Genomic DNA, 144,179 nt, shown 5'->3' on the forward strand with positions numbered 1-144,179 from the left:
AGCGGCTGTGCCTATCGCTCCACATCCTCACCAGCATTCAGAGTTGTCAGTGCTTTTGATTTGGGACACTCTAATAGGTACGCAGTGGTATCTCATTGTTGCTAATTTACAATTCCCTAATGACATATGATGTTAAATATCTTTTCATATGCTTACTTTTCATCTGTATATCTTCTTTAGTAAGGTGTCTCCTGAGGACTTCGGCCCATTTTTCAAAGGGCCATTGTTCATTTTCCTGTCGTTGAGTTTTAAAAGTTCCTTGTATATTTTGGATAACCATCCTTTATCAGATGTGTTTTACAAATATCTTCTCCCAGTCTGTGGCTTATCTTCTCATTCTCTTGACATTGTTCTTTCGCAGAATGGAAGTTTCTAATTTTAATGAAATCTAGCTTATCAATTATTTCTTTCGTGGATGTGCCTTTGATGTCGTATCTAAAAAGTCGTTGCCACACCCAAGGTCATCTAGGTTTCCTCTTGCATCACCTTCTAGGAATTCTATTGTTTTGTGTTTTACGTTCAGGTCTACATTTAGATACCTTCTGAGTTAATTTTTGTGAAGGGTGTAAGGTCTGTGTCCAAATTCATTTTCTTGCATGTGGAAGTTCAGTTTTGTCAGCACCGTTTGTTGAGCAGACTGTCTCTTCTCCATTCTCTTGCCTCTGCTCCTGTGTCAAAGACTAGTTGACTATAGCTATGTGGGTCTAGCTCTGGCCTCTCCATTCTCTTCCACTGATCTATTTGTCTATTCCTTCAGCAATATCACACTGTCTTCATTATGATAGCTTTATAGTAATTCTTGAAATTGAGGAATGTCTGTCCTCCAACTTTGTCTTTTTCCTTTGATACTGAGTTGGCCATTCTGGGTTTTTTGCCTCTCCATATAAAATTTAGAATCAGTTTGTCAGTATCCATATTTTTAACCAAATAACTTGCTTGGATTTTGATTGGAATTGTGTTGAATCTATAGGTCAAGTTGGGAAGAACTGACATCTTGACAATATTGAGTCTTTCTATCCATGAATATGCAATATGCCTCCATTTATTTAGTTCTTTGATTTCTTTCATCAGAGTTTTGTAGTTTTCCTCATATAGATCTTGTACATATTTTGATAGAATTTATACCTATTTCATTTATTTTGCATGCTAATGTAATTGGTAATGTGTTTTTAATTTCAAATTCCACTTGTTCATTGCTGATATGTAGGAAAGCAATTGACTTTTGCATATTAACCTTGTATCTTGCCACCTTGCTATAATTGCTTATTAGTTCCAGGAGTTATACCTAAGTATTTCATTTATTTTGCATGCTAATATAATTGGTAATGTGTTTTTAATTTCAAATTCCACTTGTTCATTGCTGATATGTAGGAAAGCAATTGACCTTTGCATATTGACCTTATATCTTGCCACCTTGCTATAATTGCTTATTAGTTCCAGGAGTTTTTTTGTTGATTCTTTTGTATTTTCTACATAAATGATCACGTCAAATGTGGATAAAGACAGTTTTATTTCTTCCTTGTCAATCTGTATACCTTTTCTTTTCTTTTCTTGTTTTATTGCATTAGCTTAAGACTTCCGGTATGATGCTGAAAAGCAGTGGTGAGAGGAGACATCCTTGCCTTGTTCCTGACCTTAGTGAGAAAGCTTCAAGTTTCTCACCTTCAAGTATGTTAGTTGTAGGTTTTCTGTAGATGTTCCTTATCAAGTTGAGGAAGTTCCCCTCATTCCTAGTTTGCTGAGAGTTTTTATCATAAATGGCACTTGGATTTTGTCAAATGTGTTTCTGCATCTATTGATGTGATCATATGATTTTTCTTCTTTAGCTTGTTAATGTAATGGACTACATTAATTGATTTTCAAATGTTGAATCAGCCTTCCATACCCAGGATAAATCCCGCTTGGTCATGGGGTATAATTCTTTTTATACACTATTGAATTTGATTTGCTAATATTTTGTTGATCATTTTTCATCTATGTTCAAGAGAGATATTGGTCTGTAGTTTTCTTTTCTTGTAATGTCTTTGTCTGGTTTTGGTATCAGGTTAATGCTGGCCTCAAAGAATGAGTTAGAACATATTCCCTGTGGTTCTATCCTCTGAAAGAGATTGTAGAGAATTGGTATAATTTCTTTTTAAATATTTGGTAGAATTCACCTGTTAACTTATCTAGGCCTAGTGCTTTCTGTTTTGGAAGGTTATTAATTATTGATTCAATTTCTTTAATACAGGCGTATTCATATTGTCTGTTTTGTGAGTTTTGGCAGATTGTGTCTTTAAAGGAATTGGTCCATTTCATCTAGGTTATCAGGTTTGTGGGCACAGAGTTGTTCATAGTATTCCTTTATTACACTCTTAATGTCCATGGAATCTGTAGTGATGGCCTTTTTTCATTTCTGATATTAGTAATTTGGGTCAGCTCTCTTTTTTTCTTAGTTAGCCTGGATAGAGGTTTATTGATTTATTGACCTTTTAAAAGAAGCAGCTTTTGGTTTTATTGATTTTCTCTATTGATTTCCCATTTTCACTGTCACTGATTCCTGTTCTAATTTTTATTTCTTTTCTTCTGCATACTTTAGATGTCATTTGCTCTTCTTTTTCCAGTTTCCCAAGATGGAAGCTTAGATGGTTGATTTCAGATCTTTCTTCTTTTCTAATATATGCATCCAATGCTATAAATTTCCCTCTAAGTACAGCTTTTGCTGCATGCCACATATTTTTGATAACATGTATTTTCATTTTCAGCTAGTTCAAAATATTTTGCAATTTCCTTGAGATTTCCTCTTTGACCTGTATGTTTAGAAATATGTTGTTTAGGGGCCAGCCCTGTGGCTGAGTGGTTAAGTTCACGCTCTCCGCTTCAGCAGCCCAGGGTTTCACCAGTTTGGATCCTGGGGGCAGACATGGCACCGCTCATCAGGCCAAGCTGAGGAGGCATCCCATTTGCCACAACTAGAAGGACCCACAACTAGAATATACAACTATGCACTGGGGGGATTTGGGGAGAAAAAGCAGAAAGAAAAAAAACGAAATATATTTTTAAATCTCCAAGTATTTGGGGATTTTCCAGCTATCTTTTATGGGTTTCTAGTTTAATTCCCTTGTGGTCTAAAAGCAGACATTGTATGATTTTCTATTCTTTTTAACCTGATAAGGTATCGATTATGGCCCAGAATGTGGTCTATCTTGGTGAATGTTCCATGTGATCTTGAGAAGAATGCGTAATTTGCTGCTGTTGGATGAAGTAGTCTATAGATGTTAATTATATCCATCCAGTTAAGTTATGGCGCTGTTGAGTTCAACTATGTCCTTGTTGATTTTCTGCCTGCTGGATCTGTCCATTTCTCATTTGTAGCTTTTTGATCCCCTCTGATAATGTCTTTTAATTGGCCTATTTAGATCATTGATGTCTAAAGTGACTATTGATATAGTTGGATTAATGTTTACCATATTTGTTACTGTTTTCTATTTTTTGCCCATGTTCTTTGTTTCTATTTCTGTCTTCCACACTTTTTCAGCCTTTTGTGGTTTTAATTGAGCATTTTATATGATTCTATTTTCTCTGTTTCTTAGCATATCAATTATACTTCTTTTTAAATTTCTTTTATGATTGCCTTAGAGTTTGCGATACACATTTACAACTAATCCAAATCTACTTTCAAGTTACACTATACCACCTCACAGGGAGGACAGCATCTATTAAGAGCGAAGCATTCCTTATTCTTCCCTCCCATCCCTCATATTATTGCTGCAATTCACTTCACTTACACACAAGCATAATAAGTATATATATATATACGTGTGTGTGTGTGTGTATATATATTTGAATACATTGCTGCTTTTATTATTTTGAACATTTAACTGTTAGATCGATTAAGGATAAGAAAAGTGTTTTTATTTTACCTTCATTTAGTCATTCACCAATGTTTCTTTCTTTATGTAGATCTAAGATTCTAACCTATATCATTTTACTTCTCTCTGAAGAACATCTTTTCTTTTAAAGATTGGCACCTCAGCTAACATCTCTTGCCAATCTTCTTTTTTTTCTTCTTCTTCTTCTCCCCCAAAGCCGCCTGGTATATGGTCACATATTCAAGTTGTATTGCAGGTCCTTCTGGTTTGTGCTATGTGGGATGCCGCCTCAGCATGGCCTGATGAATGGTGCCATGTCTGCACCCAGGATCTGAACCAGCAAAACCCTGGATGCCAAATAGGAGTGCATGAACTTAACCACTCGGCCACGGGCCAGCCCTGAAGACCTTCTTTTAACATTGCTTGCAAGCAGATCTACTGGCAACAAATTCCTTCAGTTTTTGCCTGTCTGAGAAAGTCTTTATTTCTCCTTCACTTTTGAAAGATAATTTCACAGAATTCACAAGAATGCTTGGTTGGTAGGTTTTTTTCCTCTCAACACTTTAAATATTTCACTCCACTCTCTTATTGCTTACATAGTTTCTGAGAAGTCAGATATAATTCTTATGTTTGCTCCTTTTTAAGTAAGGTGTATTTTTCTTCTGACTTTTTTCAAGATTTTTCCTTTATCTTTGATTTTCTGTACTTTGAATGTGATATGCCTAGGTTTTTTGTAACTTATCTTGCTTGGTGTTCACAGAGCTTCCTGGATTTGTGGTTTGGTGTCTGACATTAATTTGGGGGAAATTCTAGTCATTATTGTTTCTGTTTCTTTCTCTCTCTCCTGCTGATATTTCCATTATGGGTATGTTATGCCTTTTGTAATTGTCCCACAGTTCTTGTATATTGTGCTCTATTTTTTCAGTCTTTTTTCTCTTTGCTTTTCAGGTTGGGGAATTTCTATTGCCGTATCTTCATGATCAGAGAGTCTTTCCTCAGCTGTGTGAAGTCTACTAAAGAGCCCATCAAGGGCATTACTTCTGTTCCAGTATTTTTCATCTCTAGCATTTCTTTTTGTTTCTTTCTCAAAATTACTCCCTCTACATTATCCATCTGTTCTTTTTTTTTTTTAAAGATTGGCACCTGAGCTAACAACTGTTGCCAATCTTCCTCTTTTTTTTTTTTTTTTTTGCTTTTTTCTCCCCCAATCTCCCCAGTACATAGTTGTATATTTTAGTTGTGGGTCCTTCTAGTTGTGACATGTGGGACGCCACCTCAGCATGGCTTGATGAGCGGTGCCATGTCTGCACCCAGGATCCAAACCAGCGAAACCCTGGGCCACCAAAGTGGAGCACACAAACTTAACCACTCGGCCGTGGGGCCGGCCCCCATCCATCTGTTCTTGCATGTTGTCTACCCTTGACGTTAAATTCCTTAGCATATCGATCATAGTTTTAAAACCTCTTGGTCTGATACTTCCAATATTTCTGCCACATCTGACTTTGGACATGATTCTTGTTTGGTTTCTTCACAATGTGTTTTTTGCCATTAATATTTCTCTCTGGATGTTCAAATAAAGAGTTCAGCCCCACCTTACGTGCTTCCAGACTTGCCTGCCTCAAATGTGATGAGTAGCCTGTGTTGGACTATGGGCCTGACCTCATAGAAACCTGGCTTATAGCGTACCAAATATTGAGACTCACTTAAATTCTCAGGTTCTCTCACTTTTTCAGCTATGCATTAACCCATCACATTCTTCAATCTCGTAAATCAAATACTTTATTCTGCCACCCAGCTATTTAGCTGACTTGCTCAGCTCAATTAGGAACTTACAAGGTACCCAAAAGGCCCTACTCATGCCTAAACTGGAATTTTTTCATTAGTTTCTTTGGGAGTCAATACTTGGCATCGTCTTCTGTCACAAGTGGGAGCAGCAGGAGCCCCTCCCCCTCCCTTCCACACCTGCATCTTCAAAGGGACCCTCCCATGGCATCCTGCTGAACTCAGACCAAGTCCACTCCCATCCTCCACCGCCTGGAGATGCTGGATGTAGGCTGTTTATGCCAGCAGAACTGAGTATTCTTTGCTACCCACAGGACGACAGCTGCCTCCCTCGATGGGCTGTTCAGCCCGTTCCTCATTTGGCAGCTGTAGAATAGCCAACCCAAGAGTCTTTGAATATGTAAGCCGAACCCACAGGAAGGGCTTTCCAACTGCTGACACAAAAGTCCTAGGGTGAGGCTGGAACGACCCTCTTCTGGAAAGGGCTGTTCTCTATGCTGTTGTTAACACACAATATGTCATCTTACAATGAAAGCCTTAGAAAGTGGAATGAATTCCAGTCCAATCAAATCAACAAATACTTGCCAATGCTCGAGTAGAAAACAATAATCCTAAATAAGACTTTTCCTGATGCCAGTGACTCTCCACCCACCGCCTGCTGGAGGGACTGTCTCTGCGGCTGAGCCTCCACTAGGGCTCTTGTTACATCCTGTTCTGTTCCTTTTCTGTCAGTGAGAAATATTGTTAGTTCCGCACAAGAGGATCCTCTATATGGGTTAGCAATAGAATAAGGAATCTGTGTGCTTGTGTCCGTGCATGAGAAAGAGTTTCAAATCAACCTAGTACATAGAATCCTTCCACAGAGTAATCAAGAGAAGCAGGCTAAATTTCTCATCAAGAAATTACCTGGAGACAGTGTAAAGCCTCTTCTGTCATCTTTTCTTCTCCACAACCACCCAAAGATGGCTTACGTCATTTCGATTTAAAAAAATAATTATCCTTGTAGCATGTGAAGAGTAGGGGTGTCATCAGCAGTGTGGGTCACAACCTTTCCAGCAGGTGGACCCTTGACAGTGTGGGGATAAAGTGAGCATGCCAATGACATGCTGCTGAGCGTCCACCTCAACCTTAACCAACTCACCTGACCTATTCTGTGCTCCTGAGTCTTAGACACTATAGGCTTTGGAGAACCATCCCTGAAAAGCCCCACTTTTTCCTGGACCACTAAGAAAAATTAGCTAACTGAAGGCACCCATGTGTCCCACTTTAGTGACGTGATGCCTTTGTCCATCCTCACATCCTCACTTAAAGCCAAGTCTAGGAGCAGTATCTTGAGTTCTTTGCCATTGTTCTCTCATGCTCTATTCCAGTGTTTCTCAACTCTGGCTGCACAAGGTGAGGATCCAGTTCTCATGGGGGTCACTATAGGCAGAATGCCTCCAAGAAGATAGATTATTTCGGAACAAAAATTGCAAACCTAAATTTAATATGTAACAATAGATATGACCCAGAGATCTGCAACCAAAACTATTGTAGAAACTCTAAAGCTCCAACCTTCTTCTCCATTTATCTAACTTTTTCTCTGTTGTCGAAAAAATAAACAGGTTAGTACACAATATTCCCCAAATTATTTCTTCACATTATTATCTTCACTGCCATGTATCTCCAGTCTCCTAATACTCTCAATGCATTCCTAGTCCTTCAATTGTTAAGACTTTCATTGTGGACAGTTCCCAAGCATATCTTCAACATTCTTAAAAACAGAGACACAAAGCTCCTCTCGCCATCCACTTTAAGAATAGAAAAATGTGCTTTTAGGGGCTGGCCCAGTGGCTCAGTGGTTAAGCTCGCACATACCGCTTCAGCGGCCTGGGGTTCATCAGTTAGGATCCCAGGTGCGGACATGGCACTGCTTGGCAAGCCATGCTGTGGTAGGCGTCCCACATATAACGTAGAGGAAGTTTGGCACGGATGTAAGCTTAGGGCCAGTCCTCCTCAGCAAAAAGAGGAGGATTGGCAGCAGTTAGCTCAGGGCTAATCTTCCTCAAAAAAAAGAGAAAAACTGTGTTTTTAATGATGCGTCTTGCCTCTTGCCTTCCCTTTCTGTCTCCCTACCCTCCCCACTCCTCCCTTCCCCCCACTCCCCTCTCCTCCTTTTCCTCCTCCTCTTCCCTCTTCACACTGTTCTAACCCTTTACAATGCTAGTAATATGTTCTTATGTTCTATTTCTACATATTTTCTCAAGTCATGCTTGGGTCCAGGTGCTTGAGAACTCTTCCCAGGAAAGACTGGTTCAGAGAAGCCCGAGGACAGTACAGTGTTTCCTCAGTAGGCTCTGTGGAGAGTCTAAAGGAAAGGGAATGCCAGGATAATCCAGACTGTTCGACTCCTCAGTCCCAATATGAAGCCATGACATCCACAGCTTGTGATGGACTGGTCTGGACCTTCTGTGACAGTTCAGGTGTGACGCTCGTGCTATTGGGTTCTTGCACACCAAGCCCCGCAGGGGTCCCATGAGTTTCAAAGGTAACTATCAGGTTCTAAGGTAATTCAGGGATCCCCAAAGTCCCTTCAGTGAGGCCTTAGTCAAGATTTGGGTATATTGAAGGGAATTATGCCCTGGTGACAGGTCGTGCCCACTGATGAAAACTGAGCAGTGATTCTAAACTCTGGAAAACCATCTGATTGCGCTTCAGGTGGGACTCAGGCACTTACATTTTCTAAAACTTCCTAGGAGATCCTCATGCACATCTAGCGTTTGGAACCCTTATCTTAGGGTAAAACCTACATCTTAGGATTTGTCAACTGGATGCTTTCTCCACCTACTCCCTGATCTGGGTCCTAGACTGGACACACGACTCCAGTTCCAACTCCAACTCCAAGAGGGGAGGGGCGCTGTGGGAGTACTGGGACTCAGGTCTCAGTCCGCTCTGGAGCAGGGCTCGGGGACGGGACCACGGCCAGCATTGCAGGAGGGAGGGTCTCACACGTAGGCTCTGCTCTATGCCTTGACCTAAAGGGAAACCCGTAAGTCCAGACTCTCTTCTCTCTGAAGTCCTGTCTTAAACAGACTTGGAGAGGAGTCAGCAGGAATTGGTTTCTCAGATGCTTGGTCATGCGAGGAGCCATCAGGTGGCATGATACCACAGTGGGTGAGGAGGCTCAGAAAAGAACAGGAAAAAGCAGTGGAAGGATTCGGATCTCGTCAAGATGGCAGCGTGAGAAGACTCTGAACTCGTCTCCTCCCACGAACACAACCAGGTTACAACTATTTTTGGAAAAATTACCCCTGATTGAAAACTGAAAACTGGATAAAAAGAACCCCCACAACAAGGGACAGTCCTGACGAAGGCAGAAGAGGCAGAAATTCCTGCTGGAGAGGGGAAAAAACCACTTTTGGGAGCAGCGGAGCTTCTCAGCTGGCCAGGCAGGAGCCACCCTAAGATACGAGCCCTCCCTGGAGGAGTGAGGGCCGGAGCTGGGGCAATACGGCTATAACCATGCTTCGGACTCAGCCCAACCGAGAGGGTCTTACTGTCTGGCTTCCCTGGCTATTAACTGCAGCGAGGACACCCCAGAAAAGCTATCCGCCGAAAGCCGGAAAGATCCGGGTCTTAAAGGGCCCACGCACAAACTCACTCATTGCAGCAACCTAAAATCACCAGAGAGAAGGCTGACAGTCCTCTGGTGAAACGAGACTCACCTGGTGGGCTCTGGGGGCATCTTGGTGAGAGGAGGGACCTCTCTGGAGATTGAGACATTGGTGGGGGGCATTGTTCTGAGCTGGTCCAGGCATGCTGACACAGACCCTGGTGGGTGCCATTGAGGTTCATCCCTTGGCCTGTTGGCCCGGGGGTCTGCCACGCCCACTAGAGCACAGATTTAATCCAGTTCAGCCAGGGCAGGCAACCCGCCCTAGGGACTGGCCCCACCTAACAGCAAGCCCTCAGGCTACTTTTCAGCCTGCATTGACTGGGTGCCTTGATCTTCTACTGGCAGGCGAGGGTGTCTGCCTCTGTGGGGCAGGGCCTGTGTGAGGACCAGGTGAACTGTGGGGGCATTGGGGCAGAGGTGGGGGCCTCTGCAGTGCGGCATCAGAGTACGCTCCAGGGGGTTGAGAAGTGTGCACGGACCAGGACTGTGTTAACGGTGTGTGTGGTCCTGTGGGGGGTGAGGCTTAGCAGCAGCAGAAGACCTGTGCTTCACAAATAGCCATAAAAAGGATCAGCCCCACCTTCCAAAGCCTGAAACAATTGAGTGCTCCCATGCCTAGGGCCAACCCCACTCAGTACACTCCTAAGAGAACTGACAACAGCCTTGTAGGCCTGAGGCCTATAGCAACTGTAAGCCCCTGAGCCTAGCAACCAGCTACACTGGGAACCAACCCAATTAAGAGGAAAACTGCAGTAGGAGTGTGCTGATAGACTTTGTAGCCAATGGTGCTGAGGCTCCCCAAACCAGATCTACAAACAGCTAGCCAGGGAAGGAAAGACCAGACTCCCTGGGTACCTGCAGTGGGAGCAACCCTGCCACAGCAGAAAGACACAAGTAGCCCACAAAGGGGTCACTCCTGGATCTTATGGTCTGGTGACGAGAGGGAAGCATACTGCTTGGCCTCATAAGGCATCTCATACGTAAAGCCACTTCTCCAAGATGAGGAGACATAGCTGACTCACCTAATACATAGAAATAAGCACAGAGAAAGAGGCATAATGAGGAGACAAAGGAATGCTTTCTGAGCAAGGGAACAGGACAAAACCCCAGAAAAAGGACTAAATGAAACAGAAACAAGCAACCTACTCAACAAAGAGTTCCAACAAAATCTCACGAGGATGCTCACAGATATGGGGAGAAAACTGGATGAACACAGTGAGCACATCAGCAAAGAGCTGGAAAATATAAAAAAAATCAATCAGAAATGAAGAATACAATACTGGAAATGAAAAATTCATTACAGGGACTCAATAGCAGAGTCAGAAGGCAGAAGAACAGATCAGCAAACTAGACGAAAGACTAGAGGAAATCACCCAAGCAGAACAGAAAAAAGAATTAGAACAAGAACAGTCTAAGGGAACTCTAGGACAATATCAAGTGTGCTAACATTCAGATTATAGGTGTCCCAGAAGGAGAATAGAGAGACAAAGGGGCAGAAAATTTATTTGAAGAAATAATAGATGAAAATTTTTCTAACCTGAGGAAGGAAACAGACATCCAAGTTCAGGAAACACAGAGAGCTCCAAATAAGATAAGCCCAAAGAGGCCCACACAAGACATATTATAATCAAAATGTCCAAAATTAAAGACAAAGAGAGAATCCTAAAAGCAGGAAGAGAAAGGCCACAAGTGACATATAAAGGAAAGCCCATCAGGCTATCAGTGGACTTCTCAGCCGAGACCCTACTAGGTGAGAAGAGAATGGCATGACATATTTAAAGTGCTAAAAGGAAAAAACCTACAGCCAAGAATACTCTGTCCATCAAGGCTGTCATTCAGAATGGAAGGAGAGATAAAGAGCTTCCCAGACAAGAAAAATTAAAGGAGTTTGTCACCAAGGAACCAGTTCTGCAAGAAATGCTGAAGGGACTTATTTAAGTGGGAAAGCAATGACCACAAATAGAGATTAAAAAAAAAATTATAACAACAACAACAACAAAAAACAGGGCAATTAGATCACTCGTAAGGTAAAAATATAGTAAAGGTAGCAAATCAACTACCTGTGAAGATAATATGAAGGTTAAAAGACAAATATACTAAAATCACCTATTTCAATGACAAGAGGGTAATGGATAGACACACACTAAACAAGAGACTATAAATGATTTGAAAAACATAAATATGGGAGGAGGGGAGTGAAAAAGTAGAGCTTTTAGAAAGAGGTCAAGCTAAAGAGTCTATCAACTCAATATAGACTGTTATATGCATAGTATATTAAAGAGGATCCTCATGGTAATCACAAATCAGAAACCTATAACAAGCAGGAAAAACAGTAAGACAAAAGAAATCAAACATATTACTAAAGATAGCCATCAAACCACAAGGGAAGAGAGCAAGAGAAAAAGACAGGAACAGAGAAGAACTACTAAAACACCCAGGAAAAAAAAGTGACAAAATGGTAATAAATACATACTTATCAATAGCCACTTTAAATGTCAATGGACTAAACGCTCCAATCAAATGCTGTAGGGTGGCCAACTGGATAAAAAACAAGACCCATGTATATGCTGCATACAAAAGACACACTTCAGACCTACAGACACTCACAAACTGAAAGTGAAAGGATGGAAAAAATATTCCATGAAATGGCAAAGAAAAGAAAGCAGGGATAGCAATACTTATGTCAGACAAAATAGACTTTAAAATGAAAACTGTAACAAGAAACAAAGACAGGCACTATGTAATGATAAAGGGAACAATCCAACAAGAAAATATAACACTTGTAAATATCTATGCACCCAACATAGGAGCACTTAAATATATAAAGCAACTATTAGACATAAAAGGAGAAATAGACAGTAACACAATAATAGTAGGGGACTTTAACACTCCACTTACACCAGTGGATAGACCATCCAAGCAGAAGATCAATAAGGAAATACTCACCTTAAAGGACACATTAGACCAGATGGACTTAGGAGATATATACAGAACATTTCATCGATAAACCACAGAATACACATTCTTTTCAAATGCACATGGCACATTCTCCAGGATTGATCACATATTAGGCCACAAAACAAGTCTCAATAATTTAAGAAGATCGAAATAATACTATGCATCTTTTCTGACCACAAAGGTATGAAACTAGAAATCAGCTACAGGAAGAAAACCGGAAAAGCCACAAAAATGTGGAGATTAAACAAAATGCTACTGAACAACGATTGGGTCAATGAAGAAATCAAAGGAGAAATCAAAAAATTCCTGGAGACAAATGAAAATGAAAACACGACATGCCAAAATCTGTGGGATACAGCAAAAGCAGTTCTAAGAGGGAAGTTTATAGCAATTCAGGCCTACCTCAACAGAGAGGAAAAATCCCAAATAGACAATCTAAAATTCCATCTAAAGCTACTGGAAAAAGAACAACAAACAAAGCCCAAAATCAGCAGAAGGAAGGAAATAATAAAAATCAGAGCAGAAATAAATGAAATAGAGACTAGAAAAACAATAGAAAAAATTAATGAAACCAAGAGCTGGTTCTTTGGAAAGATAAACAAAATTGACAAACCCGTAGCTAGACTCACCAAGAAAAAAAGAGAGAAGGCTCAAATAAATAAAATCAGAAATGAAAGAGGAGAGATTACAACAGACACCTCAGAAATACAAAAGGTAACAAGAGAACACTATGAAAAGCTATATGCCAACGAATTGGATAATCTAGAAGAAATGGATAAATTCTTAGAAAATACAACCTTCCAAAACTGGACCAAGAAGAAGTAGAGAATTTGAATAGACCAATCACCAGTATGGAGATTGAAACAGCAATCAAAAACCTCCCAAAAAATAAAAGTCCAGGACCAGATGGCTCCCCTGGTGAATTCTACCAAACGTTCAAAGAAGACTTAACACCTATCCTTGTCAAACTGTTCCAAAAAATTGAAGAGGAGGGGAGGCTTCCTAACTCATTCTACAAAGCCAACATTATCCTGGTATCAAAACCAGACAAGGACAACACAAAAAAAGAAAATTACAGGCCAATATCACTGATGAACATCGATGCAAAAATCCTCAACAAAATACTAGCAAATCAAATACAACAATACATTAAAAAGATCATACATCATGATCAAGTGGATTTCATTCCAGGGATGCAGGAATGGTTCAACATCTGCAAATCTATCAACGTGATACACTACATTAACAAAATGAAGAATAAAAATCACATAATCATCTCAATAGATGCAGAGAAAGCATTTGACAAGATACAGCATCCATTTACGATAAAAACTCTAAATAAAATGGGTATAGAAGGAAAATACCTCAACACAATAAAGGCCATACATGACAAACCCACAGCAAATATCATTCTCACTGGAGAAAAACTGAAAGCTATCCATCTAAGAACAGGAACCAGATAAGGATGCCCACTGTCACCAATATTATTTAACATAGTATTGGAAGTCCTAGCCAGAGCAATCAGGCAAGAAAAAGAAATAAAAGGGATCCACATTGGAAAAGAAGAAGTGAAACTGTCACTCTTTGCAGACGACATGATTTTATATCCGGAAACCCCTAAAGAATCCACTAAATCCACTAAAAAACTTTTAGAACAATAAAGGAATACAGTCAAGTCGCAGGATACAAAATCAACGTACAAAGATTGGTTGTGTTTCTATACACTAACAACGAAGTAGCAGAAAGAGAAATTAAGAATACAATCCCATTTACAATTGCAACAAAAGGAATAAAATACCTAGGAATAAACTTAATGCAAGAGGCGAAAGATCTGTACACTGAAAACTATAAAACACTGTTGAAAGAAATCGAAGAAGACACAAAGAAATGGAAAGATATTCCATGCTCTTGGATTGGAAGAATTAACATCGTTAAAATGTCCATACTTCCTGAAGCAATCTATAGATTCAACGCAATCCCTATCAAAGTTCCAACAATAATTTTCACAGAAATAGAACCAAGAATCCTGAAATTTATAGGGAACTACAAAAGACCCCGAATAGCCAAAGGATTCCTGAGAAAAAAGAACAAAGCTGGAAGTATCACACTCTCTGACTTCAAAATATACTACAAAGCCATAGTAACCAAAACAACATAGTACTGGCACAAAAACAGACACACAGATCAATGGAACAGAATCGAGAGCTGAGAAGTAAACCCACACATTTATGGAGAGCTAATATTCAACAAGGGAGCCAAGAGCATATGATGGAGAAAGGAGAGTCTCTTCAATAAATGGTGTTGGGAAAACTGGACAGACACATGCAAAAGAATGAAAGTAGACCATTCCCTTACACCATGCACAAAAATCAACTCAAAATGGATTAGAGACTTGAATGTTAAGACCCGAAACCATGAAACTTCTAGAAGAAAACATAGGCAGTATGCTCTTTGACATCAGTCTTAGCAGCATATTTTCAAGTACCATGTCTGACCAGGCAAGGGAAACAAAAGAAAAAATGAACAAATGGGGCTACATCAAACTAAAAAGTTTCTGCACAGCAAAGGAAACCATCAACAAAACGAAAAGACAACCTAACAATTGGGAGAAGATATTTGCAAACCATATATCAGATAAGGGGTTAATATCCAAAATACACAAAGAACTCATACAGCTCAACAACAAAAAAACCAACAATCCAATTAAAAAAGGGGCAAAAGATCTGAACAGAGATTTCTCCAAAGAAGATATACAGATGGCCAACAGGCATATGAAAAGATGCTCAACATCATTAGCTATCAGGGAAATGCAAATCAAAACTACAATGAGGTATCACCTCACTCCGGTCAGAATGGGTATAATCAACAAGACAGGAAACAACAAATGTTGGAGAGGGTGTGGAGAGAAGGGAACCCGTGTTCACTGCTGGTGGGAGTGCAAACTGGTGCAGCAACTATGGAAAACAGTATGGAATATCCTCAGAAAATTAAGGATAGATCTACCACATGATCCAGCTATCCCACTGCTGGGTATTTATCCAAAGAACTTGAAAACACAAAGGCATAAAGATACTTGCACCCCTATGTTCATTGCAGCATTATACACAATAGCCAAGACATGGAAGCAACCTAGGTGCCCATCAAGGGACGAATGGATAAAGAAGATGTGGTATTTATACATGATGAAATACCACTCAGCCATAAGAAATGATGAAATCCAGCCATTTGTGACAACATGGATGGACCTTGAGGGTATTATGCTGAGTGAAATAAGTCAGAGGGAGAAAGTCAAATACCGTATGATCTCACTCATAAGTGGAAGATAAAAACAACGACAAACAAACACACAGCAATGGAGATTGGATTGGTGGTTACCATAGGGGGAGAGGGGAGGGCAAAAGGGGTGATTAGGCTCACATGTGAGGGGATGGACTATAAGTAGTTTTTGGGTGGTGAACATGATGTAATCTACACAGAATTCGAAATATATTATGATGTACATCCGGAAAAAACAAATGAATAAATAAATTTTTTTTAAAAAGGCAGTGGAAGTGGAAGTAGAGAGACAAAGGGCAAACTCGTCAAATGCTCACTTCTGACATGGAGACTGTGCTTTCTCTGACCCTGGGAGTCTGGGTTTCTGTCTGGGACATTAGTAGAAGATGGTCTTAGGAGTGCAAAGAGCAAGTGATTGCCTACATCAATGCGATGTCTCACGGTCCCTTTAAAAAAATCTTTGCTGGTTGATTATGCTTGAAATTTCTTTAAGAGGAGCCCACGTTTCTTCTTCTACTTTGAGGAGTTAGGCTGACAATACAACAGCACCCTGGGAGGGTAACAGAAGTTCAAGTCATAATTTTGTTAAAAGCCTGAGCTTAGATCTAGGCAGTGGCTGGCAAGCTGCAGTCTGTGAGCCAGATACCACCCACTGCCTGCCTTCCTGTGGCCCTCAGGCTAAGAATGGTTTTCACATTTCCAAATGGGTGGAAAAGAAACCAAAAGAATAATATTTTGTGATGTGAAAATGATGAAATCCTTTTCAGTGTCCAGAAACAAAGCTTTCTTGAAACACAGCCAAGCCCGCTTGCCTCCGCACCGTACACTGCGTGACGGCCGAGTGCTGGGGCGAGGACTGGCATGCTGCCCCACTGCCTCACGCAGCTGCTCAGCCCACTGCAAACCACAGCGGCCCCGTTTTAATTCAGCAGCATTTTGAGTGCTATGCATATTGCCATAACATGACATCTTATAAATTTTTTATTACCAGTGCATGCCCATCATGTCAAGGCAAAAATGGAGAGAAAAGTAAACTTCAAATATTACGCTTTCAAGACGTAAAGGACTATGGATTATTTTGTCATTGAATTAGGTGACAAGGAATTGTTTGTTATGAAATGGCATTATAGCTGTCAAGATTACTGGACTAAGCACTCATAACAATATTCCCAACTCACAGGAAAGCAGTTGTCAGAAAAATTAGAAAGTTTAAGAAGGAATACTTCATCAGAGCTGAATTTTTTTCAGAAAAAATTTTCAAAAGTGAAGCTGCAACCAAAGTAAGTGTCCAAATGGCTTATTTGTTAGATAAAGAAAGTCATTTACCAATGATGAGTTAATTAAATCAAATTTAATTCCAGAAGCCAAAGAAATATATCCAGAGAAAATAAACTGGTTTAAGACTATTAACTTCTGGGCAAAAAGCTACTCAAACTTTTGAAGACTTAGGAAGAAACATCAAGAGTCAATTTCAAAACAAGCCAAGTGATTTTGAGTGGTTTTCCTTGGCTTTCGATAAGTCCACAGGTATTTCTGATACCGTTCAGTTGTTGTTTACTCAAAGAGTCAACGCCAGACTTCGTGACCTTAGGGTCACTGAGATTTACCTCTCTGCGGTCCATGTGGAACAATTATGATGGAAAACATTTTCAAAGACGTTGAGAAAACATTAATTCAGTACAGCCTGAAGTGGAATCTGCTAAGATGAGCTACAACTGATGGTGATAAAAATGTATGTGGGAAAGAAAAAAGACTTAGTTGGATAAATTTACCAAGTTTTTAAAAATGTAAAGTGTTTAAAGACTTCATTGTGTTCATTGTATTATTCATCAGCAGGTACTTCTGAGGAAATGGTTTGACTACTGTGTGTTTTTGAACTATTAGCTGCTTTCATGCACTTAATAATCTTCACTCTCATGAGTTTTTGTCATAAATAGAAGCAAATCCTTGCTTGCTCTCCCACACAGGAGTTAAACGGTTTAGCAGTGGTAAAATTTTATTGAGATTTTTTTCAGCTCGGGGTAAAGGTTGAAATTTTTCTTAATGAGGACTCTCGTCAACCACTATTATTGAACTCTGATGGCTTTGGAAATAAGCTTGTGCTGCAGACTTGATAATGTTTCTTGATGAATGGAGCCTAAAACTCTAAGGCAAAATTGAGCTTATACACACAACTTATACTGCAAGAAAGTCATTTTGATGACAACTAATGTTGTTTGAATCACAACTAATATCCAATTTCTTTATTCACTTCCTATGCTGCCAAAAATTTAAATGAGAAATGAGATCTCTGTCCCACACAGATTTGCAGAGAGTGTATTTTCTGGGCTCAACCTACAGTTCCAGTAGGATTTTTTGGACCTCAATGCACATGCAAAGGAAGTCCCATATTTCAAAATCCATCTAATTGTAAAGCTGAGGAGCCGCCACCTAACCTTCAATTGAAGTGAATAATCTACAACGTAGTAACATGCTAAAAGGCAAATATCAAGGCAAGAATATAATAGAAGTCTGTAAATGCCTCAGGAAATTAATATTCTCAATTAAAATCATACGCTCATGATTGATAACAGTATTCGGCAGTCCCTATTTGAGTGACAAGATATTTTCTTGTTATATAAGTACCTATATAATATCCTCAATTTTGCCTCTTAGCCTAAAAAGCCTAAAAGATTTAATATCTGGCCCTTTACAGAAAAACAGAAAAGCTGATCTAGAGGACTGCGGCGTCTGAAAGTTACGGGCAAGCCGCGCTGAGGGATTGTTTGCTACAGAGAGTTTGGTTAAGTATGAAGTCTAATTATTCTGATTTAGCAAACAAAGCCTCATCTGCAGTCACATTACTCTAATGAAAAGTGGAATTGGACCTGAGGCTACATTTTTCTGCTGTAAACCTAATACATACAATTTAGTTTCAGCAAACACCACCATCTATCTCACATCAGTGTTGTTCATTTGAGTTTTTATTAGTTTTGTGGTTTGGTTTGTATTTCATTTGTACATCTTGCTTTGTCTTCAGACATCAATAAGATTTATCCTCATAAGTAGTTTGTATCTAATGTGATATCTGCTCATATTTATAGCATTATAAAGAATAACCTTGTCGTAGGTCCAAGATCAACCTGTTTTTCTTTAAAAGGGTCCAGTTAACTATTTGAGTTTGAGGAAACACTGCCTTAAGTCGAACTTCCCCAACATCAGAGCAACTGTCTCTCAGTTGTTCACTGAGCACATAGGTAAGAACCCCTTAGTCGTCCCAGATATATTTTTATTTATTGAAAAGGAATGCTGTGAATAAACATAAATCTGTCTCTTTGGGACGTGGGAAATATTCCTCCCCAAGTGGTCATGGAGAGGGTGGAGTGTCCACAAGAGGCCGTGTGAGGCGGAACGGACCCCAGCAAGTCTGGTCTGGCCTCTCCCGCTGCAGCGGCTCTCACACTGAGCGCTCAGAGTCACCTGGAGAGCTCGACTGACATACAAAGTCCCAGATTTTTCTCCCAAAGGTTTTCACTCATTGTTCAAGAATGAGGCCCAGGAATATTCACTTCTAACAAACATCTCAGAATATTCTGATCTGATGACACATCAACGAGCAAATTTTGAGAAACGAGCCTTAATGTTTCCTGACCTTTATGGCTTCATTCTGCTCTTTTCTTTAGAACCCAGAGGACATTTCTTAGAGCTCCCAGGTTCTTTTTTCTACAAGAACTCCCACTGTAAGAGTTGAGAGATGCAGAAGGGCCAGCCCATTCCACGTTGGTACTTTATTAATTGTTGTTATAAATCCTAAACTACACTTGTTTGCTGAACATTCTAGAATATAGCAGTGCCTTGAGCTATTTTGTTTGTAACTAACTAGAAACTACCAAAGAAGAGAACTTTCACTTGAAAAATACAATGTGACCAAGACTCATTCTCTGTCAATCTAGTCATTTTTTTTAAAGCTTTAAACAACATAAACAATCTCAATAGGTTTACATTTCAGTGATTTTCTGAAATCTCCACCGAAGGTTCAAATATACATGAAAAAACCCTTGCTCCATTGCTGACAAAACAGATGAATGCCTTCATTTTAGATAAAAATCATTGTCCGGCACATGCTGAAATTCAGGGTGATGTACAATCTGTCCCCTGGCGCAGAAGGCTCCAGGCACAGGATCCGACACCCGCTGCCTCTGAATAATGCTCCAAAGGACCGAGGCCCCTACAGCTCAGGCCTCACCCCTAACCCCAACCTAAAATGCTGAAGCTCACGCGGCCGAGGAAACCAGAGAGTAACCAGTGATTTCTGCTGTGTGTGTTGGTACAAGTTACCCTCCAGTCCCCACAGCCCACTGCCCGTTAAAACATATACATTTACTAGAAACAAAACCTTCTTCTAGGAAGAAAGACTCGTAGCACTGGCAAATTACAGGACCAAGGCTCACCTGGTGGCCACAAGCTCCAGGGCTGTGAAGGCCAGTGCCGGCTCAGCTCCTGATGTTGGGGTGGCCGAGGGGCCTGGGATCCCGCCCAGTGTCCTCACCCGTGAACCTGGAGGAACAACACACCCACTTTCAAAGGAACCACGAGGCACAGCCCGCAGTGACGGCAGCATTTTCCCATTTCAAAGTGCAGAATGATAACCTCACAGCTGGTGGCCTGCCCCACAGGCCCTTCAACGAGCCGCGTTGTAACTGTGAATGACCTGTTCAGTCTTAGTTTCCGTACCTTCTGTTCACATCACTGTGGATTCCCTGAGCATGCTTGTCTCGCCGGCCTCAGTCTCTGTTGGGGAACCCTGCCTGACCAACTTTTCTGACCCGACTCCTGACTCACACATTGCCCTCCCCTCCGTGCGACCTCTGTCCTGGCCCCTCTCACACTCGTCCACAGCGCTCACTCACCGCCGTGCCTCTGCCGGTGTGGCCTCTGGACAAGCCCGCCCTCGGCAGCCAGCTCTTGGTGGGCGGCTGCAAGGCTCCCTGACTCCCAGCCATTCCCCCCGTGTGCAGCCCAGCACACACTGTAACAATGCCTCTTATGTGTCATAACTATGTCATGACCCTCCTCAGGACGTATGTCACCTCCCAACTTCCTTCAGGTGCCTAGCGCTCTGTACACAAACGAGTTCAATATATGCCCCCAAATGGTAATTCATTGTTAGATTGGTCATTCTTCACTGGTTTGGCTTGTAATTTGGGTTGGAAAAAGATGAGATGAGAGGAGAAAGGATGCAACTTCAGGAATCCTGCGGCATCCTGGAAACTCTGATTTTATCTCCACCCTCAAGAATCCTATTTCACAGATGTCTTAATATTCAACTCCACAAGATTCTTCCTAGCTAGATGGATTCCCTCTTTCCTTAATCAATAAACGTTTCACAGCCATACAAACGCTATTAACTGAAAGTATAGTTTTAGCTTAGTACTTTCCCTTATTACATCATGATTTATATTTGGAAAGGCATCTGTATGATTCATTATTTTATTTTATTTTACTTTTTTTAAAGATTAGAACCTGAGCTAAGATCTGTTGCCAATCTTCTTTTTTTTCCCCCTTCCTCTTCTCCCCAAAGCTCCCCACTACATAGTTGTACTTTCTAGTTGTAGGTCCTTCTGGTTGTGCGATGTGGGACGCCACCTCAGCATGGCCTGATGAGCGGTGCCATGTCTGCTCCCAGGATCCGAACCAGTGAAACCCTGGGCTGCCAAAGCGGAGCATGCAAGCTTAACCACTTGGCCATGGGGCTGGCCCCTGATTCATTATTATATACAGAAACAGTAATGTCCCACTAATGTGGCATCACAGGGAATGGCTCCATTCCATAGAAATGCAATTTCTGGATAAATGAAAATTACTTCCTTAAAGACCAGTCCTTTGAAAAATTTCACCATTCTTGATGGAACTCTTAATTTTTGAAATAATAATTAAATTAAACACTTCAATTCTTACATAATTGACTATCACTGGATAGCTTTCTAAAACATATGTAGATGCCTGCCTCCTTATACAATGGAAATCAAACATAACCTTTTCATTACATCTCTAGAGCAGCATGAAGAGTATTCATTATTGAATATTATAATAATCTAGTAATATTTTGCTTCTTAGAATCTTGTCACTCAACATTAGATTACCAGATGATACTTCACCGAGTATTTCACCTGCTGATCCCTTCTGATTTCCTGCATCTAATCAACTCCACACCAGCAAACCAAGCGATCAGACTGCAGGGTGAGAAACATGCTTGTGCGCTGTTGGTGGGAACGTAAAATGGTGCAGCTGCTATGGAAAACAGTATGGTGATTCGCCAAAAGATTAAAAATAGAATTAGCATATGATTCAGTAATTCCAGTGCCCAATATATACCCAAAAGAACTGAGAGAAGGTTCTCAAAGAGATATTTGTACATTCATGTTCATAGCAGCATTATTCACCATTGCAAAAAGGTGGAGCAACCTAAGGGGCCATCAACAAATGAATGGATAAACAAAATGTGGTCTGTACATATGATGGAATATTAGTCTGCCTTACAAAGGAAGGATTTTTCCCCAAGTCCCTACATTGTCCTGAATGGAGTGAGTTTTCTCCCATCCTGGTCATTCCCACCTAGATCACGACCTGTGCATGTCAACACCCACCCCATCCCGCCTCCTGCCCACAGTGAAGTCCTTTAAGATCCCATGCAGTGGCTCCTTCTGGCCCCTCTCTCAGCTCCCAGGAGGGTCAAAAGAGGAGAGAAGGGAATTGAGTAGGCCAAGATGGCGTGAGGGGAAAACCAGCTCAGGAGGACGACCAGGGGAGGGGACTAACAGCCCCTCAGCCCCTACTTCATGCTGGGCATGCCGACTCGATCAGCACACGTGCACAAGTGTATATATTACTACTCCACTGGTGAGTGTCTGTTGCCAAATGCTGAAAATGAGTGAAATGAGAGAAACGCTGTTGTGAGTTCATTGTTCTCACATTGTATCCTTCCTTCTTTGTTGGGGATGGGGAGGTTAAAAAAAGGAAGGAAATTCTGACATATGCTACCACATAGAGGAAACTTGAGGACAGTATGTTAAGTGAAATAAGCCAGTCAGAAAAGACAAATACTGAACAGTTCCACTTATATGGAGTACCTGGAATAGTCAAACTCAAAGAGATGGGCAGAGGGGTTGGTTGCTAGGGGTTGGGAGAGGGGAAAATGAGAGTTGTTGTCTAATGGGTACAGAGTTTCAAGTTTGTAAAATGAAAAAAGTCCTGGAGATTGGTTACACAACAATGCAAATGTACTTAACATTACTCAACTGAACACTGAAAAATGGGTAAAATGAGGGGCTGGCCTGCTGGCGTAGCAGTTAAGTTCACCAGCTCTGCTTTGGTGGCCCAGTGTGTATGGGTTCAGATCCTGGGCACAGACCTACATACTGCTCATCAAGCCATGCTGTGGCAGCATCCCACATACAAAAGAGAGGAAGACTGGCACAGATCTTCCTCACACACACAAAAAAGGTTAAAATGGTAAATTTTATGTTATGGGTACTTTACCACAATTAAAAATAAATTTTAAGAATGAGTTAGGAACATGCATTAATTCATTCAGTAGATATTTCTTCTGTGCCTACTATGTGTCAGACCCTGTTCTTGGAGCCAGGGCCAAAGTGCTGAACAAAGCAGCCGTGCCCTTGCTGGCCGTGTGGGTGCAGAGTCCATGAGGGTGCACAGCTCTGCCATCTGCCTGATACAGGGCAGCATTTTAGGATACTGGTTTTCACAAAATAAATGATTTACTCATATATGTGCAACCCGGTCTACTTAGATGAAGAATATATCTGAAGTTTAAATATCTTAATTCTAAAAGAGCATAATGATTAAAGTTTAAAAACTGACCTATTGCCAACATCCTCTGAGTGTGTTCGCTTAGTTTTTCTTTCCGTTCTGTAGATTAAGGAGTGGGACGTGAGAGACTAAATACACAGACAGACAGTGGCCAGACTGCATACGAAATAAGACATCACTGCACCCTACCACAACTGCCAGGACAGCAGCCTCTCCTCAAAGCCAGGCCCAGGAGGCCAGCCTGCTGGCAGACAGACTTACAGGACGCCGGACTGCTATCACCAGTGACAATGCAGGCAGCTAAACAAAAACTTCTGTAACAGTCAACCTGAAATGGCCAGGACTTGATCAATAACTGACGGCTTCCCTAATGTTTGGCCCTGCTTCCAATTTAGGAACAACCAGAGAAAGCCAAATATACACTCCTAACCAATCCCACAGGACGCCCTGCCTCAGCCTGCCTACAGCTTCCCCAGGCCAACAGCCTCCCACCCAGCACACCCAAGGCCTCTCCTCACACAATATAAAGCTTTCCCATCCTCTGTCTGCCTTCGAGTCTCTCCAAAATGTGAGAACATGGTTGGCTGCCTTCTGCAGCAAACTCAGGAAAAACAGCTTTTGCTTTGCTCATTTCCTCTGTCTTTGTTTACTTCCACAGATGTTTACTATATAATTACAAACTGCTATTCAACCTTTTAAAACAGCTAATAACTACCGAAGATAACTGTTGCAGCTACTGGGTTACTATCAAGATCACTGTCCTGTCCCGTTACTGTCTCCACCTAGCTGCCACGACATTGACCAGTCATCCAGCAGCTGGCACAATCACTATGGGCCTGCCCTGGATCCAATAGTTCTTTCATTATTACAGTGGTATAATTTTTAACAACAGATGATCATTTGAAAAATTCTTTTAGAACAATTCCTTTGCCATTTAGACTCCTGGTCAAATGATCTTTTTCTTTTCTTTCTTTTTTGTTTTGGTGAGGAAGATTGGCCCTGAGCTAACATCTGTGCCAATCTTCCTCTATTTTGTATGCGGGATGCCACCACAGCATGGCTTGACAAGCCATGTATAGGTCCATACCTGGGATCCAAACCCACCAACCCCGGGCTGCTGAAGCGGTGTGTGCAAACTTAACCACTACACCACCTGGTTACATGATCTTTGACTGTACTTACCTCAGACATTGAGTAATGTCTTCCATTTGTTTGTTCTAATGTCTAATGGGGGTGGAGTGGCCCCAGAAGATGACCTCCAAATAATAGGACATTTGTACACCCTCGAGAAGGCACATGCAGGAGATCAGGGACAACATCTGTTTGCTTGGACCTGAATAACTACTGGCTAACATCAGGCATAAGAAAATACCTGATAAGCTGGGTTGACTATGATGCTGAATAATCAGTGAAATGGATATTATTTTTAAGATACATCATGTGCCTTTCTCCCTGTCCTCCATGTATATGACCACCCCCCCACCCCCATTCTGTTGGCAGCGTCCATTTTCCTCAGGCTGGATTAGGATTCCTACGGCAGGAAGGCAAAGAGAAAAATCTACACTTTTACAGTCTAATCTTTGCTTTTGAGAATTTTTAAGATCACAGGGTTGTAAAACAGGCTTTCAAAGAGGAAGGACTTTCTAAATTCCAAATACTCCCTCTTTATATTTCAAGAGGCAAATCTGGCTGGCTCACAGGTTATTACAAGGGCGTAATTTTTAACAATGATTGATTATTTGAAAAATTTAAAAGTAAAACAGAATTTTACGTGAAACTGGATTGTAAGGGAATCCCATGAAATGGGAAGGGAAAATAGAAAAATCCCTTCTCTTCTCAGGTCTGGGAAGAGGAAACCACAGCAAGACAAGTGGGACCAGACTTCCCCTCTTGTCAGAGAACTACTTGGGGAGTGGCCTCTCATGGGCTGAGAGGAGAGATTTCCTACACTATTTTTCTGGTCCTTTTCTCGAAGGCTCACTAAATCATCTGTCACATTACATTCTTCCTGATAATTCTAAGTTTGATGTATTACATACTCAGTCTTAGAACTCGGTGTCTGAGTATTTCCCATGAATCTGCGTCTGCTCCCTGCTCCATCCTCATCTCTGTCCAAGGGCAAAGGGAAAAGATTTCATGCAAAGGATCCTTTTGTTGAAAAACATATATTGCTTATGACCTTTTTTAGACATCGAATGTGTTAATTATGTTTTTTCAAGAAAATGTTTTTAAAAATCTATCTTTCAGAAAAGTGATTAATTCTCACCTGGGGCTTGTTTTCAATTTGTGCTTTAAGACTAATCAGCCCAGGAACTGGGGAGTGACATCAACATCATGGTGGAGTGAACCTGCCCAGGATTCTCTCCTCTCTAACATACAACAAAAAGGGGCATCTACAGTACAGAATTCATTGTAACAACACAAAATCCTCAGAGAGACACACAAGCACATGACGGAGGGTGGAGAGGTTGAAGCCCGCCTCGGAGGAGCTGGAATGGGGTAAGAGAGAACTTTGCTCCCTCCCGTAGAGACTGTGGTCGCTGCTGCCAGAGGCTCGGTGAGGGAAGGAGTGGGGAGGGGTTGTGTGTCTGCAGGATCACCCAGGACGCCCTAGCGCCCTTGCAGCCTACAGGGAAGCCCTCTAATGGGGTGAAAGCTTTCCTGCTGGGTGACCTCATCAAGCCAAGACCCCAGGAGACCAGATGGTGAGAGCTGATCAGGAAACCCCCAGACTGCACACAGGAGGAAGCACCCCTCCCTCACCCCACATGGTACCATCTCACCAGAAGGCAGAGAGCTCAGAATATGGGCTCTTGACCCCCACCCAGTGCCGATAGGTGGCAACTGCAACTGAATAATATCAGAATGAGAAAGACCTGACCTTCCAGCATCAGATACTTCATCAAATCACCAGACCAGAGAGAAAATGACAACCACCCAGAACTCAGCCCCGAGGACACAGAAATAAGTAAACAAAATGACAATGAATTCAAAACAGCTATCATCAAAAAACTCAATGAGGTAAAAGAGAATGTAGAGAAACAACTCAACAAGTTCAGGAGCTTCTTCACAAAAGAGATTGAAACTATAACGAAGAATCAATCAGAAATATTAGAGATGAAAGACAGAGTGGAAGAGATAAAACATTCCATGAATGCTTGAGTGGACATGATAGAGGAGCAAATCAGCATAATCGAAGATAGACATGTTGAAATGCTCCAGACAGAGGAGGAGAGAGAACTGAGACTAAAAAGAAATGAAGAAAGTCTCCGAGAAATATCCAATTCAATGAGGAAATGCAACACAAGAATTATAGGTATTCAAGGAGAAGAGAAGGAGAAGGGAGAAAAAAGTTTGTTCACAAAATAATAGCATAGAACTTCCCAAACCTAGGGAAAGAGAGGGAAATCTGTGTGGAGGAAGCCTTCAGATCTCCTACATTTGTCAATGTAAAAAGACCTACTGCAAGGCATATAGTAGTAAAACGGGCAAAACTGAATGACAAAGAAAGAATACTCAGGGCAGCAAGGCAGGAGAAAATAATCTACGAAGGAACCCCTATCAGACTTTCAGCAGATTTCTCTGCAGAAACATTACAAGCTAGGAGAGAATGGGATGAGATATTCAAAATTTTAAAAGACAAAAATCTTCAGCCAAGAATACTCTATGCAGCAAAAATATCCTTCAGATATGAGGGAGAAATTAAAACTTTCCCAGACAAACAAAACCTAAGGGACTTTGTAGCCACGAGATGCTCCCTACAAGAAACCTTCAAGAAGGCTCTCATACCTGAAAAAAAAAAGAGGGGGAGACAGGGGTCACAAAACACAGAGTAAGGAGATAAATAGGTAGATAGAACCAGAATAAGATAGCAGATATTCAACTATTGCATTAAACTAGAGGAAAGGAAAACACCAAAAACAAAAATAATCCTGTCATTTTAACCATAAACTCACAACACAAGTTGGAATAAGATATGAGAAAAACAACTTAGGAGGGGAGGAGGAAAGGGACTGAATCGGTTTAGCCTAAGGAAATAAGAGGCCATCAGAAAATGGACTATCTTATACACAAGATTCTGAATACAAACCTCAGGGTAACCACTAAACAAAAAAGCAGAACAGAGACACAAAGAATAAATAAGGAGAACACTAAGAAACACATCATAAAAAAAACTACATAATTCAGTAGGTGGACCAAAACACACAGGATGAGAAACAAAGGAAATGCAGGAAAACCAGAAAATGAGTGATGGAATGACAGCCTTAAGCCCTCATACATCAATAATCACCCTAAACATAAATGGATTGAATTCTCCAATAAAAAGACACAGAGTGGCAAGATGGATTAAGGAACAAGACCCAACAATATACTGCTTCCAGGAAACACATCTCAGCTCCAATGACAAACACAGACTCAGAGTGAAGGGGTGGAAGACGATACTCCAAGCTAATGGCAAACAAAAGAAAGCAGGTGTTGCAGTACTTATATTAGACAAAATAAACTTCAAGATAAGACAGGCAAAGAGAGACAAAGAGGGGCAGTATATAATGATCAAAGGGACACTCCATCAAGAAGAAATAACACGTATAAATATCTATGCACCCAACAGAGGAGCACCACAGTTCATAAAGCAACTACTAATAAACCTAAAATAAGATATTAATATTAACACAATAACAGCAGGGGACCTCAACACTCCAGTCACATCTACGGATAGATCATCCAGACAGAAAATCAACAAGGAAACAGTGGAATTAAATGAAAAGCTAGACCAGTTGGACTTAATAGACACATAGAACACTCCATCCCAAACAGCAGAACACACACTCTTCTCAAGTCCGCATGGAGCATTCTCAACAATGTTGGGAAACAAGGCAAACCTCAGTAAACTTAAGAAAATGGAAATAATAACAAGCATCTTTGCTGATCATAATACTATAAAGCTAGAAATTAATTACAAGAAAAAAGCTGAGAAAGGGACAAAGATATGGAGACTAAACAACATGCTACTGAACAAGCAATGGATCATTGATGAAATTAAAGGAGAAATCAAAAAATATCTGGAGACAAGTGAAAATGAAAACATACCATAACAACTCATATGGGATGCAGCAAAAGCCATATAAAGAGGGAAATTCATCACAATACAGGCACACCGTAACAAACAAGAAATATCCCAAATAAGCAACCTCAAATTACACCTAAGTGAATTAGAAAAGAAGAAAAAACAAAGCCTGAAGTCAGCAGAAGGAGAGAAATAATAAAACTAGGAGCAGAAATAAATGTTATTGAAACAAAAAAGGCAGTAGAAAGGATCAATGAAACAAAGAGCTGGTTCTTTGAGAAGATAAATAAAATTGACAAGCCCCTAGCCAGACTTACAAAGAAAAAAAGAGAGAAAGCTCAGGTAAACAAAATCAGAAATGAAAGAGGAGAAATAACAATGGACACCACAGAAGTACAACAGATTATAAGAGAATACTATGAAAAACTATGCCAACAAAATGGATAATCTAGAGGACATGGATAAATTCTTAAACTCTTACAACCTCCCAAAGCTGAATCAAGAAGAAACAGATAATCTGAATAGACCAATCTGAAGGAAAAAGATTGAAAGAGTAATCAAAAGCATCCCAAAGAATAAAAGCCCAGGACCAGACGGCTTCCCTGGGGAATTCTACCAGACTTTCAGAGAGGATTCAGTACCTATCCTTCTCAAGCTATTCCAAAAGATTAGGGAAGATGTGACACTTCCTAACACATTTGACGAGGCCAACATCACACTGATACCAAAACCTGACAAGGCCAACACAATAAAGGAAAACTACAGGCCAATATTATTGATGAACATTGATGCAAAAATACTCAACAAAATTTTGGCAACCCAAATACAGCAATACATTAAAGGATCATACATCATGATCAGGTGGGATACATACCAGGGACACAGGGATGGTTCAACATCCACAAATCAATCAACATGATCCACCACATCAACAAACTGAGGAATAAAAACCGCATGATCATCTCAATAGATGCAGAGAAAGCATTTAACAAGATCCAACAGCCATTTATGATAAAAACTCTTAACAAAATGGGTATAGAAGGAAGTACCTCAATATAAAAAGGCCATATATGACAAACCCACAGCCAACATCATACTCAACAGGCAAAAACTGAGCACCATCCCTCTCAGAACAGGAACAAGACAAGGGTGTGCCTACTGTCACCACTCTTATTCAGCATAGTACTGGAGGTTTTGGCCAGAGCAATTAGGCAAGAGAAAGGAATAAAAGGAATCCAAATAGGGAGTGAAGAAGTGAAACTCTCACTGTTTGCTGACGTCATTATCTTATATATAGGAAAGTCCCAAAGAATCCATCAGAAAACTATTAGAAATAATTAACAACTACAGTAAAGTTGCAGGGTACAAAATCAACTTACAAAAATCAGTTGCATTTCTGTACTCCAATAACGAACTTACAGAAAGAGAACTCAAGAATACAATCCCATTTGCAATTGCAACTAAAAGAATAAAGTACCTAGGAATAAATTTAACCAAGGAGTTGAAGGACTTATACAATGAAAACTATAAGACATTACTGAAAGAAATTGATAATGACATAAACAGATGGAAAGAGATTCCATGCACATGGATTGGAAGAATAAACATAGTTAAAATATCCATACTACCCAAAGCAATCTACAGATTCAATGCAATCTCAATCAGAATCCCAATGACATTCTTCATGGAAATAGAAGAAAGAATCCTAAAATTCCTATGGGGCAACAAAAGACCCTGAATTGCTAAAGCAATCCTGAGAAAAAAGAACAAAGCTGGAGGCATCACAATCCCTGACTTCAAAATGTACTGCAAAGCCATAGTGATCAAAACAGCATGGTACTGGTACAAAGATAGACACACAGATCAATGGAACAGAACTGAAAGCCCAAAAATAAAACCGCACATCTACAGACAGCTAATCTTCCACAAAGGTGCCAAGAACCTATGATGGAGGAAAGATAGTCTCTTCAATAAATGGTGTTGGGAAAACTGGACAGCCACATGCAAAAGAATGAAGGTAGACCATTATCTCATGCCATACACAAAAATAAACTCAAAATGAACCAAAGACTTGAAGATAAGTCCTGAAACTATAAAACTCCTGGAAGATAATATAGTTAGTACACTCTTTGACATTGAACTGAAAAGGATCTTTTCGAATACCATGTCTTCTCAGACAAGGGAAACAAAAGAAAAAATAAACAAGTGGGACTTCATCAAACTAAAGGGCTTCTGCAAGGCAAAAGAAACTAGGATCAAAACAAAGAGACAACCCACCATTTGGGAGAAAAATATTTGCAAATCATATATCTGACAAGGGGTTAATCTCCATAATATATAAGGAACTCACACAACTCAACAATAAAAAAAACAAACAACCCAATCAAAAAATGGGCAGAGGATACGAATAGATATTTTTCCAAAGAAGATATACAGATGGCCGATAGGCACATGAAAAAGATGCTCAACATCACTATTCGTCAGGGAAATGCAAATCAAAACTACACTAAGATACCACCTTACGCCTGTTAAATTGGCTATAATCACTAAGACTAAAAATAACAAAGGTTGGAGAGGGTGTGAAGAAAAGGGAACCCTCATTACACTGCAGGTGGGAATGCAAACTGGTGCAGCCACTATGGAAAACAGTATGGAGATTCCTCAAAAAACTGAAAATAGAACTACCATATGACCCAGCTATCCCGCTACTGGATGTCTACCCAAACAACTTGAAATCAACAATCCAAAGTAACATATGTACCCTATGTTCACAGCAGCACTATTCACAATAGCCAATCATGGAAACAATCCAAGTGCCCACTGACTGATGATTGGATAAAGAAGATGTGGTGTATGTACATACAATGGAATACTACTCAGCCATAAAAAAGACAGATTCATCCCATTTGCAATAACATGGAAGAATCTGGAGGGTATTATGCTAAGCGAAATAAGCCAGACTGAGAAAGACAAACACCAGATGGTTTCACTCATATGTGGAATAGAAACAAGCACATGGACAAAGGAAACAGCTCAGTGGTTACCAAGGGGAGGGAGGTGGGGGGTCAGCACAGGGGGTGAAGGGGAGCACTTATGTGGTGACAGACAAGAAATAATGTACAACCGAAATCTCACATTGGTGTAAACTATTATGAACTCAATAAAAAAAAAAGCTAGACAATTGGTGAACTCAATGCAGTCCATACAGAAACTGATATATAATAATGTACATCTGAAATTACACAGTGTTATAGGCCAATGTGACCTCGATAAAATAATTAAATTTAAACATTTAAAAAAAACAATGAAGACTAACCAGCCCAGGATATAGGATGTCATTTCAGTTTCTTTATCAATTTGGCTCCCTCTAGCTGTCAGTTTGCAAATTTTAGTAGGTTCTAATTATACATTCTTGGCCCCTTTTAAAACACAGAGCAGAGTAATTTTTCATAGGAAGGTTTTGGGGAAAGTGATTGACTGAAATTGATTAATAAATATATTTTTTAGCAAAGATTATATTTAGTCATTTTTTGAAAAATTACTAAGGTTTATATACATGGTTGGCAAATTTAGCAAATAAAAATACAGGGTATCCAATAAAATTTAAATTTCAGATAAAAAACAAATAATTTTTTAGTGTAAGTATGTTCCAAATACGTTAATCCAGCAACTCAATGTATTTGTGTAGTGTTTTACATCTCTTTTAACAAATGAAGATTCTGAGGGTCAGCATTTCCAACTCCAAAATCTTTATTTTTCCCATTTTCCCATGGCTTGTCCATGTTTTTTCTTTCAAAGTTTTCCTCTAAATTCCAAAAGAAATCAGACCAGAGGTCTGATCAGATAGCACCTGATCTTAAGCCCCAGGATGCTGAGCTGTCTTCACTGTCGCACGACCAGGTGGCATGGCCCAGCACGCACTGACCACTGTGCCAGGCCCCAGGCCGCTGCACACCCCAGGCCGCTGCACACCCCCACATCCTTTGCACTGGAACCCTCTAGTTGACCTGTGTGTTTACAGCTGAGGAACTGAGGCTCAGAGTCAAGGTCCCACTGCTACTAAGTGGGGAGCTGAGATTTAAGCCACATAGCCGGCCCCCAGATTCTCGGCCCTGCTGTGGATAAGAAGCACCCAAGTGCTTGCAAAAACCACCGATGCTCACCCCTCAGCCCCTCGCTACACCCTCATTCTGATTCAACTGGACGGAGGTGGAGCCCAGACTTCATATTTTTCCAGAAGTTCTCCAGGGATAGACAGACATGAGAACCACAGTTTTCAATGCCTCTTAGTCTGAGGGTTGGTTTCAGAGCTGAACTTCTCAGCTCTGAACTTGGCTGCATCTTAGGGCCACCGAGATGGGGCGGGGAGGACTCTTGCAACTTCAACACCCAGGCTCACCCCAGACCAATTAAATCAACATCGTTATAGCTTTCCGGATGGCTCCAGAATTGAAAACCACTGTTCTAGAGCAGGGAATGGTTTTCTGTAAAGAAGCACAGAGTGAATATTTCAGCTCTGCAGGCCATGTAGTATCTGTCGCAAAGACTCGACTCTGCCGTAGGGCGAAAGTAGCCACGGCCAACCCCAGACGGGCATGGCCGGGTTCCCACAAACTATCTATGACAGTGAAGTCTGAATTTCATATAGTTTCCACGCATCATGACAGATTATTCCTTTGACTTTCCTCAGTCAGGGCAACTCCATTCTTGGCTCTAGGGATGGGCAAACTGGGGCCTGTGGGTCAAACCCTCCCACTGCCTGTTTTGTAAATCGAGCGATTCCTCTCCTCTCTCCTTGCGTTCCTCTTGTAGCGCATTTCCATTAGTTCTTCAAGGTAGATGAACTCTTATGACAGATGTTGAGATTAATCAAATCCAATGTTCTGTCTTTCCAGGCACAATATAGGGCTTTTGCTTAAGCAATTGTCTTATAGTAATCAGGAGCTCTTTTAAAAGACGAATTGTATCATTACATTATATCTATGAATTAGCACAAGACTAGTGTATTGCTTTAATAACATTGTTGTTTAACCAGATAGTCCATTAAGCATCTTCCTCTTAACCGGGCATTAATCTAGGCAGAATCACTATAAAAAGAAATGCACTTCCCTATTGTGATAATGCATCGGGAACATATGCTCAAAGTTTTTTTTGGAATTACACCTTGCTCATCCCTTCTGAAGGGACAGATCACCGTGATAAGCATTTAGATCCTGGTGACACCTCACCGAGTGTGCTCCCCTGTGCCCAGAGGAAGGTGAGTGAAGGAAAATGGAGCCATCTGCCTGGGATTGTTGCTAATATCTCTTACAGTGACATGTTATATGTTTTCCTTTCAAGCAGTAATACTTTTTCTACTAAAAGTGGATTAAATCTTAAGCCCTAAACAAAATTCATAGCATCTGAGACAAAAGGTGAATTTGAAATTGCTAAAAATTAATTTTTTAATTATTTGTATCCCGTCTTAGTTTTCAAAAGATATGAATGAATCACTCTGGCTTATGGGAAATGGTTAAGGTATTAGGTATTGTAGGGTGTCAGAATATGCCACCCCAAAATATGCCACTTTGGCATAAGGATCATTGTGAGCTGAAGGCAACCGAGAAGAAGCAGATACATGAAAACTCTCTGCCCTCCCCCTATTTGTGTAAAAGCAAGACGTACATTCCCCTTTCTCCTCTCTACTAGGAAGGACAAAAGTTAATCACTGGGGACAACCCGAGACCCTTATCAGCCTGGAGGCAGGACCAGAGGAATCTACCAACAACGTTTACCACCCAGCTTTCATCTACCAGTGGTTTCCCATCTATCTCCCTTCCCACAGTTTGCCACCCCTAGAGACTCGAGGTTCTTTTCCTTTGTTTTGTCGCTTCTCTAAAAATTTAGTGTTCCTTTGCTAAGATTCCGTATTAGCCCAAGTTCTAAGCACTCCTTGGTTTACCCATCTCTGAACTCCATTTGTAAGGCAATTCACATGCTGACGAACTTCTGCTTGCTTTTCTCTTGTTTATCTCTTGTCAGTTCAGTTTACAGGGCCCCAGCCAGACAACCTAGGAAAGTAGTGGGAAAAAGAATTTTTTCTCCCCTATAGTATCTTGAAATATGTTCTTTGCTTCACAAGGAGGATGGTGTTCTGGATCAGCATAAACCCATGCCCACGCACATGTCCCCTGAGGCCCGAGTCCCCAGTCACGGCAAGCGAGGAGGAGATGAGCGTCTGTGGAAGCACTGGTCGACTCTGACTGGATGTCAGCATTGTTGGTGGAGCCATTTAAAACTGCAATTTCCCTAGAGTTTGGGATTCAGTGGGCCTGGGCTGAGGCTCCGGTTAAGAAGACTTCTTCTTACGGGACTGAGGAGGAGCCTGTGTGAGTTTCCTGTGGCCACTGGAACCAGTTACCACAAACTTAGCAGCTGGAAACAACACTGATTGATTGTCTTCGCTGGTGGAGGTCAGAAGTCTGAAATGAGTCAGCAGGCCTGCATTCCTTCCGGGGGCCCGGGGCCCTATGGGAGATCTGGTTCCCTGCTTTCTCCAGCTTCTAGAGCTCCCTGCATTCCTTGGTTAGTGGTCCTTTCTTCCATCTTCAAAGCCAGGGCTGTAGCATCTCCCAGACTCTCTTTCTCTCTGAGTCCGGCCCCCACGCCTCCCTCCTATAGGGACCCTTGTGATTACTTTGGGCCCACCTAGGTAATCCAGGATAATCTCCCCACCTCAAGATCCTTAGTCACAGCTGCAAAGTCCCTTTTGCCGTGTAAGGTGACATATGCACAGGCTGCAGGGATTGGGGCGTGGACATCTTTGGGGGCCTTTATTCTGACTACCCGAGAGCATAACATAAGTTAATTGTACAGCTCCACCCTCTATGCCCTGCCAGCTGCAGACATCACTAACGGCTCCACCGTACCACAGCCTTGGCCAAGGTTTCTGCTTTTGCGAGTGAGGAGGGCAAAATATAAGAGACAGAGAGGACTAGGGTGCCACAAAGGACCTTTTTGCTCAACCACCTTTGCCCTCCTTGATATCCGGATAACTAAATAGGGACTTTACCACAAGAACAGTATCCTGTAAAAAGCCCATTCTCTTTCCGGCCAAATGAGGGGATGTGCATTCAAACTCAGTGATTCCCCCAAAGCTATGAACTTTAATCTTTTCCTAACAACTGTGACCTACCAATGCCCGTTGGTCATCACAACCCTAACTGTGACCTCAGGCCCCACACTGGAGGGAAAGCGGGGCATAGCTTGACCGCGGCCTCGGGCTTGCTCCAACGGCTCTTCTGCTCACGGTGGGGACAAGCACACCCCACTGTCTAGAACACTGTAGTCAATATGTAGCCTCCAGGGTCATGCTGCTTCCACTCTACTCCCCACGTCTGACCACTCTGCTGTCAGGTCTCAGTCCCAGAAGACTCTCAGTGCTGCCTTGTCCCTTCCTCCTCTGCAGCGTAGCCTCCCGACAGCCGCTCCCCTGTCCTCAGCAGTGCTCTGCTTCCCTGACAACTTGCTCCAATGGAGCCGGATTTCACATGCTGCTTCCAGGAGCTCCCATCCACCTTGTGCATGTGGCACGAGTCTTTCTGGTTCAGCACATGTGCAGAGGTCTTTCCTTGTTCTGTAGCGTGCATTTAGAAATGTGACACATGATTCCACCAAGTCCCCATCTGAGTGTTTTCAGGCACTCTGCCACAGGACCCAGTGCGTTGACAGCTCTGAATCCATTCAACGTTCTGAAGGTGTGACTCCGTAAATTCTTTCTTAAATCTCTTTTGCTTCTCTGCCTCTAAGCTTCCGATTACTGCAACATTTTGTGGTAAGTTCCACAGATGGCCAAAAAGGCCCCTCTCCTGCATTCCCCAGTAACGTACCTGGTTTCCGGTATCTTCTCACCTACCGGGGGGCTTTAGAGAGAAAAAGGAAAAAATAAAATCTCTCTAAAAAAAAAAACCTGAATCGGCCTGGTGTTATTTTTTATAACTATTATTTATAAAAGGCTGTGGTTTTCTGTTTTTTAAGTCAGTTTGGAAGTTTATAACTTTCTAGAAAAATAGTCCAATTTGTCTCAGTTTTGACATTTATTGGCACAAAGTTGCCAGAGATTGGGCTCCCTGGGAAGCCAACTCTGAGGTGGACTCAGCACCCAAAAGATTTGGTAAGGATACTCTTGGACAGACATCCGTGGAAGGAAGGGCAAGAAACCAAACTGGGCAGAGGGAGAAGCTGAACTGCTGTGCTGCCCAAAGGATGGCCTCACCTGACCCCAAAGGGAGGCCTGATTGGACCACAGTGGTCAGTCGCTGGATGTGGGCCATCATCACTTCAGGTGAAAGAGCTCTTTCAGCTGTGGCCATCCCAGAAGGGGCCGAGCTGAAGGTTGTCTGCTGACAGCACTCTCAGCTATGAAGGATTCATCCCCTTTATGGAAAGGGAGACAGGTGGTGTGTCACAGTGTTAACCACCGTCGACCCCGAGAGATGCTCAGATTCACATACATATGGGAGCAGCTCCTGCAAGATTCTGGAGGGCCTCTTCCTGGGGGCCAGTTCAGAAGAGGAAGGTTAGAGAGACAAACTTATAGCCCCTCCCACAGCGCTAGGCTTGGGGCTACAATCAATACTCTTCATCTCCTTCCTCCACTGTCCATTCTAGATCCTCCATCCCTCAGCTATCACGCCTGCTGGCCTCAGTGGGCCACCTGGCAGTGTCTGAGCCCTTGGTCACTCTGTCCTTCTCAGCCTGGGGTTGCTGCACTTGTCCATTTACCTTTAAGTGGTGCCCAATGGGTCACCTAGGTGCCAAGCATATTCTTCCCTGTCTCCAGAGTGGAACAGAAGCCCTTCCCCCTCCTGCTGATCATGGTCAACTAACGCTGCCAGGAGGGTGACCATTCTTCCTGCTATTAGGTCCCTTGGTACAAGGAGCCTGAGTACCAGATGGCACTTCTCCTGGTAGAAGTGTCGCCTGAGAGCCAGGACCTGTACACCTGCAGAGCCCAGAGTTGTGAAGGTGGAAAACAATTCCTTCCCCATTGGGTCCCTGGGAATGATGCAAGCAGGGCCTCTTGGTCTCCAGGCCTTGTATTGTGCCTATTGAGTACATAGCACTGTGTAAAGGCTTTATATTTAAACTGTGGGCTGTCCTAGAGGATGGCACCTCATCCTCTTAAAGCATTGCCCCGGAGCAGGTGCTTCAGCTGTGCCTTTAACAGCCAGTTCCAACTGCCTATCAGGTCAGCTTCTTTTAGGTTCTGTGACTCAACCAGGGATCTCATGGTCACAGGCACACTCACAGCCCTGTCTTGCTGTAAGTGGGTTTCCAGGCCTGAAGTAATGTTACGACACATCCGGGCCAGTGGATCAAACATTCTGTGAGGCTTGGGGTAGCAGTGCTGGCTGAGGCTCTCCAAGCAGGAGAGGCAAACTCATATCTGGCTTATGTGTCTATTCCCATCAGAATGCATGTCTGTCCCTTCCAGGGTGGAAGGGGGTCCCAAGTAGTTGACTTGTCTCCTAGTGGCTGGTTGGTCTCCTTGGGGGATAGTGCCAGTTAGGGGCAGTGCTGGTCTCTGTTGTTGGCAGATTCAGTTGCATAAATTGCTAGATCAGTCCTAGCAAGTGGGTGTATCAGTTATCTACTGCTGCATAACAAATAACCCCAAAGCTCAGTGGCACTTTCTGTGGATCAGGAATCCAGCCCTGGCTCGACTGGGGCCTCGAACTCAGGTCTCATGAGGCTGCCGTCAGCACATGGACCAGGCTGAGTCACGTGGCTTGGAAAGACCTGCTTCTGGACTTGCTCACTGGGTACTCTACCTGCTGCCCCACGAATTATGAGTGTTTTCCGCTTTGGCCGTTGGACACACAAACTGTTCCTGGCTCTGCGTGAGCTCTGAGAGCTGTTAAGCCTGCTCCTTTCCCTGGTCCTTCCTCAGGCTGGGGACAGAGCGCGAGCCTGCTGTCCGTGCACAGCCAGACTTGAGGAGCAGACTGCAGGGCTGGGGGCTCCTCTCTGTGCAGCTCTCTGGTCTCTGGGGATGCTGACGGCCTTGGCCTGCCCGCGCCCTCAGCTCTGTTTGGCTCCTGGCCGCAGCTCTGTGGCCTTAGAAACTCTCCCCAGACAGCATGGTGGGGTGGTTGCAGAGCTCCTCTCGTCATGTCCCTTCTCTCAGGGGTCCCTGTCCTGTGCTGCTACAACCAGTGTTTCACATGCTTAGCTCTTTCTAGTTGTCTGAGGTGGCAGGGTACAGCTGGTTCCTGTTGTTTTGTCACGGCCAGAAGGGGACGGCACACGTGTCCTAACATTCTGGGTGGCCATACTTCTTACCTGACCAGTCTAATAGTTGTAAAAGGGTGTTTCATAATCTTCAGTCGTATTTCCTTCATTACTAATGAGGTAAAACACCTTTTCATGTGTTTATTGGCTATACATGTTTCCTCTTGTATAAAATACTTTTATGTCTCATTTATTTTTCTTTGGATTGACTTCAATATATAGGAATTCTTTATATATTTTAGATATTACTCTTAATTACAAATATTGCAAAAATTAGCATCCAATTTGTTTTTTAGATTTTCACTTAAAAATAGAAATTCTTAATTTTAATGTAGTCAGATCTATCAATCCTTTCTTTTATGGCTAGCCTATTTTTGTCTTGAGGAAGAATTCACTCCTCCAAGGTCAAGAAGATATTCTGTAGATGCCCTTGATAGTTCTGCTTCTCAGGTTCAAGTTTCAGCCCATCAGGAGCTGAGCTGCGGACGTGGTGCGAGGCCTATTTCCATCTTCCCCCGTGAATAACTGCCTGGCGCGGTCTATGCAGTGTGCCTGCCTCCTCACCGATTGAAACCCACCTCTGCAGCCCTGCAGCGGGGACGGTGTTTCTGCTCTCGCAGTGGCTGGTCTGTCACATGTTTTGGTGATCCTTGCAGGATCCTTGATCCCTGAGCCCTTCGGGGCTAAATTAGGGAAGCTTTCCTCCAGAGATGATTTCTTCCCCACTGTGACTCTGCTCAATGCCCTTCTCCACCCAGAACGCAAACCCAGCATCCTCCACACCCTGGCCTAGGGTAAGCGTCCCAGCAGCCACGCCCCTTCAGGATGCCGCCTGCTCCCCCCCAGCCCACACTGAACTTCAGGGGGTGGCCGGTGGAGAGTGTAGGGGTAGGCATCTCCAGAGTCTAGCTGAATTGCCGTGGAGGGTCTCTCAGAGCACCTAATGGAAGGGAAGTCCAGACCATTTTCTATACATTTATATACATAGGGCTGTGTGTGTGTGTGTGTGTGTGTGTGTAATTTTTGTAAAACTACTGGGCTCACTCTTTTGTATTGTGCTATAATTTTGATTTCTCTGAAGACATATCTTGGAAAGCATTCCTTGTTGGTGTGGATCATTCTTATTCAGTTTTAGTATTGTAATAGTATTTGATACCCCAGATACAGCATAAAGTATTTAACCACTTGGGTATTGTGTTAAAAAGGCCTGTGGCACTTTACAGGTCTCTAGGAGAAATGGACAGGGTGCCATCTTAAATTTGAAACATAAGATAAGAAAAATAAATTGCTCTAATCTCCCAGTGCTTTAACAACCAGATCTAAATATGCCCTGTCACCTGACGTGGTTGCTAAGTTGTCTCCGGCAAGGAGCAAACATCAGGGACTAGGGAAGGGCCGCACGCCTGTTTCTTCTGTTCTTCCAGATCTTTCGTTCCAGAGGCAGCTCTCAGACTGTACAGGTGCGAGGATTTTAATCTAGAGTCCATGGGTTGGCTTAAGGGGACCCTTTAAATCCAGGAAATTGTAAAGTTAGGAGTGTGAGTGTGTGTGTTTTCTTTGGGGAGGCTCCCTTTTCTAGGGGGAAGTAGCCTGAGAAGGCTCCCTCCTCCTGCTCAGGAAACCACCCTGGGTACCCAGAGGGATTTCTGCGTGCATGAAGACCCGTGCTGCCCATTTGACACCTTTGCAGGGGACACCAGAAGTGCATAACCAAGTACCCACAGATAGTTAACAAGACACTGAGAGATCAGTCCTGAAGCCCACACAATGACCTGCCGTGTTGTGACTGGAGCGTGGTGACTCTTCTTGTATCCATTGACAAAACACAAAGCCCAAAAGCAACACCTCAGCTGGAGACCCAGTGCGTCTCAGCCACTGCCCTGTCAGGTAGGTGAGTTGCAGGTTATCTTCTTAGACTGCTACAGCCAGGCACAAAGAATGCACTTGCCCCGTCCCGACGAGTCACTGCCAGCTGTCAGCGTCTCAAGTTCACACAGTATCACTGTTCTGAAGGCACACATGATTTCTCGTGTCGCATGGAACATATGCAATGGGATGGAGAGCTTGAAGTGTACGATTCACAGCTGCAGCCTTTGTCATGAACCCAACACAACAACACGCTGCCTTCCATTCTCTCCTGCTGCTCTAAATTGTCATCACCAAACATGAATTAAACACCAGGATTAGCAATTGTTCAACTAAGGGAAAATGTCTCCACAAAAAATATTCACATAATTTAAACAGTGAAGATTTTGCTTTAAGTCGATTCCATTTCTTCGATTATTTTTAACTTAACAATGTCTCATGGTACTTTAGAGGCCATTGTGGGATGAGGGACAAGGGGGCCAGGGTTGTTGTTGGACTTTTAGTTTAATGTTCTGTTTTATTGGTAGAAACCAAACCTCTCAGGACCAGATCAACGGCAGTGACCAATAAGCTTTGCAGAAACAAGCAGTGTTTCCCCTCTGACCCCCATCGGCTTGGACAGGGTGTCAGGTCGCTAGATTCAGTAAGCCTTCAGTGGTGAGCAATTCCTTGAGTGGCAAATATGATCCAAACAGAATCAAAATACTTTTTAAAAATGCATGTTTGATCCCCGAACAGGCTTAGTAACAATGGCTCTTTTTAATTTCAGAGTATAGTCCTCATTCCCAAGGACCTGATTGTGTCAAAAGTACTCGATCAATCAAAGATTTAATAGTTCTGACTTTTTTGGTGTGGCTTGCTAAGCCTAGGCACCTTCTAAAGAAACACATACAAAAAATCCCTTCAAGAATAGAATTCTTTCCTAGTTATTATGAAACTTCCAGGCACTTCAAATTACAAAAGATACTTTACCATTCTTTGTATCACAGCAAGCAAAATAAAAGCAAATTAGTTGACTAGAAATGAGTGTGAACAATCTTAGTGGGATGGTGGAAATGTTCTAATCTGGATTGTGGTGATGATTGCACAACTTTGTAAATTTGCTAAAAATCATTGAATTATACGCTTAAAATAGGTGAATTTTATAGTATATAAATTATACCTCAATAAAGTTACTCACACACACAAATTAGTTGCAATGCTTCATAAGACCACAAAATGTCAGCAAAGACAGCCATGAAGGAATTTTCCATACACCTTTTTCCAGGGAGAACACCACCAGCCACTAGATGTCACTGCTTTCACTGCAAAAAGTACTTCCCTCTGGGTCTCAGACGCTTGAAGTTACCACACCAGAGTCAGGTATCAGGAATAAGGAAAGATCTTCAAATATTGTTAGGCAGTTTTACAATGATTGAGCTATAAAAACATTTTACCCATAGAATATACAATAAACAGAAAAGATCTCATACCTCAATAATTTTCAATAAGCAAACTAGAAATTCATTCCTATTGAAAGTATTAAAATCATTTAAAACTAGTTTTGGACTAGTTAGACATTCTAGTAAATACGTTATATAAACTTTTATTTTTATGACATAGTTTACATTTTAAAAAATGTATATTTTAAAGTATAATTAAAAATTTCCATCTAATTCCCTTTCAGTTAGAAAAAAAATCAAACTTTTCAAATAACTAGTTAACGTGAAGAAATCTTTTAAAAGGAGTACAGTCTCTCTTGTTACTTCTTTAGTTCTTACAGAAACATAAGAATAATGAATCGGGTTACAGGAAGGCAGACTTCTGACCCCGGCGAGGACCGCGGCCGCTCGGGGCGGGTGCGCTTCCGCCTCCTCCTCCTGCTCGGCGGCCTGGATGAGATGAGGAAGGCGGAGGGAACCTGCGGGCTGGAAGAGTTTCAGTCAGTCACACGTGGAGCATATTTACAGATAACTGTAAATGAAGTACCATTTTTCCAAATAAAGTCTCCATGTGTCAAAATCCTAACTGTGGCATCAAATGTATTTTTATTTTAACCCTGGCTGGTTAGGTGAGGAAAAGGATAATAAAAATTCTGGCTGATCAAAGTAGTGTGTGCGTGTGTGTTTCTTTTTAAACAAATTAATGCTGAAATGGATTAAGGTTCTAAAATTTGGAATGTCTAACATTCTCTTCTTATTCGTAATTTCATGTTTCATATCAAGTCCCTGAACTGAAATTGTTCAAAGGCATATGACCTAATTCTCACTCCTCTGTGTCACTAATCTGCCTCTCAGCAATCGCCGAGGCTCATTGGTGCCTTCATCTCCAGTTACATTTCCTTCATCTTTTGAGCTGAGCTAACAAGACAAATGCTGATCTGGCATCTACTAAGCAACAAGATAGAACATATTTTTTAAACTGTGCAAATATCACTGCTCTCGCAGAGTGAATGAAACACTTTCCCAATGTCATCAATAACTTCCAGGGGTGTGATCATGCTTATCCGACCCTCATGAGGCCAACAGTCTGAACAGCTTAAGAACTAAGATGCCACCCGTGGCCAGGACTCACAGGTACCCACAGGTTACATGGTGAGCAAGACTCTTCGACCTTGGTCTCCCTTTCCTTTATGTTCTAACCACCTAAGTAACTAATTATAAGCAAAAAGCAAAATTGGCAATTTAGTGAGAAATGATTGATTTATTTTAAAGTCACTTATTTGCTAACACTTTATGACCTGGAAGTAATTGATAAGGTTCCTATATCAAATAGCTCATTCTACTTGCAAGTAACTGTGTACCTGTATACTCCTGGGGGAAAATCTACACTCATAGGGTTTTCAGATCTTGTCAAATTATTGCCCCTCCCCCATAACAGTTTGCCCACAACTTCCCAGGGTTACTGTGAACAAAATTCACTAAACTAGATCAGAGAAAACTGCTTTTACCCCCTACTGTCAAGGGACTCTGGCACACACTTGGAGAGTCCATGGCAGAAAATATCACCCATCAGCTTTGAAGTCTTCATAGACTTAGAATGTTTCAAAGAAAACAAGGAGTTATAGAAGAAGCACACACATTATGTAGAGCTGTGGTTGTGACAGTAAACACTCTTATGTGCTCAGTAAATCCTGGATAAGTGCACCCATTCCAGATCATCCATGACTGAAGGAAAAACTGGATAAGGCCTGACCCCAGAACATACAGTTCAGTGTTCTCCATTAGTGTGCTTCAGAAACAGGCATGGAACCGGTTAAAAACAGGAATACCCTGACCTACTGAATCCACATTCAAGACACACAGAACGGCAAACAGAATAAACATATGGGCACACTCGTGTCATCCTCTATCTAAAAAGCCCATTTTCATTAAAATCCTCTTTATTTGGGCTCCTTACCTCCTCAAAAGTGTACCAGTAGTTACTGTGCTTTGAAAAGTAAGAATTTAAAAATTTATTCCTAAGTCGAGCCTGACACTGGTCTGCTGTAAGTCAGTGCTTTCCAGAGCTCACCAGACACTGAAAGCAAGACATATCACAAGCCTTGTTAAGAGCTATTGTTCTAGAAACTATTGTACCATCTGTCAAATATCCTTCATAAAGCGGTAGGCCATGATGGATCCGGCAGGGTTCCTGTGTCCTCCCATTGTTTCGAGGAGACCAGCTGGACCTTTGCACAGCAAATGACAGGGTTTCCTTCCAGTGTTTCCATCTATTCAGACGACTAGGGCAAATGCTTTCTCAGAAAGCTATGCTTTCACCAAAGCTGGGTGAAAACCTAGTTTATAGAAAAACAGAGGCATCGTGGTAACATAAAGATGACTACACTAGTTAAGAAGTCTGAGTATTTCTAGTCTCTCCATTGCTAATAACTATCCACATTTAAGTTATTAATATTAAAAACACACGGCTTTGTTCACTAGAACAGGACAGGTTCAGGTATTCCTAAACCGAACCACTTGGAACCACAGGATGACCTTTCCACAGCCACACCTACTGCAGCATGCGTCTCTCTGGTCACTCTCCTGCCTTTGGGTCCAGGCGAGGCGGCAGCTGCCAGGGCAGAGGAGCTGCGCCCCCTGCCGGTTTCTGCTCCTGTGGGGCCCATCGTGTGGCACCTGGCACAGGGTAAGCACTCAGTAAATGGCAGCAATGATGTCTGATGATCACAAGTGCACAAATTACAGCATCCATATAACTCAGCACGTGACTGAACAAAGCCCGTGAAGGTCCTGTAAGTCAGCGTGGCCATCGCCCCCGGTCCTCTCACCTCTGGACTCGTCTCACTAACGCTATCTCACTTGCTGCCTTGAAGGAATGAACATGCTGACCGTGTCTCTTTCTAGAAACGCCACCTCACATGGCCCTGAAGAGGGGACAGTAACTTAAGGAAACAGGTGGCGTGCTCAATGAATTAGAGGTCTCTCTCTCACACAAGAGCGACTGGTGAGAGCGGCTGCCCCCGAGGAGGGCAACTGGCTTGAAGCCAGGGAGGGGAGACTGGCTTTTCAATATATCCTGTTTTATCTTCTGAATTTTTGTATCTCAGGTATGTCTTATCTATATTAAAAGGTAAAGCATTTTTTACCATGTTAATTTTTGAAAAGTAAAAAGACACAATTTGTATTTTTAAAAAGTAACAGCTTCCCTTAAGTAGTTGGGGAGTGGAAAGGCGAGCTTCCCACGCCCTTGGCCGCTGCCCTACCCATGCTCCCCAAACCTGGGAGGGTGTGGGCAGATGCTGGGGGAGGACAGGGACCGAGAGAAGCAAAAGCTTTGGTTCAGGAGGACTCAGGTTTTGACTGGTTTCCACACAAAGGAAGCAAAGGAACTCCTACTGTAGATGCGGAGCAGGGCTTTATCTCCACCTCGCATCTGCTGCCCAGGGAAGGCAAAGCCCTGAATCAAAGAAAGGACAGATGGCACAGGAAGTGAGTGAGTGAGTGTGTGTGTGTGTGTATGTTGTGTTGTGTAGTCCAAATGACCCATGCTGGGTCAGCTTTTCAATGCTGTTTTTTAAAATATTATTTTAATAGAGAAAGAAATCTGAAAACACTGCATCCTCTTGAAAAGACAGAGTTGGAAAGAACAAGGGTGGCATTTTATTTGAGCAGGTACAATCGAGTACAACAAAGCACAAGGTTAGTTTCCTCCTCTTATTCATATTTTCCATCCCTGATGGAATTATGTGTGAAAGTGTGAAGAGAATGGCCCGGGAAAGAAATCTCTTAAGTCTCACTCAAAGCAAGCCATCACACAGTACCCCATGGCAAAGCAGATCTTTGAAGACCAAGCAATACTGTGTTAAAAATGCTTTGTGTAGGGGCTGGCACCGTGGCCGAGTGGTTAAGTTCGTGTGCTCCGCTGCAGGAGGCCCAGTGTTTCGTTGGTTCCAATCCTGGGCGCGGACATGGCACTGCTCATCAAACCACACTAAGGCAGTGTCCCACATACCACAACTAGAAGGACCCACAACCAAGAATATACAACTATGTACTGGGGGGCTTTGGGGAGAAAAAGGAAAAAATAAAATCTTAAAAAAAAATGCTTTGTGTTAAAAATACATTTGGAATTCTAAAATGTGTAAATATGAAATGTAATTACGAGAAAATGAATTTATGAGGAAATAAGCTACACACAAAGCATAAAGATTAAAACCCACTATGCTTGAGTGGCTCAGAATCGGGCCTGCGTCTTTAGGATGCCCTTAGAAAAGGGGAGGCCTGCTGAAGTTTCCTGGTACACTACGACAGAGCAGTGTCACGTCCTGGCCAGCCAATGGCAACAGCTCTGCTTGTCTCAGTGTCCAAATTGCTTACTGATTTTCAGTTGTAGATAAGAAAAACAGTATGTTGGTTTCACAAGTCCTCATATTTTTAAAGGTGCACTTTAGGCAACAGGGCACAGCCTGTACTCGACATGAGATGAGAGTATGAGGAAAACTGCGCTTGCTGAGGCAGAACGCCCTCAGTTTCGGGCAAGCGTAGTGCTTAAGCACACTTAAACACATGGCACAAGTTCATTTCCTTTACTTTCCCATTTCTAATGATTTAACGTCATGAACTACCAAGTTAAATCTGACGATGTGGTGTAATCCCATGATCCAGGGTCAGTAATTTTTATGTCCAAAAGTCCAGATTCTGAAACTTCTAGGATAAAGAGAAAAGACACAAATGCAGTGATAGTTGTGGATTCTCTGCAACACTGTGGTACCAGACACAGCTTCCCACCGCCCGCCACTGTCTTCAGTGAGAGGCTGCAGAAGGAGCTGTCTGAGGCTGCAGGGAGGGCTACCCAAACATGCTATCTCAGTAGCAAAAGCTTTGGTTTCAGGGACAAATGAGATAAGCAAGAATTAAGAGTTTCTGCGTATCTTTGAGAGCTCAAGCCCCAGCTCTCAAAAGCTGCGCCCAACTTCCTGGGCACTATCAGCGCTCACGCATCAACCCGATGGCAGACACTGACGGCCACATGCTTCACAGAAGCCTGAGCCCTCCCAGCCGCACGAACTGAGTCTTCCTTAGCTAGTAATCCAGAGCTCCTGTTTGCATTCTCCCTGCCAGGATTGGTTAAGGAAGGAGATTATGATGAAAACCTAGCTGCTGAGACTCAGGGACTCTGCTGCCAAAAGTCTTCTGTGCCAGTTTTTCTTGCTCCTAAAACAGGACAGAAGAAAGGGGTGCTGTCTGTTCCCTCCCTGGAGCCCGCAACTGTAGCAGCAACGTGTGTTAGGATCAGGGGACCAGCCTAAACAGGGCGCAGGGAGAACGTGGCGGCGATGCCACTGTTAAGTCACTAAATTGAGCAACCCTGGGACTTCCTATACCTCTGAACTTCTTGTTCTGTGAGATAATGAAATTTCCTTATTGTTTAAACCACTGGGTGTGGGCGGTGCGGGGGAGAGGCACCTGCTATCTGTGGTCCCCAGTAATCAGATGCAATTCCCTTCCTCTGAAATGACAGAACCCATTGCATAGAGTGGAGTACACACACGCATGCATGCTGTCTCTCTCTCTAACTCTTGTGTGAGTACTAACTTTGCACCCCACCCCCATCTCCTAAATTCGGGCTCCTTGGAGTAGAGCGCAGGCTCTGCATTCCCCATCTGGAATACCCTCCTCCCCAGCACCACCACCTACTTCAGCGCTCAAAGTCTGCCTCCTACGTGAATCATTTCTTATTTAACACCTGCCTACATCTTTCTCTAACAAATAGCAATTACTGCCTCTAACTTTTTTCTTTTTGGGGAAGACTAGCCCTGAGCTAACATCCCTGCCCATCTTCCTCTACTTTATACGTGGGACGCCTGCCACAGCGTGGCCTGCCATGTCTGCACCAGGAATCTGAACCAGTAAACCCCGGCTGCCGCAGCGGAACGTGTGAACTTAACTGCTGCGCCACCGGGCCAGCCCCTGCCTCTAAATTTGTCACATCTTGTTTGCTTATTCCTGTGTCTCCCTCTCAGCGTCTACCTCTCTGAGCACACATTTGATTTAAAGACTGACTGACTGACCGACTGAGTACAAACCACCATTTTCCTTCACCTGAAACTCAGAGTTTTCCTTTCCTCTTTTCTTCCTTGTTTTCTTTCCTTATCTTCTCTGTAGAAGAAAAGACAAAAACTGAGATAAAAGAAATTCAGAGCTCAGACTCTGAAGGAAGAATAAGTATTTCTAAGGAAAGGTAAAAATGGCATGCCCTGCCTTCTGGGAATCACAGATGAAGTGAAAGAATGATGAGGACGTGGGGACAGCAGTTAGACACTACACAGCGACCTCCTGTTTCTGTAGCTCCCTACACACACTGACCGGTTCCGCTACTGAAACCAGGGCTGGGGTCACACTTAACAAATTGGAAGTGATGGCAGGAAAGATTGCAGAGTGTGTTCCACACTCTCAAGAGTGACAAGATGACGGCATCCTGTAGTGAGGGCTTTGAGCTTACACCTGGAGCTTTTTATCATAAAACAGAATGAAATGTGGATACCACCAACAGCACTGCTGTCTCGATGTAATGAACTTCATCCGAATGTGCTGATGTAAAAATATTTGATCTAATATAAACTTCAAGCTGTTTTAAAATGGAAAATAACATCTTGGGTTGTTTTTGTTTTTACTTTAAAACTCCTACGGTTGTTAGCTAAACCTCAAAATAGAGGGTCATTAGCAGGAGATTTCCAGACCATCTGCAGAAAGGCCCACGCCATCACCCGAGCTGAATCTCTAGTAGCTGCTCTTCTGTGAGAAAGCTCTGGGCCGTCCTTCTGATGAGATGGCAGAAAGAGCATGCGCGGAGATCATGACCCAATGTAGACATCGGCTTTCCTACCTTTGAAGGTATGCAAGCGCAATTCTAACTTTTAAGTCATTCCAGATATTAAAAAGTTGTTGTAACTTTCATTAGGTAACATCAAACCAACACTAAGAACTTCTGCAAGATCTTTATATTACACAATAGAGTAAAAACTGTTGTCAATGTTCAGATAGTTAAATGAGCACCAAACACTACAAAGTGTAACGAACATGGTTCTATTAAAAACTCTCAACTATGGCATTCAAGGACAGCAATACAATATTTCCTTTACAACGCAACTAATATAAAAATCTGCAAATGCCATAAATTCATTTATAGGCTATTATTTTCACATAGGCATGTCATTAGAGTCTTTCAACTCTTTCTTTCAATTCTTTCCTGAGGTATTTTTTGTGGTTTACTTTTATTGTACTGCTGGATGCATTATCTTTGATGATCCTTTCCTAAAATGATTTTTAAAGACCTGCAAAAAATTTTATTGCATAGGACACTATTCATGACAGAGATTGGGAACTGCAAATATGTGGCATTGAAACAAGTCTTACAAATATTGCATTTTAAGAATTTGTTACATACATTTTTTTACAGTTTGTCTCTTTTAAAAAACTGAAGTTACAGCTAAGAGTTAACTACGTACAGTGAAGCATTTTAGGAATGTTAGAGATTAGAGAATACGATGAATGATACAAAGGAAAAAGCCATAATTCTTGTCAGCTATATATTGTATTGCCTTCAAAAGCAACTGTACATGTTGTAATCAGTTCATAGTCAAATATTTATACTAATCTGTTTTAGGAGAGCAAATGTCTTTCAAGGTTTCAAGTTCCTCTATAAGCTTCTTGTTCTGAACTTCCAGCACAGCAACTCGACTCTCCAGACACTTTACATATTCTTTCTTTCGACGTCGACATTCTTTAGCAGCTTCCCTGAAAAAAAGCAGAAGCAAAGGGCAAACAAAACATTTGTTGCACGCTCCTGACAGACAAACGGAAGTAAGCTTGGTGAATGTGAGCATGGCTGCATTCCAAATCTTGGAACAACATTCCCAATTCCATCTCAAACACTAAGCCAAACTGGATTCTTAAGGGTCAGAAGTGTCCCCTCCACAAGTCCACATGACAATTAGTAGAACTGCTGCATCTCCTGCCTTGATTAGAGTTCACAGTAAACAAGGTCCAGGTCAAAGACAGTTACTCTGCTTTATGGCAATAAAGATCTTTGAGGGCCTTGAGTTCCTCAATGAGAGTCTTGTTTTGGTTTTCAAGCACAGCCACACGATTTTCAAGACATTTGACATATTCTTTCTTCTTCCTGCGACACTCCCGGGCAGCTTCCCTGGAACCAACACAAGGCAAATGACTACAGGCACAACCTTCCAGCACAATCCAGAGTGGCTCAGTGAGCTGCCCCCCAAACTCAACAGCCAGTCAATCCTAGGCAAGGTTTGTACAAGGCGACACAACAAGTGTAACTAAGCACAGCATTTTGTGAGACTACTCTAAGACAACAAGAACAGCTTGAAAGCAGTCAGTTCGTGGGCATTCCTCACAAACGGTGTCTGTGTTTTCGTAGGGCATACTTTCCATGATAACAGTGACCAGAATGGTTTTCAGTAACCTAAAATAGAACACATCCCCAAGTGGAATTTCTACAAAAACAGTCACAGATCCTTTTGATTCTCTTAGTTATTTTTGTCCACCAAAAGCCACATATTCTATCACAATGAATCAACATTATTCGATCAAAAATGATTAAAAAAATTAATCCTCAGAAACCTGAAATGTCAATATTGGAGATTTTAACTCTTCGAGACTAAATCTGAGTAAAACAAATAAGATCAATCACGACTGCAAAAAAACCAGTTTATTGGCTAGAGAACAACATGGATAAAAATAACAATAAACAAATCATGCAGATTTTCATAAACAAAAATGAAATGGACTCTGCTTCTCAAAACTAAAGAAGGAAAGAAGGGAAGGTACGCAATACAATACTCGATTATTCAGACAATTTAAACCAAGGAATATGAGAACACCACAATTAAAATTATGAAAAGGAAGCTACCGAATAAGTCAAAAGTACATTTCAAGCCTGTTCGCTCATCACACGCATTTACTGCCCAACATGCTGAATTGTAAAGCACTGCAGGCATGCCCAGAGGAAAGCAGACCAGCAGCCACAGCAGCAAGCTTAAATAAACAGATGGGTAAGTCAGTCATTTTCAGGTATCATCCCACCAAAAAATAATGACTACAGCAACACCTTCTCTTTCTCCTTTTGTTCAGGGTGGGAGGCGGTGGCAACGACATCATTTACTGCTCTATGGAATACACCCGCTCAGAACACCTTTAGTTTGGAGTATTCAAGTGAGAATAACTGCCCTTGGGGTACCCTTCACATGAAAACAGCCTACATTGAAACAGATAATTCAAACACGTTTTAACAAAAGTCACGCTGAGTGTCTAAACCGCAGTCACTGTAATGCCAATGAGCCTTGCCGCAGTTCTGAACCTGGAGTGATGTGTACAACAGATTGGCCAGTTCTGTTTTTAGCATAGTTCACTCTCACTAACAACTGGTTATCTCTGTTTTCTCTGTGGGAAGCAAAAGTCAGCAGAAAAGAGACCTTGAAATACCAATGAACTGCAGGAAAAGATCAACCCCTACTTCCTAACCAACAACAATGCACTCACCCCGTGAACTCAAAGTTCTCAGACTTCTCTCTCAACTGGTTAACAAAAAAATAAAAAATGTAAAAGTGAATTGAATCTGATAAAGATTAACTTAATCTAATTAATAAGCAAGGCGAAATTAAGAATAATTTCAAGCACATTTATAGATTTGCCAATTTGGGGACATAATTCAACTCTCTTCCACAAAGGAACTAAAGTACATTTATTAATACCAAAGTTTTCATGATTAAATCATTACATTAAATTCTAGATTTAGAAGGAAGACAGTGATTTTACAAAACAAGTTACCAGTAAATGAAATTTTAAATATCTAATAGGAGTGTTGTGGGATATTTAATTTTTAAAATTTCACTTGTTCACAATAAATAGCACACAGTAATCGTAACTCCATATTTCACGTGTTCGTGAACGCATGTTACCAGAGTCAAAATGTTCCAAGCACAAAGCTTTAAATGATCACACCAGTAGACGGTACATTCCTAAGTACTTCTCAGCTATGGAAAACACCTGTTTCTTCTATTAATAGTTAGCTCAGTTTTCAGGCCTTGCATTTGTCTGGATATATCCTCAGCATGGAGAGGAAATACATGGCAAAGAGGAAAAATTGACAAGGCTATAAAGAAATAAAAACTGTCACTGGATTGGTGAAAATATAATTAAATATCTATTATAAATGCCACCCAAAGAATAAAAAGAGACAACGTATAAGAGGTCTTTCACGTTAATAAGTAAAACCTACATCCTTTCCATGAAGTTAAATCTGAAGCTGACGTTGAGGTCTTTTTGAGGTGACTCAGGTGTTTTAGAGCAGTGGGCTGGCTCTGGAATAAAGAACCGTCCAGGTTCTGTCCAGTTTGGGCTATGTGATCTTAACCAACTTATTAGTTAACCTCTCTGAAGCACACTTTCTCATCTGTAAAGTAAGGATAATAACCAGACCTATTCTCACGTGAGAGCTACATGTGAGTTAAAAGAAACAACAGAAATAAAGTACCTAAAAGTTACATACGATACTTGCTCAGCAGATATTGAGCAACCTAATAGCCATTTACCCTCTGCTCTTCTCTTGTCTTGCTCTGAAACTGAGATTTGGAAAGCTAAAATTGACCCTTCTCAGAATCCGTTGCAGCTAGGGCTTCTATGAACTATTTCTAGTCAATGGAATGGGGTGAAAGCTGCCAGTAGGGTCTTCTAGGAAAAGTTTTCACAAGGGCCAGACTCAGCTAGCCTCAATTTTTAGCTCAATTTTCCTGCCTAATGCAAAGCTTAGAGGTGGGGCAGCCATGCCGTGATCACAAGAACAAATGTCACACGCTAAAGATGACAAGGCAGGCAGGAGCCTGGATCCTTGATGACCCTGCTGGCCTTTGTTCTGGCCGCGCATACCTTTGGACCAGCTATGTAAGACCACAACACCACCTGCAAGGTTAAGCCTCCATTTCCCTTAGTTATTTACAGCCCAAACACAAACGCTACCCAAGAGTTACTAGCAGCTAATTATGTTTTTAAAACCCCAAATTTTATGATTTTTTTTTTCCTCAGGGAGATCTCACATGTATGCGTGGGTAGTTGTGGGGCATGTTTCTAGGAACCCACTACCTCATATTTTATCTATTTCATTTTGGTAATTCTACTGACAAAATTTTTTAATCTAAAAATAAAGGTGGAGAATAATGACAAAAGGGAAATAAGAAGGCTACTTCTTAGTTCTTCCTTTTTATTTTCTTTGGGAAAGTAAGACATCAATGAACAAGTTTATAGTTGGCATTATTATCACATTTTATATCTCTAAACTGAACCTCACAGTATACATTCTGTGACCAGAGGCAATGATATTCCTAGGTCCTGAGATCTCTGCAAGTGCAGGTGTGAAGTATCCATATTCCTTCATCAGATCAAAGTCAGGGATCTGACAACAAGACTTCCATAAAACAACTATGATAGAAGTGAGCGCCACCCACTCAGCCCCTGCAGAATTTCTGAATCCAGGATGATTTGGTAAACCTGGCACAAACACTGAGAAAGATGTGTTTATCTGAGTGATCCTATTTCTGGTTGTCTGTTGAGTTCTCCAGGGTGCAAAACTCCACCTAGTGATCTGTGGTAACTAATAAGCTTGGGAACTGTGGTCAACTTAAGGAGTCCCACAATCTATCAAATTGTGGCATTTAAAAGGCTATTAGTAACCTGAATATAGCTACTACTGGTTCACACTCAGTTACAAGGGACAGTGATGAACTCAGCACTATTTCCAAATTTTAGAGGCTCAGAAGCCACAATATCTAGATTAACTAGGTTGCTAACACCCAGTAAATTAACTACCACCATGTGGTCCTAACCATAGGCAAGCACATGATCCCATCTGAAATGTTTTGTTTTCTTACAATGAGGACATTATTTAACACTTAAGAATATGGTGACAAAACTGCTGGGAAAACTCTTATATCATATTCTGTTCATTTTGAAAATCAGATTAATTTGCACCATTCTCCACAATAAAAACTAAACCAATAAATAACATGTCAGTTAAATGAAAAAGAATTTTGGAAAATAGCATTTTTATGATATAGTGCTGTTTAAAAAATAAAATTATAGAGGTATGGTGTAAGAATAAGTGAGAAAAAGAGAACAGACTGGAAGTATACATACTATAATATTAGTAAGTATCTCTAAGTGGTGGGGACAGGTGTAATTTTAATTCTTTCTGTTGTTTTGTATTTGCACTAGACTAGAAATGATCAGAATAGGAATTCCTGTATAATAGAGAAAAAAGCAAAGTTACAAGGTAGATAAAAAGAAACTACTTAGAAGTAAAAGACTTATAAAATTCTTAACTCACCCCTATATTTATTTTGCTCATAAAGAAGGTAAAAAATTATACTTATCACCTACTTCACAAACACCAAGTACAAAAGAAATCTTTATTTGTAATAAAGCCCTTCCATCGTCACTAAAAAAATAAATGAATCTTTTAGACATTACCCTTACAAAACATAGGTATATACCTCTTGCTGATGAAATAGTTTCACAGCTAAGAATTCTGACTAGAAGAAAATCTAATTATCATCACACATAGGGCACAAACCAACATAAAAATGCCATATAACACTAAACTGGGGAGAAATAGCTTAGGAAAAGTAATTTTCTTTAAGACCCACAGTAATAAATTATAGGTCCTATAAGTGGTTGCTGATATCCAGTGAAACATCTTACCTGTTTTTCATTAGCCTCAGCTCTCGTTTGCGTGTTGCCTCTTCTGCCAGTTGCTGGGGACTGTGCAAACTTCCTGGTGAGGCAGCCATCACTACCCCCTGTGGCAAAGCAGTAGTGGGAGCTCGGATCTGGTAAGTTGGCATGTCACCAGTGGCAGCTACAATAAAACAAAATATTACAAGCTTATATGAACAATTTACAACTTGATATTTTATATAGAACTGACCTGAAAATAACATACTTCTTCTTACATGTCATTAGAGGTGATCTTGCTAACACTTAAGATGATTATTCTGAGTATTACAGAAATCTCAGGTATCAAAGATCTTCTTCAACATTTGGAACAATGACATTCAGCATGCTCTATACATTTAAAGTAGAAAAATGTCCTAGCCTAAAATCAGTGGTGTGCTGATAAACATTTAACAACCAGCTCTCTGGGGTTGTTGGCCCGGACCTGTAGGATCTGTCTTTCCCATGACATGAGTTCTTTCACCATGGCCAAATTCAAGCTACCAATGTGACTTCACTGAATGCAGAGTTGGGAAGAGATACACAGTAAGTACCACACCATACCGATAAAACAGATGTAAATAACCTCAAGAACATAGATAAAATAATTAGAAATGATGTTTTGAGTATTTATTGTCGTTTTTAATGTAATTTATTTGTTAAATGTATGTGCGTGTGTGTGTGTATAAATTTTTAATAATGACTGTTTTAACAACCAGTTCACAAAAATCCTGAAAATTTAACAATCAGCTCTAGCAAACCAGCAGGAGCCGGCTCTAGCACACCACTGCAAAAATTCTGATTAAGCAGAACATCTCCATCCTCTGCCTATTCCAGGCAGGAGACTTTCCTGTACCCTGTATCATGCCTGAAACAGTTACCAAACGTCTTCAAGTGTAAGTCCTACTAACAGAGGAGGACTGAGGTGCTGAAGGAAAATACCAGCTCACTGTATTTTCAGTTAAAAGTCAAAAACAAAGCAGCAAAGCTCTACTTAAAAGTGGTTTCTCTGGGGAATGATCATTTTTGTCTTTCTTAGGTTTCTTGGGATAATACATTTCTAAGTATTCATTTTTAAAAAATATTTTCTAATTATTGTATAACCATAGTTAAATGATAGACTTAATATCTATTTAGTATTCATATTGAGTACTAAAAGTCCTCAAAATGTCCTAATTTATATTCAAAATTTCTCTCTCTACTGCAATAAACATAGCTTCCCAGAAAAGACAGATGGATTTAAGTGATGAAACACATTTCTACCACCAATATTTCAATTTTGAGAATGTATGGTCCAGAGTTAATGTGACATCCTGACAGGATATTACAAGCTAAACCCAAGAAAAACGTTTAAAGAAAGTTACTAAATCCTGTAAAAATTGGTCTGAACCAAATGCCAATCACTTCCATATTTCAATAAAATGTATTATACCCACTGAGTAAGAACTAAAATTTTACCCAAAAGGAAGTCAAAGACTTTTTCACTTAAATAGGATAGTATCAGTGAAAATGGCCAAGTAGTTTAAAAGATCTGTCAAAAATTTATCTATGTGCTTCTTTTTGGGTAAATGTCAGGTTTGTTTTCTCCTGAGGGCTCAAGAATAAGGTGAAAGACTAAAACAATAAAAAATATGGCTTTGGGAGAAGATCATTAAAGGTCTTCATAAGATTAGTAAAAATACCACTTATAAGGTTGTACTACTTCTTCCTTCTGTATGTAATTTAAAAAAACAATGGTGATAAATAGTAACTGTGATAAATATAATGTTCACTAGCAAAATCTCTATTGACAACCTTGGGAAAAATTCTAAATTTGTTTTTGTGACTATTTAAAAATACTGTATACATAGATGTCTCACTGTATGTCACAGAAAATTTTATAGCTTTGAAAAATGTAACACAATTTTAAAACCAGTTATAAACTGTTAACATACTGAACATTTTTTTAAATATGTATTTTATCATTTTGTCAGAGGAGATAAAATAGAGCACAGAATGACACAGTTCTCTCCTCTCTTCTCTTTATCCACATCCAGGGAAGAAAGTTATGGGATAATAACGGTTGAAACAATGGAACAGCTGCAGGGGACCTAGGCGTTCTAAAACTGGAACAGTAGCCAGTGATGAAGGAGAAGTTGAGGTGCTATCAGACTGACGTCTGCACACGGCCAAGATGCAGACCTTGGTCCAGGGTTGTTCTTTCCAAACACGGCTCACTAAGAAGTGCAATAAAATCAACAGAAAGGTACAGAGGAGTTCATTACACCCTCTCTGGTGTTATATACATCTGCTATTTTCTCTACTGCAAAGTTAGAGCAGAATGCTTACATGATATACAAAAGTTAGTTGAAGAGTATCCATTTTTTTGAAAAAAGGAAATAAGGGGGGTGGGAATACGTCACAGATGAAAAATAAAGCTCATTCATTGGTCTTAGAATCTGAAATGGTTCTAAACTTTTGCCTGTTTCCAAAAGCTGAAACCACCCTCAAAGGAACAAATTCGGCACTATCAAGGATAATGGCAATTCCAAAAGAGGCATTCTTAAAACATTTTCAGCAACCGCTCAAATGATAATGTGGAAGAGAATGATATACTTGGATGTACTAGTTCTGGGATGTTAGCTAACAAACTGGGTTTTATTACAATTTTTTAGACATACTATATTCCTTTTATCTCCTTTGACAAAAGTCAGATTGCAGCTCATTAGTTCAAGCCAGAAATATGAATTAGTATAAATTAGTAGGAATTAGTATAAATTTCTGTAATATCCCAAAGAATCTATAAGAAGGTACACTTCTAATGGTCACTGAACAAATATGAATGGATAAATCCCACATACTCAAATAGGATCTTATTAGTAAATACATTAAGAAGATAAGAGCAAAGAGCATCTCTTGTTTTGAGGAAATCCAAACGTCAAAAAGTTTTGTTTTTGAAACAAGTTATAAAAAAGTTTTTTATCTTAGTTAGCTCCAGTTTCTAGTATTAAGAATTCAGTGGTAATTTAAAGCAGATAAGATACCTGGGCTTACAGATCAAAGAACCATCCTGTGTCCTTTGATGACATATCTTATGCCTGCACTCTTATAAAGGCCAATTCCTGTTCCATCTAACTACTAAAAGTGTCCCAATTGATTTTTATTCTAGCGTTTCATTGTATAAATTATTTCTGAAAATAAATGGATCATCAGTGGGGACTTTAAACTCATGATTGGGGAAAGATAATAAGAAAAATATATTTATACACTAATTTTATTCTAAGGCAGTGAAAGCTTTAAAGACAAGTCTGGGATATCTTTTTTACCTTAGAATCTAGCACAGAACGTGACATATAATTGGTGCTTGGTGAGTTTACACGTGCGCTATGAAGTAAATTCTGAACTTCCCTGGGTTTTGCACAAGCCCACTGTCATTTGGAATGTTTAAAATAAGCAGTCTTATAAGACTTTCATTAGCTATCATTATAGCTAAGTCTTTAAGTCTTTAACACTAAGACCTGGAAAGCCCTACAAGATGCTACATATTTATTCAAACTGGCCTTTCTTGAAAAAGGCATTATTTCTTCAATCTTTCCTCAGATGTTAGTCATCTAACCCGACATTTTAGAAGCAGAGATGTTCTAATTATAGTGTTTCCAACCATATAACTCTTGACATGGAAAAAAAATCTTTAAATTGAGTATCAAATATTTCATGGGAAAAGAAAATTCCTAGAACTCAATTCTGGTCATTAACTTCATACCTCTCTTTGCAAGCTTTAAACACGGTACAGCAGAAAAAACATGGGGTTTGGAGTCTGGGTTCTAGTCCAGCTTTGCCACTTACCAGCCATGTGACTTGGGGCAAGTTCAGTTTCCTCATCTGTAAAATGGGGATACAGTATCTCATTTAATACTCACAATACACCCTGCAATGTATGTCAAAGTGTCTAGCACAGTGCCTGGCACGTGGGAGGCATTCAGCAAATGTTAGTGCCCTTCCTCTTCCCTTCCTTAAGTTCTGAAAGACAACGTTCCAAGTTATGCTTATGCCGTGTATTAGTCAAAAGGCATATAACATCCATAAATATATTTTCCCCTGAAGTCTCCCTGCTAACAAACCTGGGTAATAGAATGGTGAAATATACGCTTCTTATTCCTTATTTTCTTTAAAAATATGCCTATTAAAAACTTTAAAGCTGTATACTGTATTTTATTATATTCCTTTAGAGAATAAATTATTAAAAGATTATATAAAATGTTCTTTTCAATATATATAACAATTTAAAACAGAACCTCAAAGGTGAAGAATCACAAATAACCAAATGATACCATCTCAGCAGACTGGTAATAAGAAAACTGAAAGATCCCACAAGTCAAAGAGGTATTTGTTTGTTTCTTCCTAAGAAAGAAAAAAGAAACCCAGCCAAATGCCTATCTAGATAGCTTCCAAAGTAAAATGATTTATCAACACCCCAAATGATGGTGACTTTACTTGCTTGCTTGTTTATTTATTTAGATTGCTATAGTACTGAGCACATTAAGTAAATAAAAACAGCTTTACATATGGTGCTCCTAACGTCATATGACATTTCGCCATGTGTCACTAATGCCAAGGACACCTAAGTAATAAGCAAGAGAGGTAACCTGGAAGTCATACTTATAAAGCAAGGGGCTTCTTCCCCTAGCTCCAGCAGCTATGCCATCTTCCCTTTCTTCTGTGGTTCCCCCCCTCCCTCCCATCACACCAGTGCTGCTAATGCCCAAAGCAGGCTTGTCCCTGCCTGTTGCCTCAGTCATAAACTGTCCCTCCCCTACTGCTCCACTTTTGCCAAGAAAATTAAATCCTACATAACCATGACTACGTAAGCACTGAACATTTTCAAATTTGTTACAATTACTAGAGCACACAGAATTAAGTCATTAAATATTTATTACTTTAAGGTACACACAAGGGAACTTTCTGAGTTGTTTATTAAGTGTAAACTTTAGAGTAAAAAACAAGTCCATGTAAAAAATGAGATATTATGAATACTGAAATTTAAAGTTCTATATAATAGCAAATATATGCTCTATTGCCCTATAGGAGTAATAATAAATATTCTAGGAAAAAATCCATTTGACTACTTAAAATGATACTAACTTCATTTTGCAGGTTTATAAGCAGTGGGGAGTGTGCTACTGTAACTCATCTAATGTTAGCACAGTTCATCAATGTCAGGCGAATTTGGAGGAGCAATGTAATATGGTGTGAAGAGAACCAGACAAGCAGTCTGAAGATTCAAACTGGCTCACCACTTGCTGGCTTCGCAAGCCTGCAAGAGTCACCTACCCACTCTGAGCCGGGCTCAGTGATCCGCAAAATGAACGCGATACTATCTGCCCGGGGTGAACCAGTGAGAGCGCACGGAAGTGCTTCCCCTCTTCTCAGTGAGGCCTCCCCTCACCCTCTACTACAGGCTTCCTGTGGGTCTCGCACCATCTGACAGCTTCTTTGATAGCACTTACCACATCTGTATTTATGTCTTTGTAACATTAAGTGATTTTTTTAGTTTAAAATTTACATAAATGCAAAGTATCATAATTATTTTTATTAGGCAATATATTCATATAGGCAAATAAAATAGGGCAAAGTAAAACAATTATCCCAAATTATATTTCATTAAAAAATTTTCCAAAATGGTGGGAAAATAGTAAAATGGCCCTTTCAGTAAAACATCCATACAGAGTTTTATTGAAACTTAAGGTAGATGGGTGCCTTGTTATTTTCACTTCCAACGTGATTATAACTTGTTTTGCTAACAACTTCAACAAACTGTTACAACCTGATCCAAACCATTCTTTTAAGTGAAAATTTCCAAACAAAAACCTTTCCCAGTAGCCTCCTTTCACAAAGGTGAAGTGTATTCTTGTTCTCATGCATCAAATATTAACTAAGATGTTGTTTTCCAAATTTGAATAAGTTGGAATGTTTGTTTTTCACAATTCAGAAATCCAGGCTGAATACTACTTTTTAGAGTTTTTTAGACACAGGATCTAAAAAATATGGAGTTAGACTCCTAACATAATCAGCTTGTGAATAAAGCCAAAAAATATTTCTAATAAAAATCTAACCTATACTCAACAGAATCAATAATTCTCTAAACTATAGATGTTCACTTTTCACATTGAATTCCATGATGCTATATATAAATGCTCCCAAAACCTTTTCCAGTCGTCAGTATTGCTGGGAGCCTGATTTTGGTCTAGATCAGTTTTTCAAACTTTAAGTTGTAGACCATTAGTGGATCGTAAAATCAATTTCATGGGTCAAGAATAGCATTAAAAAAAGAGAAGGAAAGAGAACAGAAAAGTATGAGTACCTCACATACAGTAAGGATAAGCATCGCTTTCGAAACTTGTTCTATATTAATGTAGGGCACACCCACGCACAGGTCTACTGCACCATGACGTAAACCAAGGGTCTGAGTCGAAAAGCGCGCAAGCCAGCGGTCCAGGTCAACCCTCCGGGCTCGCCCATCCACACAGGCACACCACAACTCAGAATCCAAAGGCTGCCCCGGAAGCTGCTCTACTCCACCTGCGAAAAGCACCTTAGACCCTGCGCTCTTTGGACTCTTCAAACAAAAAGAAAAAACGTGTTTTTCATTTTAAAACGGTATTCCAAACAGAACTGATTCTGTGACAACTGACCAGATTTCCAAAAATGATGATTTCCAAAGGCACAACGATGTCTTGTGAAAAAAGGCTGACATCTTCTAGTTTCAGCATTTTGAAAATTTTAAATTGGAAAGGGTAAAACTGTGAAAAAAAAACTCTTTAAGGATGGTATGTTCATTCTGTAAACATAAATGTATAAAAATGTTCACTTATTTACAAGCAAAGGTTAAAATTTTATGCAAATCTTTACCTTAAACTTTCATCTTTAAATATATTCTGAGTATTTTCAAATCATTTTATTTTTTGTTATGATTCTCATGCTCAGACAAGTCAAATGCTGAATTGGAATTAAAAGCTTAGTAAAGAAACATATAAACCAATTACTAATTTTTTGATATACGTGCAGAAAACTGCCTTTTGGTTCTGAGTCATACAACACGCAATATCTGAGGTTAAGTCCATCTATATCTTACAATAAATTTGTATTGGAGAGGTTCTGCAATCTGTAGCATCTCTAAAACTTCACAAAAGCTCGAGAGAAACAATGCGTCCTCAAGATAATCCTACAAACAAGCGACCACGGCTTTTGCACGCTCCCGACACGGGCCTGTCGCCCTGGTGGCGAGGCCGCGGCGGGCGTCCGCCAGCCCCCTCTCCGCGCCCACCTGCGCGCTCGGCGCCGGGGCGGCGGGCACACGCTACCTCAATCGACGCCGCCGCCGCCGCACGAAGGACAGCGGCCACCCGGCCACAGCCGCGACCCGCACGGGCACCGAGGCACGCGCGGAACTCTTGGGGACGCCGGCCCCCGAGGGTGCCCTCGGCCGGCAGACACTCACCTCGAGGGGGGCGGCAAAGCACGGCTCGCGAGCGAAGCTGAGCGGCGGGAGGGCGCCCCGGAGGGGCGGCGGGGCCGGCCCGCGCTCACGTCAGCGGCCGCACGCGCCAGGGCCCGCGGCCAGCCCGGCTGCTGGCTGACGTCGGCGCGCCGCCCGCCGCAGGCCCCCGGCGCCCCCGAGCGGTTCCGGGAGGCGCGGTGACGTCAGCGCGCGCCGCCGCGAGCCGAGCCGGGGGCAGGGGCCCGGGGCCCGAGGGCCGGGGGCCGGGGGCGGCGGCGGCCCTCCGCGCGGCTCCTCGGCTCTGGGCTAAGTGCGTACGCGGCGAGGAAATCGGCAGCTCGGTTTTTGACAACTTGCAAACTGTGTAAATTTAATCTGTAGCGGCATCGGACCTGCAACAGGTTGCAGATGAAGTAACAGCTTATTTTGGTAGAGCGGAACGGAGAGCGAGCGAGCGAGGACCACTGCCGTGGTCAAGTGAGCGAAAAGGCAAGCACACTGAGATGCCTCAACAGAGTGCGGAATTTACAGAGAGAGAAAGAAAGGAACGTCTTACTCCTCAGCTACCGGAAAAGTCATACTTTCTGAAACACTCAGGTGTCCCGAAATAATTTTTTTAAAGTTCAAAAATTTTTTTGCAGAAGTAATTTAAATCCCACTTTAAAATTCTTACCTGTTTCATCTCCAGTTACAGCCATGATGGGCTTCTGCATACAAACTGCCTTGTTTCCCCTCTCACAGGGCAACAGAAAGTGTTCCGAACTAACAAGCATGGGCAGGGTACGTAGGAGTATTGACATCACAATGACATCACTAGCCTATCACTGCCATCAGTTTGCTTTGTCACAGCCGAGCTCACTGAAACCCAAGCCCTATGAAAACCCTTCCTGCAATAAAGCATCTTAATGCTCGTTTCTCATTTTTACATAAAAATATGTTGGGATGGGCTCTGGCAAAAAACGTCTCATTAGCATTAAAAGTTAAACATAGTTGTTTCTTATGGGGCTACTTCTTTATTATTGTCCTGTCCAAGTTTCTAGATAAACAAAGGGGGCATAAACCCTATATAGTTTTCATAACTCACAGAAGGAGGAAAAAAATACTTGGAGATTAAAAAAACAAAAAAAGAACCCTAACATTCAGCCCTGAAAGACACTGTGAAATACACAGAAGTGTATTTCATAGACGCTTCTAAATTCACCCAGTAAGAAATACCCAGCCACCTTTGTTCACTTAGCACATTTTTATTTGCTACACCACCATAAAATCAAGCTGTTCCTAAGGTAACATAGAATTTGCTAATTTCACTTGAAGGGAGTAGATACTGAAATTTTAAAAGTTCACTGTGCCAAATGTAGCAAGTATTATATGGCATTCTTCCATAAATATTAGATTGAACCAAATAAATCTGCTGATATTTGACTTTTTTGGCTCACAAAAACAGCAATTTCATGGGGCTCAATCTAATACATTATTTTACTAAATTAAAATCCCTTGAAAAGAATTTTGTGATTTTTAAAAATTCTTAAGTCAGTCACAATTATTATTTGTAAATTTTAAAAAATATGTCCAATTTTATTTGGGTCACCTAATGAAGGTTCAGTGCTTGAATTGCTGGTTCTCTATAGGAAATTTAACAATTGCACAGTTAGACAAAAAACTGGCATATGTTCAACAGTATAATAGACCACAGCCTGGGGAAAAACCTGATTTGCATCTCTACTGCAGAAAAATAAGTGACATGTCACTGAGACCTTTTACCTCTATCAGAGGGCTGCACAAAGCCCATTCTCTTATCTGATTAGAATCCAACCCGACCTTATGTCAATGAAAGGACACTCTACCACAGTTTGCCTTATTCAATTAAGCACCTTCTGGTAAAGGCAGGGACTTCACACTTAGGTACTAAGGAGGTGAGACATCAGGGAGTATCAGGTTTTCAGTGTTCTCCAGAGCACATGAACTGAAGACAGCCTGCCCTGGCTGAGGAAAGAGGTCTAGGGATCAGCCTAGATGTTAACCCCATCAGAGGATCCATGAACGACTCTTCCATCCCAGCCTCACCTAAAGGTTTGGGTCCAAGTGTCAATTTTATTTCCAATTTCAGAAAGTTCAAATAGATTTTTATGTCAACATTTCTTTAAATTGGCACTTGGTGCTCAATAAATAGTGTAAAAAAGGGTAGAGGAAGGAAGGGCAGGAGGAAGCTTGGTTGCTTGGCGGACTACTGCTGTAGTTAAGTTTTAATATACTTGCTGGACCAAACTCAGTTAAGCAGCACACAGAAGTAGTAACATTTTCACAGACGAGGAGTACTTCACTCTCGTTCAGTAAATGGTTACTGAATGTTTATCATACGCCAGCGACTGTGCTAGGGACTAAGAATCCCTGTCCAAATAGAAGTTCCCATCTAGGCAGGACATGGAGCTTCACAAGAGTGTGAGATGTGCCCCAAGAAGGTGCAGTGGGAACTCACAGGAAGTATCTAAGCCACATCTGGAGGATCAGGGCAGGCTTCCTGGAGTGCTGTCTAAGGTGAAAACTGAATAATGCACATGATTAGGGAAAGTGTTCTTGTCAGAGCAAAGGCTACGTGCGAGGGCCCTAGAGAGGAGAGGGGGCATGGCATATCACAGGAAATTAGAAGAATCCAGCACAGAGCTGCACTACAAAAGACGAAGAAGGTGAGAGGAAGGAGGCCTGGATCAGGCAGAGATTTGGGCAGTGTTAAGGATCTGGACTCTGTCTAACAAGTAACAGGCAGTCAATGAAAGTTCTTGAGCAGGAGACTGACATAATTAGATGTGAATTTTAGAAATACCACTCTGAATTGCAGAATTGAGAGTATAATGTAGAGAGGGAAGTGTCGGAGGCAGAGACTTGTTTTTAAGAAATAGTAGTAGCTCCCAGGATCATTGAGAAGGATGAAGAAAGAGAGCCTAGCTGAAGTTTCAGGAACAATTCACAAAAAACCGGGCCAAGAAGGGATCTGCTGCCTCTGGCATGACTAGGAAGATCAAGAAGCTGCTCCACAGCGGCCAGCTTCAGAGCAGAGATCGGAACCTGCTGTCGTAATCCAGGTCAGAGCGGATGGCAGCCAGAACTTGGGTTATGACTGGGTGGAGAGGAGCGAAGAGGTGTGATTTGGCTAGGAGGAAGAATGGATGGGGGGAGGGAGAGTAAGGGATGATGCTCAGGTTTCTGGCTTGAAGCAACAGGATGGACAGTAATCCATTACTGAAATAGGGTAAACAAAAGAACTGGGGTAGGGGGTCAGCCTGGTGGTGTAGTAGTTAAGTCTGTTTGCTCTGCTTCGGCGGCCTGGGGTTTGTGGGTTCAAATCCTGGGTATGGGCCTACACACCGCTCATCAAGCCATAGTCTGGCGGCATCCAACATACAAAATAGAGGAAGATTGGCACAGATGTTAGCTCAGGGACAATCTTCCTCACCAAAAGGGGGGAAAAAATACTTGGGTGGGGAAAAATGGATGTGGAGTTTTGGACTTAAGGAGTTGAAGATGTGTGTAGGATATCTGAGCAGCCAGTTGGAGTCAGGGGCACAGTCACAGTGAACTGAAGCCATGGGCAGGGATGAGGTCATCCAGGGAGAGTACTCAAGTCTGACAGCAGAGGGCCCAGGATGCAAGCCTGAGGAATGCCACTAACACTTACGAGCCGGGCAGAGGAAGATCAGACCAACAAAGGAGACTGAAGGAGAGGCAGGAGAGAGAGAAGAAACTACAATAAAATGCAGTATCAGGGAAGCGAAAGAAGCAGAAGTCAACAGTGTTATACCGCTGAGTGATTAATTGAGAACTCACAAAGAAACTGCTGTGACCTTTCAATGGAATGATAGGGGGGAAGGTGGATAGAGAGTAAGACAAGAGTGCCCAAGGATCCTGTGATGTGTAACGCAGAACTACAGCGGCTGGCCACCATGATTTTAAAAAAAAGTAGAGGAGGAAAGGAAAGGAAAAGCAAAGGCCAGGCAAGGAGAGAAAGAAAAAGAGAGGAATAAAGATTGGAAGGAAAGAACAAACATCTTACTTGTATTTGATAAAAGCATTCACATAGTATCACGGATAGATTCACAATGAATCAGCATATTATTAGCAGTAACTATAGTTTAGCAAGGTTAATAGATAAAAGGTAAACTTTTAAAAAATCAATAATATTTCTCTTCACCTGCAACAACTAGAAAATGTAATAGAAAGGCAGCATTCATAACAGCAATGAAAACCAAAAGCATTTAGGAACTAACTACACAAAGAATATAAAAGACTCCCATGGAGAAAATTTTAAATTGTTAAAAGAAGTTAAAATAAGATCCACCTGAATAAATGAGACGATCAACAGTTTGGAATAGGTCAGTTTAACATTATAAAGCCTTCAGTTCCGCCTAACTCTTGTGCACTGTTGGTGGGAATATAAACTAGTGCAGCCTTTAAGGAAAACAGCATGGAGGTTCCTCAAAAAATTAAAAATAGAACTACTATCCAACCCAGCTATTCCACTTCTGGGTACTTATCCAAAGGAATCAAAAATACTAACTTGAAAAGATATCTGCAGTCCTATGTTCATTGCAGCATTATTTACAACAGCCAAGATATGGAAACAACCTAAGTGTCCATTGATGGATGAATGGATAAAGAAAATGTGGTACATATATACAAGGGAATATTATTTAGCCATGAAAAAGAAGGAAATCTTGTCATTTGTTACATGGATAGACCTTGAGGGCATTATGCTAAGTGAAATAAGTCAGACAGAGGAAGACAAATACTGAATGATCTCACTTATATATGGAATCTAAAAAAAACCAAAAAAACCAAACTCATAGACACAGAGAACAGATGAGTGGTTGCCAGAGGTGGGGGGTGGGGAACGGGCTAAATGGGTGAAGGTGGTCAAAAGGTACAAACTTTCAGTTATAAAATAAATAAGTCCTGGGGATATAATGTACAGCATGGTGACAACAGTTAATAATACTGTGTTGTATATTTGAAAGTTGCTAGGAGTGTAGATCTTAAAAGTTCTTATCACAAGAAAACAAAATTTGTAACTATGTGTGGTGATGGATGTTAACCAGACTTATTGCAGTGATCACTTATTGTGACTTATACATATGTGGAATCATTATGTTGTACACCTGTAACTAATATAATGTTAAATGTCAATTATAGCTCAATAAAAAGACCAGTTCTCCCTAATTAATCTATAAATTAAATGCACTCTCATTTTATTATATGACATTGTTATTATTTAGAAACTCACTTATTCCAAATGCATACGAAAGAATAACGGTTCCCAAAGGCTAACTCAGCACTAAAAAGACCCTAAGCAAACAGACAGACAGACAGACAAAAGGACAGAAAGGGGAACTTGTTCTGCGAACCAACAAACCAGTATGGCACTGGCACATAGAAAAAGAGACCAAGAGTGCAGAATGGAGAGTTCTGAGACAGATCCAAGTATACATGAGAACCTATTGTTTAAATACTATTGCCCCATAAATTAACTGGGAAAGGACAAACCATTAGTAGGGAAAACTAGCTCCATACATGGAGAAAAAATGAAAAGGAATTCCCACCTAATAGTATGTACACAGGTGAACCTCAGGTGGATTAAGGACCTAAATGTGAAAAGTAAAACTACAAAGCTAATAGAATTAATGTAGAAAAATATCTTTATGACTTATGGAAGAAAAAAAGTTCTTAACTAAAACCCTCAGAGGACAAAACTTATGTTTAAATAAATGTGTTTAAACTTCTGTGCATATTATCTATGCAAAATATAAAACATTTTAAAAACTCTCCTTGTTGTTAAAGTATCAAGTTTGCAACAGGTTTTCCATATGAAAAAGATAAAATTAGAAGAAATGATTATTCTTTATGATTATTCATTTAGACACCAGAGTTCACGAGTTATCAGGGAAATATGTAGGTGGACTTAGTTTTACATTTAAAATTAAAGTATTGGGTAAGTACTATGTATTTTTTTTACTCCATAAATGCCACCACTTCAGTTCTTCATATACTTTTATTATTGTCCATGCTAACCCCCAAATACCTAAGAGAAAAGCTAATTTTCAAGAGATTCATCAATTATAATCTGCTTTTTTCCACACTTGCAAGATTTTCAAACTAAAAGAACTGATTACTCCCCTTAAAATTAGTGCTATATCATATGCCCTAAGCAAACAGACCAAGCAGAATAGAATTAAATTAAAACAGAAGTTTTGAAAGTTGTATTAAACATATTATAGTTATTATAGTTATTATGAAGACAATGAAATTAAAATAATGTAAAACTCAACTTTGATCGAAATCTTAGGTTATCCTAAAAGCTTAGGGCTATGTGCCAACTGTTTTATTTCACTACTGTCAGCTTCTGTAAGAGGCAGCACGAGTAACTCAGAATTCAGATATACTAAGAATGGTCTAAAGAAAAACCAACAACTAGCCTTTGTTTTCAAATGAGATGTCTAAAAATGAGACTTGAGTGTAACAGCTGGAGAAAGACCCAAATTCAGTGCAAAATGGACTGGATACTTAAATCTTCATAAACTAGGTAATAAAAATATATTAGGCGCAATATTTCTAACCCCCAAATGAAGGACATTTACTTAATTCAAAAATTCATTCATGTTTCCAACTCCCTTTTTCCATCATGCTACTCTTAATTTAACCTTTCTTAAGAGCAATAAAACCTGCTAAAAAGTGAATCATATAATTTAACTTGTTTAATGTATTAAAATCTTTCTTTTTCAACCCTTTTAAGTGCCTCCCCCCACCCCCCCAAATCTACCGTCTGTATATTTCAGAAAACTATAAAATCACCACTAAATGGTATGATATAATAATCCACAGGTATTCTAAATGTATTAGATTAATAAAATATACCTTGAACAACAACCTGGCTGCCTGGGACAAAGAACTGCTGTGTGCCATCAGCTGATTGTGCTGCATACTGTACAATTGTAGCACCTGGTGGAGGAGCTCCTGAATTTGTCATTGTTAATGCCTGCAGTCCCTGAACACCATCAGATCCTGGGTTAGAAATCTGGATTGTTCCACCTTGGGCTATAGCAACTTAACAGAAAAAGAAAAGAAATATTAGAGAATTTCACGATTCATTTTTAATACTCCCAATACTGGAAGAATATACTCTGGGCCTCTTTATTACCAATGCTTCCCATTCTAAGTTGCCCTTATTGCTCTATGCTGAATTGATAAGGAGGTCCTCCTCCATGGGACCACACTCTGAAAAAGCTCATAAATACTCAAAAATAGCTCTGATTCAGAATTGTTTGACAGACATAGAACCCATGGAGTTTTCCGTCTCCCTGGCATCCATCCAACTAAATTATTTAAGAAGCAGACTGGAGATGCAGACAGGGAGAAAGTCCAGCTTCTTGATTTTCTCCATTCTTTCAGATATTTTTAGTTATAGATAAATAGCATTCTTCCAACATTTAAGAAATGGTCAGCAAGGTTCCATTGAGCATAATTACAATGAATTTGTACCTTCATTCAGCTAACCACTTTTCTAATTTATCATCAAGAAAGTAGCTTTGAATGGAATATATTACATATTTTGGTTTTAAAGCTCAAGTCTATAAAACTGTAACCTTTACCATTTTGACTATGCCAGGAGAATCCTGACAAACAAAATGTTAAGCTGGAAAGGACCTTAAAAGGCAACTGTACTGAAAGATTGTGTGCTACACTATTTACCTCTACCAAGCATCTCCAACAACTGCAGCTAACGGCAACAAATATGAGGCAGATTTCCTCTACATACTGAGACTTGCCAGACATGTTTAAAAGTTAACATATTTATGGAAAGTTTCAAAAGAATAATTGATTAAATGTTTTGTTTTTAAATTTCACTCTAAAGTACTCTTTAAAATATCTGAGAGTACTGTATACTTTAACACAAAGATTATGACCCCATGTTTTAGTTTAAACACTAGACATTAAGTGGAACTAAGGGCTATCCTTTTTTCAAAAAATCACATATAAACTAGCTAACCAGACTTTACAATGAAAATAAAAACACCACCACCAGAATAACACAACACTTATAAATCAATGTGAATGTCTGACAGGAATGTTATAGTAGTGTTAAAATATACTCTGAATCTTTCCAAATCATTACATAACATTTTTAAGAGTGTCTGGGCAAAGGACCACTTAGTTGATGACCTGATCGTTTACACTTGTCAGAACTATTAGAAAGAGTAACAACAACAAATCTTCAGTGCTTTGACCTAAGGTTGTAGGGCCTAACACAGAAAGATGGGTTAACATTTTTAAAAACATTTCAACATAGATGCATTCTCTGCATTTTAGTTCACTGACATGCCACTAGTAGAATATGATTGACAGAAACTGAAGAATCAGTTACAGAATGTCAATAGTGCTGAGGTTGAGAAACTCTGATGTAATATCACTTTATTTATCTCGTTCACCTAGAGTACTATATTCTGTACATATTTAAAAACAAGATTTTACCATGACTCCAAAGATTTGCGGGACTCTCCCCTTACAATAAAAAGGTTTGGGAGAGATCTATGTCTAACTTCTTAAAAGGGAAGGATAAAGAAGAGATGCTGCTTCCTGGGTCCTCACGGCTGGACATGAATGAATTTCATATGTTATCATACATTTGAATGTGCATTTTCAGTTGATGATTAGTTTGATGTCATAGGAATAGTGCTTTAGAAGGAACAGGCACAGGCAGTGTAACCACAATGTGTAAGAAGCACAAGCCTAGCATATAGCAGGCACTCAATAGAAATGATGAATGAATGGCCTTCATTTCCTCGAGACAGACTATATTATGAACAACTTAAGCCACCTGTGAATCTAGAAGAGTTAAATGAAGTATGGTTTCAAATTCTAAATGACTCATTTCAATGCCAATACAATTATCCAGCTTTTGGACTAGTAAAAAGCTGAGGTGAGAGTAGTTGCTTCCAAGGATAAGAACCATGAAATAGGTAGATAACAAAGATCCTTACTTTCTTTTTTCTTTCCATAGTTTCTTTTTTTTCACTTTCTTTTTCAATGTTTTCCTATAATTCCAACCAAAACTTCCTCACTTTTACACCATAAAAAGCTGATATATCAAGAATTTGTTCCTCTCACCATTTTCTGGTCGAGTCATTATATAATTAGATGTGGACAAGAGACACACACACACACACACACACACACGCTGGCTCCAGGGGGAAAACGGTCTTACTAAGTCATCTTGTACTTTGGCCTAGCTTTTATTTTTTAAGCCAAAGACACTGTTGATTTTGGCATTATCAAATGACAGAGGACTTTCCTCTTTAAAATGTTACCTCTCAATTGACAATAAACAAGATTTCCCAATGCTTCAGGATACTGGAAATAAGCTTTGTGCATGCATCTGTGTATTCAAAAGATTTGAGGAGGAAACTTCCTAGGCTAGAAAATATTCAAGGACAGTATAATGTGTGTTTTCAGCAAACACTCATCAAGATAAATCAAACGGTAGGAAAAACTAAGATGAAATTAACTGAATGAGTTGTCATAACTCATTTCGTTTTAGCTAATTATTTTTTTTTAAAAACTTATGGAAGTTTTCTAATAAACAGAAGTAGAAAGAATTTTCCCTACCCACTCATCCCAAACTTTTTTTTGTCTGGAGTATTTCAAAACAACTCCCAGACATTGTGTCTGGCTAATCATTTTTAAATGAAACGATGGGCCCATAGGAAGGCCATTAGCAACCAATGAAAGTAAAACACCTTTGTATTTCCCACTAGCTTTACTTGGGCACCCAGGCTCTATTAATGCTTTCTTGGACTGACACGTGCCTCTGAGGCATAAAAGCTTGTGCCTATGGCCACACTGTTGTTCACAATGAAGACCCGACACTGGCCTATGAACATTGATTTGCACTCAAGCAGAAGTCAAGGGTTTTTTTATTTTAGACCATAAGCATATGAACTTTCCTCTTTTAAGTAATCCTTTATAACATTACAGTTTCATAAAATAATCAAAATTGAAAATTGGACAGCTAGATTATATAATCAATGATTTAAGCCTACTGGTACGTCACCTGCTCATAGCAGTCGTGGGTACAAGTTAGACTCTTTTGTCCTAGTTGCTCTGGGAAGGACCTGACTCTTTTCCCCTAAAGTCTCAGGTGAGCTGTACTTCATAATTAAGTAGGTCACTCTGTATCCACTGGCTGAATGTCATACACACTGACCTTACGTTAAGAAAGAGTGTCTAGATAAAGTGTAATTCATTAATTTACTAAGCATTTTTCTACTAAGTTAGTTTTAGTTACACAAATGTCTTTATAAACTACTTATATAGTTATGGTATTTGGTTTCAAATCAGTATTAACTCAAGGATGTCTTACACATCCCCAACTTACCATATACCATGGTAACCAGGATGATATCATGTCAACTAGTCTAGGCAATAAATTCTTTACAAATTCCTGGTATACAAAACTGTGTTTAAAAAATCTGCTCCTCCCATTACTCACTGCCATTGAGCACTTCTCTCCTGGAGCTGTTAATATCATTGATATAAGGAAAATATTACTTATGGGATGAAAATTCAAGAGTTTTGGTAAAAAAATTTTTAATTAAAAAATTAATATTTTAAAGTCTTGTCTAATCATTAAAGAAGGAAGAAGAGAAAGATAAATAAGGGTAGGAACTGAAAAAAAGAGTTCATGACCAAATGAGGAAGGAGTAGAATTTATATAAACTAAGATTTCATCTGACCTCTTTCCACTTGATGCTAATATCTGTCTTTAATCTGAAACCTTTATATATGAGCTAATTCAAATACATAAACATATAAATATTTAATTATTATTTAAAACCATCTTTATTCCAAATTGTAATAAAGAGATTCACAAATAAAATTTCATTGAATTACCTTTACAAAGAACACAGACCTTATGCCAGTGAATTCTCAGGTTTAAATTCAAAAAGTGAGCACAAAACAGAACCTGTGAGGACCTGGGCCTTAAAAGCCAAGGAGTGCATACAGCAGAAGAAAGACTCGACAGACTCATGCTGTAACAAGAACAGCAACACCCAGGTTAAAGAGCCAGATTCCCATGGGTAGATCCCTCCCGTGTTTGCTTTGAAAGCGACCTTGGGAGAATGTCAGCAAAGTTGCTACTGAGAATCATAAACACAAGTGCATGTACTTTAGAACGTATGAGCCTGTCAGGTGGCCAAGGCCTTGATGGAGACATGGAATCAGTGTCCATTCAAATGGTCTCCTGAGAACTCTCAATTCATGAAGCAGTCCGCAAAGTTCACGTCTATCTTTCCCATGATGGTGGACTATGGATTGACCCACTTACCTTTAGTGTATAACAATTCCAGTTAAAAGGAGTTCATAGACCCTCATTCTAACAAGGTTCCTAGTAAAATAAAGTAGGAACAAGCAAATAGACAGGACATTTAGCAAAAAAAAGAATAACTGGAAGTCTTGGGTGATGGTCCTTAATTGATAAGGGAAGAGGTCAGGTATAGTAGAGTGGGGGATAAAAAAACTGTCTTTAGAGAAAATTTAGTGAACTATGAAACCCCAAACATTTTAATTTATTTAGCTGCTTTACTATGCATTTATGAATTCACTTGCATTTAATGCATATCTTAAATGTTTTACGCAGCAAGTAACATTCTTTGCTAATTCTAAGCCTTTCTGAACCGCTTTCAGAAATGTTCTTCTGTGACAGAACAGATTTTTTTGACCAGAGCGACTTACTAAGCACACAGCAAACCTATCACTAAGATCTGTACTTTCAGGAAAGATTTTGCAAGTGTGGCTGTCTTGGTGTTGCAATAATGAATCCCTATTTTAAGTTATTTTTCCCACTCCCAGGGAGTAGCCTATTGCAACTTTCACTTATTAATTTTTGTAATTAAAAAAATAAGTTAAAATAGTAAAGCCAACTTCTGTCAAATATTTAACTTTCAACTACTAACTGCTTGTATACAGGAAAACCTGGGTTTACTTATTTTTATTTTATTCCTTCAGCTTTGACACACCAAGTTCTTTAGTTCTTTTTGTTTTTAACTCCAACTAACTCCTTATACCAAATTAAAAATAAATAATCTAAAATAATAATCTTTGAAAATAAAAAACAAAGTGAAGTTTGGGGGAAAGTCATCCATGGATAAAAGTAGAAGAAAAAAATAAAACTAAAAAAACAGTTTTACAATAAAAGGTTATCAAAGGGTCTCAAAAATAGGTATATGCAAATACATAGAAATGTCTCCAGAAATTCTAGCAAAATAAACTTTTCTATTCTAAAACCAAAGGACACCAGTAATTATTTCTATTTCTAGATATTTAGGAACAATATTAAAACATTAATATCTGTTAAGTTATTCCTAGTGAGAAATATGATTAATGAAAATGGATTCTGTGTATGTGTAAAGATACAACCACCATCCAGTTAAAGTCAACATCTTCTAAAAAGTTTCAATATTAGTGTTCACTTCTTGAATGAAAGAATTATCAACAGAAACAAGTGGCACTGAATGTCTAAGAAATACAAAATTTTAACAAAGGCAATATGGCTTTTCGTGAACCAATAAATGGCAATTTTCACCTGCAGACGGCGCACATAGAATAACCACAGCTTTTCATTAAAATAACTGCCAGAACCATACTGGAGGGGTCTCAATTCAGAAACCTAACTTACAGACACTGCATGACTTCTAATGTTGCAAACAGATAAACGGCTAACTTCTAAACATTCGATTTTCTAGTTCTCAACCACAACTCCCGACTCCACTACCCCCTCCCCAGCCTCACCCCCAGTGACATTTAAAGCCGAGCCCCCCACTGCCCCCACTGCAAGCTGCACTAAGAGCACAAGAAACAAAGGCTTCAGCGCTCGCTGGAGGGAGCGGGCTAACGACCTTGAATGAGACGTAGCCGCAGCTGGCTTACATTTCTCTGTTGCCTGTCCAAAGTAGCAAGTCTCTCTTCCTGGACTTGTACCTGTTGTCTCCTTTTGTCCTTACACTAACCCCAGAGTTTGGTAATTTGCTATTATTCCCATTTCAAAGACTAAAACCCTCAGATGGGAAAACAAAGCTTCTCGCTCTAATCCAGTCAGTGAGCAGCAGGACAAGAGTGCCTTCCCCACGTCATCTCTAGCTTCAACATTCTCTCAACCCAACGTGTTGTCATGATGTCAATGTTCAGCTAATGATCTAGGCAAATGAACTGAGGCGTCCCCTTCCTGTCACCTTGTAAAGACACCACCGCGTCCACCACTCCAAAGCAGCATCAGGACACGCCAGGGAAACTTTTAAGATGACAGCCTCTTTGGTCATCCCTCAAACTTTAAGATGTCTCAGCATTATTTTGGCAGTAATTTCCAACCTTTTCCCCATCACAACACAAACAGAAAATCATATGTGTAGAGTCTACTGTCCAAGGCCAGAGCTGACCCATCGGGAGGTTCTAGCAGCTCCAAGGCCTGCCCAGCCACTCTGGGCCTGAGGGCACGAGGAACTCACACACCTGTGACCCGTGTGCCGCTCTGCAGGGGCCCACCGGCTGGCAAACCCAGATGTGCAGTCTACAACTCCCACCACGTGCTCCCAGTGGGCCAGAGAGAACAGCATGTAAACCAGAGAAGTAACAAAAGAGGAATGACAGTGAAAACCTCAAGGTCTGACTCTTACAAACAGTGATGAGTTTTCTTTTCCTAACAGTGACTTTGGAAAAGGCAAGTCAGTACCCTGTAGAGGCTGTGGACAAATTATACCCCAGTTCTGCCAGGTTTGATGAGGGGAGCTACCCAAAGAGCGCGAGGGACCAAAGGAGAATGGGTTTAATACTGCAAATCCACTGCCACTGTCAGAAAAACTCTAACATACTCATGACAATATAAGGTCTTTATATATACTAAAGAAGATTATAGCTTGCTTCAATAGCCAGGTCTTAAATTAAGACTTGAGATTTTTCTAGATATTATTGCTTTTTAAAGGGAAAACAGAAAATATATCTAAAATCTTAACACTGTATTTGGACCAATACAGTATTTAATATCACACATATTCCACTACCTAAGCAGCCTTTTTTTAAAAAACTTTTTTCTGTCTTTCCCTCCTCCCACTTTCTTTTCTTCCTAACCCTCAATTTTCACTAAAGTATTTTTATGTATCAAACATTCTTGATTCGGGAAAAAACTAGTGCTTTAATTGGAGCAAAAAGCACAGAATGAACAGCTCATTAAAATGCACAAGACTAAATATGAATGTATCTGTTTATTTAGAGCTTTTGGTACTTAAAATTTCAAATAAAACGATCTGTCCAATTGCTGTAGTTCTAAAAAGTAAATCATTTTTCCATTCTCTTCTGGAAAAAACCGCAGCACAAATTAACACAGAGAGTAGTGTAAACAGAATTACATTTAAAACACAATTTAGAAAACATATGTACTTCTTGTAGATTAGTAAGTATAAAATGTAATTGTTGGTAACAAAGGCCAACAAAAATGAAACACATTTGTATCTTATGTTTGCATGCATCATAAAGACAACAAAAAACTGTAAGTTTTAAAGTTTTACTAGACATGAATATAAACATATAAATAGGAAAAAATCCTTTTATTCTACCCCCAAATTTTCCTCTATATTCAGTAAAGAACTGTATACTTTTCAAAAGTATATGTGTGTATATATACAAATCTCCCTCTTCTTGAACAGGTACTTTTCATTCAATGGTACACAGTTTAGGTATCATGATGCCTTTTAAACCTGAACCATTCAATGTCAACTCAGATGCTTCGCTGCTCCTAGAGAAGACTTAAAGCTAGCCTGCACCATATCGTACTGCAGCATACATACTGTATTGCCCCGTGCTAGTCTGATATATGCTAGTCGGTACTGCAGCATACATACTGTATTGCCCCGTGCTAGTCTGATATATGCTAGTCGGTACTGCCATGGTAGCGATGTGAGGTGGCGTTCTTTCTTCCTCTGATTTTTCTTCTTCAATCTTGGGAACACCAGGCCCATCAGAGGAAAGTTCATTCAGTATTTTTCTAAAATGTAATTTAACAATAAAAATAATTAAGATATACAAATGAGATTTAAAACAGAAAAGCTATAACAGAAGAATCAGTTTGATGTATAAGTATTCTCCCTTTTTTGGAAAAAGTATCATTACAGTAGGAAACTTAATTAACATACCTATAAGAGGGTCTTCGTGAAAGGATTTCTCTACGTTTATGAGAATCAATTACATCTTCTGATTCTGCAGACTCATCTGTCTCTGCAATCGTTGCTACCTATAATACAAGAGTTTCTGAAATGCATCACAAAATATGTGATCTCCTTCATTCAAAACACGGTGGTTACATGTCTCTGTGTGCACTTCAAAGCCAGCTGCTGGGGAAGCGCCCAGCAATACAACACAGTGAACCCGCACTAATGGAGCTCACAACCTGGCTTAGGAAAGGAAGCACAGACAGAAACATTTCAGCTGTAGAACAAGTGTGTGTGGAAAGGAATGGTACGGACAATAAATACTAGAGAAATGCAAATGAAAGAGTGGTTGGAATGCGAGGTGAGGCTTCCCAGGAAAGGACTAAATATAAGATTAGTAAGGTCTAAGATTCTGACTCTGAAAGTCCTCTTACACACACAGCAGGGAGTGAATGAGCGAGTGACAGAAGCAGAAAAAGTGTCTCCATTTCACTGCCCTCTTCACAATACCACAGCTGACTTGAGCTAGGTCTTCAAATTAGACATTAGATAGGCCCAAAGAAGAAAGGATATTTGAGCAGGTAAACAAGTGAGTTAACAAGCCTGGTTAAAATTAGGATTTACGTTACAAGAAGTAGGTTGGGGCTTGATGGTGGTAGGTCTTAAAGGTCAAAATGAGGAATTTCTCCTTAAAAGAAAGAGTAGAGTTTTAAGTATGATTTCATTTTTTCAAGTCAAGTAATAATATGATTATTAAACAAAATCAGAAAACTAAAATAATATATCTGTCTACAACATGACTGCTCTCAATCTATCCATCCATTTATCATTCTGGGCCTAGGATAGTTCTGACTTTACAAAACTCACTTTACTCATTACAATTTAATATTACAGTTACATGGGAATTTGATTTGGGCAAAATCAAAGGAGCTTTTTAAAACGTCAACAATGCAAGCAGGAATATATACTGCCCAAGGCACAGGGATGTGCATATATGCTCACCTCCAAATGACCATGTCACACCTAAGTACACTCACCAATGAACAGAACTTACTAGAAAAAATGTTATTGCAATCAGACAATAATACATCACCTATCATTTTACACTGGGCTTTCACACATCTCTGATATAATCATAACAACCCCCTATGTGAGGCAGGCCATTATTCTCCCTTTTTAGAAAGGTGAAAATTGAAGTTCATGCAGAGAGATTAAGTGACTTGCCCACGGTTCAACAGGGAGGAATTCTAAGACAATGATCCACTGGCACCTGGCTCTAGAAAGATAATTAAATCATCCATTTACTAAAATCCAAAAAAGCCTACTGAATATACTACTTTCTTCTAATACTAGCTAAGTTAAAACTAAGGAGAAAAATCTGCACCCCAATAAAAGACATAATACAAAAAGGAGAGTGGAAAGACTTTCTTGTTTTATAATTAAGGTCAAAGAGTCCGAAACTCTTGGAATCAAGGGTCATCACAGAAAGAAGAAAAAGACAATGCTGAGAATTATTCTTACACTTTTGAGCAAGACAGGAAAAGACACCTGTTCTGCAAAGATAACCAAGCTTTTAATGCATGTATATTTATTACTTCAGATATTGTGTTACAACTTTGTCCTGATTCTGCAATAAACTGTACTCATATATGCAGGAAAAGGACAAGATTAAGTATGTGCATCTACGTTTTCCTCACAGATCTTTCTGTCATCAATTAGGTTAAAATAATTTCAAGATTTAACAGATAACAACAAACAGATCTAAAAAAGGGACAAATAAACTCAGTAAACAGGAAAAGTATGCTTTAATAAATGAATACTCATTTTAATTAATCAATAATCTATTGATGCAAAAAAGGTTTTAGCTTCAAGAAATGTTAAGGATTTATGACCAACCTTGATAATAATAAAAAAACACATCTCTGGATCACAACCACAATAATCATGTCTATAAACACTAAGATTTAATCTGAGGGGGGTTCATGACGTATAAAGGCAACACCAAGGTGACAATATCATTTTATTTTCTATGGATTACACATATTGAGTTAAAAATGAACTAAAACTTCTACATACCTACTAATGTGAGTATTCATGCAAACAGCATCAGTACTACACTCGCTACATCAGTGTGTTATCAGACATCTTCTCCAAAGAATCCTCAAAATATTGTTAAGCACCACTGGAGAGCTTTGCTCAATAAATCTGAGTTTGAGCACAGAGCAACAACGTGAAGAAGAATTACTCCTCTGTCAATTACTGATTCTGCAAATGAAGAGCTGACAATAAAACTGCAACTCTTCATCGAATCTATGTCTCTAGCAGGGCACAGTACACTGCACACATAAACAGGAAATTCCACCAAATGTCTAATAAAAAGACTTGAGAATCAAAGCTACACAAAGAAAAAGGTCATAAATGCATTAGTAAAAGAAAAAGAAAACCTCAAGAAAGTGCAGGACAAATTACCCAGGAAGGAAGCTGACCTGAACAGTCTGTATTTGTGGTGACTGAATAACCGATGGCTGTGGGGTCTGAATTACTCCCCGGACATGGACAGTTTGCCCTGAGGGTAATTGTACTAGAGTTACAGCTGGAGAGCCTCTTCCGGTGCCTGATCCAGCTACAGAGACCTGCAAAAATGATCATCATTGAGGATTAAGGTTGCACCTTTTTTTGTTCTTTTAAAGAAATATAATTCACTACTATGACTGGCCTATTTTTCCTTTCTTTTTCCTGTTTCTAAGAAATGACGAGCAAGCCAGAGACTTACCATTAGGAGGCGGTCACTGCCCTGGAACAGTCATCCTCTGATGTGACAGATAGTAGAGAACCCATGCTCCTCACTTTCGGTTTCCATGCTTCGGTGGCTAAGAAGGTTCCCAGCACAAAGTTCTAAAGCAGTTAAACTACCTCACTACGAGCTCAGGACTACTAACAGTGAAGCCTTACTTAAGCCAGAGGAGAAACTGCCCCAACTTCTTAAGATAAATTGGAGACAGAACTTAAATATGGTGAATTATTTTTTAATAAATGAAATGTTCAATATACGATATTCTAGTACTACTCCAGGTGCAAGATAATGCCTTGTCTCTATAGTAATGAAAATTGCAGCTATTTTTATGCCTCCATAATTGCAAAAGAGGCACAGGCCAAAGAAATTCCAGGACCTTTCACGCCTGTAGTGTCTCTGACCCACAGAAAGCTCCTGCCTTAGGGCTGGTGTGGCCCTCTCACACTTTTTCTCTTCCCTAGCCTGAACATCCAGAGAGGGCCGGACCATCACTTAGTTTGCACAGAGAGAAGAGAGCACAGCCATCTCCCAGCTACCTTGAGTGCTTTCGACAGAGATCCCAACCAGCAAAATACAATAATACCTCCACTCCCCAGGACTCAAAACCTGCCAAGTTTTCTAATTAGTGAGCAACTCGGTCCTATTGACCAATGTAATCTTAGAAACTTTGCTTCATTTTACTAAGTTTCACTATTCATTATCACTTAATCAAAACAGTCAGACTTCGGCAATGAAATAAGCTACCAGTTCCTATTATGACTGGCAGGAGAATCGCAGGATGTAAAACAAATTTGGAAGGAAGCCTCTGTGTAGGACCTCACTTTAAGGAACACCAATGATTTCCGATCTACTTATATTTTAAAAGAATTATTAAAAACTGGGTTTATAACAGATAATTTTAAGATTTATTTACATCATTCCCTTGGAAAGCAAACTTTGGCAATCCAAAAGTAAAAATTCTTTTATCCAGGCAAGAGAACCTATATGGTAAGCACTGTACTAGGTACACCAGGGTAGAAAGAATTAATAAAACTAACATCTCAGAAACAATAGCACAGCAAACAGTATGGAACTAATTGTTCCATGGGACAGGTCATGAAAGTCATAGGAGCACAGCCTAAAAGATCAGTATGGGCCTGAACAGTAAGTGAAGGCGCTGTGCAGGTGCCACAGCTTTAGCCGGTCCTTGATCTGAACCTGGAAAACTGCTGGACAGAAAAGGGAGAAACTAAGGCACAGCCAGCCAGCCAGCACGTAGCCGAAGGGGCAAACTCAGCCCATCTACCCCGGGAGTATTATTGTCTACCTGAGATTTTAGGGGAAAGAAAAAGGTTATCCCATTATGGAACCAGATTGAACAACTAGATGTTAAAACAAACAAACAAAATTGGAAGAATCTATTCTGCAAATATTCCTAGCACAAGAGGCAAATCTGTATGAATTATAAAAAGGTATACACCTCCATGTGGACCAATCACCAAAAGGTACTCCTCTGGCAGCACAACTAATTCTCACATCATTTAGTCTCAGGAGACCTATACACTCTTAGAAATCACCGATGACCTCCAAGAGCTTCTGTCTGTGTGATTTATATCCAGCAGGGTGCTGCAAGCATTTAACAGCCAGCTTTGGGCAAGGGAGAACCTTGATTTGTAAATTTTCCTGATTTCTGTCATGTGAAAACTCCTACTACAGCAGATTTCAAGCTACCAATGGACAACTCTGAGCACACAGTTGGAAAAAGAGGCACACAACCAGCTCTCACAAGCCAGCTCCAGCACACCACCGGTTATATGAATTGATATTTACCATATTAAAATTAAAACTGAGAATCTAAAAGAATATTTAGCAACTCATTTAAAAATAATTCAATTACATGGTAACATAATAAGCATTTTATGAAAATTTACTTTTCTAAAACAAAAAAGATGAGTGACAGTGTTTTTACATTTTGACAAATTCTTTTAATGTCTGGTTTAGCCGAAAACAGCTAAATTCTCATACCTATTTCTGTACTCAATCTATTGCAGTATTATTTTAGTTGATATCTGAAGAAAATTTGGAGCTCACATAGATATATGATTGGAAAAGGAGGACTATCTTGATAGCTTCTTCAGAGAAATGTGGATATTCTTCTTTGATACTACACCCAAACTCAACAAGTAGTTATCTCTTAAAGGTTAGAATCTGAAACCTTATCAGTTAGATTAAAATCCATTATCAATCTTGTACTTTGGATGGATCTTTACACATGCATGATTTTGTAACATCATGTGGTAGTTATTTGGAAAATATTGGCTCACTGAGTTAAGCAGATCTCCCAAATGCTGACACATTCCATGAAACACTATCAGAATACCACATTCATTAAAATCAACATCAACCTCTTCAGAAAACTGTAAACACTGGGAAACTATCAAGCTCAAAATGGGAGATGCAGGTTTTCCAAAATTCAAATCTTCTGCTTAAAAGCTTGAATTTTAACATTGGCAATAAACACTGTCAACTGTTTTCCCTGAAGTGACAAGCTCACTCCATTTGCTTTTGAGAACATTTGTCAAATATTCAAGTTTGAATAGCCATAGTTTGGCTGTCAGCCATTCTTTTGAGAAAATTGGTGTGCTGTGAAGAAAACCCAGCTAGTTCACCCTGCCGCTTAAACAATAACTCAAGTGTTTCCTTCAAGAACCCCATCAGTCTTCAGTATGCAGCAGAAATGCTTTCAGCGATCGTCTCAATTTCACAACAGATTATTAAAACAACCTAAGGGTCAAGATTCAGTACAAGTGGTGATAATCACTGCTTCATCAAGGATATTCTTAAGTGAAACTGACTTGTTTTAGCTGCATGTGAATGGCGGTGAAGAATACAGTGACGCCTAGTACAGGATGGTGCCACTGACTTGATTCCTGCTAAGGCAGCAACAGTTTTACCTTCCATCATTTTTGCACTTTTGGTGCAAATGCCAATACAGAGAAAAAGGAAAATAAATCTCCGTGTTATTGTGAAAATAGTTTTGTCCTCCCAAATCTCCTGAAAGGGTCCTCAGAGTCTCCCCCAGGGTTCTATGCACTACACTTTGAAAACAGCTGCTCCGTGCTATTGGCCCCCAGACCGTGACTCACAGCTTCAAGAGCAGAGTGCTCAGGCCAGCTGTAATTCCAGCTCCACCATGGCAGCACCGACAACGCAGTAACCCCGAGAGTTCATGTCAGAGACTGAGCAAAATGTAACATAGATTGTACCCAAGAGTACTACAAGTCTTCTTACAGACTGGACCTGTGGACTGAGATGGCAGATGGTGTCTACGCTCACTTTCTGTGGGGAAATACCCTAGCTTCAAAGAAATTAGATATTTGAAGAACTGAAGAACAACTTAGGAAAGATTCATAGGGATTTGATATGTATAAATCATGCTTTAAGTTGCTTTAATTATCTTTCAAATATAATTTCCAGAATTTTAAATTATTAAATAATTGCTTTATCAAAATGGGCTTAGTGTCAAGAACATGTGCTGTGGAAAGGGAGATGTACTCACTAATACACACCGTACTCCTAGAATTCTGGAGATGAGTTATGTGAATTCTACAACTACAATGAAACTTCTCTCTGTCCAAACTGTGGGCAGTGCAAAAGCTCACGTGACAACTCTTTTGTTAAACTGCTGAAACAAAGGCTGAGCAGCAACACAAGTGACACTCCCTAGAGTTAGAATTCAGATGTATCCTTAAAAAAAACCCCTTAGATCTAGAAAATGTTCAGACATTCTACATTCTCACCGGTTTTGCAAAAATTGGTGACTAGTACTAAGCCTATAACTGTATTGGTAGAGTTAACAGGCTAAATTTCACCATTATTCATTAAAAAAAAAAACCACATGGCTCCCTACCTTTGCCATCTTGGCATTATCATTATATTATTATACTGATCACATGGGCCACAAATGAATCACATGGTGCCCTTGAAGTAGAGTATGGTAGACAGATGGCATAGAAGGAACCAAGGCAATGAGTCAAGAACACGCACGATGGGGGCTGGCCCCGTGGCCGAGTGGTTAAGTTCACACGCTCCACTCCAGGCAGCCCAGTGTTTCGTTGGTTTGATTCCTGGGCGCAGACATGGCACTGCTCATCAAACCACGCTGAGGCAGCATCCCACATGCCACAACTAGAAGGACCCACAACCAAGAATATACAACTATGTACCGGGGTGCTTTGGGGAGAAAAAGGAAAAAATAAAATCTTTAAAAAAAAAAAAAACATGCACGATGGCCCCAAACAAAAATGGGTAAATAAAGCAGCATCTTTTTGTTTTGTGTAAGGTTAATAGGCAGTGTTAGGCAGGCTAGATTGAAAGCAACGGTAGGACAGCCAGGTGGAAATGTTTAATAGGCAAGGAGAATTGTGGGAGTGATGCTCAGGTGAGAGCTCAGACAGGAAACACAGATCTGAGAAACAGCAACAAAAGGCAATCTACAGAGTATTATAATTACTTTATTCATACCGTGTAAACAGAATTCCAAAGAAGCTCTGGGAAAAGAAGGGGATTAAGTCTTTCTTAAAAGACACTACTATTACAGAGACAAACTTTAGTTTACTTGATATAAAATACATATAAAACATGTAGAAATAGAAAAATCTTTCTTATAAACATTGAATATCCATTCCGCAACTTTTTAACAAGAAAAAATCTCACAGAAATAAGTCATACTTATGAATTAACTCATTCTTTTATTTACTCAACAAGTATTCATTGGGAGCTTGTCACGTGGAGCAGTCTAGACAGTGGGGATACAGCAGTGAACAAGAAAAGTCTCTGCTCTCCTCAATCAGAAGGAGCCAGAAGATAGATGAGGAAATATGCACACAATTTTGAGTGCTGCTAAATTCTTAAAAGAAAAATCAAACAGGGAAAGGGATCAGAGACTGACAAGGTGGGGGGAGCGTGGAAGGGAACAATCTAAGAAATACTTGTAGAAACGTCTCGGGGAGGAACATTTGCACAAAAAGCCTAATGAAGATAGCTAGAGGAAGAGCTACCAGTACATTCCTCACATTCCAGCATCCAAGTGGGCAACTGCTCAAAAACAAATTAAAGCCATTAAATGGATGTATTTCATATTTCACAATTTTTAGACCTCTGTTTATGAGGCTCTAACAGTGTGTAAAATGAACTCCCAGTAGCTGTAATTTACCTTTTTTTCCAGGTCTCCTGAAGAATAATCCTCTTCTACAGGATGCCTGAAACACAGATTATGCTGGTGCCACCACATCCACCCAAACCCCACTACAGACAGTAGCTAATCTGAAGAAATCAGGTAAGATGATGCAACCAACAGCCTTCCGTGGCTTTGCAATTAAAAAAAGATCCTAATAATGACACATAACTGGGAAAACCTCACAATGTTATAACACAGCATTTGATTAGCACCTAGTAGACTAGCTCCAATCCACAGCCAGCTTCCCTTATGATGGGGTTTATGATGTCACAGTACAGCTGCAAATGTCACAGGGCTACTCGGTCTGCATTCAAGACAGTTAACAAAGGATAAAAAAATGTGAATTCACAATAGAGCAGGTTGCGCTATCAACTCTGCTGTCTGAGAAATCAAATCTATCTATCACCTAGTTAAATTTCAAGAACGACAATGAAAATCCACTAACAATCTAAGCAAGAAGCTGGAAAACTATCTTGATTTCTGTGTATTAAGACAGGATTCTCTAAAGAGTCTGTTTCCTCTATGGAAAAAAAAGTTAAAATATTTCAAATATTTTAAGCTTAAAAACAGAAAAAGAATATAAACGTGAATACTTGAATAAAGATGCAAAATGTCTCTTTATCTTTTTTTAAATCACATTTAATTGTTCTAAATGAAGATAAACACAAAATTAAAAATGCAGAGTTGGTCTCATTTTAATGTCTTTACTGTCTTTCTTTTCTATTGAGGTTTTTTTTTTAAACAGTGTGGCTAACAAATTGCAAAATCAGTGAAGTTAAATTTTTAATTTTAACCTGAGAATATCAATTGAAAATATTTATTGATAACAGAGCTAGCCATGTAAGACTAATATTTTTATATCTACTATGTTACAGTTCTAAAGAGAAGTACACAGGGATGCTGTTGTCTCAGATCCTTTTTGTGTGTATAGGGCGTAAACAAATACTACCTGAAATCCATAATCTGAATAAAACAAAAACGGAGAAGTGAATCACTTTCTGGTTTTATAAACACAAATAGCCAAATAGCGTCTCTCTTTAAAAACATTCCCCTCTTGAAAGCAAAGTAAGTATCAGAATCAAGTCATTCTTAATGACACAGTCTATTTTGACAATACTGCCAGTAAGCAGTGATGATCAAATTAAAATTAGGAGTTCTTTATCCTTTGAAAAACAATGCCGTAGCTGATCTTTTTTTTAACCTAGTTAATCCTTATAGTATCTTGAATTTCCTATTTAGACTAGTTAGAGCCTTTTATATTTTAGCTAATATGAAATGTGTTTCACTTATCATAATATATTTTAAAAGTACCATGAGAACAAACATGATTTCTATAGAAGTGAAAATTCATTTTAGCTCTAGAACTTCTAAAAATCAATCTTGTATTTTGTTTCATTAAAACTGAAACTAAAACCGATCAAAATTTACTAGCCACGTGTATTCACACACAGAGAGAAGTAAGTTGCAGTGAGATGCTGAGCCCCAAATGGCATTCATCCAGAAGATAATCTTATGAGGGCAAACAGTGGATATTAAAACTGCTCCTAATAATAATACAGACCACTTCTAACAATGAGTAGAAAATGGACAAGCCAAATGCCAGAAACGACAGAGTGAATGCCTGAAACCACTTACTCTCCAAAACGTCATGTTAATTTTTATTTCTGATCGAAAATAACTCTTTATAGGAACACCTATGAAGCAAACTACAATTCACTTGAGTTACCTGTCTTATTCTACCAATCACTTGTTAGAAGTCCAAAAGAGCACTGACTTGGCAAAAACAACCTTAAAAAACAGTAATAACAGGGGCTGGCCTCATGGCTGAGTGGTTAAAGTTTGGAACACTCTGCTTCGGCGGCCCAGGTTCGCAGGTTTAGATCCCAGGTGCAGACCTACTCCACTCATCAGCCATGCTGTGGGAGCATTCCACATACAAAATAGAGGAAGATCAGCATGAATGTTAGCTCAGGGCTAATCTTCCTCGAGAATGAAAAAAAAAAGGAAGATTGGCAACAGATGTTAGCTCAGGGCAAATGTTCTTCACCACCCCCCCAAAAAAATAATAATAAACAAAATACAATATATGCATACAAAGGAATATCATTCAGCCTTAAAAAGGAAGGAAATCCTATCACATGCTACAGCATGGATGAACTTTGACGACATCATGCTAAGTGAAATAAGCCAGTGTAAGACCAACTTACACTGGCAGTACCCATCATGGTATATTAACATGTCCAATATCAAATATATACCCATTACTTTTTAAAAAGGCACTTATCATCTGCGAAAACAGAGGTCTACCGCTGTAGAGAACACACCTATTTAAAGGCGTTGTTCCTGAACTACATCTGCTGGCATCTTCTTCATCTGATACTGTCTCTACTTAATATATTCAACACCATCACCAGGCTTTTCTCTCCCATGCCTTTTTGGAGAACCACTGGAATTTCACCTCTGATAGGGCTCAGAAAACTAACATTTTTGAAGAGTACTATTAAGACGTTGTCATTAGAATTAATCAGTGAAGTGAAAATTTCTCAAAGCCTCTGTGTTTTCCAAATGTAATTCCTTTAACAGTTCAAGGTTTACAAAGGTTGTAGTAACAAAAATTAAAATAAGGCAAAGTAAATAATCTCTGAATCTTTTCAAAGAAGAAACTACAAAATTAATGTTTCTTTTTTTCAAATTTCAATGTCTAGTCCACTCTTTTGTTGTTGTTATTCTTTCTTTTTATTGTGGTAAAACATACATAAAATTTACCATCTTAACCATTTTTATGTGTACAGTTGAGCACTAAGCATATTCCACACTGTTATGAAAGAGAACTCCAGAACACTTTCATCTTGCAAATATGAAACTCTATACCCCTTAAACAACTGCTCCCCTTTATTGCCTCCCCCAGCCTACTCTTTTTTTTTTTATTAATGTTATGATAGATTACAACCTTGTGAGATTTCAGTTGTACATTTTTGTTAGTCATGTTGTGGGTACACCACTTCCCCCTCTGTGCCCTCCCTCCACCCCCCCTTTTCCCTGGTAACCACCGATCAGATCTCCTTATCAATATACTAACTTCCACCTATGAGTGGAGTCATATAGAGTTCGTCTTTCTCTGACTGGCTTATTTCGCTTAACATAATACCCTCGAGGTCCATCCACGTTGTTGTGAATGGGCCAATTTTGTCTTTTTTTTATGGCTGAGTAGTATTCCATTGTGTATATATACCACATCATCTTTATCCAATCATCAGTTTCTGGGCATGTAGGCTGGTTCCACGTCTTGGCTATTATAAATAATCCCCAGCCTACTCTTTTACTAAAAAAAGTTCAGAGAAAAGGGTAAAAAAATAACCGTGTTTATACTCAGTTATTTTCCCATTACCACTAGTGACAAACTACCCATTATTAAAACTAAGAAGGAAAACTTGAACATCGAACAAAAAGTACCCAAACCTCATAGAAAATCATTACAAATGACAGAAAATCTTAATCTCTCAAACACTAAAACAAATTTGTTTTGATTATATATATTTTTGATTATATATTTTTTCTGATTATAAGAAGTACGAAAACAAAATCTTTTTCTGAAATTTGACTTTGCTTTACACTGCTGAAATTATATTTGAAACATCAAATTTTATTCAAAGCAAAATATTATCACCTTTAATACACTGGGATGAAAACACTAATTCTAAAACTAAACACTAACCTTTAAAGAAATTTATTAGCTATTACAGTCATGCGTCTCTTAACAATAGGGATATGTTCTGAGAAATGCGTCATTAGGCAATTTTGTCATTGTGCAAACATCATAGAGTGCACTTACACAAACCTAGATGGTATAGCCTACTGCACACCTAGGCTCTATGGTGCTAAACTTCTGAAAAGTCATTAGGCAGCACGTGACTGTATAGATAAAATTATCAAGACATGAGTATAGGCGTACAACAAATTCTTGTTCAAATTGAATAAAATGGTAACTAATAGTAACAGCTCACAAATTACTTTTACTTATGGTCCCTCAAACCTTGAATTACCTTAAAAAATGAGTTACCTTTCAAAGCAGTATGTTTTCTTGAATTAACTAAGGAAAAACAGATAATGCAAATTTAGCATTTACTGAAAAAAATTCACTATTTTTACTTTTTCTTTCAAGTTTTGTCCACTTTTAGAGATAATTCTAAGTGAATACAATGAACATTATGTTCAAAAAACCTAAATTAGGAAGGAATACACAAAAATAAGAAGCAATAGAAAGAAAGGCAACAATAAAATGGAAATTTTTATTTCAAAACCTTAAGAGGAACATTTTTCTCCTTCAGCAGGAGTCCCTCAAGTAACGGAATTAACATACTGATGTTTAAAAAATAATATTCAATTTCAACACCAAGCTTAAACTAGATCTACTTAGCTGGTGGTAAATATACCAAAGCAACCTAACACGATGTAGACCATCTTTAATATACAAATACAAAGTTGCTGATCCATTAACAACAGCAAATGTTGCTTGAGTTTGTTTTGTTTTCTGATAGCCATCCACATCCTTCCTGGTCCTATTTAGGATCAAGAAGATAGATTTTTTGCCGAAACAATGAGAAATGCCATTTCAATTGTATACCAGATTGAAACAGAAAACGTACAGCTTATATATTAAAATGTATCCCCTGTTAAATCATTCCTACTTCAATCCCTCACTGTGAGCCAGGTCTGTTTTATTCCAAGGTGCTTCTTTACATACTGTTTGCATTTAGAATTGAGAGATAAGAAGGGAGATTAGCAGAGTACAATCCCTGAACAACATCCCCTAGTGGCTTTCTCTGTTCCCTAGAGTTGCCCTGTTTTCAAAAATACAAGGTCCTCAGAAAGGTTAAATTTTACATCACGGTAATTCTCTCGAGGTCCAATGCTGACCCTGATGATCTCCACTTTCCTTCCAGCTCTATGACTCTTGTGACTCTGCTCCTTTCATCTTTCCTTTCTATCTTTGCTGAAACACTGAGAATTGGTCATTTACAAAGAAGAGTTATTTAGCTTTCAGATGTATAGGCTTCATCAGCAGCTAAAAGGAATGAAGCTCCAGAAAGCTAGTTTTAAAGCACACCCTTTCCAGTGGCTCCATCTGGATTACCTCGCGCACCCAGATGTTAATGGCAGTTATCAATTCCCAAAAGACTTGGAACAAGAAAGGTTCAGGATGTCATCAATGTTGCTTTCAGAGTAGATTACACATATGTGAGATACGTGAGGGAATGTGAATGTGAAGTGTATATCATGCCAAGGAATTATGCTTGATTTTATTAGGTATGATCATGACATTTGGTTATATAAGAAAATGTCTATAATTTTTTAAGAGCTGCATACCCCCAAGTAAGCAGGAGAGAAGTGACATGATGTCTGAGATCTGCAGAGCTGTTTGAAATATTTCAATAAGAACAACAAAGAAAGTAGATGAGGCAAGTCCTACAAAATCTTAAGTTTGTATATACGTAGGAGCATTATTCTGCTCTTGTAAATGTTTGAAATGTTTCCTCACAAAGGACATTTTAGCTTGTCATTCCCCATCGAAAGATTATATTGTTTCCAGAGGATGTGTCACTATTTTTAAACTACTTGTATATATAGTAATTCTGCCTTTCACCAGTTTGGCTTTTGGAAAGGATTTCTTCCTGGCTTGGGTATTTAAAAGAGACTTTCCAAGAGTTCTTCCAGGGGGAGGGGAAAGAGTGGATCTAGTCTTATATATCAACACATACACTTAACAAATAAGATACCAGCTTCAATTAAAAATAAATCAACAGAAAAAATAACTCAGGCAACAAGGAAGCCAATCTACAATATTTAACCTCAATTATCTGCCCCCCCAAGATTTGTTAATGGCAACTCCTGCTTCCAACTCTGACATCATCACCACCATGGCTTCTATTTACTTTTGAACAAAGATACACGAGAAAGGCTGTATTTATATCCGGGAAGTTATAAAATAGAAAAACTTAAAACTCCAGCCTCCCTTGTGCACTACTGCCTCCTCTCCATCAGCAGAACAGAGGCCTGAAGGCCAAGGGCAGGTCAAGTTTTCAGGTCTTCATAGACGGGATGAGTTTCAGAGCAAACTTGAGCAGAAGTAGTTTTGGAAAGGCCAGGGCACTCAAAACTAGCAGTGTACTATCACCTGATATCAGATGCGAGGGATCAAAAAGACTCCATCTTTTGGTTACACCTTTTGTTCCCACACTATTTAGTGATCATTTGATGTTGTAAAAAGGAAAGTAAGTGTTATAAATTCCTCTTTGTATGAAACTTAATTTAAGTTTAAAACATTTGGGAATTTACAGCCCTCTGCTTGAAGAAAATGAAACGAGTAGCAAGTAAACACAATGACCTCAGGAATTATTCAGAAGAGTCAGTCACTTTCTGCATACATTGTAGGTTTCATAAAGATTTCACGTGATTTCCCAATCCTTCTATCACATAACATGGCATAATGATGATCATGAATACTCATAAACGAACAGTTTCAGGTATCACAAGAATCTAAGTTAGAAATTATACTTAGAAAATTTTGACTGCTACGAATTGTGTCCTAATTCTTTGAAAAATCATGATCCATGGCATAGAGGATAACTCTTAGTTAAAGTAATCAATGAATCAACATACAGATTACTTCTTAATCTCCTAACGTTTCTCATATGTGAAAGATAAAAACCATAGTTTATTCTTTGATCAAATACTTCAAATATACAGAAAATAGAATAAGATAGCAAGTCTATGAACTTGCTATCCAGACTTAATAAATATCAACATTTGATATATTTAAGGTTTTCAAAGAACTAATAAGCATTATAAACGTAAACCACAGGTTTTTACTAGTTCTTTGATTCAATCTTCTCAGAAATCTGTCTTTTTGTTCTATTTTATTCAAAACACTTGCAACTTTCCCACACCCCAGCTCTCACAGACCTACCTTTATTATTTCACAGAAAAATTTCTTGAAGAATCTATACCTCCAATTCCTACTTCCTCTCCCTCTTATTTATTCTCTAACCTATTAAAACCTAGCTTCTGTTCACTGGACTCCTATTCAATTCCAAGCCCTATAAACCCAAGGTTATTTTTTAGATTTCATATTATGTGGCCTCTTTAGTAACTTCCAACTGCTCACAGAGCTGGGTGTTACCCAGGCTGCAGGTCCTCAGAAGTGCAAATTATCATCTTTGGACAATAAGGATCTATTGTTTTGACTATGCAGGCCCAGAAGGCTGGGGGAGGAGGCCCGTAGGAGTCCAGTGAGTAGTACCACAAGGGAGGGAAGTGGAGGCAGACAGAAGACGTGCTTTCAACCTCAACTTCAGCAAAGAAGAGCAGAACCATAGACTAGGAGTCATAGTTATAAAACTCTGGAAGACATCAAATTCATGAAACAATACGTGCATTCTATTGTAGTCACACAAAGGGACTAATGGATATACACCAAAATGCTAACAACAACTAAATTTCCAGATGTCAAGATCATGGAGAGTTCTTATGTTAATGTTCTATAATAAACATGCTTTTTTTAAAATATGAAAAAGGCTAATTTTTTTAAATAGCAAAAGGTTTGCATGCCTATCTTCCAGGCTGACAAAGGAGGGTGTCGCCAGGGAGCTGTAGCTGCACAGAACACTTGGGAGGAGAAAACCCTAGGGTGACAGTGGGTGTTAGGAGCTTGAAAGAGGAAACACAAGAAGGCTGGCCGCACGGGGCCCAGTCTTGAGAGAGAAGACCCGTCACAGGAACCAGTCTGGCCTGAGACTATCCAAGAAGTGCCTGGCATTCCCCCTGGGCTGCCAGTTAGCCATTAGGTCCCTTCTTGTCTTCCTTCGAGCTCCTGTGAAAATTTCGCTACTACCCTGTACCCTACACTACCAGGACTCCACCCAAATGGTGTCCCCACCACAGGCTCGCCGACTTCCAATCCCACCTCCACAGAGCTACTAGTGTGGTAAACACAGCGAACACTGGGGAACAGTTCAAGACTGTCCAGGATACAGGACACCCCAAAGTCTCAGATGTACACGACCCTCTGCTTACCTTCACCAGCTCCACCGGCCAGCCCAGACACCAGGGTCCAGGGAGGCTCAACTCCTGCGGTTCCCTGAGCACCCCAGGCTCTGGCTTGGTACCTCGGCACACACTCTTCCCTGGCCTAGGATACACTTCCCTACCCTATCCAGCTGGCAAAGACCCACCCACCCGTCAGGTCCAGCTCAAATGGAAGACCTTCTGTAAAGCACTCCGAGGTAACTGGCTGCTCCCTCCTCTCTATGCCGTAGCCATTTTGTACACAACATTTTATATAGCACTTCTTAGACTACTGGAATTAATCCAATACCTGTCTACCCTACTAAACCACGAGATGTTTAAGGCCAGGAATACATATCCCCATGCACCTAGAATAGTGCCCAGATGCCGTAGGTACTCAAAAATATTTGATGAACCAAATAAATCAATGTGTTTTTACTACATATTTTCATAGATATCCCAGAAATAAATTTTAGGAGCTGAAAAACAGGCACTAACTCATACTGCTGCTCCCTGAGTGAAACGGATTCAGGGGCTGGCCTGGTGGCATATCGGTTAAGTTCGCATGCTCTGTTTCAGTGGCCTGGGGTTCATGAGTTCAGATCCTAGGTACACACCACTCATCAAGCCATGCTGTGGTGGCATCCCACATACAAAATAGAGGAAGACTGGCACAGATGTTAGCTCAGGGATAATCTTCCTCACCAAAAAAAAGAAAAAAAATCAATTCAAAGTTTAAGACTGAACCAAAAAGAAAAGTAAAGATATCAAACCAAATATATACTGGGCAAATGGTAAGATTTCTGCCACATTTATGGCTAAGAATATAAAACTGTATCAATTTGGAATTACCAACCTTCTTATAATAATTTGAGGATTGCATATTGTGGAGGGTTTCTGTTTTTCTGAGAATAGTGGTGGGGGGAGGAGCGCTGCACAGTGTCTGTTACGATGCAAAAGTAATTCAAACACGTATCTTCTCTTTGAAATCAAATCAGTAAGAACGGCTGACCACCAGGTAACAGGGGAAAATTAAGATCAACTGCAAGAAAACAGAATCTGCACGCAATTCTCATTTCTATATATTGTAACTTCCATCAGGACCTGCCTACTGCCTACACTGAATTTACCTGAGCTAAAGTAGGGACTGAATTTTGACCAGTCTGGGTCTGCATATGAGCAGATTTGCTCTCTGCCACAGAATTTGTTACACCTCCATCCTGCTGAGATTCAACTGTTTCCATGGTCATTTGTCTGAAAAGACAATAAAAAGGAAGAAGTATTAAGGCCCTATCTGAAATATTTCTGTTTTCACCTAGCTTTCTGATAAGCATTTCTGTCATCCAACTGTACTCTCTGATTTTTTCAAGCAATGGGTTCAGTGGCAGAGTCTTAACTCTCCTGGCTAAGGCACCTTCTCTTCTCCCTGGATATGAACATGACCAAGGGAGTACTGCCAAAGGCTTTATGAGAATTTGTTTAATCACAAATTTTTTAAATCTTATAATAAAGTCTTCTTGATAATTATTTTAAGCCCTCTAGTAAAAATGAGTGATAAAATGGGGTTTTCTATCTGACACGAAGCATAAATATTCTGTGACTCTCAAGGCCTAATCTCCCTGCTTTACAATATGATGAAGTATGAAGGCATTTCCCCATGTCTAAATGAATGCATTAGAAAGACGTGTCTAGCTTTGTCAGTGCTAAGTTGTTTCTGATAAACAAGCCCGAGATCGGATCACTCAGATTGACCACTTGTCCTGTAGCTTCCCAGTTACTTAAAGAGGAGAATCTCATTTTTCCAGGAAAAATTTCTGACATAATTTTTTTGCCTCTGATTTCAATTTAAGTTAATGATTTCTATATGGAGTCTTTCTAGACAGAAGGTAAGCCGTATTATAATAAATTTTACCCTACTAGGAGAAAACATAAAATGTAAACAAAATGAATTAAACAAAACCAAATTTCAAAAACTTATAAGAACTACTCCATGCTACTGTCTATCTTTTCAACTGGCAATAACAAAATGTGCTCTTCTCACCTTATCAGTCTAAATACCTATCCAAAAAGCATGCAGCCCATTTAGAACTTGGAATTAAAACACCAAGATCTTTTTTCCAGATGTAATTAATTACCAGATCCTACAGATCCTTCATCTACTGTCTTTCACTTAATACCTTCATTTGCATTTCAATAGCCATTACCTGAATCCTCCATTCTCAAACCTGTCTGCTATAGTCTATGCTATACCTAGAGTTACTCCTCACTATTCAAAGTCATTTTAATAATTGTGACTGACCATGACAATTTAGAGCAACTGTAAAAAATAAAAATCTATGGTCTACTGTGAAAAAATGTCTTTCTCTCAATATTCCCCAATTCCTTTATCTCTTTTATTTTCCTGAATGGCCCCTCCAATACTAGCAAAGTATGGCCATCACCCTGCATAAACTGTCAGTTCCTGTGGCTTTACTTTTGCTTATGTGAGCAGTTCCCAAAGAGAATACCTTAGAACATTAGTTCTGCAGGATATGAAAAGGTATTAGCTAGGACAAGAGGGCAGGGGGAGCACTTAGTAAGAGAGTTCTAAACATCTGGGATTAAAAGGGTTTCTTTGCTGCAGAACTCCCCAGAAGCATGAATCCACTAGTGTGCCTTGAGAAGGGGAGAGGCTACATATCCAATAGGCAGCGTTTTCCAAAAGTATCTGACCACCAAAAGCCCTTTTTCCACAAAGCATGTCCTAGCAGCTGTGTTTTCTAAACAACCTGAGAAATGTTGTCTTATGCTATTTCTTACACCTTTATTAAAAGTTCTTTTAAGGCTCTGCCAAGAACTTGAGTCTCAACGCAACACTACATGCTGAAAGGCCTTCCCAGTAAACTCTATTCATTTCGGAAACAATCATTTAGCACCATCTACATGACAGGCCATGAAAATACGAAAGCGGGTAAGTCACAACCCTTGTTCTGAAGGCATTCACTCACCAGTTGGTCCTCGGTTTCTCAAAGAAGGACAATGTGTATCAGAATTACCTAACATACTTGTGTTTTTAAAAAAAGCAGATTCTGAGGCTAAACCTCAAATCTACTGAATCAAGCTTTCTGGGGGACCTACTTTTTTATATGCAAGAGATTCCAATATATATTAAAATTTGAGAAAAACTTAGCTTACTGGTAAATTCTATCAGGTAGACCAATAATGAACACAAGTAAAGCAAGTTCTTAAATTGTGTGAAGGATGTTATGTATGAAATGCTTTGGGAAATATAGGAAGGAATGATGAAGTGTGCCTGAGAATGGGACCGTATGAGCCATACAGAGAGGGATGGGAAGGATTTCACCAGGTAGAAAACGAAAGGAGGATTGTGAGAAGAAAAGCACAGAGTATGTTTGAAAAACAGAACAGCTGGGTGTAGTCAAGAATCTGGGTGAGGAGGTGACAGAGGAGGACAGGAGGAAGTGCAGCAGGAAAAGCTGGATGGAACCACATTAGGAAGAGCCTTTAATACTCTAGAGAGAAAACAATGTCCGCCTCATTCAGACGCCTCCTCTGCTGAGGTCCTTCAGTATCTATGGAGTCAATCTATACCGTATAAGTTTCAACCATTTGATACCTACAGAGAAGTCAGTCAAGAATCAGACAACGAGCAAAAGGTATCTGTTAATAGGCAAAACAAATGGCCCAAAGTCCATACACTAAAACTTCTAAAACAAAGAGAACCTCTCCTGGTCCATACTTTAAACTCATTTGGTTTTATTCTAAATACAACTCTACTTTACCCGGTTTCTAAACATACTGGATGTAAGAAGTGACAGCTGACAAGGGGGAGGGAGAATTATAGAGAATATGACAAAGAGATTAAAATTCCGAGTGTGTGGCAATTTGGGTCCATACAGGGTAAAGTCATCTAGTTCTTTATACTCAACAAATTTAAGGATTTATGAGCTAAAATTCAGTAACTGATATTTACAATAACTATCCTAAGTCACCAAGAAAAGGTTAATGACACTTACTATACTTTAAGGAAAGAAGGATCCACAGAAAAAAATCCAGGAAGACTTCCTCCCATCAAAAAAAAGCTCTAACGCTTAAAAAGGTCAACCTGAACTGAATAGGACTCATTTTTTGAGATATAATAAAAGACTTTGTAAGTTACTAAACATTTCAAAAGTTTAACACATGAAAGTATTTTTATATACATTATCTCATGTAATCACCTTATTTGCTCCTTTTCTCTTGGTTATTCCTCAGAGTTCAATCCTTTGCCCTTGTCCCTTCTTCAGGCTACATACTATGGCTTCTTCAACCCTATATGCAGATGGCTTCCAAATCTGTATTTGTCCACATCCCCTTCCTATTGAGCATCTCACCTTAAGAGTTTTCATGGACACCTGTCTGTTCCCTTATATTCCTTGTTTTAGTCAACAGCATCACTATCCATTCAAGCCCCAAAGCTAGAATCATGTCTCTATATGTGAGTCAGTACCAGATCACATACAGAAAAACTCCACATAGCTAAACCAGCCAAATCAGGCCCTGAGCCTCCTGCTGAAACAAGGCAGAAATGGAAAGTCAGCGGCCACCCCGACTCATCCTCCTTGCCACACTTGGCATCATCCACTATAACCAACACTGACTCAAGCAGCTGAGTAGCTGCTCCTCACAACTGCTGCCACCCACTCTAAAGACCACCTATCACAGACAGTGGGCCTCCCCCTAAGCCATGACTCAACTGCAAGGTCCCTTCACCCAAACCAGAATCACATCCATCAACACCTCACATTCCTACTTCCCCAGTCACTATCAAAGACACAAGCTTTCCCATAGTTCATCTTCACTCTCATAACTAGTGCTTCCTTCCCCCCCATAATACAATTGCTCGTTCCCTCAATTACTCTCAGAACACCTGTTATTCCACCACACTGAGATCTCCAAACCACTTTCTCCCCTTCCATCAGCACCTCCATTTTCTTCATATCCCATCTTATTTGGCTTAGAATCCATGGTTTCTCATTTGAACCATTACATCCCAATACCCTAAATTCTCTTTTCCTTTTGTTGTATCAGCTTAGCAAAGACCAATCTCAGATAGAACCAATTCTGTCACCTCTATGCCTGCACCATGACTGATGAACAATACTGAACAAAACTATAAAAGAAAAAAAAAACCCAAATGGAGGGAGTTTGGAAACCTTCCAGGTTGGTGAACATGAAGAGATTCAGAGAGAGTGATATGCTCAGAGAGCATGGAATCTCCCCACCCTTTCCCACACACATTGTCCTATGCATCTCTTCTATCTGGTTGTCCCTGAATTATATCCTTTTATAATAAGCTGGTAAAATAGTAAAAAAAAAAAAAAAAACTATAAAAGAGAATATTATTAAAGCTATCAAATTTAGGGTTATCAGCCTCAAAGGGGCAGCAATCTTATTGTTTCCCTAGCGGCCTTACTCTCCCATTCTCTACAATTGTTTCAAATTTTCTCCCTCTCCTCAAATCCCTGAGCTCACCTACTACCTACACTCAATGTAAAACCTTGCCTTCTGTTTCAGATGAGAACTCCCTCAACTTCCTGCCACTAAACCTACACAACCATCACTTTCCCTTGTTTCCTGCCCCCATACTCTTAAAGCCCTCCACATGGGGCTGGCCCCGTGGCCGAGAGGTTAAGTTCACGCGCTCTGCTTTGGCGGCCCTGGGCTTGGCCAGTTCAGATCCTGGGCGCCGACCTACCACTGCTCATCAAGCCATGCTGAGGCGGCATTCCACACAGAAGAATTAGGGACCTATAACTAGAATATACAACTATGTACTGGGGAGCTTTGGGGAGAAGAAGAAAAAAAAAAAGATGTGAAACCTCTAAAAAAAAAATTCCTCTACCTCCTCTGGATTGGTCTTCAGGGATATTATACAACAGCTTAGCCCCTCCCCTCTCTACTGGTTTCTCCTATCAAGATGTAAACATGTTCAAGTTTCTCCAATCTCAAACACACACGCACACGCACACACACACACAAATTCACTGAACCAGAAGTCTTTCTCTAACTATTCTCTTGAACCTCTCTTCTCCCTCACACTGCTAAACTACTTTAAAGAACTGCCAACACTAGCGCCATTTCTTCACCTCCACCTACTCCTGGACAACCCCAAACTGGCTTCTGCCTCACTAAAACTTCTCTAAAAAAGGTAACCAATCTCTGTCACTAAATCTAATGTTCATTTTAAGTCCTATCTTGTTTGATCCCTCAGGAGCATTCAAAACTGTTGACATTTCCCTTCTTGAACTCAATCTTGATGCCATGATACTGCATTTTTCACTCTCATTCAATTCTCTGAGAATTCCTCCGCAAGCTCCTTTGCCAATTCCTTCTCTTATTCAATGTTAACCTCCAACATGGCATGTCTTCAGGGCTGTTTAGCCTTCTCACCTCACTCTGAAATCTCTCCTGCATAGTATCATCCATTTCTCTAGATTCAAAAACCAGCTATAAGCTTATGACTCTCAAATCTGGATTTCTAGCCCAGAGGCCTCTCTTGAATTCCAAAATCATATATCCAAATGCCTATTTAACATCACCAAACACACACCCTACAGTTACCTCAAACTCAATGCGTCCAAAACTAAACTCGCCTTCTTGCACAAACATGTTTCTTACCTCAGGAAATGGGGTCCCACCATCCATCCAGTTGCTAAAGCTGGAAAGCTGGTGTCATCCCTGAAACCCTCTCCCTTTCATTCCCTACAGCATTATGACCAGGTGTGATGATTCTACCTTCTAAAGAACAATTTAGTTCCCTTCTCTACATTCCCACCGCCACCGCTCTATCTCCCTACTCTAATCCATGCCAACGGTCATCTTTCTAAAACATGTATTTCTGCTTAAACCACTTCTCTGCTGAAAACTCTTCAGTAGCTCCCTACTGACTGCAGGATAAAATCCCAACTCCTTATAATACTAACTACAACTATCGTTTGTTAAGTGCTTACCATATGGTAAATGCTTAAACTAGTTTTAATCCTTAACAACCTAAAAGGTCAATACAGTTGCTTCTTCTTTGAGATAAAGAAAAGGAGAAGCGAATCTCGTGGACGAGCGGTTAAGTTCGTGCACTCTACTTCAGAGGCCCAGGGTTTCACCAGTTTGGATCTCGGGTGTGGACATGGCACAGCTCATCAAGCCATGCTGAGGCAGCGTCCCACATAGCACAACGAGAAGGACCTACAACTAGAATATACAACTATGTACTGGGGGGCTCTGGGGAGAAGAAAAAGAAGAAGAAAAAAGAAGATTGGCAACAGATGTTAGCTCAGGTACCAATCTTTAAAAAAAAAAAGAAAAGAAGACACAAGGAGCTTAAGAATCTGATTTTACCACAAAGGTATTGAGTGGCACAGCCAGGTTTTGAACTAAGGTCTTTTTCTAAAGTCCGTATTCTCAATTACTAAACCAAAGTGCCATTCAATCTCTTTCACAAGGTGACCCCATTTTACTTTTTATAGCCTCATCTCCAGTCACTTCACTCCTTACCACACTCTGCATTCAAGCCTCCTTATAAGCCTCTTTTTTTCAAATATACCTCTTATTCCTCTAGTTCTAATTTTCTATATCTGCTCTTCCTCTTCCTGGAATGCTCTTCACCCTTTCTTTGTCCAGTAGGCAAATTCCTACTAGTTCTTCAAGGCCTGGCTCAAAGACACCATCTTTCAAAAGGCTACTCTAATAACCTTGGGCGGAATGAGTCATTCTCTTCCAACTTCCCAAAGCATCTTATGCAGTACCTGCACTATAATATTTGTCTAGCATATAATACATTTGTTCACAAAGTTCTAACACTAGTGTGAGCAACTCAGGGACAGGGATTACATCTTAGATTTCAATGTATTCCCACTGTCTAGTACAGAATCTATCATAATCGTTTAACTAATCAACTATTCTGGAAGACTATGCAACTGTCAGATGTTACTAAGTCGATAAAAATAAGGTTCAGAGAGATTAAGTGAGTTTCTATGGGGTACATACTAGACAGCATGATAGAGGGTGAAGAAGAGGTCTGGTGACTGACTCCAGGGTTCCTTCCACCGCCAGGACCCTGAGTATTCCACGTTAGACAACATTTTACAATAATCATGTGCTTCTGAGTACACTGGAACTATTGTCACAATTTTCATTCAGATATGCTCTGTCTTTCACATTAGGATGTACGGACCGTAATTTTATCCCATTTGTATTCTTCTAGAGTGCCTAGTATAATGCCCAGTACATCTCATTCAGTAAAAGTTTGATACTAAAATCAATTTTCAGGTAAAAATCATCTACAGAAGAGTTAGGTCAGCACTATTAATTTAAAATAAACCCTATCATTTTCAAACAAGTTTATTCTAACCCATATCCAACCGCTGTCTAGTACAACTTCCTAAACCCACTAAAAACCAACCCCAGGGCAGGACTCAGGGCAGAAGATTCAACTAACATTTAAGTGCTCAAGATAAGGTCAAGCACTGCACCAGGCATTTCAAATACTATCTCAGCAGGAGATGGAGGACCCGAGCTCAGCTACAGATGACGGACACATGACAGTAACATCTGTAAATCAGCCTCAGCTAGTCCAGACAGAATTGATTTATAAACTGTAAGAGAAAGATCTATTACATATATACATACATTATTAATTTATCCATCATTTTAACTCTGAGCTAAGTATAACTTTCAAAAAAACAGAAAAACACATATCCACCTACCTTACATTTGTCTTAAAATACTTTTTCCTGCCACATTTGCTCATTATTAAGACATTTGTAAGCAACGCTTTTTGCTCCTTCCTCGTTTTCTTCTTTATTTATCCTGCAGTAAAATTATAGCCTTGAACTGGGAGATAAAATTTAAAAACATTAAAATCTCTCAAAACTACTCCAGAAGAATACTCTAATTTCTATAAAACTGAAAAAACAGAATAGAAAGCTGAAATCATTCCATATTTTTTTAATCTTAACGTCTATTCAATTTTCTTATCTTCTGAGGAAAAAAATTCAAAAAACTTAAATCGTGCTATTTCTCAGATTATTTTCTACTGAAGAAAAAGGAGTTCTGTCTAAATCATTTAATATACAATATGTATATCTTGTATCGGCTCCATTTTAAAATGATAATAATCACTTAATAAACTGAATGAATTTAACGCTTTCATAAATTTCACTCCATTGCAACAAATTTGTCAACTGTTTTTTCATTTACCTTAAATTCAAACTGGGTTTTGTCAAAGAATTTTAACCCCAAACAAAATATCAACAGTTCATTTAAAATCTCCTTCCAATAGCCTTCAATCCACTAAAAAAGCTGTTTTAGATACTCCAGCAGTTAAACTCCATTTTTTTTTTACTAATATCTTTAAAAAATGCATTTGACATGCTGAATGAAGTAAGATTGGCAAAGAAAAAGACCAAAGCATATCTTGGAGTCCTTACTTATTTTAGAGTTGGAAAGGCCCACGCACCTCCCTCAGTACCTGCTAGGCATCTATGCCAGCAACGCTGGAGCTTAGCCACAAACATGCTGCTTTCATGGTTCCCTCCTAAGTGGTCCCCTCTAAAATGCTGTCACACCATCCCAGTCAATTTTGAAACTGACTCAGCAGGCAGGTTTGCCACACGCCACTAAGGGCACTAAGACAACGGTTATTGCTGCTACCACCTCCTCCCACCGCCCAGCATAGGGACAGCAGGAGACGCGAGGGCACTTGAACCAGGCTATTGACAACATGAACAAAAAGCAAGGATGCCACCCTTCCTTCAGACTAAACGTTCTTCTGTGTTAAATTATGCTGGCATTTTACACGGCGACATCTTATCTTCCCTAAAAATCATGTAACCAAGAGGGCAGGGACCATTTATTTATTCAATAGTGAATGGCGCCCATAATATGCAAGGCCCTTGTGTTAGGCACCAGAGACACAGATAAAATGTCGGTGCTCTCCAAGAGCTTGCAATCTAATGAGGTAGACGGATGTTTAAACAAAAAATAATGACAATATTGTTTAAATAATAATGATGGTTATGGCACCAAATAAGAAAAGAGAAGTAACTGCTAATTTCTCATGGAAATATTTTCTTTAGTTTAATTTTTGAATAAGTAATACCTTCCTATGATTCAGGATTCAAAAAGTAGAAAAAGGTATTCAGTGAAGTCCAGAACAGCCACCTATTTCCTCGTCCCAAAGGCAACCAGCGTTGAAGAGAGCACCAGCTTTCTCCACCACAGCCGCAGGAGGTTAGAAGAGAAAGCCTCATACCAGAAGAATCCCATCAGACAAACCCGACCCGGACCCGGCCTATCAGAGAACGAGTTCTTTCCAACTACTAAGTCACCACCGACTGCCTGCTTGCCAAATCTGAAAGGATGCTTTTTAGTCCCTATCTTCCTTAATACTCCTACAGCATTTCCTACTCTCCAAATTTTGTCCTCCTTGAACTCTTTGTAACACGTTTATGCTTTTCTTCCAAATTATCCAGCCCTTTGTTTTTGGTCTACTCTTTAAAGGCTGGTATTCCCAGGTTTCCAGTCACAGCAATCTCCTCTATACATTCTCCCTAGGTGACTCTATCCTCACTTGACAAGTCTCAAATCCCATGTCCAGCCTACAACTCTCTCTCCTGAGCTCTAGCCCATATCTATCTGCCTATTAGTTGAATCTTAATGGTTAGCTCACAGATCCTCAAGCTCAAATTTTCAAAACTAACCTCAGCTCCCTTGCTCTGCATCTCTCCCCTCGCTGTGCTCTTGTCTCAGTGACTGGCATCACTATTCACTCAGCCCCTGTCTGGGAGTCCTCTTCTCCCTCCATTCTTCAACTTCCTTTGTCCCCCATTCCTGAGTAGCAGGATGGTAGCGTGTAGTATAAAAGCACTGGCTGGCCCTGGAGGTTGACCTGGGTGTTGAGTTCTATCACTTATTAGCTATGTGATCCCAGACAATTATTTAATTTCTCCAAGCATCCTTTCTCATCTGTCAAATGACACCAATCTTGTGAGGAGGAAAGGTATTAATAAATGCAAAATGTCTAATTGGCTTGGAATATAAGCAAGGACCACCAGCTTACTCAGCCTCAATAATTTTCTCTCCTAAAATTCTCTCCTCCATTCTCTCTGTCCTCACTGCCACTGCTTTAGTTCTGAAACTGATCATTTCTTGACATGATTAAAGTGATAATAGACTCCCTATAAGTACTTCACCTCACTCAAGCCTCATCTCAGTCCCTCATAACCCACTCCATTAGACCACAACGCTCTATTCAGAATGCAAATCCAAACATGCTATTTCTTCATTCAAGATCCTCCAACGCTTCCCTGCTGCCTAAGAATGAATACCCAAAGTTCTCAGCGTTTTAATTTCAGGTACTTTGTAGAGGCTTGATAAAGTTTGTGTAAAAGCATTCAGATTTCAGGTTTGCCATTCTTTTCTATTACATCAATTTTCCAGGCTCAAAATTACCTTATGTGGATTTGCAGGAGATCCCATTTTACCACACTATAAACTATGCATACTTTGAAAAACTCAACTGCTTTTTATTCTGTTGATCTCATCCCAAATCTAGTTTTAATGCCCTAGAACATACTCTAAATGGGCAGACTAGGGCTGAATTTAGCATCCACCACCTGCACATACACAAACACTGGAATGGCTAAGAGCTCAAATGTCCTAATGTGCTCTCAGGATGGGCTTAAGACAATGTACAAATATTCTATTTGGCCTACAACGTACCCCTAAATTCATCATCATTTCATGATACAGTCTGACATCATAATGTTTAACCCGATCTCCTTATACCTAAAATCACAAAGGATACTGATGTCATGTCCTGTATACTACCAATTTTCTACAAAAATAATGTTAAAATCCTATCTAACAAGGAAGATTTATCTTTTAGAATAGAAAGATATATTTTAGACTGGTTTATTATAGGCAAATAGCTTATACTAAGACAGAAAAATGAGTTAAAAAATTCTTTTGCCTAGATGTGGATTTCTGTGCTGAATTGGGAGGAAAGCCATTTCTCATAGTGATAAAGCTTTCTGTCATATATTAGGTTTGATGACAAAAGTAACATTTGGCATTCACCCTACTCTTCACCAGTGTGCTACTCTATTCACCCTTTGGCATAACAGTTTCCATTAATTTCATTGCTATCAAGTATCCCATAATAAATAGCTCTCTACACCAATTAAAGATAGCATTATATTTACACTTAAGAGTTTTGAACATATACTCTGCTGTGGTTAATTACATTAATATCTTGATTTTTCTGAAAAAATTACATTTATTTAAGAATCAAACTTCTTGGGCAACTTGCCTGGAATATAAAAGTTTACCTAACCAATCTGCACCTCACCAACCAACTCTCTGATTAACCAATGTTCTCCATTCCCTCCACAGATTAACTACAGTTTAGCAAATACCCACTGCAGGTGTTCTCCAGTGTGCCCAAGCGCTTACATTCCTAACGGCTGGGGGGATGCTCACCAAGAGTCAGTTGTATTTATCATCAAACCTGATTATGCCAGCCATACTTATTATTGCAATTTTGGAATTCTGTTAAATAGCATGTTAGACAAAATTATTAAATAGATACAATGATTTAAAAAGAAGAGCTTCTATGAAAACTAAGTTGAATGATTTGGAAAGACAAAATAGGCTGCTTTTAAAAAAATCCTTTTGGACTAGACATTACAGTGGAAAAGAACTATAAATACTGGGGAAATATTATAAAAATGAAGAGTTCTTTATAAAGACACTTGCAAAACAATGTAAGCTCTTGCTCTACTTTCAAAAACACAAAAATAGAAAAAGCAAATTATGCACTGAGATAGTTTTTGCAAGAAAGGCAAAGCAAAAAACCCCTGCACAATTAGTATAGTCAAAATAAAAGGAATGTGGAATAAAAGGCAGTACATGTCCTATGGAAGCAGGAAGAGAAAGAGAACACAGAAAAGGGCAATCTGTTTCTTTGGTTCTGGGATGAAGCAAGGTTTTAGGTCTTCAGGAAAGCAGGACATCTTCGTAGGTTAACTGTGATTTAAGGAGCAATATTGTAAAGCTGGTCCTTCTCAATCAAGTCAATTAAAAAGTTGGGAGAAGGCAGGGATAGCTAGAAGCGAGACGTAATTCCAAAGAGCTATATCCCTGAAGTTGACAGGGATGAGCCTATGGTTATTACGAATTTCAGGTGAAGGAGATGAGGAAAAACAAAGTGAGACAGCAGTAATGGGAAACTAGATCACTTTTAAAGTTTTGTAATCTTTGTGAAGGAAAGTTACAATAACTTTCAAATAACAAACTTTACACTTGTGTGTAAAAACAGAAGTAGCCAGGAGCAATGCTTGTAAATAATTATTTGAAACACTTGTAAATAATGTCTTTAATATTTTGAACATGAATCATATAGAAAATCAGGCATCTTCTAATATAGATTCAAGGCCACTCCAATTTAATTGCTTCAGATACCTGCTATTATTTAAGAAATCTTAACTCTACTAAAATCACCAAAGGATTAACTATTCGAGCAACTCCTTTTCAATTCACTCCCCACCTGGTGCCTGCTTTTGGTTATGTCACAGTAGGTGAACAGCAGAATCAGCTGCAAGGGGGAAATGAAAAATGAAATTCAAATAGTCATGGCTTATCCCCACCTCTCCAAGCAACCGGCCCGCCCCGCCCCCCTCGCCCCCACCTCAGCTGTCACACACACACCACTTCTGAAGCGAAACAAAATTTGAAGTCTTTTGGGGGAGTTATTTGCTTGACTAGTCATTGCAGGGTTTTTCTTTTCAATAGCATGCTTCATTACTGCACTTTACATTTCAAAACACCTCTACATGAAGGACAACTGCATTGCTACCGACTAGTAAATGTGGGAAAGAATAGATAACACACTTGAACGAGCTAAAGTTTAGAGAAATGAAGTTCAACATTATTATACTTACGTAGATTGCTCCTATCTTGTGCATATGAACAAAACTGGCATCTTTCTAAACGCAGAAACATACCTAAACATACCGTCACTTTCAAGAGGAGCAAAGCATCCCGAGTGTCCATATACAGTAACATAGGTCTTTACGCACGGTACAGTTGCCCCAGTTCCAGAGCTGGAAGCTTTCATCACAATCAATGCTAGGACATAAATTCCAGTTTAAAATATTTCTAAGCAAAAATTCAGTTTTGTGCTATCAATGAAAAAAATTGAGGCTGTTTGAGATTATGAACAAAACTGTATGACACTTGACATTGAGTTAGGATGGTCTAATTTTAAGTCTGTTGTGTCAAATTTCACTAAGATAACTTTGAAGAAGCAGTTTATTTTGTGAAATTCTCGAAGTGTTAGAATCACATGAGCCCCACTGCTAAAATTTCACAGGATTTTATTTTGACATTTAATTGGTCTGTTTTGTCACTGTTCAGAAAACATGCATGAAGATGCTTCCCATTTTGGGAGAAGTGGGAGCCTTCCAAAGAGCATCACAAAAGAGTTGCTGATAAGGATCCTGAAAGGCCTCCATCCTTCTTCACCAGTGGGACAGTTATTCAAACATTCTTTGAGCAAAACTCCCATATAACTTCCTAGATATCCTTTTCCTCAAAATTGCTTCACATTCTCCTTACTAGTCATTTCCTCTAACACTCCTAGGACAGCAGTCAAGAGACGTGCAAAATATTTTTATTTTTTAAACTTTGCTATAGCTGAATTATACGAATAAGACTCAAGGTGTCTTCAGGAGTAATATCAAGATAAATTCCCACTAATGTTATCCTTAGGGTTTCCTCTTCATTCTCCCTTATTCTCTACTGGCTATCCTAGAACATCAGAAAAAGAAAACCCAGGCGTGAAAGCATCTACTCTGAAGAACAGCCTGGAATTCATTGTGCATTTCCCATGGTGAAAGTGTTTTAAATACCTTTATGTACTCTTTTAAAAGAAATTAACAAGATAGTTTTAAATGTTTATTTCTACCTAAGTGTAACAGATGAGAAACACTTTCCCTGAAATCTACATTTTTATAATCTATATATCTGTATTGATAATATTGAAAATGCATTCGAGATAAGATAACTCTTCACAAAGTTGACTTTTATATATGCAATTCATCAGCTCAATACAGTAGAAATACTTAAGAGTTGAAAGACACTTCAGGCTTATTTCATTAACAAAGTTGACTGCACTTCAAAATATCAATGGTTCAACTGTTAAGTGTTTGCTTTATTAAGTTCAGCTTTATTTTTAAAAGTCAATCTAAATGGACATCTGAGTACTTTCCAGCAGATAGTTCAACAATAAACCTGGCTTAATTTTCTGGCCCAATACTTACTTGTAGAGAATACTAAGTTGGGGAAAACAGGATCAGAAATATATATTTAGACTGGTAAAGATTGGGTCAGAATGTATATTTATAATCTGAAACTCTTCCCTACCTTTCATGAAACGGCCATAATTCTAAAGCAGATTTTATTTTTTAACCCTGCAACGATTACTCTAGTTGTGTTGTGTCAGTAGCAAACTAGAGTAGTCTAGGGAGTGGGGAGTCTGTTAAAGTCATCAGTGGAAGCAAACTTTTTTTTTTTTTTTTGAGGAAGATTAGCCCTGAGCTAACTGCTGCCAATCCTCCTCTTTTTGCTGGGGAAGACTGGCCCTGAGCTAACATCCATGCCCATCTTCCTCTACTTTATATGTGGGACGCCTACCACAGAGTAGCTGGACAAGTGGCGCCAGTTCTGCACCCGGGATCCGAACCGGCAAACCCCCGGCCACCGAAGCCGGACATGAGCACTTAACCGCTGCGCCACCGGGCCAGCCCCTGGAAGCAAATTTCATTAACCTTCCTGGACAATGCAAAAACAAAAAGACTAAAGAGAGCCTCTGTATTTACATATTCAATAAAAATTTATTCACATTCTCTTACAAAATATGTACACAAAACATCAGTGTGATTACAACTTCACACCACGACTCCAGGTGGACCAGCAAGTCACTGGGAAAGCATGTGCTTACACCGACCTATTGACAGATTCACCAGAAACGTTGGCGTAATTATCAACACTTAATACGACAGCGCTTTAAGGGTTTACTCATCCGGGATCAAAATAATTTAAATATCTTTTTAAAACTTCTGTTTGGACCAATAAGTAGTTCCTCAAACATCAGTTTTAATACCTAGCATTTACTGGCCAAAACACACTGTTTGCAATTTGCCTTTCTTTAGAAAACAACAGTTACTTTAAGTTCAAAGATTTAAAGACTACTCCGACTTATGCAAGGAAAGCAGCTCGTTCTCCAAAAAGGCCATCAAGACTAGGAGAAGAGGGGCCGAGTTACCACCTAGCGCGGCACCCTTTTCTCGGGGCACCGCAGCCCGCGGCCCGGACCTCCGCTTCTGCGGCCGAGGGGCCGCCCTCCCGCCCGATTAACCCGCACCGCAGCCAGCGCCGCGGAAGCCGCGAGGGGCGCCGCCCGTCGGAGGGGCTGCGGCGGGGCTCCGGGGCGCCCAGCGGGGCAGGGTCCCGGCGTGCGGCGCAGCGACGGCCCCACGGCCGCGGCGGGCGGAGTGGGGCGCAAGGGCGACCCCAAGGCGAGGAGAGCCGCGATCCGTGCGCCCCGCCTCGCTCACCCAGCCTGTCGTGGGGACCGCAGCGGCCCCGCAGCCCGGCCCTCGGACCCGCGCCTGAAGAGGCGGCGTTAGCTGACCTCTCAGCCGACTGATACCCCGGGACAGCGGCGCCACCGACCGGCGGCGGCCCGCCCCTCCGCTTCTCCCGCCGCGGAGACCGCACGGCCCGGCGCCGGGCGCCTTCAGAACCACCCCGCCTCGTCAGCCCACAGGACGCGGGAGCGCCGCCAGGCGCAGGGGGCGGCCGCCGTCGGCGGGGCGGGACGGCGCCGCGAGGCCGCGCTGCCCCCGCCCTGGACCCCGGTCCCCGGCCGCGCTGCCCCCCCCCCCGACCCCCGGCCGCGCTGCCTCCCCCCCCCCCCCCGGCCCGAGGCCGCGCTGTCCCCGCCCTGGACCCCGGTCCCCGGCCGCGCTGCCTCCACCCCGACCCCCGGCCCGAGGCCGCGCTGTCCCCGCCCTGGACCCCGGTCCCCGGCCGCGCTGCCTCCACCCCGACCCCAGGCCCGAGGCTGCGCTGCCCCGACCCCGGCCCCCGGCCCGAGGCCCCACTGCCCCCACCCCAGGCCCGGCCTCCATCCAGTCCCCACCCAGCCCCCGGCCCCCGCCCCGAGGCTGCGCGGTACCCGGCCCCCGCCCCGAGGCGGCCCCCGCCCGGCTCCGCTCCGCCTCCTGCGCCGCGTCGCGGGCGCCTCGGCCTCGGGTCGGGCCGGCGCGCCACTTACCCGCCGCGGTGGGGTTTACGTAGCGGACTCGTCACAGCTGACGGACGGAGAAGGTGGAGGCGGCACCCGACCGCCGCTCGGGCGCCGCGCCGCCGCCCAGCAACCCGGCGCCGCCGGCCCACGTCGCCCCACGTCAGCTCTGATGCGGCCGCCGCCTCCCCACCAGCTGGGCCCAAAAGCCGCGCAGCCGCCTTCGGAACCGCGTCCTCGCGCCCCGCCCTCCGCCGCCCGGCTCGGCGACTGCCTCCTGGGGCCGCCCGGCGGAAAGATCCAAGGCTCGAACCCCGCCCCCTGCAGGCCGCCCGCGGGAGTGCGGCGCTGACAATCCAACAATTAAATAGAACGGGGCAGGGGAGGGGGAAGGAGACGGCGGGGGCGGGGCCGGGAGGAGGAAGGCCGAGTCCGAGGCGGGGCCGGGGGGCGGGCTGGAGGCCCGACGCTGCCCCGCCACGCGGGCACCTGGAAGCCGGTTATCTGCTCGCTAGGTTAACGGCAGCCGCCAAGGCCTCTACCCCTCGAGGTCACCTCTCCTCTAGGCTGCCGGCCAGGGCGTCCCCGTCCCTAACCCCAAGCCGAGGTCCGCGAGCGTCGTGGGACGCTTGCGGCCGGAGGCGCATCCTGCGACCCCCGGGGATGCCGAGTGGGCCTCCGGAGCGTGGCCATCCCGAGAGACGCCCTTCTGCCCAGAGTCCCCGGCTGGACGCGAGCCCCCCGGATGCGCCCTGCCGCCGCCTCCGCGGTGACCTTGTCTCTGCGTCAGTGTCGCGGAGAAACAGCGACAGACCCGCTGGAGATGTGACAGCAGAGGAGGGCCTTTGATAACAGTCAAACCCCTGCCTCTGGGAGAGTCCAGCTTTTGCCCGGCTGGACGCCGGGGCTTCCAGAGGAGCGGTTCTGTCCCGTAGAGCAGTCACCTGTTGTCAACCGGGAGCCCATTCTTGCGCGCTCGGAACAGGCGAAGTTGTAAGGCGGAGTACGCGCTCAAAAAGGCGGGGCTTTTAGCCTAAAAACAAGCCTCTTTACGTTTAGAAAAGACGAATTTCCCACAATGACCTACCACCCACCTCGTGGCGCTCAGGAGTGCGGCTCGCTGGAGACCGCGGTGGAGGACGCTACGTGAAAAGTTGCTGAGGAAAGAGAACAAAAGCATTTGTCAACGTAGGGCAGGTAGCGAAGGGAAGCTTTGTGAAATATTAGACGCCCAGCAGAGCGGGAGAAAATCTTGGACTCTTCAGTGCTAGATTTTTGCCACCCTGAACTACTTGCAGCTTTAATTGCATGCTAGCAGAGATAAGAAAGTAAAAACCCGGTAAGTTCACTTCCCCCTCTTGACATAGGCAGAATTCTGAAGTTCCTCCTCCTAGTATAATAGATGATGTCTATCTCCACCACCTTATAAAAATTAAGTTCTTAATGAGAAACATTAGCAAATTAGTAAAATGTAAAAGTTAACCAAGTCCTTTTTGTGTGTGGTTAGACAAGGCTGGCACAGAATATTTATTCATAAGTAACCTGTACAGTTTATTTTAGCTCAGAAAATAGGAGTCATTGGAAGGAAAGACAAGAAAAAAGGCCAGATTACTAAACCCTGAAAACAATGCCATTCGTTATGGTCGAGACTGACCATGTGCCAGATGGATAGATTTTAAGCTACAAGTGATTTGGGGGAAACTGTGATCATTCTCCTTCCCAAAACATTGTTCTCCACCTATTTGTTTATTCCTAAATTTCTCCAACAAAGTATACATTACATAGAATTTATTAGACATAGGCCTTAAAATGCTAGTATGAGTGGGAAATCAACCCTTACTTAGATGTAAATGTCCAGTCCTTCTGGAGAGCAGGGGAAGAGCACCCGCAGAGGGCAGGAGATAGCAGGAAAGGTACAAGTTGTTTCCTATTGGTGCTACGACAAATTACCACAAACTCAGTGGCTTAAAACAACACCAATTTATCATCCAGCGGTTCTATAGGTCAAAAGTCCAATCCACATCTCACAGAGCTAAAGTCAAGAGGTCAGCTCCAGGGTCAGCTCCTTGCCTTTTCCAGCTCCTAGATGCAGCCCACATCCCTTGGCTCATGGCCCTTTCCTACCATCTTCAAAACCGGCAACAGCTGATTGAGTCCATCTCTTTGATTCTCTCTCTTGCTTCCGTCTTCTACTTATAAGAACCCCCGTGATTACATTGGGCCCACCCTGATAATCCAGGATAATCTCCCCATCTCAAAATAACTGATTAGCAACCTTAATGCCACCTGCAACCTTCATTTCCCTTTGCCGTGCAACCTAATATATTCACAGGTTCCAGGGGTTAAGTGTAGATGTGTTTGTGGCGCCATGATTCTGCCTACCCACAGTAAAGGATGCCAAAAGAGGCTGGAGCTCCTGGGACAAACCACCTGCCTGGCGGGGTCATCCCTTAAAAGTGATTCAAGCATTTGATTAGAAATGCCAATGACAGATTTTTCAGTTTCTCATCTTTACAACTACCGTAAAGATGATAGAACATTTTAAATGGAATATCAGGGATAAAGAAGAGCAGCATGGTTATAGAGTATTCTCATTTTGTATGGTCAGCTACTATAGTCTCAAAGTGCCTTCATAATTTGCACTTAGTAGGACCTACTCTAAATCCAAGCTTTGTTCAAATCTAATTTTCATAGATCAAGGGAAATTGTATCCACAAGAACTGTTTCTATCACAGAATAGGAATTCATATCAGGCCAAAAGAATTATAGGAATGGCAATTTCTTGTTTTCGAAATATTTTTTACTATGTTCCCTATAATACCAATATTTCACTCCTATATGTATCTATTCTTAATTATAAAGCTCAGAAACCAGAGACTATGTCTTTTTTTCTCTCTTAATATCAGAGTGTTAGTTATTGGAATACTACATCATTTGTCTGCCAGTGTCCAGGAATACTGTGTTTTGAAGGAACTGGGCAAAGATGATACTTGGGTGACGTACACATACTTGCACGCCTACCAAATCGGGGCCTTGCTATCACCTTGCTGTGAGCTGTAATAGAAGTTAAAAATCATAGAGTCCAAGCTGGGTTTGAATCTAGATGTATTAGCTCTGGGCAAGTTTCATGTCCTCTTTAGGAAGGCATAAGTTTTTAAATGGAAAGAATAATAGTACCTACTTCTTTGGGTTGTTACAAAGATTAAATAAAGTATCTGCCGTAAGGTAAGTGCTCAGTAAAAAAAGCTAACCGTTTTGGGGTTGGCCCTGTGGCATAGTAGTTGGGTTTGGCGTGATCCACTTTGGCAGCCCAGGTTCTTGTTTTCGGATCCTGGGCACAGACAGACTCCACTCGTCAAGCCATGTTGTGGCAGCAACCCTCATACAAAATAGAGGAAGATTGGCATAGACGTTAGCTCAGGGCTAAGCAAAGAAAAAAAAGAGGAATGTTGGCAACAGGGGTTAGCTCAGAGCAAATCTTCCTCACCAAAAAATAAAAAATAAAAAATTTAAAAAGGTAGCCATTTTTATATTGGTCCACTGTATAGGTTTTTGGGTTCCTCACCTAGGCAATATTTAGTTCTCTGTTGAGGAGAGACAGCTAGACTACCTACTTTCCTGAGAAAATACAGGCTGTCACTCAACACCTTCATCCTCTCTCCTCACCTCAAAATATCTCTATCTTAAACTGTTCCTCCCTTTTTGGGTCAAGACGAGTGCCTCCTTTTTTTTTCCTTTCCAAATCCAATTGTAATATGTGTCATTTCTTTCTCATATCAGATCTGCTCAGTTATCAGCTGCCTTGTACCTTCAGTCTCTTTCTTCCTCTTGGCTCCTTCTCCTCTTCCTGCAAATGCATTTTTATCTTGTCTCTCCTTGAAAACTCTTGACACTGCTTCTCTTGCAAGGAAGGCTACAGAGTTGCCAACTCCAGGGTGCACATACACAGTACATTTTTTGCCCCTATGCCTGTTGTTCCATCTCTTGCCATTCTCTCTCTCAGATTTCTCAAGAATAGAAGGCACTTGCTGTGGTCGCTTCCTTACCATCCACTTTTTTATTTCTTATTCTCTGGCTATCTGATTTTTGCCCTGTTCTCTCCTCTTTCTGATTACACTTTTTCTCATTCTTCATACTCTTTGACCTCTTATCCTCATCTGACATTACCAGTTACTCCTACCTTCCTAATATCATCTCCTCCCTGAGTTTCCATGACACTTGACTCTCCTGGTTTCGCTCCTCTGCTTTGCTTTGCTACTGGAGACAGTCCTGAATTTTCTGACCTTAGACATCTTCCACAGTGTCTTCCTTAGTTATCTCATCATTCCTGTTTATTTTGGAAAAAAAATTCTAAAATTTATACCCAAGCTCCCGACTTCTTTCCCTATCACCAGGTCATATTTCCAATCACCTGATAGAAATTTCCACCTGCATGGCCTAGGATCATTTCCAACTCAATAGATTCAAAACTGCATATATCATCTTCCCTCTGCATACTTGAACCTTGGGGGTTTTTTTGTTTCAAAAATGTTAATAGCACTTTTCAGCTCCCAGTCATCCTGCCTCTAATCCTTGAAGTCATTTTGGTCATGCTTTACTATACCATTGAGGATCCATTTAGTAAATAATTTGAAGTGCCTACGATGTTCTAGGCCTTATGTTAAATGCCACGTCCTATTACTTTTACGTGTAGAAGTTGGCATCTACCCTTTCCTTCTCATTCCTGCTATCACTAGTCTGATTGGGGTCATCCTTGCCTTGATATAATTCATTGTAAGTGTTTCTGTCTGGCTCATTTTCCTCATGCATGGCTCTCACGATGTGATTCTCTTCTTAAAAGTCTAGAATGACTAAGAAGGACTGAGACTGAAAGGGTCAGAGGTGGAAAGGAGACTGAATTCCCTTTGGTGGCCTCCTGAATTTTGTACTACATGTACTGCATATTCTAAAGACATAAAATTTTAATTAAAACAAAGAAAAACTTCAGTACAATCTTATTGGCTAACAAAGTCCAAATCCCTTAGTTCAGCATAAAGCCCTTCATGATCCGGGTCCAGCTTAAGTCTGCAGCCCTGCTCTGTATTAGTCCCTTCTGTTTCCTGCCACACTGGTTCCCATACCTTGCTGCACCTCAGGATCATCTGAAGGGCTTGTTGAAAAGACGTGTTCCCGGGCCCTAGGCCCTACCAACTGACATACTGAGTCAGAATCTCCAAAGGAACAGCCTGCAAATCTACCTTTTCTAGAGTTTCCAGATCAGTCTGATGAACTGCAAGATTATTACTCTGCAGCACGTTAGCCAAGCTTTACCACTTACTGTTCCATATATTTTCCTTACATTTTCCAATCTTTTTGGCCTGTATTCACTCCATTTTCTCACCAATTCTCTATATCTACCTGTTGAAATCTTACCCATCCTTTAAGACCCAGCTTGCATACCACCTCTTTAGAAATAATCCATCTCTTCTTTGCTTGTGATTAATGATTATTGTCAGGGCTCCAGAGCCAGAATTATGAGTTAAAATTCCATTTTTCATCCTTTACTAGCTGTATAAATGTTGGGCAAGTTCCTAATCCTCTCTGTGCCTCAGTTTCCTCACTTGTGAAATGAGGATGATGTTAGTACATGCCTCATGGGTTGTTGCGAGAACTAATTCATTTAAAGTAGGTAGAACTTTGTGCCTGGCCCAAAGTAAGCACTAAATAAATGTTAGCTATAATTAATACTTTATGATTTGCCCAAGTTCCTTTGTTGACTTGTGTGGAATCTGAGAGCTAGAAAGAACCTTAAAAATCTGAAACAGCTCCTTTGTTTTATAGATTAGAAAGTGGAGGCTGAGAGGTTACAACACTTGCTTTGGCTAATAAATAGTAATATCAGGACTAGAATCCAGGATTTGTGTCTTTTAATCCTGTACTACTTCCACTATACCCAAGATCTGGGAATTTTGCATTGTTCAAATGACTGTCTTCCTACTTTGTTTATTTTACTGATTTACCCCAGGAGAGAATTAGAAATGGATTCACTTTAATGCATTTTACATAGGCCCTTTCTATTCAAGCTAGGATTTGAGGCTCTGAAAAATATAATGTGCCCAGTTAAAATATTTGAGAATGATAAAACAAGTCAGTGTAATATGTACTTGATTTATTATGTCTCCAATATGCTGTTTGGCAAGAAATGTTTCGTTCTACTAGAAAGTTAACAGTTCTAGGTTCCAACATAGGAAATATCCTTCTATATGTGGGTGTGTGAACTTTGTTCTTTGAGTTTGGTAAACTTAAACGTCCAAATCTAATATGCTCTGAACTCAGCAGAATATTTAGAACTGTAGTTAAAGGATGGATATTATAATAAAAACTCAGGCCACTGAATTCTTTAAAACTGTGAGATTATTTGCAGTCACTAAACTATGTCTAATTTTTTAAATCATAAAAATGCAATGAAAATCTACTTTCAAATGTTTTTCTACATTGTTTTAATTGACAACAAATTCACTTTCACCAGATTTACTGTTTACACACATAATTACATTTAGCTATTGTCAGAGAAAACCATAAGGCTGGAAAACTATGAAGCTTGGCTAACATTGACCTCTGTTCAACCCTAGAAATTGCAGGATTTAATAGAATTGGTATAGAGACTTGGTTCTGTTCTCTGAATATTTTTTGGTAGAATAATGGTAGTAATTGGTATTTCTTTTATTTTTATATTTTTAGGTATGTAGACGAGAGGCTGGCCAGCCCTGGTGGTCTGGTGGTTAAGATTCAGTGCTTTTGTCACCATGGCCTGGATTCATTTCCCGTCAGGGAACCATACCACCCGTTGAATCACGCCACACATCTCTTGGTTGTCATACTATGGCAGCTGCTTATTGCTGTGATGCTGAAAGCTTTGCCACCAGGATTCACATACCAGCACGGTCACCCATGGTGCACAGGTTTCAGTGGAGTTTCCAGACCAGACAGACTAGGAAGGAGGACCTGGCCACCCACTTCCAAAGAAATTGGCCGTGAAAACCCTATGAATAACAGCAGAACCTTGTCTGATATAGGGCCAGAAGGAGAGAGGATGGCACAAAAAGACAGGGCAGGGTTCCGCTAGGAGTCAGAATCGATTGGATGGCACTAACAACAAAGATGAGATGCCAGAGGAACACCAGCATGGTAAAGATGTCAATAATAATTCATAGAGTGTAAGAACTGCTTTTTAAGTACTTTATTAATCATTTTAATTATTAAGAAGAAATTTGAAATTAGTCCCAGAATTAAGTCCAATGACTATTATATAAGGCCCTTCGAAATAATCACGCCCCACTTTACAAGAGATTAGAAGGTTAGTGGATTAAAATAAAACAGCACCTCCTGTGACGAGGAGGGTTCATTCTAGCAACTGTTTGGGACAGGGACTAAATTCTGAAGACTAAATTCCATTACATTGAAATGGCAGCTGTCAAATCTCAGTTGTGCACATGATTGTTAGAAAAAGGCGAAATCAAGGTGAGCCAAACTGAAAACACATGTCGAGAGCTAGGTAAAAAGCATCAGGTTGGATTGACTCATGATGAGATGGGCAACTGATCGATCAGACCAAAAAGAGGAAACGCAAGACCGTTAACACGGAGGAGGGAGTGTCAGTGCTTTAAGGGGGTCGGGTGCTCTGGAATCCTAAATCAGGTTGTTGCAAAGGGGGTTGGGGTGGAGAGAAGGAGAGAATGGGAGGGAAAAGGTAAGAGGGTAGAAGGCTGTATACACACACACACACACACACACACACAGTCGGCCTTCCCTATCCGTGGGTTCCTCATTGGTGGATTCAACTGATGCAGATCGAAAGGTCTGTTATAGTTGCATCTGTACTGAACACATACAGACTTTTTTTCCTTGTCCTTATTCCCTGAACAATACAGTTAAACAACTATTTACATAGCATTTACATTTTATTAGGTATTATAAGTAGTCTAGTGGTGATTTAAAGTATATGGGAGAATGTGTGTGGGTTATATGCAAATACTATGCCATTCTATAGAAGGGACTTGAGCATACCTGGTATACTTGAGCATACTTTTGGTATCTGCGGGGGTCCTAGAACCAATCTCTGGTGGGTATCAAGGGACAACTGTACATATGTGTATATATCCACCCAGCCCCCTTCAAGCCCATAAGAACTACAGCAAGGGAGAAGCCAGGCATGAAGAAAAGAGAGAGATTATCATTATCAATATATTTCATATTGGAAAAGGGCTCTGCCATTTTTTTGCTCTGTGACTTTAGCCTCCCTCTCAGCCCACTTTTCTTTAGCTGTAGAAGAGAGATCATAATAGCGACCGCATAAGGTATTTTCAAAGAATAAATTAATAAAGATGTAAAGGCTTTGGTACAGTATGTAACACTAAGCGCTCAATAAATATTAGCTATCATTATTACTTTATTAGCCAGTTTATATCATATTCATAATATAGTAGAAGAGGTAGTAGACACATTTAGAAATCATCTAGGAAAGTTTAACCCCCGAGTACATGTACTTCTTACATTTTGAACTTAACGACATGTAAAAATCCTATCCACGAGAGCCAGTTGTACACCACCAAATGTAACGGCCCTTCAGTCTGATGAAGATTCTCATCTTGACCAAACTCTAGCCAGGCTCCTCTGAGCCCTTTTCTCACCTTGACCTTTAAAGACTGGAACGAAGGGCAAACGTAGTTTCTAATACCTCAAGGCCGCATCCCTAGGATGACCCTAGCCCCCTTAGAGTGCCTGTCTGAGCAAACTCAAAGCTGCCAGAATAATCTGCAGCTTGTTCCAGCCAACACCTAAAGAAAGGGCCCGTCTCCCAGTTGCTGTGGGAGGGTAGGAGCTTCGATAAGCAACAGTTAACAAACCCAATGGGTTTCACATGGCCCAACCCTGACTTAGCACTTTTTGTAATTGATCACTTCCCTGACTCTGCCGAACCCCATTCACCCCCCTCCCTGTTCTTGCATTCTCCCTTTAAAAAGCCCAATCACTTCTCTATAAATCAAAGTTGAGTTCAGTTCATGCGGGACTCTTTTCCCTATTGCAATAGTATATACAGTAGTCTCCCATTATCTGCAGTTTCAGTTACCCAAGGTCAACCATGGTCTGAAAATATTAAATGGAAAATTCCAGAAATAAACAACTCATGTTTTAAATTGCATGCCATTCTGAGTAGGGTGATGAAGTCTTGTGCAGTCTCGTGCCGTCTTGCTCCATCCCCTGCCCAGGACATGAATCATCTCTTTGTCCAGCACATTCATGCTGTATATGCTCCTAGTTTGTTAGTCACCTAGTAGCCATCTGGGCCATCAGACCAATCGTTGTCGTATCGCAGTGCTTGTGTTCAAGTAACCCTTATTTTACTTAATGGGCCCGAAGTACAAGAATATTGATGGTGGCAATTTCGCTATGTGAAAGAGCAGCCATAAAGTGTTTCCATAAGTGAAAAAGTGAAAGTTCTCAACTTAACAAGGAAAGGAAAAAAATCACATGCTGACGTTGCTAAAATCTACTGTAACTGGGGCTGGCCCCGTGGCCGAGTGGTTAAGTTCGCGCGCTCCGCTGCAGGCGGCCCGGTGTTTCCTTGGTTCGAATCCTGGGCGCGGACATGGCACTGCTCATCAGACCACGCTGAGGCAGCGTCCCACATGCCACAACTAGAGGAACCCACAACGAAGAATACACAACTATGTACTGGGGGGCTTTGGGGAGAAAAAGGAAAAAATAAAATCTTTAAAAAAATAAATAAATAAAAAAAAAAATAAAATCTACTGTAACTCTTATTACAGTATATTGTTATAATTGTTCTATTTTGTTATTAGTTGTTAATCTCTTATTATGCCTAATTTACAAATTAAACTTTATCATAGGTATATATGTATAGGAAAAAACATATATTGGGTTCGGTACTATTCGTGGTTTCAGGCATCCACTGGGGGCCTTGGAATGCATCGCCGCAGATAAGGGATAAGGAGGGACTACTGTATTTGATTAAATTCTGTTCTTACCACTTTCACTAGTGTCTGGCTTTGTTTGTCTATGACAAGTCACAGGAAGCATTAAACATCCCTGAGTCACCTCACCATCTATGACAGGCAGGCAAACTGTCCAATCCTCCCGTTTCTTCTATTACTTTCTTCATTGGGGAGACGTTTTTGGTACCTGCCACGCTCCCCTCCTTGGCCTTGGAGTGCTTGCATTCCAGTTAGGTCCACTGCAGGCTGCAGTGCTCTCCCTCCCTCATGTGGGATGCTGTGCCTTCCTCTGACGCTTCCACACCGGTGCCCACGCTGCATCCTCACACCTTCAGCCTGTAGTTTCTCCTTCACCTCTTTTCAGCTCTTGCTTAATTGCTAAAGGAAAGGAAAAAAGACTCCTTGCTTTCTCTAATTCTATTTCATTTAGGAAGCCAGAACACATGTCTAATCACACCCCTTGGACATAATAGTAGAGGTAGTAACAGACCTATTTGAAGGAAAAAGAAATGTTCAAGTTCTAAAATAAAATTAGGCTAAAAAAGAGTCAATGCCTTCAAGCTCTGAGGAACTCATTAATGTGTGAAGTTCTGTTTAGAATTTCCACAAACGCCTCCACTGATGAACTAAATGTTTCTCTAATGACACCATCCTCCATCTTCAGCATACAAAATAAATTTAAGGACCCCTTCTACTTTATCTTCTGTTTGTTAATTACTTATAATTCAGAAGTATTGTATGATTCACTCATTAAGAAATATTTAGGGGGCCAGCCCCATGCCCGAGTGGTTAAGTTCGCATGCTCGGCTTTGGCAGCCTGGGGTTTCGCCAGTTTGGATCCTGGTTGTGCACATGGCACACGCTCATCGGGCCATGCTGGGTTGGCATCCCACGTAGCACAACCAGAAGGCCCTACAGCTAGAATATATATGTACTTGGGGGCTTTGGGGAGAAGAAGAAGATTGGCAACAGATGTTAGCTCAGGTGCCAATCTTAAAAAAGAGGAAGAAATATTTAGACAGATGTTAACTAGACTTATTGTGGTGATCATTTCATAATGTACATAAATATCAAATCACTATATGTACACCTGAAGTGAATAGGATATTGTATGTCAATCATACTTCAATATTAAAAAAGAAATATTTTTGGAGGACATACTTCATTCAAGGAGAACAGTCCATAATGATTACATTATGGCTTAAATAGGCTTCATGCTACTATTATTTATGCTATTTTGCCGTGGAAAAATATTTTTCCTTCTAAACAGTTAATTTTTCATCAAACCTTTAGAATACAGTTCATCTGTAAATTGTATATAATTTTCAAATTCAGAGATTAATGAATTGGTAATAAAATTTTCTGCACTAAGTCTTGACTTGTGAAAATCAAGATAGGATGGGCTTTTCATGTTCTCAATTCCTGAAACATGCTACCTCAGACCCTTTTCACATGCTATTCCCTCTGACTGTAATACTTTTCCCTTTCTTTTGCCTAGTTAATTTGTGTTCGTCCTTCAGAGCTTGGCTCGTTATGTCTTCTTCAATGAAGCTTCCCTTTATTTGACAGACTGGATTAAGCCACTTTAACCATTTATATGCTTTCACTTTAGGCTTCTCTTTTGTAGCACTTACCATAATTGCAGTTAAGTGATTATGTCCACGAGTATTTAAAGCCTATCTCTCCTGCTAGAGTATAAACTCCACGATGGCCACGGTTTCTTTCAATACTGTTTCCATAAAAACTCCTAAATTATCCCTTAGGATCACCTATAATAAGTCAGGACATTATGGGGAACCCATTACGTAGCCCCCAACACAGTTGCGTGCTCACCTTAGGCTCTTGAATACCTGTCTGTTTGCTTTACTTGACTTGTAGAGTTCATGTCATGTGCTGGAGATATTTAATAACTGTTTTCTAATAAGATGAGGACTCAGAAGAGTCTTGTGAAAAATGTACTTGAAATGAAGGATTAGCCAGCATGTCTCTATAAAACGTAAGGGAAATGATATGCATATTATTTTGTATATAAAATACCTCATTTTTAAGCATGCTTCATCGATAGTAAGTACTCTAACTAGAATTTACCAAGTTCTTGGTCTTCATAAAGCGACAACCTCTTATTTATTAGGTTATAGTGCCATCATGTGGACATTTTATTTTCCTAAAATAAAATGTAACATTTTTGTAGAAGACGGTAGAAAACCACTACTGGGAAACCCAGCCATTCCACTCTGAAGCATGACAACTTGTAATTTAGTATTGCTTTCTAAGACTGGCTGTGTAGGATTCCCGTGGGGATTTCTAATCTGAATTGTTAGTATGCAGAGTTTGGAAACACTCATTTGAATGATAAAAGCAACCTTCTGAATGTGATGGCTTGAAGATTCATGCAGTCCCTGCCGTAACCAGGTTTTTCTTTTCTGTTTTACTTATGTTTATCGGTCTATTTTAAAGGATACAGATGAACAGCCAGATGAAAAGATACACAGATCTAGAAGGGAATCCTTCCAGAAGCACATGACCTCCAGTCCCTTGGAGTTGAGGTGTGCCCCCTCCCGGCACATGGATGTGTTCACCGACCCGGAAGCTCTCAGAATCCCATAGTTTAGGGATTTTTATGGCAGCCGCATCCCGAGGGCAATCTTCAGCCTCCTTCCTTCCCCCGAGGATGGGGGAAGAGGCTAAAAGTTCCAAGTTTCTAACCAAGGCTTGGACTTTCTGTGACCAGCCCCCTGAAGCTATCTCAGAGGCCACCAAGAGTCACTTCATTAGAACAAAAGATGCTCCTATCACCCAGGAAATTCCAAGGGATGTAGGGGCTCTGTGTCAGGAAAGCAGGGTGTCGACGAAAATAATCCATAATCAATCTATAAATGAAAATTTGGGAGAGTTTATTCTGAGCTAAAATCTGAGGACCATGGCCCAGGGCCTTTCTTCCTGAAGGAAGAAAAGGCACCGAAGAAGTGGGGTGCACAGAGTGGTTATATACCCCCAAACAGGATGTTTCACATATGATTGAAATGTCCCTTTTACAATAGTCTCGAGACTGCTCTGTCGGCGCAGTGATTGATGGAAACACCAGGTAGGTCTGCTGTCTCGGTGGACACAGCAGGGTGGCAGGTCTGTTGTCTCCAGCTGAGTGGTCACAGGTGAGCTGGGTGGTCAAAGATGAGCACAGCAATCAGTTCCTAGCCTAAGGAAAGATGCTTATCCTTAAGGAAATGCCAATGTAGGGGGAAGTTGCACCTTTATCTTAAGGCCATTTGTTCTTACCATAGGAAATGTTTAAAGCAGATATACAATGAGAGCTCAACAGCCACAGTCAGGCCCTTTTGGAAAAAACAAAGTCAGGCCGAATTAGGTTTACACCAAATGGCTTCCTCATATACTCCAATATATACTATTGCTTGCCATTTCTATTTGTCAAGGGGAAGAGACCAAATACGTATTTCTTGTTATGTCACAGTTAGCCATTCTCATAGGTGTTCAGAGGCATCTTTTTGTCGTTTTTATTTGCATTTCCCTCTGGACTAACAATGTTGAGCTAAGCACCTTTTCATGGACTTATTTTCCCCTTCTCTATCTTCTTTGGTGAAATGTCTTTGCCCATTTTTTAATCGGGTTTTTTGTTTTCTTGTTATTAACTTTTGAGAATTATTTATACATTCTAGGTAGAAGTCCTTATTATATATGTGTCCTGCAAGCATTTTCTCCCTGTCTCAGCTTGTGTCTTTATTATCCTAATAACAGCTTTTGAAGAGAAGTTTTTAACTTTGATGAAATCCAACCTATCAATTTATTATTTTATGAGTCAAGCCTTTGGTGTCAAACCTAAAGAAATCTTTGCCTAAAGAACAAAGATTTTTCTCATATGTTTTCTTCTAGAAGGATAATAATCTCGGATTTTACTGATCAGCTTTTTAAATTTCTTTGTTTATGGTTATGAGGCTGTGAAAAAGAAATCAGGAGACAAAGTCTTTTTTGCCACGTTAATAGTAAAAAGTGAATTTTAATGTAAAAAATCAACAGAATCACCCAGACTGGCTCAGGAGAGCAATATAGTCTATGGAAAAGAGTTCCAAAAAGATAAGCTCCTTGAAAATTCCAGTGAATCTAGATATGAATACCAAAATATCTGTGTAAAAGGCTAGGTGCAATGACTGTCGTGGAGAGCTAAGCATTAGTTGGTGAATCCACTCAAAGTTAAACTGACATTCACCAGGAACTAAACATGGTAAAGTATATGGTTCAAGCAACTCTGCATCACAGATGTGGACCCACAGAAATAGAGAGTTGGAAGGAACTTTAGAATTCTTCTGTTTTAAAACTTTACTTAGCAGTTTAACTCCTTTTTAAGGTGAATAACTGAACTGATAAAAAAACAAGTACTCTGTTTGAAGCTGAGACTGAGCCCTACCTCCTCCAAGAAGGAGGATGTGGTTGAAAACGTCCTTTGGATTTCCCAATTAGAAGATCATTTAATGAACACTGACTATTGCTTTGTGTAGGCACTGTGTGTAGGCAATGAAAATGAGAGTCAGGAATGTGCAAGGAGCATTGGAAAATGCCAATTTTAAGGAGGTGGGCAGGAAAGAAAAGAACTAGCAAAGACATTTGGAAGTGTGGTCCGTGTGACAGGAGCAGACCATAAGGGGTACGGATCAGCTGGCCTGCGCCTGAGCTCCTGTTCCCTCTACCGTCCCACCAGCAGCAGTGATTGCAGGGGAGGGATTGTGAGACAACGTGGAGGGCAGATGATGCCCCAAGGGGCGGGGGAAGTGAATGCTTGAGCCAGATCACTACCCTAGAAGCACTTCAACAGGAAATAGACCTTTCCCCAGTCCTAACTCCTGGGAGGAGCACAAACCAACATCTAGGCTTTTCTCCCATTCCCTCAAGTAGACATTACTAGCCAAGGCAGCTGATGGTCCCAAGGAATAAATATGAGCGTAGCGGGGAAACTTATGAAACATCTGAGGAACAGGATAACTATTAGAGTAAGACAATCATAGGACTACTTAGAGCAGAGAAAGTCAAACTAACGCATCAGAGGCAATAGGAATTTTAAAATTAGCTTCATTAAAACCTTCAGAGAAAGAAGGAAGAATGTTGGAAATACAATGCACAAACAAGCATTTGTGAGTTGGATATTGGGTATGACAAATATTAATGAAATAATTCAATGAATGGGTTGAATAGCAGGACAATATAGCTGGAGAGTTACTTCATGAACTGGAAGACCGGATTAAGGAAGGGATTATGAAATGGAAAACGTGAGAAGAAAGCTAAGAAATATAGAAAGTAGAAGCAGAAATATTTTTCTAATGGAAATCCTAGAATTAAAAAAAAGAGATTAATAAGAGATGAAGGAATTATTTCTGAGAATTTCCCAGAAATCCCAGAATACATAAAATACATGAAAAAGGATGCAATTGTAGAATTCAAGTTCACATATTTCTGTAAAACTGTTTTCTTCCATGCCTACTTGTTTCATGGACTGGTCCACATGGAATTAATATTCCTCCAGCAATATACCACCTCCGGTAATATGCCACCTCACTTGTAGTGTAGGGACCTTGCAACAGTATATTCCCAATTCCTCCCTTCCGTTCATTGTGCTATTGTTGTCATACATTTCACTTTTACATGTCCTAAAAAGGTCCAAGACTTTTCACTCATTTTGCTTTTGATGGTTATCTTTTACAGCAATTAAAATTTTAAACAATTACTTTACCTGCACTTATTCCGTATCCCACATTCCTCATTTCTTTGTGTAGATCCAAGTTTCAATCTGATACTGTAATTCACCTTCTTAAAGAACTTTCTTTAACATTTCTTGTGGAATAGGTCTGGTGGCAATGAATTCTCTCAGTTTTTGTCTGAGAAATTCTTTATTTCTCCTTCATTTCTGAAAGATATTGTTGTTGGGTGTAGGTTTATAAGTTGAGAGGTTTTTTCCCAGCGCTTTAAAGACGTTACTCTATTGTCTTCTGGCTTACCTGGTTTCTAATAAGAAGTCTGCTATAATTCTTATCTTTAGCCTTCATGTAATTCTACCCACTCTGGCTGCCCTGAATATTTTCTCTTTGTCTTTTTTTTCTTAGCAGTTTGAATATGATACGCCAGTGTATATCTGATGGTGGTGGTGGTGGTGCTGGTGCTGGTGTGTGTGTATGGTTAAATTTATCTTGACTGGTGTTCTCTGAGTTTCTTGGGTCTGTGATTTGGTGTCTGCCATTAATTTTGGAAATTTTTCAACCATCATTTGCTCAAATATGTCTTCTGCCCGCATATTCTCTTCTCTTTCTGGGATTCCAATTATGCAGATGTTAGACTGCTTGATATCTCACAGCTCTTGGATTTTCTGTTCTATTTCATTCTTATTTCTCTTTGTGTTTCAATTTGAGTAATTTCTATTGACTATCTTCAAGTTCACAAATTCTTTCCTCAGTTGTGTCAAGTCTACTGAGGAGAGTACTGAAGATCTTCTTCATGACTGTTACTGTGTTTTTCATTCTAACATTTTCCATTTGATTCTTTCTTTCTAAAAAAAGCATCTGATACTGCATGTTGTCAACATGATATGGTCTTTGTCTTCCTTTTCAGTTTCATACTCTAATATTTTCTCCTTTGCTCACTATGCTCTGGTCATACTGCTATCTTTTGATTCCACAAACACATCAAACTCATCCCTTATTCAGGCTTTTTCCACTTGCTGTTACCCAGAATTCTAGTTCTGCAGATCATTGTGTGACTGGCCCCTTCTTGCCATTTAAGCTCAAATGTCATCTCCTCAGAGAGGCCTTCCTAATTGCCTTAGCTAACATATCATCCTCTCATCACTTTATTCCATTACCATGTTGAATTTTCCTCAGAGTATTTGTCACTGGATGAAATGAACTTTTTTGTTTAGCCAGTTTTTATCTGTTTCTCCTCACTAGAATGTGAGTTCATTGAGCCCAGGACCCTATGAATGCTGTGCCCATCACCTAGAACATTGCATGGCACACAGTAGGTATGCAACAATGATATGATGAATCAATGAATGAAAGAAGAATGTGTAAATAAATGTGCAATTCTGTCTGATTGAAATGTATAGTTTTTTTAAAAAATTAATCCAATAAACATTGAATAGTTATGTGACAGCTGACAAGTATAAGAAGACTCAGGCAGTTCTTCGGAAAGGTCCACATGGACCACATGGAATTGAGGCCTCCTCAAACAGTCACTGAGAAACTAAGGCCTGCTGCCAACAGCAACATGAGTGAGCTTGGAAGTAGATCCTTCAACCACAGACAATCCTACAGATGACCGTAGCCCAGGCCAATTATCTTGACTGAAATCTCATGAGGAACTCTGAACAAGAACCATCCGGCTAAGCCACTCTGAAATTTTTGACCCACAGAATCTGTGAAATAATAAATATTTATTATCTTTAGCCACTGGATTTTGGGATAATTTGTTGCACAGCAATAGATAACTAATATATTCACAAATCTGGAAATTAGGATTCATCCTTTATAATTTCCTTCTCCCTCAACTCCGATACCAAAACTATCTAAATATCTCCAATTTCTCCCTTTCTTTCCCGCCACTATTCTAGTCCAAACTACTGTCAATTCTCACAAGTCAAATGCAATAATCTCGTAACTGGTCAGCCTGTATCCATTCTGGCCTGCCTTTAATCTATTCTTCACACTGAGGCTAAAATGTTCTTTTCTAAACACACAAATTTCATGGACTCCTCATTCCCCCTAAATAATTACAATGAACTATTATAAGTGCTAAACTAGAGGTAATCTCAGAGACTACAGGTATACAGAAAAGGAGCAACAAACTTGTTGAGAACAGGAACCAATTCTTCTACTTTTTTTTTTCTTGAAAGTTTCACCCTGAGCTAACATCTGTTACTGATCTTTGTCTCTCTCTCTCTCTCTTTCTTTTTTCCTCCCCAAAGCTCCAGTACATAGTTGTATATTCTAGTTGTAAGTCCTTCTAGTTCTTCTATGTGAGCCACTGCCACGGCATGGCTACTGACAGACGAGTGGTGTAGTTCCATGCCGGAGAACTGAACTGGGCCACTGAAGTAGAGCACACCAACCTTTAATCACTAGGCCATCAGGGCTGGCTCCTTCTACTCTTTTTATTAATAATTTTTCAATAGATAATATGTAAACATGGTACAAAATTCAGATGACACTAGAGTGTACAGAGAAAGGTACAACTCTCTCCTATCTCTGTGTTCCCAGTTCTCTCCAGAGGCAACACGTGCAATTTTTAAATCTATCTTTCTAGACATACTTTATACGTATCTATTCATTGGCAATTATGGGAAATGCTTGAAGTAACCTACCCTTGTCTCTAAAACCATGGCCTTCAGCCTGCTTTCAAACCCGTTTCCTATAATCCCATTTCAGATCATAATGACTTTGGTTTCAAAACCAGGTAAGGGCAATGCAGACATAATTTATACTTTTTGTTTATTGCCAAAAGGAGTTATAATAATAAGCAGACATACACATTTCAATGTAGCCTCTAACCCTTTAATCTTTTATTTCAATAACTATTGAGGATATATATTTTTCTCATTTTCCATAACTGTCTAAATATAAAATACATTGTCCCATGCTAACATCTCATTTTTTTGGTGTGAAAATTTTTTTCTTATAGTGTTTGTTGATCCTTTTATAAATTTTTTTATTTCTATTTTTAAGGAGACTGCCTCTTTCAGGAACCAAGTTCATGACTTTTAATAAAGCTTGTGACTGACATTAATTGTACTCAGCTTATTGTATGTAATTATTTAATTTTTTTCAAACTAAATCCAAGCCATCACTTTTAATTCTTGTTAAATGTCATACTGTTTGTTTCCACCCATTTCTGGAGTCTTTAGAGCATACATTCATATGTTTTTAAGAATTTTGATTCTGAGTTGACCTATAAATTGATTTCTTAACATTGATTTATTGAGTGCCTAGTATTGGCATACTGCTATGCTTTCCTAAAATTTCCCCTATCTTTAACACAACTAAGAAAAGAAGGTCAGCAACCCCCTCCCTCACGCTATCAAGGTTCTAGGCAACCAACATAAGTAAGGAGTAGAGAAGCCTGAGGAGGCGAAGAGGGGAGGATAAAAAAGGGAAGGAGACGAGACAATCAAGGGACTAAACTCAAGGTGAAAAGGAAAGAAACGTCTTGTGCCATCTTGTGGACTTTGTGTGAGTGTGTGCGCCCGTGTGTACATGTGTATGTGTGTGTTTGTCTCATAGTAATGTTTCTGTACAGTTAGTAGACTCTGTTTAAACCCTTCCAGATGGCAGAGTCAGAAGTGATTCACCATAAGCTAATGAAGCTTAAATTTCCTCTCCAAGGCCCTTAGTGGGGCCCTAACATTTGTTTAAGATTTTGTATTCTTTTTCTTAAAGAGGACCCCTCATATCCTAGATTCAGTGAGGTTACATTTTATTGTGAAACTTTAAATACAGAGGGGAAACAATGAACGAGGGTGTGGAATATGAGGTCAATATTAGTTCAGACAGCCTGGAGAAAACCATGAATTGGTGAAAATATTTTGAGCCAACTACCTGGAAGGCTCATTGTTTTCTGGCTTAGATAGTTTACAAAGACCCAACAGATTAGACACCAAAAAAAAAAAAAAAGCCAACTAAATGAGAGAACTTTTCATACTGATTTTATAACTACTTCTTTCCATTAATAGATAGCGTTATTCAGTTTAGGTTTCATGGAATTTCAACCGTTTGGGCTGGAACTAACACTGAAGATCACCTAGATCAAGCTTCTTATTTTATTACAGAGGCACAGACATTTAAAGGACTTGTGTGATGTTACAGCTACGATACAGATCTCCTGTTTCTTGTGCTCTGTTATTTCTGCTCTGTCTAATTAGAAAGGATTCCTCTTTGGTGTACTCGAATTAGAGCAATAAGCTGAGCACAAGCTGTGCTACTGCCAATGTCAACAGCAGCTGCGCTAGTTCTGGGCTAAATCCATCTTCAAGGCTGCTTTTGTCACAGAGTAGAATTGAATTATGCAAAAGATTGGTTTAGAGCCAAGGTATGACAGGAGTGGTAGGAGTGGATTCAGAGGAAACAGGAGTGTTTATGTGAGTGGTGGCCAAGCTGTAAGAGGATCTAGCATGCTTTTACCTGTGAAGGGTTGAAATCCTCGTCTCAGAGGTTCTATATTAAGAATTAGTTGGCATGAATCTGTCGTGTTGACACTTCAGTCACTTAAATCTTTGTTCTAACTTTCAGAAAAGTAAGGATAATTATTGACTCTAAAAATCAAATCAGCGACTTTGATTAAGTTACTCTGATGATATTAAAATATTTTCTCATGTGTGGCTAGACATTGGTACTTATGAGGTTAAAGTTTGATTTCCATTTACACCAGTTGGCTCCATGCTGAAAGCAACTGGTTCTATAGCCATAGGCTGTCCCACTGTCCCCTAGTTATAAGCTGCTGTTGAAGGGAGGACAGGCGAATGAATGTCTCTTGATGGCTTGGTACCTCTCTAGTAAAGAAAAAAAAGGCCAAATTATATTCTCAACTAAGTAGTCCCCAAGTGCTCTTCTTGCTGTTGAAATAGTGACCCAGCAATGGGCTTTTAAAGGTGGTGAGACAGAGAATTTAAAACTCTGGATTAGTATTCTCGAGACCAAGTTTCTGGTCTCTGATGAAAGGAAGTCTCTTAGGATCCCTGGACGTCAATTTTCTCATTTGTAAAATGGCATAATAATATGTCCTGCCTACCTCACAGGGTTGCAGGAACAAAATTGAGTTGCTAAACAAAACAACATGAACTCATAATTTGTACATTAACCCATATTTCTTTGTTCTTTGTCGCAGGATGTGGAAGTTTAACTTTGAAAACAATTCACATGGCTTTTTATTTTCCTTCCCTGCTTTGGGAGTTCTTCAGCCCATTTTTGGAATAAGAATGCAGTAAAGTTGGAAGAAGACATTTTTCTGGGTGGAATGAAAATACATTTTTTTCATGTGCTAGTGATTTGAGTTTGATTTCCTAGAGAGTGATAAGGAATTTTATCAGGGAAATGGAAGAAAACAGAGATTTAGAAGGAAAGAGTAAAAGGGGGTGTGGGCTGGAGTTAATAGACACAGGCAGCTACAGAAGAATACTTAAAATGAGAGACACCCTCCATGTCAGGAAAATGTGGACTAAGAAAGGCTCCTAAACCCAGAAGGTGTCTAAACCTGAGAGTGACAGATTGCTGTGTGAGATACTGCTCAAGTACCTAGGAACTGTGGGGTTGGAGTTTTGGCTGACTGCTAAGCTTACGGGCAAGGCATTCTTTTCTCTGCCAACGCCGGGTTCTTCCATGTACGTATAGCCCAACGATGCCCCAAAGAATCTCTTTATTAGCATGATGGTATAAGTTCATCTGCCCCTGTGTTGAGCATACTCAGGTACCCAGAGCTGAGATAATGAGGTATGGATGTTACTCATATCCTCTAACTCCGTGAATGGCACCAGGACCACCATCAACAACCTAGAAACCTAAGCATTATTAATTCATTAATAAAATGATGACACTTATAAAAATATAAACTAAAGGGGTAAGTATAATTACAGTTTGAGGAAGGGATTACAATTCTAGTAGTTTTGGTGAAAATAAATTTAAACAAGTTTTAGAATGAAAATCATTTTGGGAGGATTATGATCAGAGAATATGACATTAAGTTTTTTTAAAACTCTGCTTTTTAAAAACATTCTAAATATTTCTTTGTTAAGTAAAAACAATTTTTGTAAATAGTTTTTGGACATCTAGTGTGTATAAAGTTCTACGTTTAACTATATGCTAAATTAAGTTTAGTTCAATTCCTTTGTTAAAAGATGATTAAGAAAAAAAGGCAAAATCATGCTTCTCATATAGGATCATCATATCAAAGACTGTTTTGTACTGTAGCACCATTTTCTTTCTTTCTTTCCTTCTTTCTTTCTTTCTTTTTTTTTTTTTTTTGCTGAGGAAGATTCACCCTGAGCTAACATCTGTTGCCAATCTTCCTCTTTTTTTGCTTATGGAAGAATAGGGGTGAGCTAACATCTGTGTCAGTCGTCCTCTATTTTGTATGTGGGTCGCCACCACAGCATGGCTGACGAGTGGTGTAGGTTCATGCCTTGGATCTGAACCTGTGAACCTGGGCTGCCAGAGCAGAGCATGCTAAGCGTAACCAGTATGCCACAGGGCCAGCTCCCTTCCTTTATTTTTTTAAACCACTTCATTGAGATATGATTGATATGAAAAGCTGAACATGTTTAATATACACAACTTGATGAATTTGGGGTTAAGTATCCACCCGTGAAACCATTACCACCAAGGTCATAGACATATCCATTACTTCCCAGTTTCCTTCCTCTCTTTTTGTGATAATGATGATGATGGTTTTAAGAACACTTAACATAACTTCCACCCTCTTAGCAAATTTTAAGCATACAATACAGTATTGTTAGCTAAAGGAACTATGTTGTACAGCAGATATCCAGAACTTTTTTCTCTAACATAATGAAACTACGTACCCTTTGATCTTCACCTCCCAATTTCCCTCCTCCTCAGACCTGGGAAACCATCATTCTACATTCTGCTTCTATGAATTTGACTATTTCAGATTCCACATGTAAGTGAGATACAGTGTCTGTCTTTCTCTGTCTGATTTATTTCACTTAGCATATTGTCCCCCAGGTCCATCCCTGGTGTCGAAAATGGCAGGCAGGATTTCTTTCCTCTTCGAGGCTAAATAATATTCCATCATGTGCATATTAAACATTTTCTTCATTCATTCATCCATTGATGGACATGTAGGTTGTTTCCATATCTTGGCTATTGTGAATAATGCTGTATTGAACTTGAGAGTGCAGGTATCTCTTCCCAATTCTAATTTCAATTCATTTGGATAAATATCTAGAAGTGGGATTTTGAGATCATATGAAAGTTTATTGTTAATTTTTTGAGGAACCTCCATATATTTTCCATAGTTGCTATTCTAATTTACATTCCCACCAGCAGTGTACCAGGGTTTTCTTTCCTCCACATCCTTGCCGACACTTGTTATTTTCTTATTTTTTGATAATGGGCATCCGAACAGGTGTGAGGTGATGTCTCATTGTGGTTTTGATTTGCGTTTCCCTGATGATTCGTATGTTGAGAAACTTTTCATGTATTTGTTGGCCACTTATATGTCTTCTTTGGAAAAATGTCTATTTAACTCCTCTGCCCATTTTTAAATCAGATTGTTCGCTTTTTTGCTATTGAGTTGTACAAGTTCCTTATATATTTTGCATATTAACCCCTTATCAGATATTTGGTTTGCAAATATTTTCTCCCATTCCATAAATTGCCTTTTCATTTTATTGATTGTTTTCTTTGCAGAAGCTTTTTAGTTTGATGTAATCTCACTTGTTTATTTTTGTTTTTGCTGCATGTGCTTTTGGTGTAATATCTAAAAAATCATTGCCAAGACCAACGTCAGGGATTTTTTTCCCCTATGTTTTCTTCTAGAATTTTTATGTTTCAGGTCTTATGTTTAAAGTCTTTAATCTATTTTCAATTGATTTTTGTGTAGGTGTAAGATATAAATCCAATTCATTCTTTTGCATGTGGATACCACTTACTGAAGAGACTATCCTTTCCCCATTTTGTATTCCTGGTGTCCTTGCTGAAGATTAAGTTGACTGTATGTGCATGGGTTTATTTCTGGGCTCTCTGTGCTGTTCCTTTAGTTTCTGTATCTGTTTTTATGCCAGTCACATACTGTTTTGATTACCATCGCTTTGTAAAATAGTTAGAAATCAGGAATTAAGATGCCTCCAACTTTGTTCTTTCTCCAGATTTCTTTGGCTATTTGGAGTCTTTAATGGTTCCACATAGATTTTAGGATTGTCTTTTCTATTTCTGTGAAAATGCCATTGGGATTCTGGTAGGAATTGTTTGAATCTGTAGATCTCTTTGGGTACAATGGACATTTTAACAATGTTAACTTTCCAGTCCATGAACATGGAATATCTTTCCATTTATGTGTATCTTCTTCAGTTTCTTTCATCAATGTTTTATACATTTCAGTGTACAGATATTTGACCTCACTGGTTGAATTTATTCCTAAGTATTTTATTGTTTTTGATGATAGTGTAAATAGGATTGTTTTCTTAATATCTTTTTCAGATAGTTTACTGTTAACGTATAACAACACAATTGATGTTTGTATGTTGACTTTGTATCCTGAAACTTTACTGAATTTGCTTATTAGTTCTATCAATTTTTTGGTGGAGTCTTTAGGATTTTCTACATATAGATCACGTCATCTACAAACAAAGACAATTTAACTTCTTTGTTTCCAATTTGGATATATTTGTCTAATTGCCAGGCCTAGGACTTCCAGTACTTTGTTGAATAGAAGTAACAGGAATGTTGTCTTGTTCTTGGTCTTTAGAGAGAAAGCTTTCAGCTTTGTACCAGTGAGAGTTATACTAGCTGTGGGTTTGTCACAATTGGTCTTTACTATGTTAATGTATATTCCTTCTGTATGTAATTTGTTGAGAGTTATTATCATGAAAGGATGTTAAATTTTCTCAAATGCTTTTTCTGTATTTATTTAGATGATCGTATGATTTTTATATTTTATTCTGTTAATCTGATGTATCACATTTATTTATTTATTTTTAGACTGACGTCTGAAATTGTTTATTTAAAAAGTTTAAATAGGGGCTGGCCCCGTGGCCGAGTGGTTAAGCTCACACGCTCCACTCCAGGCGGCCCAGTGTTTCGTTGGTTCGAATCCTGGGCGTGGACATGGCACTGCTCATCAAGCCACGCTGAGGTGGCGTCCCACATGCCACAACTAGAGGGACCCACAACGAAGAATATACAACTGTGTACCAGGGGGCTTTGGGGAGAAAAAGGAAAAAATAAAATCTTTAAAAAAAAAAGTTTAAATAGCTGCAAAGAAGATAATTTATGGCAATTTGTAAATATTGAAATTTTGAAGTGAAGGTATATGTCACTCTTTTAAATGTATGTAGCTGAATTTAAATATCATGGCATTCTGATGCATACATTTGCTTTAAAAACATATGAAAGAGGTCTTCTTAACAATCAGAAATTTTACGTAGCTCCTTTTATTCCTTGAATTCATATTTTCATGCCATTTACCTCCTCTCCACATTCTTTACTTAATACAGATTATATGATTGAAAGTCTTTCATTGATCATTATATCATATACATATCTCTAACAAAAGTATATTTATAAATAGAAATGTAAAATGTTTCGTTTCCTGTAACCATATAGTTCTGAGTATTAAAAAATTCCATCTGAATTATCATAACTGTCAATAATACACAATTGATCAAAATAACAAATATATTATGGATTTTAAAAAATGATTCCTAAACATATAAAATAAAATTTATAGGAAATTCATCTCATAATGAGATATATAAGGATTTTTTAAAATTTCATTTTATTGAGGTCATATTGGTTTATAACACTGTGTAATTTCAGATGTACATTATTATATATCAGTTTCCGTATAGACTGCATCATGCTCACCACCCATATATAATCCAGTTTTTCTCTGGCACCATGCATATGCATCCCTTTTACCCCCTTCGCCCACCCCTCTACCCCCTTCCCCTCTGGTAACCACTAATCCGTTCTTTATTTTCATGTGTTTGTTTATCTTCCACATATGAGTGAAGTCAGATGGTGTTTGTCTTTCTCTGTCTGGCTTATTTCATTTAAAATAATACCCTCAAGGTCCATCCATGTTGTTGCAAATGGGCCAATTTTGTCTTTTTTTTGTGGCTGAGTGGTATTCCATTGTATATATATACCACTTCTTTATCCATTCACCAGTTGTTGGGCACTTGGGTTGCTTCCACATCTTGGCTATTGTGAATAATGCTGCAATGAACATAGGGGTGCATAAATCTCTTTGAATTGTTGATTTCATGTTCTTTGGATAAATACCCAGTAGTGGGATACCTGGATCATGTGGTATTTTTATTTTTAATTTTTTGAGAAATCTTCATACTGTTTCCCATAGTGTCTGCAACAGTTTGCATTCCCTCTAGCAGTGTATGAGGGTTCCCTTTTCTCCATATCCTCTCTGACATTTGTTATTTTCTGTCTTGTTAATTATAGCCATTCTGACAGGTGTAAGGTGATATCTCATTGTAGTTTTGATTTGCATTTCCCTAATAATTAGTGATGTTGAATATCTTTTCATGTGCCTTTTGGCCATCTGTATATCTTCTTTGGTAGAAGTCTGTGGGGCCTGCCCGGTGACGCAGCAGTTAAGTGCACACGTTCCACTTCTTGGTAGCCCCAACTTTGCCAGTTCGGATCCCGAGTGCAGACATGGCACCACTTGGCAAAAGCCATGCTGTGGTAGGCATCCCATATATCAAGTAGAGGAAGATGGGCATTGATATTAGCTCAGGGCCAGTCTTTCTCAGCAAAAAGAGGAGGATTGGCAGCAGTTAGCTCAGGGCTAATCTTCCTCAAAAAAAAAAAAAAAGAAAAGAAAAAGAAAAAGTCTTTTCAGATCCTCTGCCCATTTTTTGATTGGGTTGTTTAGTTTTTTGTTGTTGAGTTGTTTGAGTTCTTTATATATTTTGGAAATTAACCCTTGTCAGATATATGATTTACAAATATTCTCTCCCAGTTGGTAAGTTGTCTTTTCATTTTGTTTATGGTTTCCTTTGCCTTGCAGAACTTTTTTAGTCTGATGTAGGCACATTTGTTTATTTTTTGTTTCTCTCACCTGAGTAGACACGGAGTTCAAAAGGATGCTGCTCAGACCAGGAGAGAATGGCATGATTTATTCAAAGTACTGAAAGAAAAAAACTGCCAACCAAGAATACTTTACACAGCAAGGTGTCCTGCAGAAATGAAGGTGAGATAAAGACTTCTCAAACCAACAAAAGCTGAGAGAGTTTGTCACCCCTAGATCTGCCTTAGAAGAAATGCTGAAATGAGTTCTTCAGGCTGAAACTAAAGGACACTAATGGTAACATTAAGACATATGAAAATGTACAACACACTCGTGAAGATAAGAATATAGTCAGATTCAGAATACTCTAATAATGTAATATGGTCATGTGTTAACCTTTTAATTCTAGTGTAAAGGTTAAAGGACAAAAGTATTTAAAATAGCTATGGAAACAACAATTTGTTAATAGATATACAACATAAAAAGATGTAAGTTGTGACATCAAAAACATCAGATGTCAGGTGGGATAGTAAAAGTGTAGTGATGTTGTATGCGATTGAAGTTAGGTCGTTATAAGCTTAAAACTGACTGTTAAGGGTGTACCTCATTGTATTGTGCTTTCTTTATTGTGCTTCACAGACATTGCGTTTTTTACAAGACCCTCTCCCCGCAAAAAGATTACAGCTCACTAAAGGCTCAGATGATGATTAGCATTTTTTAGCAAAAAATATTTTAAAATTAAGATATGTACATTGTTTTTTTAGACATAACACTATTGCACACTTAATAGACTATGGTATAGTGTAAACGTAACTTTTATATGCACTAGGAAACAAAAAAATTCATGTGACTTGCTTTATTGCCGTATTCACTTTATTGCAGTGGCCTGGAACCAGGGCAATATCTCTGAGTTATGACTGGATAGCTATAAGATGTTTAAATCCACGCTCGGGGTAACCACAAAACAACTTATAGTAGATACACACAAGATAAAGAGAAAGGAATCAAGGTGTACCACTGTGGAAAATCATCAGTTCACCAAAGAAGACAGCAAGCGAGGGAGGAAGGAACTACCAAACAGCCAGAAAACAATTACAAGATAGCAATAATTCTTACTTATTAATAATTACTTTAAATGTAAGTGGATTAAATTCTCCAATTAAAAGGCATAGAGTGGCTGAATGGATTAAAAAAAAGACCCATCTGGGGCTGGCCCAGTGGTGCAGCAGTTAAGTTTGCACGTTATGCTTCTCAGCGGCCCAGGGTTCACTGGTTCAGATCCCGGGTGTGCACATGGTACGGTTTGGCAAAAGCCATGCTGTGGCAGGCGTCCCATGTATAAAGTAGAGGAAGATGGGCATGGATGTTAGCTCAGGGCCAGTCTTCCTCAGCAAAAAAAAAAGAGGAAGATTGGCAGTAGTTAGCTCAGGGCTAATCTTCCTAAAGAAAAAAAATAAGTAAAGATTAAAAAAAAAGACTCAACAAAATGCTGCCTACAAGAGACTCACTTCGGCTACAAGGACACACAAAGGCTGAAAGTGATAGGATGGAAGAGATATTTGACACAAATGGAATCCAAAAGAGAAGAGGGATAGCTATACTTACATCAGACAAAATAGACTTTAAGCCAAAAATGGTAACAAGAGACAAAAAAGGTCATTATATAATGATAAAGGGATCAATTCATCTAGAGGGTATAACAATTATAAATATATATGCATCAAACATCAGAGCATTTAAATATATTAAATGAATACTAGCAGATCTAAATGGATTAATAGACAACAATACAATAATAGAAGACTTCAGTATCCCACTTTCAACGATGGCTGGACCATCAGGACAGAAAACTAATAAGGAAGCATTGGACTTGAACTACACTTTAGACCAAATAGACCTAACAGATGCCTATGGAACATTCCATTCAACAGCAGCAGAATACACATTCTTCTCAAGCACATATGGAACATTCACCAGGATAGATCATTTGTTAGGTTACAGAATAAGTTTCAGCAAATTTAAGAAGAATGAAATCATGCCAAGTATCTTTTCTAACCACAATGATATGAAATTAGACATCATGACAGGAGGAAACGTGGAAAATTCACAGATATGTGGAAATTAAACAACACACTCCTGTACAACCAATGAGTCAAAGAATAAAACAAAAAAGAAAAATCTTGAAAAAAGTGAAAATGGAAGCACATCATCCCAAAATTTATGGGATGCAGCAAAAGCATGCTAAGAGGGAAAATTATAATGATAAATGCCTATATTAAGAAAAAAGAAAGACCTGAAATAAACAACTTTACTTTACATCTCAAGGAACTAGAGAAAGAAGAACAAACTAAGCCAAAAGTTAGCAAAAGGAAGGAGATAACAAAGATCAGAGAAAAAAATAGATGAAATAGAGGATATAAACACAATAGAAAACATCAGTGAAACGAAGAGGTGGTTTTTTAAAAAGATAAACAAAATTGACAAGGCTTTAGCTAGAATTACCAGAAAAAAAGAGAAAGGAGTCAAATAAATAAAATTATAAATGAAAGTGGAGACATTACAAGTGATACTACAGAATTATAAAGGATTATAAGAGACTACTTTGAACAATTATATGCCAACAAACTTGATAACTTAGAAGAAATGGATAGGGGATGGCCCCATGGCCGAGTGGTTAAGCTCACACGCTCCACTTCGGTGGCCCAGGGTTTCACTGGTTTGGATCCTGGGTGCAGACATGGCACCACTCATCAGGCCATGTTAAGGCAGCATCCCACATGCCACAACTAGAAGGACCCACAACTGAAAAAATTTACAATTATATACTGGGGGGATTTGGGGAGAAAAAAAGAAAAAAAAGAAGATTGGCAACAGTTGTTAGCTCAGATGCCAATCTTTAAAAAAAAAGAATAGCTAAAACAATTTTAAAAAAGAAAAAATGGATAAATTCCTAGAAACATGAACCTACAAAGACTGAATCATGAAGAAATAGAAAATCTGAGCAGACCAATAACAAATAAGGAGATTGCTTTAGTAATCAAAATGCTCGCATTAAGTGAAATAAGCCAGACAAAGACAAACACTGTATGATTTCACTCATCTGTAGAAGATAAACAACTTGCAAACAAACAGAACAGTTTAGTGGTTACCAGGGAGAAAGGGGTGGGGGGTGGGCACAAGGGGTGACGGGGCACATTTATATGGTGTCTGACAAATAATAATGTACAACTGAAATTTCACAGTGTTATAAACTATTATGACCACAATAAAAAAGAAAAAAGAATGAACAGAAAAAAACAAAAAAATCCTCCCAAAAAAGAAAACCCTAAGACCAGATGGCTTCACTGGTGAATTCTGTCAAATATTTAAAGAATTAACATCAATTCTTCTCAAACTCTTCCAAAAAATTGAAGGAAAGGAAGATTTGCAAACCATTTTATGAGACCAACATCACCTTGATAACAAAGCCAGACAATGAAATTATAATTACAAGACAATTTCCCTAATGAAGATGGATGCAAAAATGATCAACAAAATACTAACAAGCAAAATTCAACAGCACACTAAAAGGATCATACACCATAATCAAATGGGATTTATTCTGGGGAGGCAAGGATGGTTCAACAAATGCAAATCAATAAATGTGATACACCACATTAGTAGAACGAAAGACAAAACCTGTATGATCATCTCAATAGAAGCAGAAAAAGCATTTGACAAAATTCAACATCCTTTCATGATGAAAAACTCTTGACAAATTGAGTATAGAAGGAACATACCTCAACATAAGAAAGGCCATATATGACAAGCCCATAGCTAACATGATACTCAGTGGTGAAAAGTTGAAAGCTTTTCCTCCAAGGTCCAGAACAAGACAAGAGTGCCCACTCTCACCAATCCTTTTCAACATAGTACTGAAAGTCCTAGTTAGAGCAATTAGGCAAGAAAAAGAAGTAAAAGGCATGCAAATCAGAAAGGAAGAAGTAAAATTGTCTCTCTTAGCTGATGATATGATCTTGTGTATATATATATATAAAATCCTGAAGACTTCACCAAAAAACAGTTAGAAATAATAAACTAATTCAGTCAAGTTTCAGGATACAAAATCAATGGGCAAAAATCAGTTGCATTTATATACATTAACAATGAACTACCAGAAAAAGAAAAAAGAAACAATTTCTTTTACAATAAAACCAAAAATAATAAAATACTTAAGAATAATAAATTTAACCAATGAAGGAAAGATCTATATACTGTAAACTAAGACACTGATGAAAGAAATTGAAAACACATAAATGGAAAGATATCCCATGTTCATGGATCAGAAGAGTTAGTATTATAGAAATTTCCATACCACACAAGGCCATCTCTAGATTCAGTGAAATCTCTATTAACGTTCCAATGGTATTTTTCACAGAAACAGAAAAAACAATCCTAAAAGGCACATGGAACCATAAAAGATCCCGAATAGCCAAAGCATTCTTGAGAAAGAAAAAGCTGGAGGCATCACTCTTCCTGATTTCAAACCATGTTACAAAGCTTTAGGAATCAAAACACCAGGGTACTGACATAAAAGCAGACACATAGACCAATGGAACAGAATCAAGTGCCCAGAAATACACTCATGCATATACGGTCAATTAATATTTGATAAGGAGGCCAAGAATACTCAATGAAGAAAAGATAGTCTCTTCAATAAATGGTGTTGGGGAAACTGGATATCTACCTGCAAAAGAATGAAAGTGGACCCCAATCTTACATCACTCAAAAATTAACTCAAGGGGCCAGTCTGGTGGCACAATGGTTAAGTGTGCACGTTCCACTTTGGCAGCCCAGGGTTCGCTGGTTCAGATCCCGGGTGCGGACATGGCACCGCTTGGCATGCCATGCTGTGGTAGGTGTCCTACATATAATGTAGAGGAAGATGGGCACGGATGTTAGCTCAGGGCCAGTCTTCCTCAGCAAAAAGAGGAGGATTGGTAGCAGAAGTTAGCTCAGGGCTAATCTTCCTCAAAAAAAAAAAAAAAATTTAACTCAAAATGGATTAAGGACTGACAAGAAATTTCCACATATTGATGTATATGGGGTAGCTATTCTGGTTTAAACTGATTCAGCTTGAACAAAAGAAGCCTGATTTATGGACTATCAAACATACATTGTACATCTGCTTTAACCGCTAAAGAATGCATTAAACATTATCTCAAAGTGAAAGAATGCATTCCTTGAAGATAAGGATGCATGCTTCCTTTCCTACGACACCAGTTTCACCAGTGATGGTACTCCTTTGAAGATAAGTTTTCTTCCCCAGACATCAGGGTCATGTTGACCTGCTAATGTACCACTGAAGAGCTCTTTGAAACTTTGATGAATACGTATCTAGGCATGGTTGACATATGCTCTTTTTTCAAAAAAGGTATAAAACTGTACTGAAAATCATGCTTCTCTGGAGGGCTTTCTTCCTCTATGGAGACTGCCTCCCCAGTTATAATTGTCAGCGTGGCTCAAGTAAAACTCACCTAATCTCTCCTATCTAAAGAGTTGTATTGGTTATTTGTGTTGACAGGACTTAAACATGAGACCCCAAACCATAAAACTTGAGGAGAAAACCTAAGTGGTAAGCTCCTGACATCAATCTTAGCAATGATTTTTTTGAATATCACAGCAAAAGGACAAGCAATAAAAGTGAAAATAAACAAGTGGGACTACATCAAATGAAATAGCTTCTGCACAGGGAAAGAAACAATCAATAGAATGAATAGACAACCTATGGAATGGAAGAAAACATTTGTAAACCGTTTATTTGATAAGAGGTTAATATTCAGAACCAGCCCTGATGGCCTAGTGGTTAAAGTTCTGCATGCTCCACTGTAGTGGCCCAGGTTTGGTTTCCAGCCACGGAACCACAGTACTTGTTTGTCAGTAGCCATGCCATGGCAGCAGCTGACATTGAAGAACTGGAAGGATTTACAACTAGAATATATAACTACTGGGTCTTAGGGGAGAAAAAAAAAGAGAGGACAATTGGCAACTGATGTTAGCTCAGGGCAAATCTTTCCCAGCAAAAAAAACCAAAAAAAAACAAAAAATAAGAGGTTAGGAGCCAGCCCGGTGGCCTAGTGGTTAAATTCACATGCTCTGCTTTGGTGGTCCAGAGTTTCACCAGTTCGGATCCTGGGCATGGACATGGTGCTGCTCATCAGGCCATGCTGAGGCAGTGTCCCACATAGCACAACCAGAGGCACTCACAACTAGAATATACAACTATGTACTGGGGGGCTTTGGGGAGGAGAAGGAGAAAGAGAAGAAGAAAAGAAGAAGAAAAGAAGATTGGCAACAGATTTTAGTTCAGGTGCCAATCTTTTTTTTTTTTTTTTTTTTAAAGATTTTATTTTTTCCTTTTTCTCCCCAAAGCCCCCCGGTACATAGTTGTATATTCTTCATTGTGGGTCCTTCTAGTTGCGGCATGTGGGACGCTGCCTCAGCGTGGCTTGATGAGCAGTGCCATGTCCGCGCCCAGGATTCGAACCAACAAAACACTGGGCC

The 144,179-nt window shown here is 40.0% G+C and overlaps 1 protein-coding gene across 11 annotated transcripts; it reads right to left on the bottom strand.

Moving 5' to 3' along the window:
- Window positions 1-48,944: 48,944 nt before the first annotated feature.
- On the bottom strand, window positions 48,945-111,171 carry CREM (cAMP responsive element modulator). 11 transcript variants are annotated; one of them, XM_046678539.1, is made up of 10 exons: window positions 110,920-111,171; window positions 102,287-102,413; window positions 94,673-94,796; window positions 79,953-80,099; window positions 77,452-77,549; window positions 77,161-77,303; window positions 69,128-69,316; window positions 58,573-58,608; window positions 54,736-54,892; window positions 48,945-49,755 (listed from the first exon to the last, which is right to left on the bottom strand). In XM_046678539.1, the coding sequence occupies exons 2-10, from the start codon at window positions 102,328-102,330 to the stop codon at window positions 49,611-49,613; spliced, it is 1,083 nt and encodes a 360-aa protein (XP_046534495.1). In that variant the 5' UTR covers window positions 102,331-102,413; window positions 110,920-111,171; the 3' UTR covers window positions 48,945-49,610. The 11 variants fall into 11 exon arrangements, with proteins under 11 accessions (XP_046534495.1, XP_046534498.1, XP_046534500.1 ...); XM_046678540.1 differs by having other exon boundaries at window positions 49,534-50,164; window positions 102,287-102,389; window positions 110,920-111,162; XM_046678538.1 differs by having other exon boundaries at window positions 49,534-50,164; window positions 110,920-111,162.
- Between the last annotated feature and the right edge of the window lie 33,008 nt (window positions 111,172-144,179).

The sequence above is a fragment of the Equus quagga genome, chromosome 12 (genome assembly GCF_021613505.1).
Source record: "Equus quagga isolate Etosha38 chromosome 12, UCLA_HA_Equagga_1.0, whole genome shotgun sequence".
NCBI classification, from domain to species: Eukaryota; Metazoa; Chordata; class Mammalia; order Perissodactyla; family Equidae; genus Equus; species Equus quagga.

Bases quoted from the DNA above. Each gene is read 5' to 3' on its own strand.
- CREM (XM_046678539.1), bottom strand. From the start codon at position 102,330: ATGAGCAAATGTGGCAGGAAAAAGTATTTTAAGACAAATGTAAG. The intron at 77,550-79,952 runs GTCAGCTTCCTT...CTTGTATTATAG, and splicing joins CACAAATACAGACTGTTCAG to GTAGCAACGATTGCAGAGAC. The intron at 58,609-69,127 runs GTATATTTTATT...CCCATTTTACAG, and splicing joins CAGCCAGGTTGTTGTTCAAG to ATGAGGAAACTGAACTTGCC.